This window comes from Mytilus galloprovincialis, chromosome 5 (genome assembly GCF_965363235.1).
Source record: "Mytilus galloprovincialis chromosome 5, xbMytGall1.hap1.1, whole genome shotgun sequence".
NCBI classification, from domain to species: domain Eukaryota; kingdom Metazoa; phylum Mollusca; class Bivalvia; order Mytilida; family Mytilidae; genus Mytilus; species Mytilus galloprovincialis.
This window is the reverse complement of record NC_134842.1, coordinates 14,932,301-15,049,900: the sequence shown is the minus strand read 5'-3', so window position 1 is coordinate 15,049,900 and position 117,600 is coordinate 14,932,301. Positions and strand designations below refer to the sequence as shown.

General features: G+C 31.8%; 5 protein-coding genes across 6 annotated transcripts; all 5 read right to left on the bottom strand.

Annotated features, from left to right (window-relative positions):
- Positions 1-9,456: 9,456 nt before the first annotated feature.
- On the bottom strand, positions 9,457-18,457 carry LOC143075239 (uncharacterized). Its single transcript, XM_076250596.1, has 6 exons — positions 18,405-18,457; positions 17,438-17,522; positions 14,037-14,354; positions 12,871-12,986; positions 12,238-12,424; positions 9,457-10,678 (listed from the first exon to the last, which is right to left on the bottom strand). Exons 2-6 carry the CDS (start codon positions 17,499-17,501, stop codon positions 10,419-10,421), a joined length of 945 nt encoding a protein of 314 aa, XP_076106711.1. The 5' UTR covers positions 17,502-17,522; positions 18,405-18,457; the 3' UTR covers positions 9,457-10,418.
- A 7,629-nt stretch (positions 18,458-26,086) lies between these two features.
- On the bottom strand, positions 26,087-36,877 carry LOC143075236 (contactin-5-like). The gene is made up of 10 exons (XM_076250593.1): positions 36,741-36,877; positions 35,729-36,052; positions 34,315-34,596; positions 32,653-32,934; positions 31,799-32,089; positions 31,120-31,398; positions 29,024-29,455; positions 28,390-28,503; positions 27,289-27,322; positions 26,087-26,546 (listed from the first exon to the last, which is right to left on the bottom strand). The coding sequence occupies exons 1-10, from the start codon at positions 36,772-36,774 to the stop codon at positions 26,153-26,155; spliced, it is 2,466 nt and encodes an 821-aa protein (XP_076106708.1). The 5' UTR covers positions 36,775-36,877; the 3' UTR covers positions 26,087-26,152.
- A 4,818-nt stretch (positions 36,878-41,695) lies between these two features.
- On the bottom strand, positions 41,696-54,054 carry LOC143075235 (uncharacterized). The gene is made up of 12 exons (XM_076250592.1): positions 53,056-54,054; positions 51,887-51,990; positions 50,949-51,053; positions 50,170-50,604; positions 49,353-49,659; positions 48,683-48,891; positions 47,452-47,727; positions 46,753-46,957; positions 46,090-46,184; positions 45,244-45,415; positions 44,451-44,555; positions 41,696-43,484 (listed from the first exon to the last, which is right to left on the bottom strand). Exons 1-11 carry the CDS (start codon positions 53,213-53,215, stop codon positions 44,467-44,469), a joined length of 2,157 nt encoding a protein of 718 aa, XP_076106707.1. The 5' UTR covers positions 53,216-54,054; the 3' UTR covers positions 41,696-43,484; positions 44,451-44,466.
- A 2,979-nt stretch (positions 54,055-57,033) lies between these two features.
- On the bottom strand, positions 57,034-70,739 carry LOC143075234 (uncharacterized). Of its 2 annotated transcripts, none has more exons than XM_076250590.1 (6): positions 70,602-70,739; positions 61,879-61,970; positions 60,243-60,560; positions 59,864-59,979; positions 59,115-59,304; positions 57,034-57,527 (listed from the first exon to the last, which is right to left on the bottom strand). In XM_076250590.1, the coding sequence occupies exons 2-6, from the start codon at positions 61,937-61,939 to the stop codon at positions 57,295-57,297; spliced, it is 918 nt and encodes a 305-aa protein (XP_076106705.1). In that variant the 5' UTR covers positions 61,940-61,970; positions 70,602-70,739; the 3' UTR covers positions 57,034-57,294. The 2 variants fall into 2 exon arrangements, with proteins under 2 accessions (XP_076106705.1, XP_076106706.1); XM_076250591.1 differs by lacking the exon at positions 70,602-70,739 and adding an exon at positions 66,898-66,943.
- Positions 70,740-84,429: 13,690 nt separating this feature from the next.
- LOC143075233 (TLC domain-containing protein 2-like) lies at positions 84,430-103,284 on the bottom strand. The gene is made up of 4 exons (XM_076250589.1): positions 102,967-103,284; positions 96,907-96,989; positions 88,037-88,119; positions 84,430-84,980 (listed from the first exon to the last, which is right to left on the bottom strand). The coding sequence occupies exons 1-4, from the start codon at positions 103,167-103,169 to the stop codon at positions 84,549-84,551; spliced, it is 801 nt and encodes a 266-aa protein (XP_076106704.1). The 5' UTR covers positions 103,170-103,284; the 3' UTR covers positions 84,430-84,548.
- Positions 103,285-117,600: the final 14,316 nt, after the last annotated feature.

Sequence of the window (117,600 nt, the reverse complement as noted above, 5' to 3'; positions counted from 1 at the left end):
TATGCTTTTTGCTATCCGCCGTTTCTCTCTACCTTCAAAAATGAAGTTTAACATGTGACTATCCCTAAACGAATCAAATTTATCAAAATATACAAATTAATAATATAAGGACATATTGCCCAAAAAGATTTATATTGACTGAGGACGATGTCCGAGGTCAATATACTTCTTTGAGTCAATATATCATGTATTGACCTAAAAGAAGTATATTGGGTGAGGACGAAGTCCGAGGTTGATCGTCATTTGATATTGTTATAATTTTAAAGATATTATCTATTGTATCCTAGACAATAACAACATATTAATTGTTATTTCATTTACTACCATATTCCACAACGATGACTGATGCAAAATAGAAACAGTGAGCTTTATAATATGAGAAAGTTCAATATAATTTCTTCAATAATGGACAATTTGCTATCTAAGATTCTGGGACATTATCTGTACTTTTCAAAAGCCGAAACACATAATGTACAAGAGGGTTTGAATGAGGGTCCTCCAATTCCGTCTTCAATTCCGTGTTCTTTATTTTTCTGGCATTTTTCTCTATTCTTTATAAACTTTGTCAAACTAAAAAACTATCGGCCTAGTTTATGTACAAGAAATGATTGATTGATTGTTGGTGTTTTAGCACCACCTTTAAACATCGAATTCCAATTCTCCAAATCATTTAACAAAAAGCCTAAATATAAAAAAAAATAATAATTTTAAAGTTAATCATGTTAATACTTATCAATCTTTAACTACATAAAAACGTATTTTCTACTGTCTTTGCCTACAAGAAAGTTTCCTAGGAGCCGTGGATTGCGGAATTTCGTCCGCATATTTCCAAAATGTTGACGTAAATTGATGACGTCATGTGTTAAAGCAGTTATTGGCCAATCAAATCGAAATACAATATTTAATATGAAATGTCTATCCTGGTATCTATAATAATTTTAATTACTACGACTGGGTTGATGCCACAGGTAAAATCATGTAAATAAACTCATAAAATCATAGATACCAGGATTAAAGTTTGTATTTACGCCAGACGTGCGTTTCGTCTACAAAAGACTCGAATCCAAAAATTTAAAAAGCCCAAATATAGAACGAGGTCGAAGAGCATTGAGGACGAAAATTCCTAAATATTTTGCCAAATACAGTTAACTAAAGGTAATTTATTCCTGACGTAGAAAAGTCTTAGTATTTCAAAAATTCAATAGTTGTGTTAACAGTTAATTTATAATTATGAACATATCAATGATAACTCAAGTCTACACAGAAGTGCTGACTACTGGGCTGGTGATACCCTCGGGGAAATAAATCTCAACCAGCAGTTGCATCAACCCAGTCGTAGTAATTAAAATTATTATAGATACCAGGATAGACATTTCATATTTACGCCAGACGCTCGTTTCGTCTTCATAAGACTCGAATCCAAAAAAGTTAAAAAGGCCAAATAGAGAACGAGGTCGAAGAGCATTGAGGACGAAAATTCCTAAATATTTTTCCAAATACAGCTAAGGTAATTTATTCCTGAGGTAGAAAAGTCTTAGTATTTCAAAACTTCTATAGTTTTGTTAACTGTTAATTTGTTAATATGACCATATCAATGATAACTCAGACATGCTGACTACTGAATTGGCTCTAATAACAGTGACATTGATCAGCACAAGTTAAAAAGTATTAACATAAAAACCAAACTTTAAGGTAAATTCAAAAAGGAGAATAGTCCATCAAACCTGACTAAACTCTACTTAATCAATGCAAACAACGGATATTGATCTGTGTTATCTGTAAAACGGATGCTCACAAACGTCAAAATTTAAAACCAATGTATTATGTTTCCGATGCGTTTTCTTGATTCACCTTCATCTGGAACGCCCAAGACACAAATTTGTCTTTTGTATCTTATCATGCAAAACGGTACATCAGTAAACGGAAACTAAAAATGATTGTAAATTCAATTTGAGCTTGACAATGCCTTATCACTTTCTACCTATGTAAATTTGAAACACGGAAAGTGTATCAATTGCTTCATGTCTATAGCTGGACGTATTCTCAAACGAAAGATATAAAAACCAAAACTGTGAAAGGTATGCATTTTCTCCTTTTTTCCTTTCTTTTTAAGTAAATATAGTTGCTTTTGTTATCAGCAATATATGACGGTTAATACAAATAGTAATTTCGGTTTAAAAATAAACGAAAAAGCAAGCAGATATAGAATAAAACAAAAAAACAACGGACTGGTGGTCTAAATTACATGCGAGAAATAAAGAAATTATCTACATAAGAAAGACACCGGTATTCGTTTGGTTAAAATATTTTTTTTATAGAGGAGCGAAAGATACCAGAGGAACATTCAAACTGATAGATCGAAAATAGACTGACAACGGCATGGCTAAAAAAGAAAAAGACAAACAAACAATAGTACGCAAGACACAACATAGAAAACTAAAGACTACGCAACACGAACCCTTCCAAAACATTGGGGTGATCTCAGGTGCTCTGGAAGGGTAAGCAGATCTCCACATGTGGCATCCGTAACCTAATTCGGTAAGTCAAATTCGTGGAAAGGGAACAGGATTATAGTTACATATCCGATATCATCTGTGAAACGGATATTCCGTAACGGTCAACCAAGTCGTTATAAGAAACGAAATAGGTAATTGAAGAACATTAATTGCTTTTAACATTGAAGTTTTTCTTTGACATATATATGCGCACTATGCATCATTTGACAACAAGTCTTAAATGATAGTCACAGATGGTCAAGCTCAAGCATTCAGAGGCGCATACAAAAACTAAGATGTAATATGAGTACTAGAGTTTCTAACCCTTTCAAGAATCCGGAGGTTGTGGATGCTTTATCCTCTTTGCATGACAAATATGTCGTTGTTCCGGCAGATAACGCCTCCAATTATATTGTCTTCATATGTAAAAAACATTATTTGCAATGTCTCACTACAGAGCTTGGAATTGATAAAACTACTGGTAATCCTACATATTCTTTAACATCATTTACCAAGGATGAAATTTTACAAAATCATAAATCTGTCCTTCTTTCTTTTGGTATCAATATCAAAGAAAACGAAGAAAACTTGCCCTCATTATACTGGATACCTAAATTACACAAAACTCCATATAAAGAACGATACATAGCTGGGTCTTCAAAATGTTCGACTAAACATCTTTCTAAAGTATTGACTACTATTCTTTCTACAGTTAAAGATGGGCTTCAAAAATATTGTGAGGAGATATATTCTACCAGTGGTGTTAACCAGATGTGGATTCTCAAAAATTCGAAAAATCTACTGCTTAACCTTCGATCACAATCTTTGCAATTTTGCAGCAACATAAAAACTTTTGATTTTTCTACGCTATATACTACTATTTCCCATGCTCAGTTGAAAGATCGACTTCACCATCTCATAAAACAGAGCTTTTTCTATAAAAATGGGAATCGTAGATACAAATTTCTTGTTTTGGGATACAATAATTCATATTTTGTTAAAAATCACACTGAATCTTCCAGAAAATATACTGAAGATGATATTATTAAAATGCTGGACTTTTTGATCGACAATATATTTGTTGAGTTTGGAGGATTTATATTTCAACAGACAGTCGGTATTCCAATGGGTACTAATTGTGCACCCCTGCTGGCTGATTTGTTTTTGTATTCGTATGAAGCAGAATTTATTCAGAACCTTCTAAAAGACAAAAAGAAAAAGCACCTTGCGAAATTCTTTAATTTTACTTTCCGATATATTGATGATGTTTTATCATTGAACAACCCATACTTCAGCCAATACTTACATCTCATATATCCCAGTGAACTTGAAATTAAGGATACTACTGATACTAGAAGGACTGCTTCATACCTTGATCTTTTCCTCAATATTGACGTAGATGGACGACTTCACACGAAAATCTATGATAAACGGGACGATTTCAACTTCCCAATTATCAATTTCCCATTTCTCAGCAGTAACATACCCTCTGCCCCTTCGTATGGTGTTTACATATCACAATTGATACGTTATTCACGTGCTTGTTCACACTATACGGACTTCATATACAGGAGTGTGCTCCTTACGCAGAAACTGCTCCAACAAAGTTATGAGGAGGACAGATTAAAATTGACACTCCGTAAATTTTATGGACACCATCACGAATTGGTGGATCCATATGATGTCTCTTTAACCAAACTAGCTAAGGACATTTTTATCACATGGTAGATTGTGGTTTGTCATTATGTCGTCTAATCTTTTAATTACCAAACGTGACTTATTCTCGATTGTGACTGTTTTGCTGAATGTGAATTCGCTTTACTATAAGACGTGTTTCTGTACTTGTTGATCCCAAATTCATGTATTTAGTTTACATGTTTAATGTTATATTTGTAATTCTCATCGGATTTTGTCAAATGTGTTGACGTCTTTTTATTATATTTAGGTGTTACGGATAGAAAAATTAATCACCGCCTTTATTAATTATATTAAATTTTGTACGATTATTTACGTTTGAAGTTGAATTCATAACAAACTGGACATATATATATATATTACAGTTAATTGTTATTAATAAGTATTGCAATATGCATTTTGTTTAAATGAATTATCAGTATTTAGTTCTAATATAATCTTAAATCAATCCTAATTCTATCTCACTTTGATAGTTTTTCATATGTGACGTCATGCTGTTTCTAAATTTCATAAATTCAAATGTGGCATAACGTTTGTGCCTTTTCGCCATCGTATGTGACGTCACATTTTTTTAATTACGTTGACGCCTGGACTAATTCGGGTGTGTCTATTCTGTGTTAAACTTTAATAGCATTATGTATTCGGGTTTAGTTTTCTGTAATTAGTTAATACTTCAGTTTTATTATGTATATCTCTTTCATATTCATTTGTTAAAATTTACTGTTTGCAATAGCATGAATTGTTCTATATAATAAGGATGTTCTTATCCCGGGCATAAAAACAATGCCGTATTTGGCAAAACCTTTTCAACTTTTTATCTTCAGTGCTGTACAACTTTGTACCTTTTTTACTTTCGATCTTTTATATCTGGGCGTTATGTATTCGGGTTTAGTTTTCTGTAATTAGTTAATACTTCAGTTTCTTTATGTATATCTCTTTCATATTCATTTGATAAAATTTACTGTTTGCAATAGCATGAATTGTTCTATATAATAAGAATGTTCTTATCCCGGGCATAAAAACAATGCCGTATTTGGCGAAACCTTTTCAACTTTTGATCTTCAGTGTTGTACAACTTTGTACTTTTTTCACTTTCGATCTTTTATATCTGGGCGTCACTTGTAAGTCTTGTGTGGACAAGGCGCATTTTTGGCGTATTGAATTTTAAACCTGATGCTTTTTGTTATCTATTAATCATGTTTTTCTTTGTCTAATATGTTCTATTAATTTGTATTGTAGTCCTGTAATATTATGTTGTCATTTCAATGTTATATTTAACTTTGCCATTAAAGTGCGAGGTTTGGCATGCCACAAAACCAGGTTCAACCCACCACTTTTATTCCCCTTTAAAAGTGTCCTGTACCAAGTCAGGAAGATGGCCATTGTTATATTATTGTTAGTTTCTGTGTGTGTTGCATTTTAACGTTGAGTCGTTTGTGTTTTCTCTTATTTTTGAGAAATTGAGATAAGACGTGGCACGGTACTTGTCTATCCCAAATTCATGTATTTGGTTTTCATGTTATATTTGTTATTCTCGTGGTGTTTTGTCTGATGCTTGGTCCGTTTCTGTGTGTGTTACGTTTCGGTGTTATGTCGTTGTTCTCCTCTTATATTTAATGCGTTTCCCTCGGTTTTAGTTTGTTACCCCGATTTTGTTTTTTGTCCATGGATTTATGAGTTTTGAACAGCGGTATACTACTGTTGCCTTTATCTTATTTAAAAAAAACAGATTTGCGGGTTATTTATAAAAGATTACTTATAAAAATTAGTTTGATGGAAACACATACTGTCGACTCTGGGGTTGATATCATGACTTAGGGCTGATATGACAAATGTCATGTTATAAACTATATATTTCATGAATCAAATATCGTGGAACATCCCATTTTAGAAAGGAACTTTGAGTTGGAATATTAGTCATTGGTGGCCAACATATTTCATTGATACACCAATCAAGAACACATTAACATTTAAACAATAGGTGAACACTGCTTTGTACAGCTAAATTACAAACTATGCATCTTTTGAAGCGATATTTAACATTCATAGATATTTTGTTTCGTTTACATTTTGGTATCAATATGTTATCTCTTTGTTTCACAGAGAGACAACCTGGTAATTTTAACGAATAAATTCTGTTTGATAGCGGACACATTGAATTCCTAGAAAGACTGAACGTGAATGGAGGAGCAGTACAGAATTAAAGTTTAAGTTTAAAATATATCATTCTTGGCTTAATGATTTATGAGTTTAAAGACTTTTTTATATAGCTCATTCATTTGCGAAACACTGATAATTTTGCCAAATATTAAAGATAATCCTATTCGTGAAAGTACTTTTCTGCAGTTATTGTTTATAACAAAAACCTAGCAAAACGAACCACACTAAAAACACTGATCTTGAAGGGTAAACCAACTCTGATCCACATTTGAAAGCCGTCGTGTTGCTCAGGTTAGTACAAAAGAAGGTGGAGCTATTTGAACACATACATAGCCATTTCTAAAATATATATTTAATAACAATGAACAAACTTGTAATGGCTTCCGTTAAAGTTCCGGAGGCATGGTTTCAACTTGACCACTTTCAACCCTTTGTTGAATAATCTACTCGTGATTAGCAAATATTTATCAAGGAAATCATGATGGGAATGCAAGCTTTGGAGTATCGTAGATGTAATGCATACATTGCCATATGCAGACACTGCTAGAACGTTGCTACATAGAAACCAAATTTATATAGGTAAGTCATGAAATCAGATAGGCTTTCATGTATCTGTTGTATCCAAGTTTGATGGGATGGACACTACAAACCATTAAAGTCTGAAATGGCCTATATCTGTACTCGACTGTACTGATTTTTACTCGACCAGTCTGAATTGGTCTGACTTTTACTTGACATTACTCGACCCCAGTCTGAACCATACTTGACTGTACTGAATCGTACTAGACCCTTATCTTTGCCGTTGAAAATAGTCTGAACTATTACTCGACCAGTCTGAAACAGTCTTAACCCATTCTCTACCTGTACTCGACCTATTTTTCCAGTCTAAACCATACTTAACCAAAGGTCTGAACAATACTCGACCAGTCTGAACCATACTAGACTAAAAAACCTCTACTTTTTTAACTGTTAAAATAAATTTCTTTTTAACTGACATATATAACAACATTTATAAATTTTTAAACCTTATATTAGAAATATATCTATGATTATATTTAGGATAAGAAAAATCATATTATATACAATTTATATCAAAAAGGGATAAAATTAAAGAAATAAATAAAATTGTTTTTCTGATTAGTGTTGAAATATAAAGTATAACCTCTGCTTGGGGGCAAACTCATAAATAAGATCACACCTGGTCAGAGGTATTAAATTCTGAATAACATTGATTCAAAATTGCAACATCCTGTTTAAATTAAATAACAAGGCCTTTCGAATATACATAAGTAAAACATGAATTTAAGAAAATAGGGCTTTCTTTTTACCTGTAAAACACACATGTACTGAGGTAATTAGACCATATTAAAGTGCTTTATGTGTGCCATGTTAATTTGACAAAAATTACTTAAATTAATTGAAATAAAGTGTTACTGTTACTTTGGAATACATTTCCTTTTTTAAAGATGGTTATCAAGGATTGCTATGGAAATTCTAGTATTATGATTATATTAAATTCTTGGTTTAATAAAACAAAACAATTAAGGTCTCATTTTTTAAAATTTATTAAGTTGTTTTATATACTATTTTATATATATATATTAATAAAAAAAACATTCACTGCATTATTAACTAAACTCAACTGACACAATAAATCTATACTAGGCTTAAGTTAATGGTGAAAATAGTCCAGTTATCATAAAATACTTCTGACATATTCATAAAATTTTGAATAATATTGAAAATATTAGTCACAATTCATTTTTTAGATTATTTGATCAGCTTGTTTTTTCATATTTTAAAAGTTGATATATATTAGGGATGACATCAAAAGATCGATGTAGGATAAAAAAAACTTAAATCAAATAGTTTGGGAGGTGGGTGGGTCAACATTGCTGCAAGTTTTGTTAATCTAAAATCGATTTTACATATATCCCTATTGGTCAATCAATTTTTCCCAAATTAAGTTAAGAGGGGGGTGGGGGTGGGGGTCAGTGAAAAAACTATGTGAATTAAGTTTTTTATCCTTCATTGAACTTTTTTGATGTCGTCCCTTATTATGTAAGTGTTGATTAATATTGTGTTGAAGTTATATATTATGATTGATTATTGTGAAATTTTAATTTCAATACTGTATTGAATATATTTTTAATTTCAAGTTGTTGTTCAAATTTCATTTTATTCAAAAATATTTCCTAAATTGATAAAATTCAGTTGATAGATACAAATAATAGGTCTAGGTTGGTTAAGACATGGTCGAGTATGGTTCTGACTCGGTCGAGTATGGTTCAGACTAGGTCGAGTACGGTTCAGACTAGGTCGAGTACAGTTCAGACTAGGTCGAGCATGGTTCAGACTCGTCTAAAATGGTTAAGTACTGGTCAAGTACACATTCAGACTGTTAAGTATGGTTCAGACTATAGTCGAGTATTATCAAGTAAATTTCAGACCAATTCAGACTGGTCGAGTAAAAATCAGTACAGTCGAGTACAGATATAGGCCATTTCAGACTTTTAATGGTTTGTAGTGGGATGCATTTAAAATAGTCACCAATTACAAGTATGAACTATTTAGTAAAAGGATAACATCTATGTAACGGAACGTGATGTTAAAATATAATTCTAGGTTCTTTTCATTCTTTTATTCTCAGAAGCTCCTGTAGGACGTCAGACTTATATACATAAAGGTACAAGTCGGCAAGAAAAGGAAAACAGTTGGTTATCATATGACTGAAACTGAATTGTAAAGTTAAATGTTTTATTGCACATATTTATTTGTTCATGTATAATATATAAGTATAAGTATAACATTCCAAAACATTAGTAGAAAATATAAAGACAATACAAAAAACAATAAAAGAATATGTATATATATAAATATATATAATACAAAAAAAATATAAATATTACCACCATATCTGTTAATTTTTTTATACAATATTATTGAAAGTGTATGCATTATGATTGTTCATGTGTACAATAATGCATTATAGCCAATAAACCTGGTTACAAAATGTATTTCATCATTTTTTTTATGTCTACGATTTAATTTTATATGCATTTTATTTCTTTAACGCAATGTTTCTTAAATAAACTCTTCTGAAACAGGTACTACGAGGTTAATCATATTTCATTTATAAGTTAGTTATCAATCTTGAACAATGAGTCAAACTTATACCGTTTCGTAAACGATTAACTGCACTGGGGTGACACATGTTAACTGATCCCTCAACGTTTGACCTGTTCTGTTCAACAATAAGTGATAAGTAATGTAGGCAAGATTACATAAATATTAAAGATAGCTAACTTCTTAATGTTTGTTCTGTTCTGATCAACAATAACTAGTTACTAGTTAAAATATAACTAGCTCCTTGATGGTTCTACTGTTCTGTTTAAAAGTTACTGATATAGGCAAGATTTACTTAATATTAAATATAACTGACTGCTTAAAATTTCTACTGTTCTGTTCAGCATTCTTATTACATATACAAGAGATAGGCATATAGTTTAAAAAAAACATTTTTTAGCGTGTCTTCGTTTCCTTTTTTAGACAAAAAATAAAATGTAATCAAATACCCCCTGTACATAAATATATAAAAATATCTTAAAAGATATAATTCATTTTGTTTATTTTTAGTAACAGCAATCTAATACCGTTTCCCTTGTTAGTTAATATAAAGATGACAGTCAGTGGCTATACAGTTCAATAATCAACAACAAAATATTGTCAAAAGTTTGACAAATCATTCTTGAAAATATACATGTATAACATACCATATAGAAGGTATTTTTATTTTCTTACAACAATTTGAATAACTTTAAATCTAAGTTCTTTTGTAAAGCTAGTGTTTTTAATGACTATTAGAATCGTTTCTTTTATAACTCATTATATAATGTTTTATTTCTGTTGTTGCATTTTCTATTATTTAAAAAAAAAATTCAAACGTAATAGGTCATCCTTTACAACCTTTCTTGCATCCTTTATAACATAACTAATTTCCCTACTTTTATGAACTGTTGAATACCCAACGAGGAAGCAGAGTTAGATACACATGCGAAATAATTACATTTACAACCAAAATCCCTGTGGAATCCTTTCACATTTTTTATACTGGCGTTTTTCTCGTGTTATAAAATGAATTCTTCCATCAGGATTGTCCGGGTTTATAACATAATGTACTTCTGTTATTTTAATGTTTGTATCATATCCTTTTTGTTTTACCATCAGGTATAGCACTATAACGACAACCATGAAAATAAACATGAAAATGGCCACAATCATTGTAATCAGCGTTTTGTCGTTTACGAGATTTCCATCCTTTTTCTGGACTGAAAAGTCAATATAACAATGTTTTATTAGTTACCTAAAAAAATAATATTGATTGATAGTTGCTTAGCGTCCAGTGGCAAATATTTCATGCATTTTCACCACGAGATAAAAATGAAAAAAATTGGTAAGATTGCAATTAGGGCATTTAAAACCAAATAACGTAGAAGTAAGCATGTCAGTTTTATATCATGTTTGTGTTGCACAACGCATAGCGCATATATGTGTATCTGTAATCTTTTTGGAAATGTACAAAGTATGTTTATAGTCGTAAATGTACACCGGTACCACCATCAGCAAAAATATTATATTTCTTTATAATTATACTAAAACAATATATAACTAAAAAGCACTTGATATATATTTAAAACCTCTGCTTGGAATATTATCAACTGATCTACACTATTTTGCTTGCTTTTTAGACTTGTAGGAGACGTGATTTAAATTTCCCACCCCTAAAAAAGGGATAATATGTTGTTAACAAACTGTTATGACAATAACAATCAAAACCAAGGAGTAAACAAAAACTCACAAAACCAAAGGACATTTTCATCAACAGTTATAAATAATAAATAAGAAACAACACGAACTCCACTAAAAACCGGGAGTGAAATCCGGTACTCCGGAAGGGTAAGCATGACGGTGTCAATAGTTGTAAAATGTTATTTTGGAAGGTTTGATGCTGACGAATAAGTAGTACAACCACCAAATCTTCTTTTAACATATGTACAAGCGTTCCAAATGATTTATTTGAAATCCTGAGTTCCAAATATTCTATATAAGAACTGATTATATATCTCTTTAATATGTTTATATTGCAAATGAAACAGAACCTTTGGTTTTTTTCAGAAGAAATATCAAGACCGAGTTAAGCGTGGGTGACTTGTATCATTAATACAGACCCAATAAAACAGGGATGTGAAAATGTAGACAAAATATTTCAATTATCATGACAATTGAGAAGCACCAACAACAGTGGAAAACTTAAAGATTGGTGCCTCTTAAAACCGTGTGTCTGATATCTATAATACATTTTTAACAATTGAAACAATTAGACAGATGAACGTAACAATCATCCCTAGTTTTATTGGACTTTACCAGCAATGGTACTGATCCAATGATATAAGTGAATTTAATGAATGCAAACATGTGATTTTCATCCACACATAACATTTTTTTTTTAATAAACATGTTTTATCAATAGGTTGAATATCAACTTTTATCATGTTTATACGTTTAAGAGCCTAACAACTAATACAACTTTTACCGAAAAGCCGAGCCCGTCTAAGGTAAACTTACATATAATAAGTTGTAGCATTGCCATAAAAATACTTAATGAACTAAACACTAAAACTTTATTGTTTGTTTGCTTTATTTTCTCCTATGATTGTCAAGTTTGTGTTTGTTTATATGTAACTTGTTCATTTTTATTTCATTTTTTATTATTCCTTGGTGTTAGTGTTCACACATTAATATTCTTAGATATTGATAAGATAAAAAGTGCAAATATATGTATGTAATGAAAAAAATGACCTGAAGTCGTAAACGTTATAATACATACCTGTGACTGGACAGGTATGAAATTGTTCTCTGCAAACCTCGATACGCTTAGTACCAATCTGGCATGAAACCAACATTTCACCACTACACACATCACTTTTGAAGACATGCTTTAGAATCATTTTAACAGAAAATAGCTTGCCATTTTTTGTCTTTGTCACTCTAATGCGTTTTGCAAAGTTTAATCTCTAACAAATTAAATGAAAGGTATTAGAATACTTGAAATACCATAGATGGATATAGTATAGAAATCATTATAAAAAGAATTACACCTTCAACTAGTTCATGGAAAGGTAGAAACAAATGCTCACATTTATGGTTAAAATTGGTTATCAACAGGAATTAATGAGCTATTTTAAAAACATTTAAAATTATAGATCAACATATACACGACGAGATATAATACAAACGATACGTCTGCATTTTTCTGAATATAAGAACATCAGCAAATATTTCAAAAGTGTAAAACTTGTTTTGTGTCCTTTTTGTTCTCTTCTCTTCTTTGTTGGTAGCACTAACGTAAATCGAGCACCCTCGTTTGTTTATTAGCATCTGTTTGTTAACCTTCTCGAAAATGATATGCTATTTTTTTTAAATGTTAACTGTCAAATAATGTATATGACTTTAAAGCTACCTCAAATATGATTTCACAAACTGGTGTTGGCCATACTTTCAAAAAAAAGATGTTAACACTGAAATGACCATGCATTAGACTTGATATCACGGTAGTGGTTTCCCTTGAAGGTACATCTACAACATGTATTAAAATAATCATACACACAATCAATACAGACTGCATCTTAAGAGGCTGATAACAGAATTTTTAACATAATGTGTTACATTGAGGTAACACGTTGAGTGGTGAAGTTTTTGAGACCGAGGAATATTTCTCGTACATGTATATCATCCTTGCATAAATTTCTACTTAAACAAGAATCCGTTATGTACGCTTGATGTCTTCCATGTTAAGGGCATACGATACAGTCTTGATCCCATAACGAGATTTTGAAGAAAATATGCATGTAGGCTATTTTTAACCTGATTAAATCAAATATGTAATAACAGATTAACCTTCATGCGCTACTTTTTGTGTAAAATGAGTTCGAAATTTCATATATTTGCTCAAATTCGGATCTGTGGACGTATTTTATCTTTCAACAGAAATACATAACTTGTTAGTTTAAAAATATAAACACAAGCTGTTTTTGTTAAATTATTTGTAATTTTTCTTCTTTATAAGTATCATATAAATTTATGACTTTTTTTAAATAACTCTTATTCAGCAAATGTTCAGGAATTTAGAAAAGAAAACGTAATTTTTTGTTCTTTATTTATCACATTTAAAAAAAATGCATTATTGACTTTTAAAGAAAAATACTACGACTAATCTTCATACCTTATCAAACCAAATGTCATTTTGAAAAAAAAGGGGTCTAGGATCTCGTTTTCAAGTTACATCAGTTTGAATGATAAAATAAGTCGGAAAAACGCAGCTTTTACCCGATATTTCACCGTTTGACGTAGAGAAATATGACTTCTGTTAAGATTCAGTTATGATTTAAGGTATAGATATGTCGTCTAAAAAATCAGTGTTATACAGTGGTCCTCTAGATATCTTAAAACAAAACATGTACATGGATATGTGTTAGCCACATCTTAATTTTTATTTTATCCTATACATGCACTAGTATATATTTGTTTATCAAGATGCATTTTCTCTCAATTGTACAAATGACCTTAGCAAATGATATAAGAAATAGTAATAAAAGAGAACGATCTTTGTACAAAAATAATATTTACATTCATAGTCTCTCTTGTTCAGATGAAGTGTTGTTCGTGTGCTATCCACACCAAACACACATTTATATTCACAATCTACGTCCGCCACAGAAAAATTATTTATTCGTAAGATGTACTGAGATATATTTTTCCCTTTTACTTCATTATACTTTGACCTATCTGCTGAAACACCGTTCATACACAATAATGCATTAAAGGGTCCACCTGACCAGCTTCTGCTGTGTGGTTCGTCGAGAGGAATTTCAGTTTCGAGGGCCATGCATGCAAGTTCTACACTTTCGCCAAATACCACAGGTTTTGTTAACATAACTAAGTTAGCTGTAAAAATGAAATATAATATGAAAGGTAAGAAAACACATCCAGCAATCATACAAACATACATGCTTATTCATTTTAATACATTATAACACATATGTATAGAAATACAAAGTCAAATCGACCAAAACATATAAACATTAAATTACCACAGAACTAAAACAGAATGACTGGATGTATAAGTACTAAAAAAGGACATTGCTCGAAATAGACTAAACCGAAATAATTGATGATTTACAAAGACAAATAATCACTGGTATTAAAGAGATAATTGTAACTGGAATTACAACTATCCCATTATGTCCACAGAGGATAAAGGTAAAAATGTAGCATGTTTTGTCAATAGTTACTCGGCTGCAAGGTTTTTCTATACCATTACATCATATTTGAATCGTAACGGTGCACTGGAATTGTCTAAGAGCTTTGAAAATTGCCGTAGAAAAATTCGGGATGGAAATCGTAACTCAGAAAAAAAATCGTAGTTATGGTATTAAATAAAAAATCTAATTTGGCATTAAAATTAGAAGGATCATATTATAAGGAACATGTGTATTTCGTTTCAAGTTGATTGGAATTCAGCTTCATCAAAAACTACCTCGACCAAAAACTTTCACCTGAAGCGAACCAACGAACAGACGGACGGACGGACGCAAAGACCAGAAAACATAATGCCCCTCTACTATCGTAGGTGGGGTATAAAAATAAGAAAATAATCGTAACTGGATAGTTGAAACTTTGAAAGAAATTAAAATATCTACTTAACACAATACCTGACTTGGCAGCTGCTTCATTTTCAATATCTTTAACAGGTACATGTATATATTAAAAGGTTTTGCATATAGGTGTCAGTTATCAGGGCTAAAAATTCAACTTGTAATTTTTTTTTATTTCTAGAGTTATTTTGAATACCTCTATTACAGACCTGTTTGTAAATAAAAAGTGCAATCTTAAATACTCTTTGAAATGATATCATTTTCATAATGTATGTACTGTTTCGTAGGGGACATTTCTTCACTATAAAACTGCTTTTAAACGCACACCTTATTGCATTTTTATGTCTCCTATAGACATTTCAGTTTGTTTTACTTTATAAACTAGAACGATCTCATTTTGTTCTGAATTTGAGAACCATTTTTAATCGAGAAAGATAAGACAGTACTTCACATATGAACGTACAACTCATGTTACGTAGTGGATATTTTGATGAGTGTCGTAGTAGACAAATCCGTTTCCATCGTAGTGGACAAAAATTTTGATACCAATCCTATTTTATGTTGATAACATACTGCAAACTACATGAAACTAATCCTAGTAAATGAAAAAATACAAAATCTCCAATACTTGTTTCGTAGATGACCGTTTTGTAGTAGACATATTTTTTATTTTTCCCCACAAATCCCTATATTGCAATAGTAACAAGAATGATTCTATTCGTCAGAGCACGTTCGAAGCTGTACACTGATATATTTTTCATAATTTTAAAACCAGATACTGAAGGAGATTTGAACCGATTCGTAGTGGACATTAACAAAAATATTATACGGTATCATTCTGATCCATTTGATATGCTCTTTTTTGCCAACAGTCAAACTGCCGTTATAAAAGCGTAACTTCTTTTGTAGGACCCTAATGTTTATATCTTTTGCAAACATTGAGAATACATGTTGAATAGGGCGTCTAGGGACATGCATTTTCGTTATTTTGAATCATTCAGGAATCAATATCTTATTAATCACTCTAAAAAATAGTATGTTTCTTTGCTTAAAAATGTTAAATCTAATTCCATGTACCGACTGCACAAAAAAAAATCACTTGTAAAGATCAAACACATTTTTTGTGACTGGGACATGAAATCACGGTTTTATTGAAAAAAGCCCATAAATCGAGATATATAAATATTGTCCTAAATATTAACCTGTAAGTTTCTTCGTTTAGTTTTATTTTCCGTTAATGTCATCAATTAACTGGACATTTGCATTTTAACACACAAAATACCATTGAAATGCTGAAAAACACATTTATTAATTTATAGTCACTATTATCCGATGAAGAAAAATTCCATAGAGTAACGATTATCATCCCAAATTTTTTAACGGCAATTTTCAAAGCGCTTAGATAATTCCAGTGCACCGTTACGATTCAAATATGATGTAATGGTATAGAAAAACCTTGCAGCTGAGTAACTTTTGACAAAAACATGCTACATTTGAGAAAACTGACTGTAAAGATTTTACCTATATGATTTGCCGTCGCCATATTTGGGTAGTCGTAATTCCAGTTACGATTATCTCTTTAATACCAGTGAATAATGAATTAAACGCATCATGGAATTGCTACAACGTCTATTCAGTTAAATTCGTCGAATTATTTTTAATCACTACAATGAATTAAAACTATCGTGTTATTTTTATATTCAATTATTAACCCACATTTCTGCTTATTGTTAGCATCCCATACAAAGTTAATGAATATTAGAACATTAAAAAAAAATTTCTCTAAACAAATGGAATTAGATATTTCTTCAAGACTGTAATATATTATTCTTACAAAAACATAAAACTACATTAAAAGTGAGTCAATATAAGAAACAAGACAGCATTAGTGAACGAAGGTACACATTCATTAAGAAAATAATTGTAAAGTGCAAATTAGAAATTAATAAAAATGTATTGTATACTTACTGGAAGGAAGAAAAATTTTAAAAATACAAGAAAAATAATCATCAATTTATCTTATCTTCATTATACAATGTATTTCATAACGATACTGTGCAGGAATTAGATTTTAGAAATCTGAACATTGTATTATTATCTTGTTTAGAAAATTTACAATGAAACGACAAACAGAGATACCACAAACTAAGCATCAGCGTCATTTGCATTTCTATGATGTATATTTAAATCATTAATATATGTTCAAAACCTTTATATAAACAACAATCTTTCATCAATTTCACGTATCATATATTCATAAAGTTATTTTATATATAATGTAAACGGCATTTTTCTAGCCTTTGTTGGTGAGACTACGTTATTTTGTGTTTTACTCAGACGAATGCCATATTTTTTTCTAAAGTTTACACTTACCGCGTCCTCTTGCATAATGGTAAGGTAACTGAAAAACGATAACGTATTTCAGAATAAAGCTCATTTCAACTGTCTTTGGCTACAACTATAAAGAAACAATAACAGTACGTGGATTACACTATATAATATGTTTACCCGTTGCATGTCATACAGTCATATATATTGGTTTTCAATTTCTATAATACCAATAAGTGAACTCAAATCTGTTGACAAGGAGCTCGTTAATACAGAAACGCAAAATGTTTTACGAAATATTAAAATCATTTCATTATTTTAATTTCTCTATTTTTTGACAGCCCGAAACAGTCACTAAGACGTTTCATATACAGTGATAAACACGTCTTGAACAACGCATTTGATTTGACATTTGTTTCAGTTTGAGCGAAACTAACAAGTTTTAAGTTGATGAAAAATACATCTGGTGAGCTAAACTATAAGCTTGGTGTTTTTATCAGCATGTTATGAATAATGTATACAGTTTTATAACGTAAAATAAATTTATGTTTGTCCCTTACCTTTTGTTCAGTCTTGTAACATAAATCACGTGATAGTTTTTTGGTGAACTGTTTTATTGTTGAAAATTTTGTGTCTATATTTAGTCATTAAAAAACTTATAAAGGAAAAATCAAATCTATTATAAGTCTAAAAGTTTCCATATTATTGTTTATTTGTTAAAATAAATTTGAATATAGCATTTTAATAAAGTATTTTGTATAGACAAGATATTTAACTGACACCCGATATAAATAAGAAAAATGTTTTAAATGGTTGTATATATTTATACGTGGGTATTTGTGCAGCGAGGTCTTACATTCATGTTATTCGTTCTATTTAAGGATCTTACTTAACATCTATTTCGAAGTAATATTATTGAATCCGAAATCAAAATCGCGTTTCATAGGTATTTCTGAGAAACATCGTTTACCGCGATTTAAATCGAATGTGCATCCTGAAAACATATACGTACCTTATCGTCTTAATACTCAAGTTTTCTTTTAATAATATTATTTGAACTCAAACACACTGAATCTACAAAATAAGTATCTGGACATTTCGTTGACATCTTCAAAATACATGGATATTTGTATTGACAGTCGTCATTTCTATTAGAACCGACTGAGCTTCTTTTTTTTTTTTTTTTTTTTTAAAGTAGTTGTATTTATCAAATGAAGCCAAATTTATACGAAGAATTTTTTTTAAAAGATGAAAAATGCCCTTGATTCAAACTTTTGCTTTACGTTCATCTTTATATATATTGTTCCCTCGTCGACTATATTTTTGTCTGCGGGAACTATTGTGTATGTTTATCCTTATTGGTTTCGAATAGTAGATACCGTTTGTTTGTATATGAATAGTGTGGTATAAACTGTTGGACATAGATGTGCGAAAAATAGCTTTTATTTCTATATGATATTCTATATGGGTTATATTTAGTTATGGAAAAGATTATTCTTATTTTTAACATACCAATCATTAAAAAGTTCCAAATTGGTTATTTATAGCCAAAACTCTGTCGTTTAAGTTTTCTTAAAACTGACTTAATTTAATTAAAATCATGCCTGGGTATACTTCATTTTCTGTGTGTAACTCTTTGGAGAAATAGTTCGTCTTCATTAAATCAGGCTCTGTTTACTTTCAATATCATCAAATATCCCCAACATTTCAAAGTGCAAATTCTTAAACATTTTGCTGTTTTTAAGATTATTTTTTTAATTTGATATAATTTAATTGTTTTGAATATTTTTTCTACGATACATAGATATACATGTTTAACTTGAAATACTGGGTGCAAATATCCGAGACGTAAAAAAGGCACATTGTTTAATATTTATTCTGTCGTCCATCTATGCACATTGACCGATAAGTTTAATTTTATTGTTAATTGTGTACCTTTACTTAAAGATGTTTGTATATTATTTGATTGTATCATGATATAATTATTTCACACAATTTATGTATATTGCACATGCACGTGTAGGCTGCATCTAATTCAACATTCATTTCAGTGTTCATTGTACACTTACCTCTAGGCATGAATTGTGCAACTAAATATTTCGTGGTAAATACGCGTATTAAGCTGTTGAGTTGGTGGATCCAAAAGTTTTCTCTTCTCCTTTTCACCAAGTGGGATACCACGGCGAGAAGGAGAAGAGAAAACTTTTGGATCCACCAACTCCACACTTTACAACCTGATGGTGTTAACGATAAAGATGAGAAAAGATACAGGAAAGATAAAGAATGATTTTAAAAAAGGCATCGTCCTTTTAATCCCGTAATATTGGCCAATGGACGTTGCTAACTTCAACTACAAACTATGTATTTTCAAGGCAGCTAAATCCAAGTGCAACATATACATTGAGCTGCAAAATTTTCTTATTTTTAAGGTAGCTAAGTGCAACATATACATTGAGCTGCAAAGGTTTCTTATCATCTACATCCGATTTCACATGGATAGATGCACACTTGATAAAGCTAGTTGGTCTAGCGAAATATTGCGTTTATTTTCATCATTTTGTAAATATTTTAAACATTCTTATATTTACATACTAAATAGTGTGTTAAAATTACATTGTTAGGCAATCTATAATTTTATTTGTGTAATTGAATTAATCTCTGTACTGATTAATCCACACTCCCATATATTTGTATGTCATGTGCTGCTATTTATAGGCACTTATATATATAAATAAAATTAATTTTCAAAATGCTCTTAAAGTCCTTTTATTTAATTTATGTCATCAAATGTAATGGGTGTAAAAAGAATTATATTGGACAAACAGGAAACACTTTACGGAAAAGATTTACTGTTCACCGTAAACAAATCCGACATAAAGAAATTAGGATGATTAACGTAAGTGAACACCTGGATTTATGCGCTAGCACCAAATCGCCCAAATACTATGTTTTCCCATTTTACCAATGTAACGACCAATTCACTGAAGAAATGAGAATTAATAAAGAAAATATGTCTGAACAAACCAAGCCTAAACAGATAAGACGTTACTTTTGTAAGGGTTACGTCCCTTTAATGCATTGTTACAGACTTATTATCGTGACGTTACGTTACCGTTAGTTACATTCATCCATGATTATCACAAAGATGTGAAACCGGTTGGAGAAAAATGTAGAGAATAAAAGGACTTTAAGAGCATTTTGAAATTTAATTTTATTGATATTTCTACTAGTGTGGACACAGAATTCAATTTTATATGATGAAGTACTTTGAGCTATATGCAAAGTTATTTTTTTCCATTTAATTTATGTCTTATTATATCTTAGGAATTTGTAATTCACTGGATGTCGAGTGTTGCTGTGTATCACTTTTGTTTCGCTAATTATTGTGTACATGAAATATGTCGCTATTGTCCCCGTTTAAGTTATATTACCTTTGTCATCTCGTTGCCTTTTATATATTACTATAAGGTATGGGCTTTGCTCATTGCCAAAGGCTTTACGGTGAAATGTAGTTGTTGATTTATGTATTATTTGGTGTCATGTGGAGTGTTGTATCATTGGCAATCATACCACATCTTTTTTTCCAAATTATACTTGTTGAATGTCAAAGAGGAAACAACCTGACCAAGGAGTAAAATATAGCTGAACAGTATCGGTTTTTAACACAGCGAAAAAAAATCTTACCCGGAGGAGTGCCTCAGTTGGCCATAAGTAAAGTGTACTATTTGAACTACTAAACTCCATAACATTTGAATGATTTTTATTAATGCCCGCGTCACACTGTCCCGATTTTTATATATGATGGACACCCGAATGCGAAAATTGTAAGTTCGTACGAAGTTGGTCCCGATCTCGTTAAAATACCAAAAAGTGACCGAAGCAAGTACGATGAATAACGAAATCTATACGATGGTGCCGAAATTATAAACGATAGCAAAAGATGGATATACGAAGGTTAACCGAAGACGGGTATTTAAGCTTCATATCTCAACCGAAGCCTACACGATGGATCACGAAGGCTACATGATGGATTACGGAGGCAACACGATGGATTACGATGATGGCGCGATGGCTATACGATGTCTAAAATAAATAAGATAAATAAAGGTAAAATACATGTATGTACATAATACAAGTATACAAACGATCTAAAATGCGTTCTACCTGTTTTGAACTGTTTTATGATACGAACAGAATTTCGACAACATATCGTTTCTGTACAAGTCTGCCATGCATGGCGGGAAATCGATCTTTTTGTCTAATTCTTATAAAACTTCGTTTATTATCCCCTCGCCTACTACATGTAAGTTGTGTGTAGATAAAATTGTTATGGACACTCTAGAACCAAAATGCTCAAAACTTGGTATGGTGTTACTCGTTAAGAATATCTTAAGCGCTATTGACTTTAAAGTTCAAAGGTCAAGGTCACAGTGGCAGTTGTAATACAAAGCAATATCACCCTTGTGGACACTCTAAAACCAATATGCTTCAAAAGATTTTAACCACATTTGGTATATTGTTCCTCCTTGTAATGATCTGGAATTTTTTACGTTCAAGGCCAAAGGTCAAGGTCATGCAGATGGACTTGTTTTTTCTCCTTGAAATAGCATAATACACAGGAAATTGGTTGCTCATTTTTTTACCTGCTGGTTCTAAAGACAATATTAAAGGTATTTCCAGTTACTGAATGTTTTGGTTGATTTCTGAAAAAATAGTTTATGTAACAAATATGCATATTCAATTTACCATTTTCTGCATGTGTCATATACAAATATAGTGTCCATATTTGTCCCCAATATGTTACATACGAGGGGATGCCACGCTCGGCATTGCCTTGTTTGAACTGTAAAATGTGTGCACTAGTCTGAATAATCACCCATAATTTGATCTATCTTAAAGGTAAGGTAATAGGTTCGTTGATCCCTTTTATTCAAAAAGAGCTCTTTCCAGGAGAATATCATAATAACATAGACAAAAGGAAGGATGTGGGGAAAGCAACAAATGCGGCAAAATATGACATATGGTTATGGAGTAAACATTCGTGTGACAACAACTTAGACAATACATAAAAAATCAGAATAATGAAGAAAAAGTTGGTTTCCCTATATACGTGTACCTGCAGTGTTGGTGTATGAGGCGCGATTATGATTTTCATTATGTTACTTGACATGAAAAATTGACAAAAAGTAATATTTTACTTGTAAAAGTAAATCCTGAGCCTGTAATAGCTGCTCTTCTTGTTCCATTTGAATTAATAGAACCAACGCTGTCGCCTTTCTTGTTCTCAAAGAATGTGAACGTCTTTCTTAACTGTCGTATTAGACTGACCAGTGCATATCGCGCATGGCACTTTAAATGTATTTTAGCGCGAAAATAAACTTACATTTAGCTGGATTTATTGCCGTCGTATTTCCATCTTGTCGCCTTCGTACTTTTATTCGATGGCAACACGACGGGATTACGAGGTCTTCACGAAGTCGTGTTGCCATCGTAAGACCTTCGGGTAGCTTCGTGATTCATTCGTGTAGACATCGTAATGTCAAAACTGCCCGATGGAAACGATGGAAACACGAATGCAATACGATGTTCAAAGATGCATTCCCGGTGACATTTCGATGGTGAGGATGGTGATACAAACTTAATACGAATCCTCAAAATCGGACGCACCTTCGGGGATTTTTTAACATGTTAAAAAATTTACAACCCTTCCCGAAGTTTTCCCCGAAGGCTAGAAAAAGTGGCCGATGGTTCTACGATGGTTACAGATGGCACTACGAATAGCCCGATCTGGATACGATCAGTCCCGATTTTGAAAATTTCCATAATCGTGTTGCTATCGGCGTAAAAATCGGGACAGTGTGACGCGGGCATTAAAAAAACAAATGCCAGAGTAGCCTGCTTTGGGATAGGCACAAATGTTTTCAAATGAATATTTTGAATTTTTTTATGCTTTATCATTAATATTTCACAGAAAATGAAATAACTTTTGAATGCCTTTAACACATAGAATTTACAATATAAGAATAGCTTGTGAGTTTAATGAGAAAAATGAAAACCCATTTTTCAATTGTCCCAAACGAAAGCCATTAGTAAATAAGGTAAAGTATGACCTATCTGTTCATGTATATGATTAAAATCTGTTTGATCAGTTCAAGCCCGTATTCGTTTATATCCCAATGTAGGACATGTGAATAAAACATTGATAATTATCGATGATTTGCTTTGTCAAAAGTGTAGCAACATCTTACTTTATCGTCATAGAAGTAGGCGTTTATGCTAGCTATAATACTAGGTTAAATACTAAATTGTACAACAATTTGTTATTCTAAACTAAACAGACGCGGAATATAAAAAAAGCGTACGAAAACAAACTGACAACGCTTAGAGCAAAACATGCTAAAAAGACAAAAGAAAACGAATAACAGTCTGCAATATGCAACATATAATACTAAGGCCTATACAACACGAAACCATCAAACACCAGGGGAGTAAACATGTAATCCACAATAAATGATCAGATCCAGATCCACAGGTGGCATCGGTCGTTGTTGTCATACAGGTACAAAACTGTTAATAACGCTAATCAAAAGTTTACATTCGAGTTTCGTCCACCAATAAAAATTGTATGTATTAATTTTAACATATCTGACGAGTGATAAAGGAGTCGTGTCATACAAATAATTAATCAATAGCTATATGTTATGCAAAATAAGTGCACTTCTCTACTATTGCTGACTTTTTATTTATTTTCCTATGATGCATAACTATTACAGGGACTTCTAATATAAAATAAGAAATAATCACCTCGCCGGATCCACTACGGATTTAATCTCATGGGTTATTCTGAAAATGCAGTTTCTATAGTCTGATACGGATCAGATACGGATGCACAACGCTATGACTACGAGTTTTGACGTTACTACCACGGATAATGAAGGAGTGTGTTCATTTTTGCGACATGAGTGATAAAGGTTCTTACGGTAAGAAACGGTATAATACAGAAATGACACGGTTTAGTGCGCAACGGCACGTGTCGTGACGAATGTACTGCAGATAAACAACTGTTTGCTACGGTATAAGTAAGGGTTAGAACGAATGAGAACGGTAAGAAACGTAATAGTACGAAAAGTCACATTTCTATAATTTACTTGTTATTCTTCATTCTTTTATGGCAGATAATCGTAGATTATTTCTCGCTTTAGTTAAATAAATTATTTATCTGTCTGTCTGTACCATGCGGTGTTATTCGTAATCCTCGGACCAATGACATGTAGCAGTTCTATCTATAGAAACGTATTTAGAAGTATTCTTCAAAGTTCTGAAATGTTGTTGAATTTTCCGCACACAATTCAGTCACGAGAGACTCAAACTGGCTATGGATAGGGAAGTCAGTCCTTAGTCCACCATCTCTGCCTCATGTTAACTTTACGTCTGTCATCAAGTATCTCGACCATGCCCTGTCATTTTGTGCCATATCAATATCCAATTCCAGCCAATAAATTGCAAGCAGCAGTTGTTGATTATTCATGATGGATAATCATTATGTATATCTCAACGTCAAGACACAGAAAAGGTAGGGCCCTATACATGCTTTAAGTATGGAGTATTTATATAGAAGCCTAATGTCAGTTTGTCGTTGTAATATTGTACATTCATTATTATTCGTCGGATACCCATATGTGTGGGTTTCGTGGGTTTTCTGAGTAAGGTGAATCACGAATTTAAATGTTAAACGAAAAACAAATTACTATAAAGTTGTATCCAGACTTTGGAAGAACCCCGAAATCAAATATCAACGAAAATGCAAGGTTTTCGCAATCCAAGAAAATCGGTACCAACGAAAGTAGTAGAATACACAGTATTCGTATTTTGTCGTGTTGTAACGTTGTAAACCGTAATAAACTTTCAGAAACCTGGTTGATACCTAGCTATCCGTATTGGAACGTAATGAAATCGTGCCTTGTCGTTACACATTCGTAAAAAATCATATTGTTTCCTTACCAATAATTGGTGTAACCGTAATATATATAGTACGCAGTTCTCCGAAACAAGCCGTAGAAATCATTCTAGCCTACGAATAAGTACAGATTAATACGGTTTTGATAAGGACTAAAAAGGATAAGTACGATCTTATACGGTTTAGTAGAGGTTTCCCGATTTGCTAACGTACCAACCGTAGTACGAACTGGGAGCTGCCATTGAACTTTTTAAATTAATTTATATATGCCCTTAATGTCAATGTATTTTTTATGAATCATTATAAAAAATATTTGGATGATTTTTAGCTACAACTTGGTATAATTTTTATGTCGATATGTAAAAGAGGGACGAAATATACCAAAGGGACAGTCAAACTCATAAATTCAAAACAAACTGACAACGCCATGACTAAAATCGAAAAAGACAAACAAACAACAGCACACACGACACAACATAGAAAACCAAAGAATAAACAACACAAATCGTAACTGTTGCTAATCCGGCGTCAAATCCATGAATATGTGACATATGCATAATATAAAAATTAAAAGATTTGGTATGAGTGTCGATGAGACAAATCTCCACTATAGACCGAATTGCCAAGAACTCAACATTTGTAAGTCGTTATACGGCCTTCAACAATGTGCCATTATGAAAACAGAAAAAAAATAACAAAAAATAACAAAGATATATTTCGAAATGATTAAGTTTCCTTGTAGTGCGATATTTTTGTTATCTTAAATTTTATGATTACGAAATATACAAAATTAATATGTTCTATTATATAATTAGTTTATATGCATTAGTATTACATGTTTTAGCTTCCTTTTCTTGATCAGGGTCTATAACAATCATATATGCTGGTCCAGGGATAAGATAATTTTCATCGTCTGAATTATGAACTGGAATTGGCATTTCACAACTAATTGTTTTATAATGTTCACTTTTGTTTTGATTTCTTTCTGTGGGTGCGTCATTCAAATCTTCGTAAACATTTATGTATGGAGCAGAAATAGTTTCTCCCGCGATTTTCAAACGTTCCTCGTCGATTTCTCCATCTAGCACTTGTTCTGAGATAGGTGATGGACATGCATCAGCGTTTTCGTTGCAGATTTCTTCATAGATATCATCCGATGACGTTGAACATCTTATATTCTGGAGGGCAATGCCAGTACTAATAAAACACAAAATAAAACCAAAATTATAAATCTGTAGTATAAAGTGAACTTTTAAAATGTATTTTCATAACTAGACCGGATATGCTAAAACATTTAATTTCAGTTTGAATAACAGGGCTAGATTAAATGTGCACAAACAAATATTATTGAATTCAGATGATTTCAACACCATTCTTTTAAATTTATAAATTTATAAATTCAAAACCATATTCATTCGAAACAATGAAATCAAATGAAACATGATACAATTATGAAGTAGCGCATTGTCCATTTTGTGAATCGTTGAAATCATAGTATTACCTAGTTTTATAAGTATTATCATAATTAAGGTTGAAATTATAGTGTTACCGGGTGTTATATATTTATCTCTTTTCTTTCATTTTTATTTTTTTAGTGTCAATGCCTTTTAATCTTACGGACGGAATCACGAGTTGGTTGACCGTTATGGAATAACCGTTTCACAGATGATACCAAATATGTTCCTTACGTCGTTACTACAATCCCCTTACCTTCTCATGAATTTGACCTACCGAATTAGACTATTTACCGAGTTTTCAACATGACTCTGGTACCATTTTCCATCTAAATACTAGCTTAAATCCGTGTCATTTCGATACTGATTACTAGTACTAGTTTCATTGGCAACCATACCAAGTCTTTGTTTCAAAGAATTGACTGTTAAATGGTAAAACAACGTTTTTCATAAATGTATATACATTACTGAACTTTTTAACTCACCTTATTTGTATCTCTGATTGAATAGTTTTCGTTCCTGAAATATTCCAAAAATGTTCATTTATTAAAAACAATAGGGATTTTGTTTCTAATGAAAAATATTCGAATGATAACATGGTTATAGCTTATGAACTTTTTAAATTCTTGTACATCATTGACTTTCAACTAATCGGACTAAATTTCCTGATAAAGGTAATTAGCAAAAAGCGGTTCAGATACGTTAAATTTATGATATATTGTTTTCATTTTTTCCAGTTGTTAAGAGGATCTTGCCTTTTCTGAAGAACGCAGTTAATGTTGTTTCTTTAATTTTCAAGCTATTTTCACATTTCCTAACCGGTGTGAGAAAAATATTTCTAATCTCTAGTGAAAAATTTGTTCTCAGCAAATGATTAGTTGAAATTTAATTATCACGTCATGAAAAAAGGCGACCATGTCTGATGACGGCACATCAAAAGTACACAACTTTCCTCAAATCTATGAAAAGGAACTATAAAAATCATAAGAGAAACAGATTCCACCACTGTAACTCGTGTATTTCAATATTTCTCCACTTTGACGATTTAAATTTTAATCATTTAAACAGCTCGGCAAGCCTCGCGCTTGAAATATTAAAATCTTACTGTCTCGAATGGAGAAATATCGTAATACACTTGTTGTTGTGGAATCTATATCTCTATCGCAAAAACATGTTTTATAAGGGAAGAGGTAAGACAATGTGTAAAACACTTCTGTATGAAAACTTATAATTGGTTACCAATCGGATCTAAGCAATTAGTGACAGGACATGTGTCACTGAGGAGCCTCTTCGTTATATGCATTGTATCTTACTTGCATTTACTAATATATAAACAAATTGACATATTGCATCGATAAAGTTAAACATTCAAACATTTCAAAATCCTAGCCATTATATAAAGAAAAGCAGATAAAAAGCAAAACCAATAAGAAATAGAGGTTATTTGGCAAAAAAATAAGGAAAACAGAAAATGGATTTAAAAATAAAAGAACCTTTCCCACTTTTACAGACCCTCATTCAGTCATTGACAAATCAACATGAAGAAACGCACAAGTGTATCTGAAAAAAAATTAACGTAAATATACCTTTAGAAAAAGCTTTGTATTGCCATATTGCTCCGGCTAACGTCAGAGCAACTAATAGAGTCAGTCCACATATCAGGAATATGACTGTGGAATTATATTTTGCAGAATCAAATGCTGTAATAGTAAGGTGTTCAATTTATTATTTTGTATATGTTTAATTCGTGTTAAATTTTGTTTTCTTTATAAGTTTGTCCGTGCTTTATTTTAATTTTTCAGGAGTGGTCTTAACAAACACTTTTGAGGTCGTATGCTTGAAAATACGGATTCTGTGTTGACGGAACTAAATTTTGGTAATAATTCTAAATCAAAGAATATACAAGTATCTCACTTATGCAAAGCTGAAGTTCTTTGTCCAACTTTGGCGTTTTTGCATTTTAGGTTAATGAGCTTCTCATATTCTTATTAATCGTTACTTTTCAAGTATTTTGTCTATTTGTTGTCGAAATGCCTATCTGGTACAGAAAAATTAGAACCGTATTGTTATAGTGAAATTTGAAAATTCAAAGTCAACTTTTGATTGATTTTTTTTTTTTTTTTTTAATTCTTTAAATTATTGTTTTGGTTTATGAATTTGCTTTCGTTACAGTGACATCGAAGTGTTGAGTTTCAAATGTGAATGAAAAAAAGAACAAACCTTCATTGTTAACCTCAGACGAATTCATTGGATATATACTACTGTATGATAAGGCCTCGCTGTGACTATCTGTTGTCGTAAGTGACGAAAATGAAGAATTGTGTGTTGTATTAAATACCTTTTCACTACTACCAAATCTGTTTCTTATGAGGCATACAAACCGTCCTTTTAACACACTTTCAGGATCGAGTAATTTTAGATCAGATCTTATACAATCTCTTTGAACCTTTTTATCGTAGATAACGATATCAGCAGATGTCATAGTAGACAAGATTTGAAAAATCGTAGACTTTGATTTGATTATACTTTCTTTTTTACCGTCATGCAAAAACCAAGATATACTCTTAGCTGGAGAATGAGAAACAAAGTACGTTGATAACACAATGTAATTGCTATATCTATTCACTTCGCTTTTCAATAGTATGGGTGGCCCTGAAATTAAAAATATAAAAGTATGAAATATAACTTATTGTTACCTTTTGTTCTAAATGGTTTTTTGCGGTAGTATTTTTTTTTATTATTTGTTTGTCTTTTTTTTTTTTTTAGCCAAGGCATTGTCAATCATTATCATTTCGATTTATGAGTTTGACTGTCCCTCTAGTAATTTTTGCCCCTCTTTGAAAGATTTATTTTATGATAAATGATTGTTTTGATCGGAGTTCTGAGTTGATCAAAGTTCTGCTCAGAGTTAACAAACCTTTTCTATCGATAAACGAAAAGAAGAGGGGTTTACGACATTAATAAAGAAATAGAACAAAACAATTAGCAAAAATTAAAAAAAAAAACAATTTAACACACAAACACGTGTATACATTATCGGCATGGTTAAGTCATACAAATATAATAACAAGTGTATAATATCGCCATTGTTGGAGAATCTTGGGTTGGAATAATATGCCGGTATTGTTATATTTTTTATTTACATAATTTGATAAATGGCGTCAAATATGTGCGTTTGATATAGAGTAATTATCAAATATGTAAGAAAACAAAAAGCACGTGTTCGTATCATCTTGGTTAGCTCACTCGCTGTGTCGGCAAAGTTCGGGAAGTAAACCCGATGCATAATTAATGAAATGAATAGGCACACAACACGATATGAATTATCAATTATTAACACTTCTGTAGTTTATGAAAACATTCTAGCGGTCTTATTGCTTATATTTAGTACATATCTTTGATTTTTGCAGCTTTAAAACTTATTCATATTTTTCTAAAAATCATAGCTACTATCCCTTTAAGGATTTTTAAAGATGTCTATATAATCTTGTGAACAGCTGGCATTCAAATTCGAGGTCAGCCAATCAATATCAAGAATTAACACTCCATTTTCTTAGGAATGTACAGGTACCAAGTCAGAAATATGGCAGCTGGATATAAATTAATCTATTGTTATAGACCTATCTTTTTTTAAAGGAGCAGGTCCAGTAAGACCCCTTTTTGGCCCAAAAATATGGCAGTTTTAAAAAATTGTTAAAATGTAAACTTTTAGATATATTTTGGAAAGAAGAATGCTTCTGCTACATAAATATGGGCTGTTTTTGACAATACAATGCACATAAATCGGGTACTATCATCATTAAATCATGCTAAATTACTGAAATCTTATGAATTTTAGCATTCTAATTTAAATTTAGACGGTTTCCGTCTTTAATGAAAGTGGCCGCATTTGTGTTCATTCTTATTATCGAAATGTAAGTTGTGTTTGATGATAATACATAATATGTATACAGATTGCGGATGAACACAGACGCGGCCAATTTCATTTTTGACAGAAACCATCTGAAAAGTTACATTTTTTGGCATATTTGATAGATGTTTCATATTTAAGATTAAATCGGATCGTTTTTAAAGAGTAAATGAATTAAAATCTTTCAAATAAAGTATTTGAATCAACTGAAATAAACACTAAAGTGTTTAAAAAGTGTCCAAAATCTTTCGTCAGATGAATCTGAAATTTGAGGCCAAAATCGGCCCTTACCGGACCTACTCCTTTGCCTTAGAGTTTTTATATACGTTTATGTACATTGTTATTTGTCGTTGCGAAGTACTGATCAAAACTAAAAACATTGGTTTAACTATCATACGTATGTCACCTTTAATAGATAGTTCTGCGTTGGAAGAAAAGTTCCAGGTTGGTGTTTCTAAAATACATTTATAAATGCCAGTGTCCATGTAGTTACAAAATTCGAAATGTAAACGAGAAACGCCATCCTTTACATTGCATGGAAAAGACCTTATGAATTCATCATTGTAAAAGTGCTGCCAAACACAAGACCATTCTTTGTATAAATTCGTATTGACAAAGCAATTCATGGAAGTTGAAAAGCCTGTGCTGCAAGTGTATCTCATTGGTGATGTCAATACCCGGGTTTCTGTGAAAAAATGAAAGCTATGCAATAGTAAAAACGCGTGTTATGTATCCACAGAGACAACAATCCATTACAATACCAAAGCAAAACGAATGAATATAATAACATTAAACCATACTGTCTTTAACTATGACTCAAACCGTTAAGTGAAATAATATGTTTAACTGGTTTGGCAAATTTGATGCACCATAACAAATAAATACAGATTTAGAAAAACATTGTTTGTTATTCAGTCGATTTGCTTTTATCTTTAAAAAAAACTGTTGAGTAAAATGCCTGGACATATTTCTAACAGAGAAAAATAACAGCTTGATTAAATCAAATAAATTGCAATGTTTCATTTCCTTCAGAAAAATAATTCTAGTTTGGGTTTCTTTATATCGTAACCAATACTTAACTATACCTGTATAATCAAGCGTTATATCTGCATGAACACTTCCAACTGTATTTCTAACACTGATTCCATATTTTCCAAAATGAGGATGTGTACTTGGAACTATCTTCCCCTCAATAACAAACATGTCTTTTTGTGTTTCTTTTACACTCAATAAACCAACCTGCAGATTTTCTTTACTTGACAAAGTCCACGAAGCAGTAGGTTTTTCAAAACTTCTTATAGGAATTGAAATATATGCTGGCTTTCCAATTTCAGTATTAAAAACGAAAGGAGCGTTTGAAACAAGTTCTGGCTTATCTGAAGTAAAATAAAACAAAATACATTTAATGACTTTTTCACTGTTTTTTTTTTACTGATATCATGTAGTTGACTATAACATTAATAATGCTTGTGTTTTGCAAATTAGATAGTTCGGCATCTTGATCATATTATCTCATTAGTGTAAATGTTAAAATGAAAGGCGGTACACTTGTACTTTCAGAATATTCAAAACACGCTCATGTTTTCATCATTTAAAAGTACATTAGCATTGGAGGATTACGTCATTGCAGATTGAATGAACTGTTCATATGATTACATTGGTACTTATCATAAAAATAGCAAATATTAAAACGAAAATTTCATCTGTGTATTATTTTTTTAACCTCTGTCACATTCATATTTTTGATCGGCCATCTCAAACTCTTGAATTCATGGCTATTTGAACTTGTTGCTTATGTTGTGTATTTGACTGTTATCATTTACTAAATTATCAATTTACAACCTTTTTATCAAAACTGAGATCGGGAATTCGGAAAGTGTATTTTGATGGCTTATGTTTTGTCTTTTGATGAACAACAAAATCTGAATAAAGTACTCACATGTTACAAGTACGTTTACTTCAGCATTCCCCATCCCTACAGTGTTGTAAACGTTACATCTGTAAGTCCCTGTGTTAATTCTGCTTAAATTGGTAATATATAAAGTGCCATTTAATGTAACTTTATCTGAAGATTCACTCATAATAGTGTCATTATTGAATATCCATACCAGTTTATAAGGCTTGACGTTAGTTGTATATTCACATTTCAAAAAAATATCTTTCCCTTTAGCAGCTTCAATTACAGTAGAACCAACAGGTTGAATAGTTGTATATGGTAGCTCTACAGAAATACACAAAACAGAGTATAAACGTATATATGTGCAATTCTATTAATCATAAAAAAAAATTGTCATGACTAATAGATCGTTGTTTGTTGAACATCCAACGAAAGTGAAGGCTAAACTAGTCTTATTGTTATCTTTTCATTCGTGTTAGGCCGCGAAAACATGTCGCTAGCGAGTTGATACACCGATAAATTTTATCTTTAGACCAATTTCTGATGGCTACTAGAAAAATGTCTAGAGTGTGGATTTCAGTTGTTCTTCCTCATAACTCTATTGGGGCAGTAATTGTGCAAGATCACAACAAGAAGTTACCATACTGTTAGTGTCATAGCTAAACTGACTCGGTAAAAATCAATTGAATTTAAAAAAAATTGTAGCATCAATCGAAAGACAATATAGCTGGTATGTCAGTAACTGCTAGTAGTCCTTTGTTAATTTGAATATCATTGTTATTTTGATTAGATTCTTCCGTTATTTTGCCTTCAATTGGATTTTGACTTCTTTTGAACTGAGTTTGACTGTTCGTATTGCTGTGTGTTTGTTTATTCTACGTTAGCTAGAAATCTACGGGAGGGTTGAGATCTAACAAAACATGTTTAACACCGCCGCATTTTGGCGTCTGTCTCAAATCAGGATCTTGTATGTTTTTTTTGTGATTTTTTTTTTATTTTGGTTCATGTATATGTTCCGGAGTTTGCCGCGACTTCCATTTTTATTGAACTATTACAGACATGTGTTGAGCCTGTCTCCGGGAGGGTTTTTTTTTCGTTGTATTGAAACCCAGTTCTTGGCTTTGGGCTCTTTTATGCTCTTTGGTCGGCTTCTTGTTCCTTTGACACATTTCGCGGGGATTTCCCTTTTCAATTTAAAAAAAAAATATGTGTGTGCATTGTGTGAACATAAACAACCTAAGACAAATTGATAAAAACAAAATTCAAATTATCCAATTAATTTTACTATGGATTTTCAGACATAGATTCCCAAAACGTTTTTGGCACAGCTTTTTGAAATTTTGGGTTCTTAATGCTTTTCAACTTTGTATTTGTTTGGCTTTATAACGTTTTTGATCTAAGTGTCACTGATGAGTCTTATGTAGACGAAACGCGCGTCTGAAGTATTAAATTATAAGCCTGGTACATTTTATAACTATTCGAATGTGTTCTGTTCTATTTGTAATGTTTTGTGCAAACACGAAGGTCTAAGAAAAACGCAAAAGATAATATAACTCAAACATGTAAATGTTACCAACACAAACACAACCGCGAAATATATGACAACCGTCACATTTATAGTAGTTTTGGGATCTTACAAATGATTGAGAAAGTCAACAGTACATGTATAGTCTCTGAACTCAAGCATATTTTAAGATACTTTACCTCTCACGTACAGTTGGACTTGGTATTCAACAGAATCTTCCGTGTTGCTGTTATTAGCGACACAAATATATATTTGCAAATGTTCGTCAACCACAGGAACAAATTCATACAGAAGAAGTGCCGGTCCTCCTAAAACAAGTACTGAGTCATTATGTACCCACTTCAAATCTTCTAGAGGGTTACCACTATCAACACTACATAACAGCTGGCTACTTTGACCCTCATTTACTTCTAGTAGTCCATCTGTTGAAGTATTCATCACTGACATATTACTTGGTGACCCTTATATAACAAAGAATTAGTATGTTAACTTCCTGCCAAGAAACAATTATTACGATACAGTTATGTTTCTGGACCTAGAGTCATTCTACCTACTTTACAACTTTAAAAGCACATGATGAATTCGTGTGTCTATTTTGGTAACAGTTGTACGGAATTAGGAAACTAATAGTCATGTCCTATTAGAGTATGATGTTGAATACAAATCCGGAATAGAGTGAGCAACGCGCTTTCTGCTGTCAATTAATAAGCCCTTGCAACAACTTTCTGATCTCACTTACCAACATAGCCTTAATATCTAATTTAAGCCGATGTTTTCATCCCTTCATCGCAATTGCCTTTTACGTTCTCGTCCTGAATATGTATGAAATATTTGCCACTAGGCATCAAGTAAACAACAACTAATCAATTGATCAACAAAATCGCTAGACTGAAGTGATAAAAGTTTGTGTGTAGGGTTGGGGTTTTTTTTTGGGGGGGGGCAAATCTTACTAATTGATATTTTTTGTATATAAACTAATCATCTAGAAAAGCTGTTGTCATCCCATTCTGTCTTATAGTTTGTTTCTTTTTGGAATTGATTAATGAGCAATATGCGTCATTATTATGGTGTTTCGTTTTCGAATCGCGCATATACGCCTTTTTGCAACTTGCCTGTTTTCTTTGACATCACCTATATGAATTAACACCGAATTTTTACTTTATATGCTACACTTCAAGTGCCTGCATGTATTGTGTCATAATTTCTTCCTGATCATTACAAAATTTTATATTCGATTCATTTAAGACTGAGATAATTTGCTTGTACTGATAATCGTTAAACCGATAAAGGCATAGGACTAGACAAGCGACATTTATCAACCTGCCATGATCTGATGCAATTCATAGATACTCTTTGACTAAAAGTATCTCGGCCTGTGTCACTAATAAAAAAAGATAAGTTGACTTTTTTCCAGTTGAGATTATCCAAGATTTTTTCATAACTATAGAATGGCATGTATCAATACTATTAGTTAGTTGTTGCTGTCCGTTCAAATGTTCACACACTTTTTATCACCAACCAAACAAAAAATCAAATAATAAAAATAATAAATTTGATGAAATATAAATTAAAATGTATAAAATATAGACTTACTGTAAATTTCTAAATAATAGTCGACATGAACAGCTGTGGAACCATTTACGTTATTACAACGGTAGAGTCCTTCGTCTGCAGCTGAAAACCCGCTGATTTCCAAATTGTATTCTCCAATTATATGGTTTCCAGTAATACGTAGTTTTTCATAATTAGTCAGTGTTTTCTTGAGATGTTCCCCATCACTGTAAGCCGTTAGAGATTTTGGTCCAACCCATTGTGCTTTGTGAATTGTCGATTTGAATGGACAAAGTAGTGTCGTGTTTGATCCCTCTTTTATATACAAAGTGTCAGCATTTGTGCAAGTATACAGCAGAAAAAAAACTTTAAAATAGAAAAAAAACATGGTTAATGACGATAATTATTGTTTGTTAATCAATCTAAAGCACTGACACGCTTGTGTTGTCAAGGGTTTTTTTTTTAGTTATATTACCATTATCAAACATAATTATTATGAAAAGTAAAGAAATAAACGGGTAATATGCTTTGTGGACTTTTTGTAAAAAAAAAAAATTGTCTGCAACTTACTAATAATTGTTTCAATGTATTTTTTATCTTTGAATTAGGTACCTCGCTATTAATATTTCAATTTACCCGTTCTTGCTAGGAAATGACGAGAACAGGTTTAACAGCATTGTTGTTTTATCCTTTTTGATCTGTTATTGACGAGATTTTATATTTAGTTTGGGTGAACGCGACTGTTAAGAAGTCTCATTATGTCTCAATAAGTTTTTTTTTTTATTTTATTTTTTTTTCCTTTTATCAAGCATTACTTGATGTATGGTATTGTGAAATCTTTTGTGGGAATACATTACTCATTATTACACTAATCATTTTCGTGCGTAATAAGATTTTTTTTCTATTTATAAAAAATGCTCCTCAGCTTTGTACTTGGTTTTGCCTTTTTGACTCTTTTGGACTAAAGCGTCACTGCACGCGTCTGGCGGGAATACAAAATTTGATCCTGGTATATATGATTAGTTTATGTGTTTCTGTTGCGGAAAACTCTTACCTTGTATGACAAAAAAGACTCTATGGATGATCATGATGCCTCCTATTATTAAAATAATTTCAAATGTATAAAGACATAAAACAGATATAAGTATACATTTGTATAAAAATAAAAGAAAATATTCAATATTTATCAGATCATTAGAAAAAGAGAAAAAATTGGTTTAATGTAAACTTTATACAAGTCAAAAACAAGTGAACCTGATAGGTTAATGGCTGATATAGAGACCTCTAAGCTTACTTTCAAGGTGCTAAGTATGTCAGATATTGTTTCTATCTTTCTAATAGTTTAAGCATTTATATATTCAAGACTACATGCAGCTAGAGCAGTTGCCAAACGGAATCATGCTGTATAGATTTAGATATATAGTTAATACTTGTCTTTAATTTGTTCTAATATGCTTGGTCTATATGCCATTTTGTGCTTCTTTGTTACATATTTGTATTTTGTTTTAGTAATTAAAATTATAACACAATGTTGACTGCTGTAATTTTGAGATTTTATGTCTGTTTGTTTTGTTAACCCATCGTTGTCAATATAATGGAATTTGATGCGACTGTCATACAAGTGACAGGTTGCGGTTCTATACATAATTTTCTACATAAGAAAATACTTGAAACAAGACAGCAATTTATTAGAAAAATGCTTTTAATTCGAATAAGCAGAAAGAGTGATATTTCATAAATTCTATCTTCAACTATGTAAATAAAGGAAAATATACCTGAATTATATTTGTTTTATAGAAAATCAAAACCTGTATATCGAGAAAAAAAATTGAAACTAAATTATTAATTGACTTTAGTTCTGACTTAACACACACCCTTTCACATGAAAACGTTAAAGCATGCGCCTTTTCTATAGCTTTCAAAACCTCTATTTGTATCACGTTAGTTTATTGTGTATTCTCATATGACGTTCTTCTTTAGCTTTGGGTACAAAGCCATGTTCTAATTCCAATAGAACATGGGATGCACGAGATTGACGTCACAATTCAAATAGCAACGTCAGATGAATTTTGAACAACGCCAGAGATCAAAATGGACATTTTTGTTGGTGTTGCTCGCTAGGAATTTAATAAAAATATTCTAAAAGTAAGTTTAAATGTTTCTGTTCTATTTCTATTGATAAACCATTGATTTTTCTATTACGTTTTTATTCATCAAATCAAAATGGCGACATTTCGAGCGTCTACTATAGGTCCGCTTTGAAGAACAAAAGTTCAAAATATTCCTATTAGAATCGAGATAGTTCTATCATGTCATGCTCTATGCTCATTTTAACATGGGTAGGCATTATATTTGTAAAAAAATGATACCTCTCTAACGCTCGGTATTAAGATATTAACAAATATAATGTATACCCATGTTAAAATGAGCATGGAGCATGGCATGAAATAATAATTTCTTAAATAAAATTCAAATGTTGTCTTACATCAAACCTAAAGTATTCAATTATTCTGCTATATCGCTTTTTTAATTTCTATGTTGTAACTAAATCATATCACGTACCACCAAAAAAAAATGTGAAATCACAAAAATACTGAACTCGGAGTAAAAATCAAAACGGAAAGTCCCTTATCAAATGGCAAAATCAAAAGCTCAAACACATCAAATGAATAAAAACTGTCATATTCCTGACTTGGTACAGGCATTTTCTTTTCTTACATAGCTGAGAAAAGGGGGATTATGTTAGGAATAAAACAAGATAATGGAAATACAATACCTATTCCTTTTGTTCGGGAAAAATTGACGAATAGGAAAACGAGATTATTCAAAGAGACAACAAACCGCTCAATGCCACTAATTGGTCTTTAACACAACTAAAACATCCCGCACCTTAAGGCATAAAACCACTTATTCATAGCCCCATTGCTTTCTTTGTTAAATTCTGCAATGTCAAGCACTAATGGTTACGTAAATGTATGAATAGTAGATTGTATTTTTTGAATACATAAAATTGACCAAAAGTAAAACGAATACTTACATTCAAATATCAATTAATCCAATACTTAGTGTCGATGTTTACCAAATAGATATATGTTGTCATCATAAATATCCGTAATAAACTCTTCTTTTTCCGGTAATTGTTATGGATGTGTGTTATTAGTTCAGTCACAAAAACATCCTTCTATTGCTTATAAATTACAAACTATTTTCCGCTAATTGATTATTTGATGTTTTTGTCTGTTAAAATTTGTCATAATTATAATTGTAAGGAACAACTTTGCCTCGATGATCTTAAACTGAAAATCGGCATTTCATTTTCTAAAATATAAGTTAATTTTTTTTTTCCAAAAGATTCACATTTGTAAAGAAAGCACATGAAATCGGCAAAAAATGTTGTCAAAATTGATTTGAAATCATCAAATGTCCAATGACTAGTGTATAGAAAAATACAACCACACAATTAGTGTTCTCCGAGAAAAATTCAAAACAGAAAGACAAAATCACAAGTTAAAACGAATCAAACGAATAAAATAGATTGACTTGGTCGAGCATTTCAGAAGAAAATGTAAGAATGTTCTTTCAAATTAATATATTATTGATACACAAAGTTTAAATGATGTCATTGATAGACAAAAGTATGGTCACCGACTTTTTTCATACGTAAAAAAGAATAATTTCATTCCATTGTAAGCTGAACAAAAATCTTTTTTTCTTTTTGTGTGTTTCATAACCAAATAAGTAATAAATTGGTCAACACACCCAAAATGAAGTCAGTGGCTAATGCATATTTTTTTTCTTCAATATTCCAGTTGATGGATAAGGTAGTTAGTTGAATCTGTCATGTCACTTTCATCCCCACATGACTAAAATGTAGGCATCGTCACTCTGCTGGTTTGTACTTAGGCGAGTTGATGATTTTAAGACACGTTCAGAACATTATCGGCGTCATCATTGCTTTCTATACAAATTGAAAACAAGTTTCAAACAATTCCTTGACTAATTTGAAATTTTCAATAGAATTGCATTATGTTTTCGATTTTCGATTTTCATTTATATTTGAACGAATCTAAGTTGTATACAAGTCTGAACAAAACAATATGAAATATCCCATTTACTGTACCTGGAAGTTAACCTAGCAGCCATATAAAGATAAATAACTTAGCTCCTCTTCATCGAACTTTTGCTATGTGCTCATATTTTATGTGCTTTTTGCACGGGTATGATAATATTGGTTGAGCAGGAGATGCTTACATATTTTTAATTAAGTTCTTGTTACTCAATCTTTTTTTTGTGTGTTCTGAAGACTGGTGTTTGGTTTTTTTTTCTTTGTGCAGTTGTGGCATACTTAACCTAAACATCATATAAGAAAAGTAAATAAAAAAGACTCCTAAGATAATTCGAAACGAGATTTTCTTAACAATTGGCAAAATCAAAAGCTTAAACACATCAGACGAATGGACTACAATAGCCATATTCATGACTTGGTTCACCATTTATTTTTTAAAGTCCTGAACCAAGTCAGAAATAAGACAGTCATTATCTAATAGTTCGTTTGAATGTATGTTGCTTTGTAGTTTAATTTTTGTTGCATTTCAGTGTTCTGTTGTTTCTGTGTTTTACCTCTTATAGTTCGTTTGTTTCACTGTGTTTAAGTTTGTAACCCGGATTTGTCTTCTCCTAATCGATTAATGACTTTTGAATATCAATATATTACTGTTATTGGAACAGACATTCTCTGTTGTCACAAAAAAATGAATTAAACCAATTCCAAAGCTAGATAAGCTGTATAAAAGATTAATTGACGCAAAACTGAAACGGAAATTTGATTAGAAGTGAAAGAAATCGGACGGTTTAAGACCAGTTATTTCCATTTCGAATATTCGAAATATTAACAGCGTTATCAGATATATATATGTTACAGTAAATAGCTGAAAATAGGAATTACACGTTATTACTAAACAATTCAGTAAATACCTGTAATTACTAGTCAAATAAGTGATAACATGTATTTACTAATTGTTTCAGTAAGTACAGGTAATCACTGGCTTTGTAGTAATTTTTACAGCTATTTACTAACTTGACATTTTTGTTTCAAAGTTTAAGACATACTTTAAGAAACCAACCAAGAAAGTAAAGGACTGGGGATTGGAGGGCTTAAGTTTGGGTTCAAAAATCAAAGGTATTTTAAGACTGCATGCTCTTTAATTACAGTTAGGGTTTTGAAACTGAAAAATGTTTTTTTTTTTTTTTTTTATAATTTGCAAGGGTTTAACTTTCATAAGATAATCCATTTTAAGGTCAAGGAACAGTAAATGGGCTTTGTCATAGATTTTGGTATAATTTTGCATATGACTTGGAATTGTATAGTTATATCTGAAAATCGAAAAAAATAATATTGCTGATACTTTAATGTCCGTTTTAATGATATACAATAATCAAATGGTCACAGACTTTTTTTTGTTTTGTTGTGTATTAACCAATACCTTAAAGGTACTGATAAATGTCGAAAATCAACGTTTTACGTTATATTATGCATTTACGTTATGATTATTTCGCCATTTGCTTGTTATGTTTTCACCTAGGGCACAACTTTGATTGATGTATACCGTAAAAACGAAGTTGGTAACCCTATTATTGTTCTACATCATAGAAACGGAAATTTTCATACCAAGAACATATGGTTTTTCAAGAAAAAATTATGGAGTAAACATGGAAAATTTGATGATTTAATGTAAAATTTTTAAAGAGGAATTCTCTGTAAGGACCAGAATTTTAATGAGGGGGCCAGACATGCATAGTCTCAGAATTTGGTCATACTTGTATACAGAATCTATTACCACCCCACAATAACTTAAACAATAAAAAAATTCAAAGTTTCAGTACGGTTGCCATGGTAACCACTCATGCTTATTTCCATCCATTTTACATGGAACAAATACCCTTTTTTTGCCATTTTCTATAATTCAATTCTCATTATGCATAACTGATAGGGCAGTAACAAAGAAAACATGAACTTAATAAAGTTAAATCATGAAATAAATACATCTATTGGTAAATTTCGATATTTCCTTACTATAAAAAAAATATAGAAGGTCACCCCCCTTTTTCATTTTTTTGAAATGTCAAATTTTGTATGGATTTCTAAGGCTAATTTATAAAAATGCACCAAATCAGTGATAAAGTTATTACTCTTTTTAAAGAACATTATTATCATGCTGTCCAAAATTTAAAAAAATTTAGTGGGGTAAGAAGTATTTATAGTTAGACATGAACCCCAAAAAGCCCCAACCCAGTTGCAAATTTTCTGCATTTGACACATATCAAAGTAATGTTTTTTTCATTTTCTTATATTCAATTATTAACCAAAATGTTCAAAAAGGATAGGCCAATGAGATGCTATGAAAAACAAAAGATTTATAAGGAATTTTAGATCCATTCTCTAAAGGTCAAGGTCAGAGGTCAATGTCATAGATCTGAAATATTGACATTTTTACCAAAATTTGTAGATTTCTAATGATATTTCTGACTGTTTCTTTAATGTTAATAGTATATATCTACATTGTTTATTGCTATAAAGAAAGAAATACAAATAAGACTTGCCAGATTTAAAAAATCAAGATTGAAGGTCAAGGTCAAAATAAAAAAAAAATATGTTAAAAAAAATTACTCCACTTCCTGATATGTTTAAACTATCTTCATGTTACCTTCAATTAATAGATTAATATTCAATCTGATAACTTTAAGGGCATTATATATAAGTTTTTATAAATCAAACTGGTCAAATACCAAGGTCATTTCCACAAAATTCAAGGTCAAGTGTTCAGGTGAAATTACATGATCAAATATAGAAAAATAATATTTCGTCTAGTTTTAGTCTAGTATGATAACAGATCTTCTTGAATTGTTATCTTTAATCAAGCTAGTCAGTAAATCAGAATATGTCATTTTGAGGTCAAAAAAGTTCAAATTGCACTTTCAGGACAACTTCAAACTGTCAAGGTCAAATTTGCAAAATTCAAGTTTTTGCCTTGAAAAATGAGATATGGCGTTTGGTCGTACTAGAATTAACAAAATAACATAAAAGTACATATACATTTAAACTGAATTATATATATATATCTATAAATATGTTATTCAAAAACTACTAGATGATTGAGCTAAATGTTGGAAGAAACTGTTTGATCAAAGTTATAAAGTAACACTATCCAAAATCTCCTGTTTAAGGCATCTTTTGTTAGTTTCCTCTTCGGCAGATCTGAAATCTTCAAGGTCGGTCTTTCTGTCTTTGAGTGCCAACCTTGAAAAATAGGCTGTAATCTGCTGCCCAGTTAAATAGTCCTTCCTGGAAAATACATATTTCCCCTCTTCTTGCAGTGTCTCATCTCATCAGCTGCTTGAAAGGGATCAACTTTTCTTCCTGATACCTTCCCAATATCAAATTTCTCCTTCATGTAATTCACTTGAGATTGACTAAAAACTGTTCTTTTCTTTTTACCCTTCAGTGCCCATCCTTTTACTGATTCTGATGTACAGCAGTCATTAAAGTTACAATCCAGTTGAACCCTTGTTCCGTGAAACAAAGAATTAACCTTTTGCCCATACATAGATTTTGCTTTATCTTGAGTTGTTTTTTCATTGTGATAATCACAATTACCAACAATGATGTGTTGCTCCAGTGCACATTGAGTTTTAAAAGCTCTTGTGCAACCATCTTTTGGGCAATCATATGGCTGATTTATGGAGTTCGTCTTTTGTTTTTTTGGATTTGGTTCAATAAGTTCTTCTTCTTGTGCCATAACTGAAATGATTAAATAAACACATATTATTTTCTAACATTTTATTTCGTGTTTAAATATGATGAAATTATTACCAATAAATAATCACAGTCAACTGCAGTAATTCTCTTATTGAGAAACATGTAAAATGTATAACCTTTACTTTTACTGTTTAGTTTAACCTTGGATAGAAAATACAGATCATTTTATGTTCTGACTCTTCCACAATATTACATTTTTTTGGTTGAATTTTTCAGGTTGAATTTGTGTTCATCTTGTAATTAATTAACTCTTTTACAAGTGCAATTTATAAACAGGTGATGTATCCTGTCCAGTACTTTATATAAAAATTTACATATCATTTCATTGCATATACGAAAATAACCATCACAGTAAGTTAACATTGAAAAATTCACACTTTTTTCCTGTGTACAAGCTTTAGTATGCATTTAATCTCAAGCATCCAAAATATTCTTTTGAAACACCAAATACTATAATAATGGTGCTATGAAGCACCAAGATTTATGTCTATGACACAGATATTTTTACTGCAATGAAATGTAGGATAAATTTCAAATGAATTTTTAGTTTACCCTTTTTAGGATGTGATGGACTATGATTTGGTGGTATTACACATAAAGAAACCCAAGAAAAATCATGCAACTCTTAGGTTTAAAAGTAAAAAACTGAGTTGATTTAAATTGTTTTAATAAATTATAAAAAATAAAATGAAATTTAGCTGGAAGTTGAATACTGTAAATTCAGAAATTATTGCATGCATTTATTATTGCAATTTTTTCATTTTAGACTTATTGCAATTTTGATTTTTACAATTTTGAGAGAAAAAACTGTTCAATTCGTTCTAAAATATCTCTAAATTTGTGCTTCAATTATTGGGTCAACAACTCTTGCATTTTTCACAATGATAAAAACTTTGCAACTATTTCTGAATTTACAGTAACTGTTTATTTTAAAAACAAATGGATTACCTTCTTCCTCTAACAACTAAGGAGCTGTAATTGTCCAATCAACTTTAACCAACAGATTGGTTCTTTGCTCTGTGGTTCCAATGTTGTCCCTTGATATTCGCTTTCCTACAAAAAATATATACTTATTAATCACCATTTCCTATGGTCAAATTGATACAATCTCAATGTATTTCAACAACTAGTTTAAACTTCAGTGACAGAAATACTGTGACAAAATTTGTGAAAATCACACATGAAAGACAACTTATATTTGAACAGTTTCTCCATAGTTATCAAGATGAAAACCAAATAACTACTTTATTTGACATTTCTTCAAAAAGTGTAAAAAAAATTGATCAAAATGCACACAGCTTTATCAGAGCCATGCCAGGAGCATTACACTGATTTTGATTGACTTTTTGTTTGTTGGTATTTTAATGCCACTTTTAAGCACCTTTTTTTGGCTGTTTTGGGGCAATTAGGATGAATGGATGGAGGAAGCAGGGGTGACCTGAAAATACCACTGACTTTCGATAGGGAATCCTATTTAATATATTGGGTGTGTATAATGCATGATCAGAGAATGAACTAACAAACTTGGTGATGACTGGCTAGTGCATGATTACAGTAGCAATTTAGACAAATTGGTCACCAAGGTCCAAGCAGTAACTATTGACTATTTGTTTAAGCAAGAAAAAGTACAATAAATTAAATGTACGCCTTAACCATGTTAAACAAGCAGATGATGTTCTTTGAGACATAAAACTACATTTCTTAGTAATTCATAAGTCTGATTCATAATTCTGTTTATTACCTTCTCCTATTCCATATGCCTTCCAAACTGTTATTCCATTGACATCAAAAGAAAAATTATGCAATTGTGTAATTCCAGTAATTGGTTTAATCTGTGACTTCTCTGCATCCAAATTAGTTACAATGTCAACAACTCTAACCCTAAATGATCCTTTCTGTTTAACATCTATAGCCTGTAAAAAGAAGCAGAAATGAAAATTAGAATTGCTATGCTTATAAAAGTGCATAGCTTCCTGGATATGCATAATGAATACCAATTCTCTTATCATATAACTATGCATAACGTCTTGGCTGAAATTAATGCATACCATTTCTAAAATAATACTTTGTGTCCTCAGTTTATTGTTTGTTGTTCGTTATGCCATCTTGATGGGGTATGCCATTTTAATTGATTTTTACTGTAGTGTACACACTTTTGATGAACTGTGTTTATATATGATCTGTAACATGTTATTCAGGGAAGGGATGAAATCAAACTAGCAAGCAATGTTAAACCTTGCAATGTACTATGTGTGCCTGTCCCAAGTCAGATGCATTGTTACCTTGTTATTTGTTAATTAGGTTGTAATTTTTCTTAAGGTGTTCAAAAATAATTTTTCACTTATTTCAGCCCTGTACAGCATGCAATGCAGTAATGAATTTTGTTTTCTATTAAAGGTTATACAGTGACTTTATCTGATTATATATCTCTGATGGAGATTTGTTTCATTGTTTCATCAAGACATTCAAAACACATTATACCTTTTGTAATTGGTATACTTCTAACTATGTAATCTTCTTACTCTTAATGTTTGCATATAAATTTTCGTATACTAAATTTAAACTAAAGTATTTTATTCAGACTCACCTGTTTCATCTCCTCTGCAGATGTGACATCATGTCCCTCATTAATGTATCTTCTAACACATGCCTTGATATGTGAAGCCCTGCGGTCACATGGACCTGCAAAACATGTGTAAACTGTCAATACATAGAATGCAATGGTTGCAAAATCAATATTCATATACATTTTGTATGTGAAAAACTACAAAAAAAAGTTTTTCTGCAAATGCAAAAATCCGAATACCATTAGTCCATTATACATGTATACAATTTGGACAATACATTAATGCAGTTGCAGGTTACAAAAAACAACTTTTGATAATTCTTTTCCCATCTGAAGACAACAAAAAACAAAAAAAAACTTCAATCTAAAGCTGACTTGTATGTATGTGCCTGTCCCAAGTCAGGAGTCTGTAATTCAGTGGTTGTCGTTTGTTTATGTGTTAAATAATTGTTTTTCGTTCAATTTTTTATATAATTAAGGCCGTCAGTTTTCTTGTTTGAATTGTTTTACATTGTAATTTAGGGGACTTTTATAGCTAACTATGCGGTATGTGCTTTGCTCATTGTTGAAGGCCTTTCGGTTATCTCTAATTGTTGTCTCATTGGATATCATACCACATCTTCTTTTTTTATATTGAAATATTTTTTCTGTTGAAAAACCAAGTTGAAAACTATGAAATTTTACCTTTGCCATCCTGTGCTTCACTGAAGTTGTATGTTTTCAACTTATCTTCTAGTTCATCTTTAAGCGCTACCATCATCATTGTGTTCTTATAACATCCTGCATTATCAGAGAAGAAGTTTACCTCCTGTATGTTTGGTACTTGTTTTGTCAGATCATGGACTACATCACACAACACAGAAGCAGTAACAGAACCATCTTGAGATATCTAAAATATATCATGACAATGTTATATTACTTGTAAAAAGCCATTTGGATTAAACTTCTTAATCTGTGCTGTAAATTTAAACAATGCAGCTCAAAAATGATACAGAAATAAATAAAAAGGAAATCAGCATTCCTAATTATAACAAAATGATTTATTCATTGTTATTGTAAATTCAGAAAGTAATTGTCTGCTGTTATTATGAATTACTGAGATGAAACAACCTGGACACATTTTTTGCAATAATTTATGAATTTACAGAAATTGAAATAAATTACAAAAATTATTTCAAAGATTTGATATTGAAGTTGAATAAAAGTTAGCCTAATTTATATGCAAAGAACACATTCCAATTACCAAAAGATTTCTGAAAGCTAATAAATTATCTGAAGAAATTTTGATCTTTTCCAAAAGCTGAAAACTTGAAATAATAAATACCAATTATATCCCTTAATAGTTTTGTTCTTTAAGAAAAACTAGCAATATCTTTTTATTACCTGGGATGAAAAAATGTGTACATGTGTAATTGTCTTTAGTTCTTCCCCTTGTTTGTATAAAGTTACTGAAATATGCCAGTTGATTCCACGTTTGCCAAACCAGTCACTCTGTCCTTCTCTAAATTTGCGTGGTAGAAATTTCATTGCCCAGTCACATGTGATAAGTGCTTGATTCTCATTTAAATTCTTTAGTAGATCTTGTTTTGCACCTTCTTGATTCCTAGCTCTCATAGCATGACTTTTCCAATCTTTTATAGCTTCTACAGCATTTTCAACCTGAAAAAGTAAATTATGTTAAGAAAAGTGGTTAATTCCTAATTAACACACAGTCCTTCTTTTTAAATACAATTCAACGACCTAAGCCCTTACATACATGTATACCATCAATCTCAAAGCAATTCACCGAAGTCATTTCATGTCTATCAAGGGAGGTTACTACATTTTTATGATGGCAATTTGGAGAAAAAGAGTTTTTAAATAATGTTTTGTACTTAAATGTAATGGTTTGGACCACAGTATTGGATAATTAGCTAAGACAATTTAAAATTCCTTTTGTATACTTCTCCATTTAGTTAAGGAAATGGAAATAAGGTGATAAAAATTACCTGGAATACAATGGAATCTTCATTGTCCCATGTACCATTCTGTGTTAGAGTACTTATTTCAGCTAAAAAGTCTGTCAAGTCAATACACTGTTCACAACTGTGTTTATGCTGGGTGTTACAACTTTGGGAGAAGCACTTTTCACTATCACTTAGAGCAAACATTTGGCAATGATCTGGAACAGCATTCTTCTTTTGATATGTACCTTTTGATTTTAAAAAAATATAAACCATTAGAAAGATTTGTCCCAAACTTAAGAAATATAAAGGATTAACAGATCTATACATCCAAAAAAAATACAAAAAAATAAAACACAGTGAACATAATAATAATGAAAACAGGAGTCTCCATTGCTCAACTGAACAATTTTTTGGTTAAAATTCATAGTTATTTTCAGACCTACTAGTTTGAGTGAACTTGGATATTTGTTATTTTTCAAAGAAGTACTTCCATTCAACATTGTTCAAATGTGCCTTATGGTATCAATATATATATAGTGTGTGTGGTGACAATTACAGCTAGCTCAAGCTGTAATTCACTCATTGACAAGCTAACATGTCACATTCAATTTGTTTAATTATAATGTTTCCTATAACATGATTTAGACTATCAATATGTTTTCAAATACCTTGAAATCTGATTTGATATATCGCTTCCCATTTAGCAATTTGGATTTCAGTTCTTTCTTCTTTTCACTGAATATGCAGAGTTTTTCTATGATGGTTTCAAGATCTTGAAATGCCTTTCCACCCTCTGCGATGTAATAGTCAAGACCCTCAACACATTTCCTTACTGAGGCAGCACAGTCATTAAGGATCTTATACATTGTGCTTCTTCCTACAATTACAAATTTATAGTTGATTATACACATATAAATTTCAATTTGATAACACACCAATTTTTTATTGTCATTATGAATGAAATCAATATATTAATGACTACAACATCCTTATTTTCCGAGAAAAATCTATTTTATGTGTGCAATGTCTTTTTCAAATTAACAAGCAATAGCTGTCAAGGTGTCCCATGTTTCTTGTATATTATATCAACCTGAATACTAGATTACTATGTACATGCATGTATATATCACTGTTTCATGACTCTCAATTTATTTTCAACCCTTTATTTATAATTTGTTAACAGCTGTATACATCTGTGTTCAATACTTATCAAGGTACCAGGCTCATAATTTGTTCAACACCAGATGCGAGTTTTGTCAATTATTAAAAATTTCATCAGTGGGCTCAAATCAAAATAATTATAAGTTTAAAAGTGTTTATCTATTTTTATAAACTTACCTAAATGACCAACATTTTCTGAATCACAGAACTGAATGAACTGATTAATAAGAGATGAAGGTGCAAGGCTTCGAATCAAATTTGGCACAGCGACTATCTCTCCAGTTGTAAGCTTCATAGTCTTCATACCAAAAGGTAGATCTTTAACAACATCTGAACTGATAATAAAATCTATAAAGTGTTCTAACTCTGCTATGTCTATCTTGTTTCTCGTTAGTCTTTCTTTGGACACAGGGATGCCACAGCCTACTTCATCACTGTGCAGTTTGGCAGCATAAAATCGGTACTTTGTCAGATCCGGTATCATCTAAAAAAGAAATAAAAATTGAATAGATATAAAATCAACATAAATACTATCAATAAAAATAAATATCTGGAAAATTTAGACATATACATGATATATGTATTGTATTTAAAGCTTTGCCATCGTTAAAGGTAGAATTTACTCTTGCAATCTCAGTTTACCAAGCGAAGTGAAGAGAAGCTAGGTAAACCTATATTTGCGTCAATAAAATTATGTTTTTCTAAGGCCATGGCTTTAAACACAATACAGTTATCTCCATTATAATGCAATATATTCAAATAAATTCCATGTAATAAATATTTTGGCTCATTTCTGGGCCTTTTATAGCTGGTGACTATGTGATATGGGCTATGGTCATTGTTAAAGGCTGTACAGTGACGTATAGTTGATAATTTCTGTGTCATTTTTGTCTCTTGATGAGAGTTATATGTTTCATTGGCAACCATACCACATCTTCTTTTTATATTATATATATATATGACATATACAACTTGCAAATAAGATACAACATACCTCTCTGACCTCATTAAAGCTGTAACTTCTGGATAAAACTGAAAGAATTTGCCTTCTTAATGACCATGTTTCTGCTGAAATATATATGTCCTTTAATATAAGTGCTGTTTGATCAAGTGTAGAGGACTTTTCAGGTTTATGTGCTGAAATCACAGACTTGAACAACAAATCTCCCTCACCAGGGCAGATTGTTTCACAAATAGCTGACATACACTTTAGTGCTTTTGACAGGCATCTCTGCTTGGTTTTATCTGTAGATGATGATAATGGAATCAATTTTTCTTTCACAGGTGACACATCTGATATTGCCAGGAAGGAATTCAGCTTCTGTAACTTGTCCATCACACAAACTGATGCCTCTGAATATTGACTGTCACCTGTCTCTAAGCACATACTTTCACTCTCTGTTTGACTCTCTCCTTCTGTTACTGTTGTCTAAAAGAAAATATGCTTTAAGTAATATATTCTGAATTGGTTGTCTAATCATACATGAATTACAACTCAACAAATAACTCACACTTTTGAAAAAATGCAATACAACAAGAAAAATATGTCCACAGTGTACATTAATTGATGCCAGGTTGCATCCTCATTTCTTATTTTCATAAGGGAGCCAACACATTTGTGTCAAAACCTTTATTTGGCATATGGTTATGTAGTCTCATTGACATGCCTTCATCTTATTGTGTAAATCCAATATATATCAATTCAATACTTTAAAATTTATTTGTTAATATTAAAGATTAGATTATCTGTTATAATGTTAAAATGTAAAGTACCTTTTGGTGATCATTCCAAAGTTTTGTACAGGAATCAGAACTGTAGCGTTTGTCTTCTCTTTTCTCTCCATCAATGTTTAAAGCTAAATGTTTGTTATAGTCAATCTGAAAAGATAAAATTACGGTAATAATGAAATGAGAGCTTCATTAACATAATTGAACTAAATACTCTACCATATTTGTACTCATTTTTTTATTTTCTATATTTATGTTTTGCTATTGGGTGTGTTCATGAAAATCTGACTTGGCTGTATTTGACAAGAAACCATTTTGCCTTCGGTTTTTTAATTATGTTAAGTGCTTTTAGTTTGTACATTAACTACTAATGATATAGAGAAAAGTCAGCAAAACATAAAACATTTATATATAGAATATGTATTTTCTTGTATGTAATAAATTGCTATGTGTTGAAAGCCTTATAGTATAACCTTTACTAAATATAATGTTCTTGACAGACATTTGGTTTGAAGTGGTGAGTTTTCTCATTTGCAATTCATCCCAATTTTATTTTTTTTTTTTATTGATTTTTGTTCAGTTACTCTAATACTTTTAAAGCAAAAAATCTTTATGAAATATAAATATAAAAAAGAAGATGTGGTATGATAGCCTTTTTGAATATCTACATTTATTCATTCACAAATTCTTTCAAGTTCCAGATGATTTCAATGAATATCACAGGCGTAAATGATACAACCAAATACTGAGTTTATGTCATTATGTGTTTTATAAAAAAAATGATAACAGTATTTAGTATTTTGAAAGTTCATCAATATTTTTGGTGGAATAACATACTTTATCAGAAGGGTTTCTAATTGAATTAATAGCATTAAATGCAATTTATTAATATCAAATGAAAAATCATTTATCAATATACTATATATTTATTATTATATATACATATTATTATTTTTAATACAGTATAATAATATACAAAATACCTCTGACAATGTCTCTACAGAGATTTCCTCACTTGGCACTGAAACTTCAAGATGTTCATCTGGTTTGCCTGATGACAAGTGTTTTCTGCAGTTTGAACAGATAGCTGTTTGTAAAAAAATAACATGCTACATTCAATAATTTAAAAAAAAACATACATACAATATATTATGATACATTTTATTGAAAGTAAATAAATATAAGCAATAAACATGATAAAACTCTGTAAAGTTGACTTGATAGAATAAATTGTTGCTTATTGTAAAAAAAAAGTATTAAATGCACATACTAGTCTTACATAAAGATGCTATAAAAAAAAAGAAGAAATAAAAGCACTAAGAAGGTAAATGATTTAAAATTATTTAATAAGCGCATTTGCCTCCTTTATGGTGATCAGGCCCAACAGTAACAGTATATCAAGAGGCACAACAAACAAATATAAAATTAGGCATATTGTGTTTCAGTAGATAATTGAGTGCATTTATACAAACTCTGTGAGGAATATAATGTACATAGGTAATGGATTATTTTGCTTGGAGACACCCAATTGGTAGTAAAATATACTGGTTTTCAAGTAAATGTTGATGGTGTGTGTTGTACGAATCATACACATTTCAACAAAACTTTCACATTTCTTTTTAATATAGGAATTTTAGATTTGATATACTTTTTATCTGATACTATTTTAAGGTAAATGACATTTGCATACTAGATAATATTCTAGCAAATATTTCTTTACAAATTACTTTTTTTTTTATAAAATGCAATAATTTGATGTGTGCTTATTGTCTTTTATGTCACTTAAAAGTCAGAATATTTTATACAGCAAAATTTAACGGCGTTAGCGGCAACTCCTGTTAGCCTAACAGTTTGTAAAGGGAGGTAATTTGACATTTGTTCTAAAAAAGTATTTTAAGTACTGTTTATCAATCTAACATCTAGAACAGATGATATATGATCATAATCAACAACTCAGTGTTAGTAACACTGTCAATTCATTCATAATTTCGAAAATATTTTTGATGATTAAACCTCTACTTTATTCAAGATCTGTTTCAAGATGAAATGGGGTCAGAAATATTTTATTAAAATACAGATCATCCATATATATTTATATTCAATTATAAAGCATTTGATCAAATGATTGGCAATGAATTTTTATAATACTTACGGGTTCCAATAGCCAGTACAATGCCAGTACTGCTGTGAATCTTCATCATTGCATCCTTTGTTATGTTTCTCTCCGCCCGTGGAGCTGTCTTCTTATGATGTGAAAGTAGTGTTGGAATAGCACATCGAACAGATTTATTCTTAGACCGGTTTTTAACCATGATTTTCTCCAAATGAACATTACAAACTGAAAAGTTTTTGGTTCTCTGACAGAAAAACAGACCAACTTCTGACAATACTATGTCTGATGTTTCCCTTTCTATGTCACAGAGCTTTCAAAAGAACTACTACAACACACAGATGTGTCAAAACAACTTAACCTACAATTCATCTCACTGTTCTATGATTATTTCTCAACTAGGAGCACACATATTACCATCTTCTGTCGTCTGTTATGTTGTTATGGACAATAGATTGTTTTTGCTTCTAAATAAATGAGGCAATAAAAGGGAAGTAACTCTCTGACAAAAATGATGCTTATTTGAAAAATTTCAATGGTTATTGTAAAAAAAATAGTATTTACCCCACTAATGTTTTTTTCTTAATTGATTGTCTTTGGTAGCTTATTTTAAAATATCTATACTAAATTTAATGATGTTTGGTGCATTTAATATATTTTTCCTGTGAAAATTCTTAAGATTTTCAAGAAAAACAATGCAAAGCCCTATATATTGAGCTCTCACACAATCAATCAGGCCTCCAAGGTAAATTTAGACAAATTAAAATTTTCATTTTACCATTTCAATATTATTAATTTAGTGCATATTCATTTAATTAAACAAAGTCTCTGCAATTTGTATCATTTATCAAGAAACTCATTTTTTGGTTTAAATTTCAATATTAGAAATTTGACATGCTGTATCCATAGCAACCACAGCAACTCTATCAGATCTGAATACATTTTTGACTTACTATTACCAAATGAAGTGTCCCTACAAAAATTTTTGAAAATCTATGAACATTCATGTCTTCATGAGTTTGATCCTTAGGAAGAACTGGTGTTAAGAACTTTTTGTGGATTTCATGTGCTTTCGTATAATTGACTACCTATTTTGAAAAAATAAAATCAATAGTATTTCAGAAAAAAAGAGATAAATGCATTATTTTTGGGGATTTACAGATACACTTCAACAAGCCAACGATGTGTGCCAAATTATAGAAATCTGAGAAATAGACTATTCACGGCCGTTACCTGACTTTAATACAAAATTGTATTATACAGGTCATATTGCAGTCATACCACCTTCTCTGTAGCAAATACTAATACCCGTTTATTAGATGTTTAGTAGGCTAGCTATTGACGTACTGATAGTGTCAGATTTGAAGCCAATGACACTGATCTTACAAACATCTGGTCCTGAATTGCTAACAGACAAACGCAGACGGACATTATAATTTCTTTATATATTTGGAGCTTTGTGGTAAAAATTTGACAATGCGACTGAATGTAATATTAACATCATTAATCTGAATTATTTCATATCGGTAAGAATAAGCTTATCTTATTGGATAAAAAGAGGCCACATGACATTCTTTATTCTTCAGTAATAAGTTCCATTGGTCATTAACAGAACAACACGGACCGGAAAACCCGTCGTTAACAGACTTTTACATGATAATGACCGGTGGGGCGTGGTTTGTCTGTTTGAGTAACAGATTCAGATGTGTTTGCAGTTTACAGTTAGGAAAATGGACGACACGTCTGCTAGTGCAGATAACTCTAATGAACGTTTTGCTTTTGATGAAATTATTGTAAACTTATATAGATATCTAAAACTATGAACGGTCTTCACTCTTTCCTTAATAAATCGTACATTATCTCGAGTTTACTTTCAACAATTTGAATTTTTATTTTATGAAATCTTTTGAAAACATAGTTTCTCAATGAAATAAACATAATAGTTATTGAAAAACTGGTCATTATCGTGATAAATGGACAGCCCGTAGGTCGGTGGTATTAACAGCGACAGCGATAATGACCTCGCCTTTGGCTCAGTCATTATCGCTGTCTCAGTCAATACCACTGTCCTGTGGGCAGTCCATATATCACGATAATGACCAGTTTTTCAATAACTATTATGTAAATATAGATGGGAGAGGGTATGGGCATGACAAAACTAGTTTAACCCCGTCGCATATTATATGGGCCTATTCTAATTCTAGATTTAAGTCTCCACAGGGGTTCTAGGAAAGGGACCTGGTAGGGGCTTATGATTGACAAAGCAAGACAAAGCAAGATTTGCACATTAACCCCTTGCTCTCTATTGCAGCCAATAATTTAATAATTAGGACTGTTAAAATAGCTTTTATATGTTGAATTATTTGAAATGCAACAGAAATATCTTGAAAACCATTACAGTGATTTTCGTTTGTTGCTCTTTGAGATAAATGTTTTTATTTCGTTTTTTTGTACATTAATTAGCCCGCTGGTTTTCTCGTTTGAATTGTTTTACATATGTGATTTCGGGCCATTTATAGCTGACTATGCAGTATGCGCTTTGCTCATTGTAAAAGGCCATACAGTGACCTGTAGCTGTTAATTTCTGAGTCATTTGGTCTCTTTGGGAGAGTTGTCTCTTTGGCATTCCTATAACATCTTCTTTTTTATACTTATCTTGAGAGAAGATTGTGATTATCTCGTTTGTTTTGTGTGTTTTGTCATGTTCATTCTGCTGATTATGATATTTTTGGCATTAAGACTCTTTCACATATATTCATTGTACAATTTGAACAACATCTCAGTAAATATTTATACCCTATCATCGTTCATTTTCAGCCAATATGTTTCAGACAGTTTAACATTGTTATATATATTTTAGGATGATCACTTTGTAATAGTACTGACTGATCTTCAAATCATTATTGCCCTTACTTTTGATCAGCTGATCATACAATGCAATATTGTTTTATCAATTAGTAAAAAGGTGTAAAAATTCATTAGAAAATGAGTAATTACTGGTAATAACTGGGCAGTTTTAAGAATTACTGGTATTAAATTAGTGCAACAGGAATTACATGTAATTCCTAAATTTTAGTAATGACGTGTAATTTCTAATTTCATCTATTTACTGTAACATATATATATGCAAATTCTAAATCTTTTAGTGTTTCTTTTTAAATCAATGATGTCATGCTATGACATGAAATGAATAAAGGACTTTTGTCAGAAACGAGACAATTACAGCCAGTGACCACCGGAGGGTGACAATTCGACAAAAAAACGAAAGATGATGAAGAAAAAAACAACATAGATATTCTATTTCAAAGTAAGGCGTTATGTTGATTACACAAATCTTTGTTGGGAGTATTAATTGCATCAATGCACGAAAAATATCAAATCTGAATCACGTATGTTTTTATTAAATGATGTGTGAACAAATATATTTTTTTCAAAAAAACAAAACAAAAATCGGTATAACATATAAACTTATAAATGATATATGAATTAATTAACATATGCAATATAATTTATTCATTTTGTCACATTAATATGCGTCATGAATATAAAAATTTGAGATGTTTTATGATTGTCTGTGAGATGGCTATACTCTATTTATCAACATGACGGACCATTTTTTCCAACAAAACTTTAAGTAACCGACAAATAATGCAATATTTCTATATATAATTTTATTTTTGTTATTTTATCTATAATCTTCATCAGTTCATTAGAACATTTAAAGGTTGATAATTGCATCCCCGGTATTTTGTTTTTTCATTGTCAAATTTGTTAAGATATATATTTCCAGAATTTAACGGGATGGATATTTTATATCCTGTCCTGAGATATTTCTATTTTATCTAGGCCGAGGTATTGATTTCATATATAATCCTCTTGAATCCCAAACCATTTGCTCCTCCATTTTGTTATATCGGCCCGTACTTTTAATGATAAATTTCAACGATAAATGATATTGTGTGTTCATTTTTGTCAATTATGTCATTACATTCATTCTTGAACATTATCAAAGATATATATTCATGATATTGTCAACTATAAATATGGTGCAGTCAACTTGGTACCATTCATGTTATAACACATCTGAGTATTATCTACAGCATGTCAAATATCATATGTTTATGTTACAAAGAACATTCTGTGTAATGTAAGCTGTTTATTTTGTTCCAAGATAAAGATTTTATTTTCATCATGAACTTCTGGATCATACGTTATAAAAAGTATAAATGAATACTTAATTTGAAATGTATAAAACGAAAAACATGAAAATTTCTTCTGTCCTCAAGATGACTGTTCTTGTGTTTCTTTCAAAAATGGTTCTTTGTTCGGTGGTATCTCGATAGTGATTTTTGGAAGATATCCAAGGTAGAGATTGAAGATGGACTTGATGTAGCCTTTTTGCTTAATTATTATGGATATCATTATAACAAAAACCAAAACTAAAATCATGAAAACAGCAATAACCAGTGTAATTAGTCCGTAATCGTTTAGGAAGCTTTTATCCCTGCGTGGAACTGAAAAATTAAAAGAATAATTTCACCAATGATTTCCCTTCTTCTACATTTTTACCCAAACAATGTGTTTCTTGATTTTTTTTAAAGCAATATTGTGTTCAGTGTATTATTATATAAATTTTATTGATTACGTTGAAATGTCACTATAGTTACCTATTGATAAAAAAAAAATACTGTTCAATCAATACATGTAAAGAAATAACGATCGAACAATTACACATTTTTTAGAAGTGATATTTGAAAAATATCAAAATGTACTTTCACATTTTTTATATATTTTAACTATTCAGTATCCGTTATATACTTATGACTTGTAGATACGATAAGACTTAAATTAAATTATCCAGTAAAATATCCATTCATATATCCTTTTTGATATCAAAGTACTCTTGAATTTTTCCATGACTGTCGTGATAATGGTTTGAAAAATAAGTGCCTCTACTTTTACGAAGATAGGTTAAACAGGATTTATTACTGCTTTTTGAAAAGATTGATGTTCAAGGCTCTTCCTCCGTGTTATGATTTGACTTCGCATTGTTATTTATTCGAGGGATACTGATCAGCTAAATGTCGTCCTATATAAACACATGTTTCTTCGGTTATAAGATTAATAATTGCCCATAGATTTATTGTTATAGTACTATGATAGCTTACTTATGATCTACTTCATCTATCCTACTATTTACATTAACTTTCGATGTGGTGAAACGGACACTAAAATCAGTCTATACACCTTTCCCATCACTTTTGTTCTATTTTTTCTTGTCTTTTATTGTCTTTTTCTTTGCTCACAAGTTTCTAACATCTCTTTTTATTTGTAGAAACGGCTTGAGATCAGAACATAGTGTCATATAACTATTTATAAGTCTCTTTATGGATAGGTAAAAATCTGACAGATCAATGTTTGAAAAGATTCTGCAGATATGATATGCCTTCGCTTGAAAAGCAGAGTGGGCCAATTATATTATATTTACCTAGGATCTTCTTATCCCAGGCAAAGATTACCTTAATCGTATTTGGTACATCTTTTTGAAATTTTTGATCCTCAATGCTCTTCAACTTTGTACTTGTTTGGCTTTATAAATAGTTTCATATGAGCGTCACTGATGAGTCTTATGTAGACAAAACGCGCGTCTGGCGTACTAAATTATAATCCTAGTACCTTTGATAACTTATTACAGCACTGGGTCGATGCCACTGCTGGTGGACGTTTCGTCCCCGAGGGTATCACCAACCCAGTAGTCAACACTTCGGTGTTGACATGAATATCAATAGTTTGGTCAATTTTATAAAATTGCCTGTTTACAAAACTTTGAATTTTTCGAGAAACTAAAGATTTTCGTATCCCATGCATATATTACCTTAGACGTATTTGGCACAAGTTTTTGGAATTTTGGATCCTCAATGCTTTTCAACTTTGTACTTGTTTGGCTTTATAAATATTTTGATATGAGCGTCACTGATGAGTCTTGTGTAGACGAAACGCACGTCTGGCGTACTTAATTATAATCCTGGTACCTTTGATAACTTTTTATACTGACAGAATAATAGTCTCAGATGGTACCAATACATTATAAACATACATACCTGCAGTGACTGGGCACGTGTTAAAATGTTTTCTCTGAACCTCGATATGTTTTGTTCCAATCTCACATGAAATCAACATTTCACCGGTACAGTCTTCTTTTCTTAATGTGTGTTTTAAACTAATGTCGACAGAATATAATTTCCCATTTGTCCTTTTTGACATATTTGCTTTATTTCCATATTTGATATCCTAGGGAAAAAATATAGACATTTAACCATCATTACTTCACATTGACTAGTATATCTGACTTACATATAAGTTAATCAGCAATGTCGTTCACATTATTTGATTTTATTAGTTTTTTATGTCCCGTTGGTATTTTCCGTCCCTTTTTAATAAGGATCAGTTTTCTTGGTCAAAAGAACGTGATAAAACAGTTGTGTTAGCTTACAAATTATATTAGATAATTTGAAGGAAGCATTTGTCTTATTAAAGTTCATTACAAGACCGATTCCACAAACCATTTTTATTCTTTATTTTTTTTTTCTTTAATGCTTTGGTTCTTATATGGTTAACTATGTTTGGGGGAATGCATTTTTAAAATGTAGCGCTATCAATTCTTGTGTGCTCAAATTAACCCCGAGCATTGGAAGATGTATTGAACTGTCGGTAAGGTTCCACCAAATTTACTCCCCCCCCCCCCCCCCCCACCACCAAAAAAAAATAATTGCCGCACTCTGATGTGACGTTGATACAACTTTGAATATTTCAAAATGGATATATTTGAAAACTGTAAGTATCAATGTACCTGAAACATGATTTCACATTCTGGTGTTGGCCATACTTTATCAATGTGAACATCAACACTGAAATGTCCATACTGTAAATTTGAAGTTACAGTAGTCGTTTCTTTTGGTGGTATATCTATTTTAAAAAAAAATTACACTGTTAACAGGGAAACAACATCAATTAATCTAGAAATGTGCCAATCTGACATGTGCAAATTTAACCTTCTTAATTAATCAAACTGAAAATGTTAAAGAGACAACACACAACTCAAAGCAAACAATGCATTAAAAGATGAAATAAAAATTACATAAATTTTGTTAAAATTTTGAAATGACATTGGTGAATTACATTTTAAGAGCGAATAAAAGCTTAGATATAAATATTGTAATACAATTTACATTCATAGTCTTCCTCGTTGAGCTGAAGTGTTTTTCGTGTTTCGTCTACACCAACGATACATTTATATACACAGCCGACATCAGCCTCTGAAAAGTTTTTTATAATAAGGATGTACTCATATCTGTCCTTTCCGATGACTTCATAATATTTTGACAGGTCTGCAGATATTGCATTCTTACATAATACTTTATTTAAAGGTCCACCTGACCAGCTTCTACTAGGGTGTTGATCTAGTGGTATTTCAGTGTCATTGGCAGCGCAAGCAAGTCGCACATTTTCTCCAAAGACCACAGGTTTTGTTAATAGTTTCAAGTCAGCTGTAATTATAATAGTAAATTAATATAAAAGTGACACACATAATACGAAGTCTCAATTTTTACAGATCTGTCGATATACATAGTGTGTGGGAGAGAGCAAAATTTGAAGTGTTCATAATGATAAGACTACAGGTGTTATAAACACTTCGATATACTAAGTTATCATGAGCTTCACGAGTAATGATTTTGTTCGAATATAGACTTTTAGCATTTCTCCAGATTACATTTGTTAACTCTTTTGTCCTTCCTTACAATAATAAATTGCTAGCTATAAATAGTTATCTTCAAATGTAAGTAGATAAAAAGATAAGCTAATATATTAACTTTACCGTAAGAGTAAATATGTAGCTCGGAATTGCTTGTTTTATTATAGCCTTGATCTTGAATGAGTATTTAGTTTGCATACAGAAAAAATGTTTGGAGAATACAATTGCGCGAAAGTTATTACAAGGTTTCATATTAGATTTACATAACAAACTGTTAAGTTTTTTAAGCCGTTACTTTAAAATGTAATACTAAAATTACTCAAATTATTGGTAATCATGTTAAAAACTTCAACCAAATGTTTTAATTTTTGTGATTGCTTAAATTGTTTTCTCAAAAGTGATATATAAATAAGAATGAAAAGAGAAAAACACCAGTCGATTTAATTATTTAAATGTACTTTATTAATATATATATTTTCTTAAAAGTAAATTCAAACTGTGTCACTAAGAAAAAACAAACAAAAGAAGTGCGGAAATGTTAAGCAGCTAACTTTAGAAATAATTTAATAGTCAAACAAAAAAGTAAAATGCATTGTACTTACTGTCAAGAAAAACTTTTTTCAAGAAATAGAAAGAAATTATAAGAATTTTGTTTAAATTGATTAATTGAAAAATACTTTTGTTCATGATAATTCATTCCATGTATCCTTTTGAAAGGGTTAAGTGAACGTCCCCTTCAGGAGACAAACTTATGAATACTGACAGTGATTATAAATAACAAATCTAGATATCATTATTTTATAGAAAACCATATTCACCACTCACAAGTATGATAGATACAATTAACATTTTATTTTTTTATGTCATAAAATAAATTACTTTATTCTCATCTTAACCTTATAGTGCACACGTCACCAAACAGTAAGCTAATAATGATGCGTATTTGACGGAGAACTACAGTTTACTTAAATTTTGTATCTGGAGCGAATTTTTTTATCCAAATCTATAACTTTCATAATACCATACTAGAATATCTGATATTTATTTTATGTGATTTGATTTTTAATATGTTTGCACTATCAAACACTAACATTAAAACTAAGTATACTTACTACATGCATATATATGCCACGAAAGGAACTGAAACATAACATACTTCAGAGCAGAAACCATTTTGTTTGTCTTTTGCTTCGACTAAAACTATCTGAAAAGGATCATTTACTGTCATACAATATATTCATAATTATTTTTCCTATTATATATGTTAATTAATAAATAAGGCAACGAACACACTGTGTTGTTTTTATACTACTATGGTAATGGTTTGTGATCATGTGAAAACTTTAAAACTGCAACGCAATACCTAATTATCAGACCTTTCAATTGCTGTTCAATGTAAGGCTTAAATTCTAAAAGAGCGCATTGGCTACACAAAATAAAAAAATCAAGTACTGTAGTAGCACCAGTTCATGACCACTGGGGTATTAACAGGATCAGGAATTAGTGTAATGACACTGTCTGGTTTATATAATACGTTTATTTAATTCTCCATTGATAAGTTAGGAATTGAGAATGGAAATGTGGAATGTGTCAAAGAGACAACAACCCGACCAAATAAAAAACAACAGCAGAGGGTCACCAACAGGTCTTCAATGTAGCGAGAAATTCCCGCACCCGGAGGCGTCCTTCAGCTGGCCTCTAAACAAATATATACTAGTCCAGTGATAATGAACGCCATACTAATTTCCGAATTGTACACAAGAAACTAAAATTAAAATAATACAAGACTAGCAAAGGCCAGAGGCTCCTGACTTGGGACAGGCGCAAAAATGCGGCGGGGTTAAACATGTTTGTGAGATCTCAACCCTCCCCCTATACCTCTAACCAATGTAGTAAAGTACACGCATAACAATACGCACATTAAAATTCAGTTAAAGAGAAATCCGAGTCTGATGTCAAAAGATGTAACCAAAGAAAATAAACAAAATGACAATAATACATAAATAACAACAGACTACTAGCAGTTAACTGACATGCCAGCTCAAGACTTCAATTAAACTGACTGAAAGATTATGATTTCATCATATGAACATCAGGCACAATCTTTCCCGTTAGGGGTTTAGTATCATACCATCATAACATATATGAGAAGAACATAACCCGTGTCATGCCAACAACTGTTTTTAGAATAAATGTGTTTAGTTCCGATGCAAAGACCTTATCAGTGACTCAATATTAACGCCAAAATATGCAATCTTTAATGACTTGACAACAGTATCGTAATTATATCCCTTCTTAATAAGTCTATTCAAAGGTTTTGTAAGTTTCTGAGGTGAATACTGACACCGTTGTGCTTTATAAAGAATATTACCATAAAAAATTGGATGTGAAATACCTGAACGTATTAGAAGTCTGCATGTTGAGCTATATTTACGAATGATGTCTTTATACCGATGATAAAATTTAGTAAATGTTTTGACTAGTTTGTGATATCGAAAACCCTGGTGTAATAATTTTTCAGTAATACATAAATTTCTCTCGTTAAAATCTAAAACATTGTTACATACACGAGCGAATCGTACAAGTTGAGATATATAAACACCCTAAGATGGTGACAAGGGAACGTCACCATCTAAAAACGTATAATTAACGATAGGAAATGAAAAATCATCCCTTTTATCATAAATTTTAGTATTCAGCTTTCCATTAGTGATATAGATATCAAGATCGAGAAAAGGGCACTGGTCATTGTTAGTATTAGCTTTATTTAAAGTAAGTTCAACAGGATAAATTTCATTAATATACATACTGAAGTCGTCATTATTGAGAGCCAAAATATCATCCAAATATCTAAAAGTATTATTAAATTTGTTTATCAGATGTTGTTTCGATGGGTCTTTGCTTATTTTTGTCATAAATTGTAACTCATAACAATACAAAAACAGGTCCGCAATAAGTGGTGCACAGTTAGTCCCCATTGGAATTCCGATAATCTGACGATATACGGAATCCCCAAAGCGAACAAAAATGTTATCTAGTAAAAATTCAAGGGCATATATAGTATCAAAGCATGTCCAATTTACATAGTTTTTTTGTTTATTGCTACTAAAAAATGACCTAAACGAGTTTGAACATATATATTCACATTCTGATTTTTTGAATGCCCATTTAATTAGGTGTGTGAATTTTTTCTTAATGAGAATGTGAGGCAATGTGGTATACAGGGTAGAAAAATCAAAACTTTGAACAGATTCAAAATCACCAATATAAGTATGCAATTTATCAAGTACTTCCAACGAGTTCTTGACACTCCAAAAGTAATTTATTCCACTATTTTCGAAGGCCTTATTTGAACAATTTATTATCAGGTTTTTAATTGTACCAAGTGTGCTGGTAAGAAGAATAGACAATTTAGTAGTTGTACAATGGCTTGAAGACGAAATAAATCTATATTTGTAAGGGGTTTTGTGTTGTTTCGGAAGCCAATACATAGTTGGGACTTTCACTGTATTTGGCTCTGCTTGTAAAGCGATGGCTAAAAGTTTATGTTTGTTACAGATTTCGTTTTCTGAAAATGGAGTCAGTTGGAATGTTCAGAACCTCAATGTAAAATTTACGTCAAACAATAATAATATTATTAGCAGCTTTATCTGCCGGGACAAACACAAATTCCTTGGCTAGTTCTTTTAGTTTATGTTTGATACGAGAAATATGTTTATTGTGGTTATTGTTTATAGTAAAATGTTCTTTAAAATGTTGAATACGTATATCAACTATCTTCATTACTGAATTAAAAAAAGAGTCCAAAGATTTTTTGTCAGCTTTTTCCCGTTTTATCCCGTTTTATCCATTTCATACAGTAAGTATGGAGTGAGTCGTGGATGATATTATGACATTCATTCCAATTAATAATTGACGGGGGACGATATTTAGGTCCTTTACTGAGGAATGATTTTAACTCTCGGTCTTGAACGATGTTAAGATCTCCTGTTATAACATGGGAAATGGGTAATGGGTCCATAAATATATTCGAAATTACTGCAATTACATGAAGTAGGTGTATTTTCACTGATATTAACATCTTTACACAATTGACTATAATTAAACACAAATTTCCGGGTAGATTTCTTGTAAATATAACAAATGAGAGGTAGCTCAGTATTGTCAAAATATCCAGGAATTTGTTCTTTAACAGAATGGTCGTTAAATATACCGGCAATATTTACAAAATCAAAGCCTTTATTGACATACTTAATTTTAATAAAATGTTTTTTATGATCTTCAGGGCGATCAATTTTGGGAAATAATTTAGAATAACAATATGCCATAATAATTTGAACAATTTCATACTTAGGACTGCTATATGAAATTGTGTTGCAATCCTCCAAAATTTTATTTAACTTATTAACCGGTAACGAACAGAGTTTTGTTAACAGATAATGTCTGCCGTTGTTTTTTGAAATAGAAATTAGGTCCGAAATATTGGTATGATTGGCCCGAAATTTTCTTTGATTGCGATTTGTTCTACGACCGTGAGAACGTTTTTTACGAACAGTTTTAGAAACTATATCCAAAATGTTAACGGAATTGGTTCTAGATATATTACCAATTCCCATGATATTATCATTTAGACCGAGAGGGTAAACTGTCTGTAATTTTTTAATCCAATTTAATTCAATTATTTTCCGTGATCGTACAAACTTAGAATGCGATTCACCAGGCTGCTTATTTACTACTTCTAAAGGTTGAACTGCTAAATATTTAAAAGGATGGTTGTGCTTCTTAAGGTGTTGGTAAATGATACTTTTGAATTTATTGGGTCTTTTAAAACGATACAGATGTTCTTGAGTGCGTTTAGATAAATATCGGCCAGTTTCTCCTACGTACTGAATACCACACCCCGGTTTGTTTCATGTGAGTAAATAAATAATACTGTTTGTTTTTCAAGTTATATCAGTTTCAAAATTTAAAGAAAATGTGCGACCATTAAACGTGGACCTTACCGTATTGTTGGTGGAAAGACGGGGACATGTAAGTCATTTTTTGGCATGACACTTATCGATAGAAGGGTAACCACGATTTTTATTGTTAAAAATGGTTAGTTTAAGAATAGTTTGGTTATTCTTAATGTGTATATTAAAACAAAAGATGTGAAATCATTACAAATGAGACAAATCTTCACAAGATAGCTCTTACTATTTTGGTTTGTTAATTTCTGATGAGGGTACATCCCATTAAAGCGCTTCGAACGAAACTTATTTATGAATAATTGTCATTGTATACCTTCAAAACTTATACTCAATTTGTATGTTGTCAATAAGATAAATGTTATCCACGTGATATTTATTGAACGTTTTTGAATTAACCCGTGGTCCGTGGTGTTGTGAAATGGTTAGAGTAAATAAACACCTCTCACATTATTGAAATCCAATGTTTGCAGTACCAAATTATTGAAACGTGTTTCAATTTCTACAATTTTTCTAAAGTCATTAGCTGTCAGTAGCACGTTACATATGCAGTTATACCAATTTAATGATGATTCACAGAAAATGTGTATAATCCACACTCCGCCATCTATAATAATCTTTAAAAGAGGGGCGAAAGGTACAAGAAAGACAGTCAAACTCATAAATCGAAAATAAACTGACGACGCCATGGCTATGAATGTAAAATACAAACAGACATACGGAGGTCCACATGACACTGTTGTAAATTCACTTGATAGTCCGCGAAAGCATTACCGAGTTTGTATAAACGGCCCAGTATCTCAGGACATCTGTACTTGCATAAAAGTACATATCTACATTTTATATTGTCTTAGATATGATGTTAAACACTTGTCAAATCATTTAAAACTTAGTTATAAGGTTCTCTGTGCAGAACTGAGATTGTTTGACCGTGTTTACTTTTAACTTTGTTCTTTTTATGTAATAAGTGCGCGCAACGTTGCTATATGATTTGGATTTTCGAATATTTGGCATTACCCATCGCATAAATGAAATTGTTAGTCCAGATACCCGTCGTTTGCTATACAATTTGTACCGCTTCATGATGTAACATATTTTGTATGTTGTACGAATATTAATTTGTACACTAGTTTTAAACTGAAATTAATACTGTTTATCTCTTACCTTCTACGTTTTGTTCTAACTTTTGGTGCCATAAGTCATATGACAATTGCTTGGGATTTTGGAAATTTTTGGTCTATATATAATAACGAAACTAACTAAATTCTATGTATCTATTATTAATGCGAAAAATTATCCCCTTAGTAAACATATTAATGACTTCATGTCAAAGCAAATTAAATGGAACGTGTCGAAAAAATATTTTATTGTATTCAATAAACATTTTACTGAAATTTGATGCATAATAAATATTTACAGTAGTTGCATAGTTATATAAGCAACAAAGCATTGTATTCAGCTATAGAGATTTGATTGTATCTATATATTTCATATTAAATATTTAAATGACCATTTCTATCAAAAAAGATCTTAATAGTGTTAATGCCCTAAAAAGTCATGATTTTTACAAACCATATTTATAATAGAGAACATATTTACAGTTTCGAACTTATTGTGGTAATTGAGACAGTTGATACTAATTAAAAACAAAACAATCTACATGTGTCGATGAAAATACTACATCTTAAATGTAGCAACAAGGTATTGAAAATTGGGAAACATCTGTCCTACGTTCAAGACACATATAATGTTAAATTTTGAGTTAATTTTTGTGTTATAATCATATATCATTAACTCTTTGCATAAAAAGTGAATTGAGTATTGCCAATTAAATTTAAAACCAAAATGTACAATTTGTCGACACTTACTCAGGTTGGAAATTGTGAACAATCATAGGTTTGTATTATGAACTTTTAACAAACGTTGAAGAACAGCACTTGACGTTATTCAATTGGATATTCAAATTTTAAAAAATTCCTTAAAACAGCTTTATGGTATTTGCTTGGTTAAATCTCTTTCCTACTTATTATCATCATTCATTTTTTACAGCCATCAAGAACGGATTTAATAGTACATGTAACCATGAAAAGGCTACATGTTGTGAATCTAATGTGAATAAACTTAAAACCAATAAATAGTTTACAATAAATACATGTTAAATCCCCTTGTCTGTACTATGATGAACACATTTGATGTGTGTACAGTTAGCACATATATTGCTGATTCTAAAGATAGAGGCAGATTGGACGTTAAAGTCCAACTATATATGTTGTTATTCAAGGATACAACTATCTTTGTAAGGGACAAAACATTCTGACTACTGTAAAAAGTTATTTAAATTAGGGTGCCTTTCAGCTTTTTCTAAAATGTTCATCGGAATCAAGACCCTGTTTTTGAAAAATACTCCGTATAGACTTCAAAAATATGGTCTTGAAGTATAGATTCTAGGTACTGACGTTGTGTATCAATTTAAAAAAACGTGTTATAGCATTCTTTTGTTTGAGGTTGTTAAATTTTAGTTTTACTATTAAGTCTATTTCATATAAATACCCATTTGACTTAAACATCCCTTCCTTGTTTTATTGGTAATAGTTTTATATTATAGTCATTCGTTTTGTTAATGTGCTTTGTCTTTATGCCTTTTTGTGTTGTCTTTGTTGACTATTCTTTTGGTTGATTAAGATTATAACACAGTGCACTCCTATTTAAAATGACATTTTTACCTATTATCTGTTTGTTTTGTTCACACGTCGTAGTAAATACAATGGAATTTTTATGCGACTATCATACAAGTTAGAGGTTTAGCTAGCTACATATTCCTGACTTGGTATAGACATTTTCTTATGTAAAAAAACGGTGGAAAAACCTAATTTATACAGAGGTGAATATTGAGAAATCTTAACACATCAAATCCGAGAACAAACTCAAGTGATTTGTAAGGGTTAGAAGTGAGATCTTTATTGTTTCTGCTGTTAAAATACGTTTTCCGGTCATTTCCGGAAGTAAAACATTAAGAGCGGACAAGTAAATGTATAACCCTTATAAATCACAAAAACTAACCATCGTAAATAGCAATGAAAGGACTCTATCACATAACATACGATTGACATGAAAGATACATGTAGAAACATCTTAAACAGCAAAAAATAAGACAGCATAATATAACACCCCTAAAAAAACTTATATATAAATTGTTCTTAAATCGTATTATTCCACCACTGTTCTCCGTTAGCGGAGGTTAGGCGCCTTCAAACTAGTTAAACCCTCCACATTATGTATGTGCCTGTCCCAAGTCAGGAATCTGTAATTCAGTTGTTGTTATCTGTTGCTATATCATGTTTGTTTTTCGTTCATTATTCTGTACATTAATCAGCCCGTTTGATTTCTCGTTTGAATTGTTTAACATTTATCATTTCGAACCTTTGCAAGCTGACTTTGCGGAATTGGTTTTGTTGAAGGACCTACGGTGAGCTATTAATACTTGTAAACTTCTATGTCATGTGGTCTCTATAGAGAATTGTATCATTGGCAATCATACCAAATTGCTTTTTTTTCTTAAGACAAAATTATCGATTCAGGTTATACATCTCCGAGTTTTTAGTGCTTGCATTTCATTTAATGAATGTTTTAAAGAAAGTTTATAAACCAAGAAATATAACGGGTATAGTTGAAGTTATCTTTTTAAATGCTTAACTGGCACAATAATGCTTCGGTTGACATTTCATAATAATGTTGTTGGTAATGACCACTGACATATTATACTTGTTTAGATCAAAAACCACTTCCTACTTGACTACAACATTGTATGTGCTTTATCACAGAAGAGCTGGATATAAATAGTATGATGGTTGCAACAACAAGAAGAGAAGGACATGATTTCCCTGCCACAACACTCCTATTTTGGGAAGGCTACGTTGCATAATATGTAATGTGTTTTAACTGAAGGTAACGATGATGTTACACTTACAATCCCCTTCCCTTTCATGAACGTGACCTACCGAATTAGACTATTTACCGGATTTGTTATAACATTAGCAACACGACGGGTGCCACATGTGGAACAGGATCTGCTTACCCTTCCGGATCACTTGAGATCACTCCTACATTTTTGGTAGGGTTCGTGTCGCTTATTCTTAAATTTTCTATGCTGTGTCATGTGTATTATTGTTTGTCTGTTTGTCTTTTTCATTTTTAGCCAAGGCATTGTCAGTTTATTTTCGATTTATGAGTTTAACTGTCCTTAAGGTATCTTTCGTCCCTCTTTTACAGTGAATATTTATTTCATTATTATTTTATTAATACTTTTTGTTTGAATGACCAACCACCAAATTGGCAATTACCTATATGTATTTCTGTGAGGATTTTACATTTTTCATTTCTTAGGTTCTAAGACGTAATCATGGTAATAATTTTATTTGTTTAAAATTTTGTAACATTTGTAGTATTAACTTAATCGATATTTTCTTTATGTATTATATCATTAACACGGCTTGAAAACATGATAGATGTGCGTTTCCATATACATGATATAACCTATTTTTAGAAAGCTATTTTTAGATATGATAAATAATTATTTCCCTTTTTAACATATATACCCATTTAAAAATAATTCAAAACATTATATATGAGAAAGAAACATCATTCAGTAATTGTTTATCAAAACTTAATTACATTGCATTTCAGGGGCAGACATATAATTTACGATATTTAATTCTTAAAGCTTACAATAAGTCAATTTTCAGTATGAATCTTTGTTTACTTTTAGAATCAAATATCCAAAATAAATATAAAAACCGCATCCTTGTTTATAGTTTTTAGATTTGGAGTAATTCAAACATGTTTTCTGTCTAAGACATATAGTCACTTACCTTGAAATATTTAATAATACTGCAAATATTACAAACTTATGAATACGATAGAAAGTGTTTCAGGTTTATCATGTTTATCTTCAGTTTTCGTCTGACCATGAAATATATATTTATATGTATTAAGTTATAGTTGATTGAATTTCAATCACATTTGTAAAGAAGTGTATAATATAGGTAAAATATACTTTAAATTTCGTCAGTGTTATTATGTATGTTAAATATTCTATTGTATTTGTGCAATGCATAACTGGAAAACCCATGTAGTTTTTTAAGCAATGTTTTCGAAAAGTTTAAATCCAAAGATAAAGAGAAACACTTTGTTTACATAAAAAAATGTGTTTTTGTCAGTGTACATAGATTTAAGAAGATGTAGTATGATACAAATGAGACAACCCAACATTCTAATACAATTTATAAGTTAACCATAATAGGTCAAAGTACGGTCCTTGACTCACATCGAAAAGTACATTATATACTTTGAAACGCAAAAGTAAAATAAATTTGATACTGAAGTGATGTGGTAAATTTGTTAATCAGACAACTATCCAATTGGGTCAATGCAAATGACTTCAATTTAAAGCTAGTTACACCTTGTAAAAAAATAGACAATCAAATGACAATCAAATGCTAATTTCTTCGATTGAAATCTAGTTAGAGGCAATAACCTCTAAACAAAAGCATGATGTCCAAGAGTAAAACTTAGTGTAGCTTAGTACTGAGGAGATGTGGTATAATTATTACTCAGACAACTATCCAATGGGTCAATGCAAATATATAACTTCGATTTAAAGCTAGTTTAAAGCCAATAACATCACTAAAGATATCTCTACCAAAACTAGAATCGTCAGATAGTTATAGTTTTAAGATGAACACACACTCATTAGGTATTTAAAATCAGTTCACTGGAAAATACTAAGACCTTGTTGGTAAATGTTCCGTATTAACTGCACAAATCATACACTGTGGTCTAGAAATAAACACTGACGAGTAGGAACTGACGATTTTAATCATCTTAATTACGTTTTATGATGTTCTTTTTTTTGTCTGTAAATTTCTGTTTTTATTGTTTAGTTTATTTTGGATGGTTTCCATTTGATGGGGCTTGCTACTTATCGATCTCGTAATTGTGCTATGTTAATTGTGTGTATTATTGTCTTTCGTTTGTGTTAATGTGCATTGTCTATATACCATTTTGTTTTTCTTTGTTGATATATTTACTTGTTTTATAGTAATTGAGATTATAACACAATGTTGACTTCTGTACTCCTATTTTGACTTTTTAGCTAGGATATATTTTTGTTTTTGTTTACACATTGTTGTCAATATAATGATGTTTTTTTTTGCGACTGTCATACGAGTGAGAGGTTCAGCTAGAATAAAATCAGGTTTAAGCCACGATTTTCTACATTAGAAAATGCCTGTATTAAGTCAGAAATATGACGGCTGTTATCTATTATTGTAATGTGTTTCAGGGTTAGAGTTAGGGTTAGGGTTGATTTTTCCTTTTAATAAGGGACTTCTTGTTTTGAATAATCCGCGGAGTGCGATATTTTTCTTATTTTGCAACGTGATTTTTCAACAGCCACAGTAGACTCAGAATTGCAGCAGCGATTGTTGTTTTTTTTTTTTATTTTTTTTTTTTGTCGTCTGAAAGTAATGAATCATTGGATAGAAAATTTGTCTAGGAAATTTATATCTTAAATCAATAAATAAACTCATTTGCATTCAGATATCGCAGATCAAATTTATTCGTTTATAGTGTATTAATGTACGTTTTGTGATTGAGTTAAGCCTGCCAATTAATATTTTACCGTGTGTTTTTCTATGTTGTGATGTCATGCTATTGCTTCAGAAAAAAGGGAGAAGGTTTGGATCCATTAAAACGTTTAATCCCGCTGCAAATGTTTTCACCTGTCCTAAGTCAGGAATCTGATGTACAGTAGCTGTCGTTTGTTCATGTAATTTATACGTGTTTCTCGTTTCTCGTTGTTTAATTTATATAGATTAGACCGTTGGTTTTCCCGTTTGAATGGTTTTACACTAGTAATGTTGGGGCCCTTTATAGCTTGTTGTTCGGTGTGAGCCAAGGCTCCGCGTTGAAGGCCGTACATTGACCTATAATGGTTTACTTTTTTAAAATTGTTATTTGGACGGAGAGTTGTCTCATTGGCACTCACACCACATCTTCCTATATCTATCATCATAGATACCAAGATTAAATTTTGTATTTAAGTAAACATAAAAATCATATTTTTCAGGTAAACATGTTCCGGACCATATGAGTATTTGGACCATACGCGTATGGTCATGACCATATACGTATACTCATATGGTCCGACCATACGCGTATGGTCCGACCGTACGGTCGGACCATATGAGTATATACTCGTTTGGTTACTAACGGGCCGGACCATATGAGTTTTTGACCATATAGGTATTTTTCAAATATGCATTTGAAACTTTTCAATAATACAATAAACTTTATCTTAAAAAAACAATGACATTTACACAGAAACGTATTATTTTTATAATTCAAAGGCTACATAAAAATTGAATATAGATGCCACAGTCAGTTGACCAGTTTCATCGCTAATTGTTTTCTTGCATGAATGTCTAAGTCGACATTTACTTCCACATGGTACCATAGCTTTTCTGAATTTGCACGTCTTGGCTTTGTACGATCCTTTTCAGTTACACCTTTGAAAGTTAGCCTTCTTTGCAGCTGCGTGCAGCGATACCGAGGTCTCGAGCTATTCCGATGTGTCTACGGTGTGTTTAAGAATTTATAGATCTCAAATATCGTAACATTACTGCAGTACACTAATTCACAGGACAACTTTTATAAAGTACGGTCCGTGCTTATGAAGTCATCAACTTTCCCAATAAACATGGTATATAAAATAATCAGACGCTCTGTCAACCACGATATACGTAAAGTAAAAAAAAATCCTTTTACAAAATATGCATTTGATTATGACATCTTTTTATTGCACTTACAAATAGTGAGTAAAATTTACTGTGTGAAACGTCTGATTTTTGTTAAGATTATCTTTTTTATTATTAAAATATAATAAATTGACCTTTTAAACGACGTGGCAACTAGAAGGGTCATACCTTATGAAGAGTTTTAACGTACTTAAAGTAAACATGTAAATTACCCCGACCATATGAGTATATACCCATATGGTCATGACCATACGCGTATGGTCCAAATACTCATATGGTCCGGAACATACATATTAAGTTTATCTTGAAATTAAACATTATCGGCTTATTTACACAAGAGCTTTAACAAACATATCATAATCTTAATATGAACAACAACCATACTACAGAAGAATAATTTTAAGTGTCCGCTATCTGCTTTTAATTAAAACATGATAGTGTATGCTTGTGTTTCCTTCAGCATTGGTGCAAGGTTTTTTGGTATAAAGAGTTAAAGTGCCTGCTTTCTGTTGTTAATTTGAAAATGAATTTTATAAACTTTCGTTTCCTTCATGATGATCATTATTTTGTATACTATATCCTGCTCATTGTATGTGTTCAGCATCGCAAAAAGTCGATGCAGCTTAAATAAAGGATCATCGTGAGTAGAATAAAAAAAGGCGCGTAAATCGTTCATCAATTTCGGTGTACAGACGATGTCCTCCAATGAAATGATTGTTATTAAACTGTAAATCACCCTGAGGCCCAATAATAACGAAAAGCAAGACTGAGTGGCTATGAAAGACCTGATATGACTGAATGTTAAACAATAAAATAAAACTAGAGGCTCTCAAGAGCCTGTATCGCTCACCTGATTCTACTTGGGTTTTTGAAATCATATAAAAAAATATAAAATTTGGCTAAAAGTAACAACACTTGGCCAGCACCTCATAATAAAGGAACATTCATGCTATGTTTGATTTCATTCAATTCAGTGGTTCTTTAGAAGAAGACTTTTGTATGCATTTCCGATAGGAAAAACTGTTAAACTAAGTCCCCCCACTGGCGACCATCTTGGATGTTGCAATGACAACAAAGTAACAACACTTGGTCAGCATCTCATTTGGACCATTCATGCTATGTTTGGTTTTATTCCACTCAGTGGTTCACTAAAAGAAGACATTTGTATGTATTTCCCGTTGGGTCCTATGTTAAACTAAGTCCCCTGCTGGCGGTCATCTTGGATGATGAATTGGCTACAAAGTAACAACACTTCTTTAGAAAAAGACTTTTGTATGCATTTCCCATAGGAAAAACTGTTAAACTAAGTCCCCCTACTGGCGGCCATCTTGGATGTTGCAATGACAACAAAGTAACAACACTTGGTCAGCATCTCATTAGGACCATTCATGTTATGTTTGGTTTCATTCCATTCAGTGGTTCACTAAAAGAAGACATTTGTATGTATTTCCCGTCGAGTCCTATGTTAAACTAAGTCCCCCGCTGGCGGCCATCTTGGATGATGAATTGGCTACAAAGTAACAACACTTCTTTAGAAGAATTTTATATGCATTTCCCATAGGAAAAACTGTTAAACTAAGTCCCCCCACTGGCGTCCATCTTGGATGTTGCAATGACAACAAAGTAACAACACTTGGTAAGCATCTCATTAGGACCATTCATGCTATGTTTGGTTTCATTCCATTCAGTGGTTCACTAAAAGAAGACATTTGTATGTATTTCCCGTCGGGTCCTGTGTTAAACTAAGTCCCCCGCTGGAGGCCATCTTGGATGATGAATTGGCTACAAAGTAACAACACTTGGTCAGCACTTCATAAGGAACATTCATGCTATGTTTTGTTTTATTCCATTCAGTTGTTCTCTAAAAGAAGATTTTTGTATATATTTCCCATAGGGTCCTTTGTTAAACTAAGTCCCACGCTGACGGCCATCTTGGATGATGAATCGGCTACAAAGTAACAATACTTGGTCAGCACCTCATAAGGAACATTCATGTTATGTTATGTTTTGTTTTATTCCATTCAGTGGTTCTCTAAAAGAAGTCATTTGTATGCATTTCCCATAGGGTCCTATGTTAAACTAAGTCCCCCTGCTGGCGGTCATCTTGTATAATGGATCGGCTACAAAGTAACAACACTTGGTCAGAACCTCATAAGGAACATTCATCCATGTTTGGTTTCATTCCATTAAGTGGTTCTCTAAAAGAAGTCATTGGTATGCATTTCCCATAGGGTCCTATGTTAAACTAAGTCCCCCGCTTGCGGCCATCTTGGATGATGGATCGGCAACAAAGTAACAACACTTGGTCAGCACCTCATAAGGAACATTCATGCCATGTTTGGTGTCATTCCATTCAGTGGTTCTCTAAAAGAAGTCATTTGTATGCATTTCCCATAGGGTCCTATGTAAAACTAAGTCCCCGCTGGCGGCCATCTTGGATGATGGATCAGCTGCAAAGTTACAACACTCGGTCAGCACCTCATAAGGCATATTCATGCCATGTTTGGTTTCATTCCATTCAGTGGTTCTCTAGAAGAAGTTCAAAATGTAAAAAGTTAACGACGACGACGGACGACGACGACGGACGACGGACGCCAAGTGATGAGAAAAGCTCACTTGGCCCTTCGGTCCAGGTGAGCTAAAAAAGGCCTGATATCATTTCCAAAACAACCTATGTAGTCAACTGTGAAGTCTTGCCTGTCAACAATCGTCTTCTTGTTTTCCTTTGACCATACTGTTATATAAAAAGATGTGGTATGCTTGCCAATGATACAACTGCCAACAATAGACCAAATGACACTGGAATCAGCAACTGTAGGTCAACCATGAGCAAACCTCATACCACATAGTCAGATATGTATGGCCCCGAAATGACTAATGTAAAAAAAATCCAAACGAGAAAACTAATGGCCATAGTTATGTCATTGACGAATAGTTTTTTCTTGGTCCTTTAGTACAATCATTTTGTTACTATATTTACATAGGAAAATGTGGTATGAGTGCCAATGAGACAACTCTCCATCCAAATAATAATTTATAAAAGTTAACCATTATAGGTCAAGGTACGGCCTGCAACACGGAGCCATGGCTCACACCGAACAGCAAGTTATAAAGGGCCCCCAAAGTTATTAGTGTAAAACCATTTAAACGGGAAAACCAACGGTCTAATCTATATAAAAACGAGACTTTCTTATTGTATAATGTTTTTTCTATATAAAAGCTTTCCTTTGTTTTACTAAACGGTTGATAAAAAACTGTTTAAAACTGTTTTTATAAATAACTTAAAATTTGAATAGACGGAATCAATTTGACATTTGGTTTAAGTAGTCAGTTGTTTGGTGCCATGCTACGATATAAATGAATAAAGGCGATATGGAAGTAATTAATCTATTGTTGTCATTATAACAATTAAAAATTAAGTTTGAAAAGGATGTTTTCGATTTAGAATATTGTTTGAAATCAAAATTAGATCAGGAAACAACTTAACCGCATTTCAATAATAAAACATGATAAAAACCCATGTTAGGCCTATGTATAGGAATTTAAATCAGAAACCCATCAAAATACGGAAGTAACATACTTTCATTAACATACTAATATTTCTTAATTGCAATGTGATGCTATGTTTTTTTACGGTCAATAACCTTCTATTGTCACATATTTTGTGAGACTAGTTTATGATGAATGTATATTTTAATTCATATTTTTTGTTAAAACATAGGAACATAAATCCAGAAAATACATGCAGAAAAACGTAAAATAAAACATTACTCCTAGAAAAAAATCCGTAATCAAAAGGCAAAATAAAAAGCTCAAACACATCAAACGAATGGAAAACAGCTGTATTGTTTCTGACTTGGTACAAATCTTTATTTATGCAGAAAATGGTGGAATAAACCTGGTTTTATGACTACCTGAACCTCTTACTTCATGACAGTCGTATAAAATTTCATTATACTGACAACGATGTGTGACAAAAACAAAAAGACTTAACAGTTTAAAAGGTCCAAAATTGGGTTACAGCGGGCAACATTGTGAAATAACATATTTACCTTTCTACATTGGCTAGATGTATAGGGGGAGGGTTGAGATCTCATAAACATGCTTAACCCCGCCGCAATTTTGCGCCTGTCCCAAGTCAGGAGCCTCTGGCCTTTGTTAGACTTGTATGATTTTTAATTCTAGTTTCTTGTGTATAATTCGGAGTTTAGTATGACTTCCATTATCACTGTACTATTATACATATTTTTTAGGGGCTAGTTGAAGGACACCTACGGGTGCGGGAATTCTCGCTACATTGAAGACCCATTGGTGGCCTTCGGCTGTTGTCTGCTCTATGGTCGGGTTGCTGTCGCTTTGACACATTCCCCATTTCCTTTCTCAATTTCATTTAACGGATTAAATGTACTAATCAATTTATGGTGTACGTTTTCGAACAGAGCTGGCTTTCTACATTTGAAAATTTCAGCATCCTTGCATTCTGCATCTTTTCACGACGATCATGTGCTGAATACTTCTGTATTCAATATCTTATTTGCGTTTAATGTTAAACTTCTTCCATGTGAATTCACTGGAATAAGCAAGCTGCAGCACAATGTTATTTTTAATTCTTTATCTCACAATGCTCTTCACCGGCGTACCTTTTTAACCTTTTTCGAGAGTCACTGATGACTGGCGTACAACATTTTAATCCGGTTATCTTTAATGAGTTTATACATTACTTCTTAGGAATACTATCATAAAAGGATAACTACACAATTGTTTAAATATCCATTACATGTACAATGCATGTACAAATTAATGCAAAACTGTATATATTTTAAACATTGAGTACTGATGACAGCGAAAAAGTGCTTGAATTTCTCAATTTATACATTGCGTTTTCATTCACGTTTTGTAATTTGAATGTTGAACTTATCTTTTCTTCAGCAATTTCAAAATCTTGTGACAGTTTGATTTCCGTGTGATAGTTATTCTACTTTCCAGTTGAATAATCAGAAATAGTCTTGCCGTATTAGCATTAAAAGGACACTATCTGACATCACCATAACAAGTAATAAACCCAGCTACGCGTATTGACATCAGTGACTTCGTCTATAGAATATACAGTAACTGCTATTAATAAACAAAAATAAAGCTTCACAAAAATTCTTAAGCCCCGACCTCGGAAAAATTTTTGCCATCAAGAAATTCCATTTTAACAACTAATGACGGAAGATATCTGAAAGACATGCATACAAAATGTACATGTTTCCTACGTCAACGGTAACTGTACGCCCTTCGACAATGAGAATAACAAACCACGTCGTATTGTCGGCTTTAAGCACCCACTGTGAAAAATGTGAAAAAAATCAAACGAAAAAACCAAAGGCCTCATTTAAGATAAAAAGATTCACAGAAAACAAATATTTCAGACATAAATCAACGACAACCACTGAACTGCATGTTTCGGACTTGAGAAATGCCAATACAAAATGTGTGAGGTTAGACCTGTTTGTGAGTGCTCAACTGTCAAGGTAACCTTGGACAGTGGCGTAAAAGCACAATATAAGAACAGACTGTAAAAATCAGAAGGCTTTATTTGGCTTTAAACGATCGATAGGAACACACAAAATCAACTAACAATAAAACAAATCACCAACATTAGAGTACTGGCAGTTACTGACAACTAGTTCAAAGTCATTGCAATTACTTATTTAGGTAGTTGCAATTTATTTTTGTGTGAATGGGAATGGCGGATGATAAATGCATAGCAACAGACACTTGCCAAGTAGCCGTAACCTGTCGTGCAGGCGAATCCCTCAGTATGTGTTTTTACTTTTATTTTTCATCGTGATCGATTGATTGATTTTAAAAAAAAACTTCTTTTGCCTATTTTTTCGTATCTAACTTTCAAAACATACTTTTAAAATACATTTATTATGTGTGATAAAATATTTGTCGTTGCGAATTTTCTAGTAAAGGGGAGATGATCCAATTTGCAACATGATCCACCGTTTAACTAAATTAATAGATGCATGTGTATTATATGTGTTTTAAGTGTGTCTAAATAGAATAGCTAATGGAAACATTAAATGTGCCAAAATAGCCCGACCAAATAGTAGAAAATGCCAAAAGCCACCAATGCTTCAGCACATCGAAAAAATCCCGAACCAGGGGCGTTCTTTAGCTGGCCTTAAACATATTTTCGAAGGTTTAATATTTCGCAGTGGTGACTTGCAATGGCTTTGTTTGGACTAGTTTGTTTGCTTTTTGGCCTTGAATGTTTGTCCCTAATATTTTATTAACTGTGCATTTGCATTCAGATATCGCAGATCGAATTTATTCGTTTATAGTGTATTAATGTACGTTTTTTGATTGAGTTAAGCCTGCCAATTGATGTTTTAATGTGTGTTTTTCTATGTTGTGATGTTATGCTATTGTTTCAGAAAAAGGGAGAAGGTTTGGATCCATTAAAACGTTTAATCCCGTTGCAAATGTTTGCACCTGTCCTAAGTCAGGAATCTGATGTACAGTAGTTGTCGTTTGTTTATCTAATTTATACGTGTTTCTCGTTTCTCGTTTTTTTTATTTTATATAGATTAGACCGTTGGTTTTCCCGTTTGAATGGTTTTACACTAGTAATTTCGGGGCCCTTTATAGCTTGTTGTTCGGTGTGAGCCAAGGCTCCGTGTTGAAGGCCGTACATTGACATATAATGGTTTACTTTTTTTAAACTGTTATTTGGATGGAGAGTTGTCTCATTGGCACTCACACCACATCTTCCTATATCTATATATATACTGGTTCAGCGAAATGGAATCCACACAAAAAACAAAAATACACAAATGAATCAAAAATGTTTTAAAAAACACACACAAGACTAGCAAAAGCTCGAGGTTTCTATTTTGGTACTGGAACTAAAGTGAAGGGACAGGAAACATGCATATTTGTTTGTTCACTCATTATCAATATAAAACATTTTGAGAGAGACGGAACACACAGGTTAATATTAGCACATATATTCAATCATAACAATGCTGAAATTTAATAATATAGTTTAATTATCGAAGCATACATTATTATAGTTGATGCATTATCCATATTACAATAATTAAAACTGCAAGTGACAAACCAGTGTCAAAGTTATTTAATCAAAAGACTATAAAGTATAACATTTTCAGAATTTGAAATGTTTGCAAACATAAAATCATTTTAACATATTTAAGCCAGTCATAAATATGATATAACGGTAGTGTTTTAATTCCTGAACTAAGCAAAACAATAATATATGGTTAACGATAAGAATATGTGGACCTTTTCTACAAACCGTCAACATAATGTTCCACTCCGGGAGGAACAGTGCATCTAACATAAAAAATATTACCAGAAATAGTTCAAGTCAACAGTATTTTTTTTTCCATTCTAAAGGTCATTATATTACCCATTGAGTGCACAAGATTGTTCTTAAAACTCAATGTATTTTGCTTTTAAAAATTACAATTAACAAAATTGGTGGACATATTAAAATGCTGAATTCATGACATTATATAAACATTATTTTATAAGCTTCAAAATGTAATGCTATCATCAAAACTAAACATTAATGATGTATAAAAAATAAATAATAAAGGGAGGTAACTATAATCACAACTAGCAATATATATTTTCTATTGGCTTTATATAATGTTTAGTTTATACATAGTAATAAAGGGTTACAGCGAATGCACCATGAAACATCAGCAAGTCAACAAAAGCTTGATCATCTTTTTAAATTATCAAATTCTGAACAAAATAGTAGAAAAAAACTCTTTTTGATCTCATATTGTTATAACAAACAGTTTATTTCATAAGAAATATTCAAATTATCAATAATACTCATAACAAAAATTGTATCAGATTTAAAAATTAAAAACACTTCGAAAATAACAAGCAGGTCGTCATAACCTTTAAGTCGAAGAAGGACAGATAACACTATTTACTAAAGATAATAAAACGAAAAGACAATGTATCGTTTAGATTTTATATGCTAGATAATGTAACCATATGGTTATATAAACCTTTCTTCAATATTGAAATGCCTTAGTCTGATCCCATAAGTTTAACTTAAAATGAGCCAACCAAATTATATTGAAGGATTAGAGACGATATTCTACGAACAAAATTGACTTTGACTTCACGCTATTAGAGGAAATTTCAATAGAAAAATGTTGGCCATGTTATTTGTATTCATGGTGTTGTCTCTTAGTATTTAAATTGAAGTCTTCGATTATCCCATTAATACCTTTGTTCTTGTTACAGATCTAAATAACATAAGGCAAAAATAAAAATATATGTGTGGTTCCAGTGACCCTACCTTCCCTACTTTTTCGACTTAATAATAGCCTACCCTAAAGATTTTATTGTCATTTTTCATTAAGCACTGTTAAAGTCAGAATGATGCTCCCATAGACTCAATGTAAATAAAAACCATAAAATAAAAAAATAATTCCCTACCTACCTACCCTAACTTTTTTTCAGATGTAACTGGAACCACACATACTATTTTATTTGGCCTAATCAAAGTATGACAAAAGCAATTTGTAATGGCTAAAACTTCTCTAATTAACTGGGGGTGGTCACAGGTGCTCCGGAAAGTCAAACATTATAAATCTTTGTTGAATGATTTACAAAAAGGAATGCGATACTTGAACATCGTCTTAAGACAAGACTTACATTTATGTCATTACAATATAGAATTCAGACATTCTAGTAAAATATATTTCACATGGGGGTCTTGGGCATAAAAAAAATATACGGCAGCATATATAAGTGAAAGCCTAACATAGTTCGACCATGGTATAAATATAGTACACGTCTTGTTTAAATGATGAATTTGAGTTATATATCCGATTTGTAAAACCCCAAATAAACATTTTTGATAATGAAAGGAACATATCAGAATGATGAACTCGAGCATGCAATAAATAATAAATAATAGAATGTTCTTGATAGCGCAAGTAACGCTCGATGAGGCGAAAATGATTAAATGAAAAGTAACTACCCATAATATGTAAATATACGTATCAATAAAAAATAGACAAAAAATATCAGTTCTACATCTGAAATGTGCATTTTACATCAAGTTCTTCATCCATTTAAACCTATGTGTGAATGCAGCTAAACAAAATAGATTATTTGGATAACTTTGATTTGCTCTCAAAACATGTCAAATGAGATATATCTAAAACAATCTGAAGGAACTACAGTCTCGGTCAACTACAAAAATAGCACCAATAGAACGATTAGTTTCAAAAGTTACAGGAGATCGTTAACTGTAAAAACTCATATATATGTTCCTAAAAATGTTAGTATAGGAATAAAGTCACTAATGCATTGTTGTCAAAGGTACCATGCTTATAATTTAATACGCAAGACACATGTTTCGTCTACATAAGACATCAGTGACGCTCAGATCAAAATAGTTATAAAGCCAAAGTAAAACGTTGAAGAGCATTGAGGACCCAAAATTCAAATAGTTGTACCAAATACTGCTTAGCTAATCTATGGTACTTCTGATCCAAACAACAGGGCAATGTACCATTCAATTATAATTTTGATTATATGGTATCATTCAATAGAAACTTTCAACAACGGTTCTACGGTGATCACAAATCCGTAAGCTTATTAGTGGTTTTATACCTTATACAAGTTTTTGCTTTTATACTGTATCATAGTTACCTATTCACATCACAGTTATAATATTTTAAAGCCATTCAAAGCATTTAACTACAATAAAAGTAGACTGAAAAAAACATGAATGAATAGAAAACCATGTATTATGCTGTTTGAACCCATCAAAAACTGTAAAAAGGCAAATGAACGTAGATCACCATAAATATCCGTAAACTTGCAATTAAGACTTTTTATATATTAACTAAGTAATTTATAAAACTAGATTACTGTTTTTAAAGCTTGTGTAATAATAAATCGACAATGTATAATTTGAAGATAAATTGAATACAATGCTTATGTAAAATAAGTGTTAAAATTCTGATTTATTCATTGATTTGAAATATAAATTTCTTGGAATATTTTTGTTCATGCAATGTTATGTTATTTTCAAACTGAACAACGCGATTTTACAACAAAGAAAATTGTATCAAATATTTGTAAAAACTACTTGTATCTTAAAATTTTCAAACCAACCTTGTCACACAAATATATATCATATAACATTAAAATAATTGTTTTCACATTTACAATTTTTTTTAGCAATGAGTTAAAAATAATATTGTAGGATATCAAAACATGTTCATACAAAACTATAGCTAATCATAAAAAAATATAAGCATAAATTTCATGTTTAAAATAACAGCAGTATCAGGCACTTAAAATTATTCTTCTGTTGTATGGTTGTAGTACTTATTTTGACCAGAATAATGTATAATTTGAAGATTAAACCTATAACGTCTATATGTATACCTATTTAAAAAAATATAAATTTTCTAAACTAATTTGCTTTCCTATAATTTACTTTTCAGTCTAAGCAAAGCAGTGGCAAATCTGTGTATATACTTTTGTTTTGGATCTCAACCCTTTGCAATTTATCAAATGAAACATGTTCACTAACCTTCACACTGTAACCTTTAACATCTGATGCCCTTTTACAATGCAATGAACAACGAATGAGACTTCAAAATTCAACAATGATATACAAAAGTTTTTTATCACAATAGCATACCAAATTCGTCAATAATGTTCCTACGTTTTTTTATTAAATTTTCAAAAAAAATGAAATCATAGCATTTTTTTTATATCAAACAATTTCCAAATCATTATGATCACATAAAATACATTAATATGTCATTAAAATAAAAAAAAGAATCACTTTAATAAACATGTTGTTAGCAATATGCATAACATGATACTAGTATTGTACGGAATCAAAACAGAGTTATAAAAAAACAATGCTCATTATGAAGAAAGCTAAAGTATAAAATGTATATATCTTAGAAAACAACAGATAGCAGGCACTTAAACTTATTCTTCTTTAGTTTGGTTGTTATTCCCATTGATTTTGATTTGTTCTCTACGTTTACTTTTAAGAAAAGGTCGAATAAGATCTGTATTTAACAACCTCCAAAATAATACAACATTAACAACTGCAACTATAACCATAATCACGCTAAAACAATTTACATAAGCAACAGATAGCTGTTTTCTATGAATATCACCATGGCTACCAAAAAGATGAAATACAATAAATCCTATTGGTATTATTCTACATAAGAAAAATGAAATTAAATTCACGTAACTACATGTTCTGTAAAGCATGGTGTCAAATCCGACATTTTGTATTTGTAATAATTTCCGGGAATGTAAAAAGAAACTGTTTATTTCTGCTGTCAAAGCAGTCAGACTGTATCCTATACAAATATTATTATGCCAGTTATACCAAAAACCAGGAACTACCTAAAATATAAGAAAAAGCAAAATTTAAAAATCATAGAAATAATATTAACAATTTAAACTTTGATAAGAAACAGCAATAATCAAAATCATAAGAACACAAATAACAGACAATAATAAAAATGTAAACCTAAGCTCAGTAAATTAGGTTTGAAAATAGAAGCAAGCAGGAGGGTCATGAGGGTAGGCAACTTTTCGGCATTTTCGCTTTTATATGCTCGTCGTCTTTGTTTTTCTATTTTTGCATTCTATTGATTTTGATTAGATGCGTTGTATGCCGATAGACCAAACGTGCGTCCTGTGTTGCAAATTATTAGCCTAGATATATGATGGTTGTTTGTTAAGAGAATAGAATCCAATGAAGTATATACATGATATACACGTACATGTAGTTATATTTCAGAGGACAAAATGTTGTTTGTGGTTTATTCTTGAGATTTTATTGCATTTTAAACAATTTCGTAGCATGCCATGGCTATATCATCATGATCATGACTATTTTGAGAAAAAAGAACTGTTATTTTTAGAACCATTATTATATGGCTAGAAGGGAGAAAATGTCATGGGTGAAATAAGAAAAACAATATAAACAGCAAAAACAAACAAGTAAAAGACAAACAACAGTGCAAAAAAACATTTCACAGTTTGGGTAACACAATCCCCAACAAACATCGTGGTGAACTTAGTTGAAATGAATTGGTAGGCAGATCATATTCTAGTGGTAGCAATAAAATTGGTAGGGAATGTATGCATGGGACATGGATGGTGCACCCGCTTGCCAATTACGTAATAAAGGGACATAACTCAAGAACAGTAAAAGTGACGCTACCCAAATTTGTACTTGATCTGAGCTTTGCGGTTAGTAGAATTATGTACAAGTTTCATTATGTTTGGATGAGTCAAACTTCAGTAAGAGAACAGAAACGAAAATTTCAGCCATGTTTCGATTTGTAAATGGTAAACCCTAGAACGGTAAAAGTGATGCAAACAACATACACCTTGATTTGTGTTATGAGATACTCAGCATTTAATTTTATAACGTTTGTTTGAGGCAATCTAACGTACGGGAACGAAAACGTAAGATTCAGTTTTTTTTTTCGTTTGTAAAGGGGAATAATTCTATAACAGTACAAAGGACGTGACCATACCGGTAATCAAAACTGGAGCTTTGTTTTGTCTGCTTTTCGTTTCCCCTCCATATGTCTAATTGCAAAGGCTACCGTTCTTTATAAACAATATTAGTTGATTTTCAATACAGGCCATACGTTACACCTAGTAGAGTAGGTTTTTCAATAAATGTATTCCCTTGGTTCAGGCATTTTTGTATATAAAAATGGTTGATAAACCTGGTTTATAGCTAGCTAACGTTCCCCCTTTTATGACAGTCGCATATAATTCCGTTATAAAACAATAATTGTTAGCAAAACAAACAGGCACAACCTGTTGTTCAGTTGTTGTCATTTGTTAATGGGGTTCATAGGTTTATTCTGGTTTCTGGTTTCTTATTTACATTAGACCGTCGGTTTTCCTGTTTGAATTGTTTTACATTATTAATGTGTGGTCCTGTATAGCTTTCTGTTTGGCGGTAACCAAGGCTCCGAGTTGGAGGTCGTACTTTGACCTATAATTGTAAACTTTTTTATACATTTTGACTAAGATAGAGTGTTTGTCTCAATATCGCTCAAACAACATCTTTTTATTTATATTAACATACAACATCTTGTTATTTATAGTAAAATGTTGTTGTTAGGTGTGAGCCCAGGCTCCCTGTTGAAGGCCGTACATTGACCAATAATGATTTACTTTTATAAATTGTTATTTGGCCGGAGAGTTGTCTCATTGGCACTCGTACCAAATCTTCCTATATCTATAAATGGCAAACAACGGTATACAGCAGTCATGATCTTAATCACTATAAAAACAAACAACTGTGTCAAAAAAGAAAAAGAAAACGACTTGTAAACAAAAAAATAAATGACATGAATACAAAACTTTACCATAGCACAATTACACAATGTTGGGATGTATAAATACCGAGCCACGGTAAAAGCATATTGCCAAAATTGGACATAATATTATGAAGCTTCTCTTGGATATGGTCGCTTTTGAACAAACAAAACAATTTTGTGCGACGATCAGTATAATTGATTTTCGGATGTGTACAACTTTGAATTGTGGTTCAAGCTGTATACAAAAACTTAGTTTTTATATACAGCTTTTACTTAACCAATTAGACATGTTGGATGAATCGGAAATATCAATTTTTCCTTCAGATTCCCTCTAAAATACCAGACTAGTAAATACTTTTTTATGCAAAATAATAAAGAATAATTGATATTCTCGTTTGAATTGCATGGTTTACATTGTCATATCGACGCCTTTTATAGCTGACTATGCGATATGGGCTTTGCTCATTGTTGAAGGCCTTACGGTGACCTGTAGTTGTTAATGTCTGTGTCATTTTGGTCTCGTGTGGACAGTTGTCTCATTGGCAATCATACCACATCTTCTTTTTTATATTGACACTACCAAGGTACTTATCATAAACAATTGAAAACAACGGTCATCGCTGAATGGTGTGATAAATGTGATTAAATCTGGTTAAAAGTAAAAATCACAAAATTACTGAACTCCTAGGAAAATTCAAAACGGAAAGTCTTTAATTTAATGACAAAATAAAAAGCTAAAACACATCAATCAAATGAATAACAACTGTAATATATCTGACTTGGTACAGGCATTAAAAAGGTTTTCTCATGTAGAAAATGGTGGATTGTACCTGGTTTCATAGTATTATTTATGATTACATCCCACAGAAATGGATTGTCAAATTAAACGATATCAATTCAAATTTGAAACTTTACAAAACAAGCATACATTTTTGTTTAGGGGCCAGCTGAAGCACGCCTCCGAGTGACCAGACCGCGGGATTTTCTCGCTGTGTTGAAGACCAATTGGTGGCCTTCGGTTGTTGTCTAGATCTACTCTTTGGTTGGGTTGTTGTCTGTTTGACACATTCCCCATTTCCATTCTCAATTTTATTAGAAATCAATACTTACAAATATATGATGAAGTGTGACCTCCCAATATTCTAGTAACTTTTTGTTATACACCATATCTATAGTATCATACAGAAAATACCCTGGAGAAGAAATTGTACATATATATATATATATATATATATGTTTGTTTGGCATTGTTCTTCTTAAAAAAAATGCATGCCATCTTTTAAAATAGTACACTTAAACCACAGGCACTTGTCTCAAAAATAATCCTATATACCTTAATACTAAGATATATAGGGGGGATCTGAGTATTAAGGTATAGGATTTTTTTTCGGAGACATATGTGCCTGTGACTTAAACGCAAAAACTTTCTTAACTAGTAGACATTGAGGTTATATGGTTAAGCATTGTTGGCATAGGTTTACTATTCACCTGGTATACAATTTTTCTTAAGTGCACATTATATAAATTGTCATAATTGCTTCACTTTCACAATTGCGATTTGTATGTGTCACTATATCATTGTTTAATGCATATTATTTATTAATTTTTGTGTGTTGTCGTAATTTTCACACACAAAAGAAATCCCAACCACAATTTTTTTTCTTCATATTTTAGCCTTTATATCTATTGATACTGCATGTATTTAGTTTTGTTAAAATCGGCACTGTCATGACTGTGGAAAGTCCTAACATTCAATAACAAATGCTACTCATAAATATATTTAATCTCAAAGCAGAGGAAATGTACTTTTTTTCACATATTTAATCGATCATTGGAAGAAACGGTACAGCAGGTTATTTTTGCGGGTAGTAAATTTTCAATTATTTTCGCGGATTAAACAAAGATGTCAAAAAAAAATTCCGCCAAATTAAAAGTATACATGCAGAGTTATTGATAACAGTTTTGAATCCGCCAACATATTTCGTATACCTTATTCATTGGAAATCGAGAAATTTTACACCCGCGAAAATAACCCGCTATACGGTATACCACATGCAGTAGTGTTCATAAGTAATAATTACAAACAATCAACAGAATGATGAAAGCATGCGGAGAAAGATATATGACATCATAATATCACCCAAGGGTGACGGGAATATATAGAAGGATACATGGGGTGTGTTTGGATATACGCCTGAGGCGGCCTATGGTTACCCATAGGTACCTATAGTTTGATATTTTGTGTATAAAATATCAAACCATAGGTACCTATGGGTAACCATAGGCCACCTTAGGCGTATATCCAAACACCCCCTAGGTTACATAGGACTTCTTCCGACCGGTAGTAAAACCCTGACCAAAGTGGATAGTCCACTTGACAGTGTGGGATGTATAAGTACCTGTGCTTTGCTTTTGCGCCAATTGGCATTTCATTTGCGCCAAAAAAAATCTTTCATTTGCGCCACAAACCATATTTCATTTGCGCCAAAAATAAAACCTTTCATTTGCGCCAATAATACAGGTAAATAAAGGTAAATAGTATTCATTTCTTTTTCTTTCAGAAAACACTTTAAAAAATAAATACAGGGTTTTTTTTGGCATTATAAAACATATTCCTCAGAATTCAGGCATCTTAAAATCATACACAAGGTATATTAAAACACAATTCTGTTACTTTGAACATATCTAAAAAGTACTAAAATTGCAAGACCACGGCCGACACTCGGCTAACCGAGAGATAGGTCGGTTAATCTATATTGAGTATCCGGCTATATCGGCGGTGGGTCTGTTAATGGGGTTGGTTATACGTCTGTTAAGAGTAAAACTCACAATTTAATGTTAAACTCTGTTAGATATACAGATTTTTTGGCACATTATGAGAGTCACATCAAAAAAAGAAAAGTGTCTGACAAAATGATATCTATCATAGAACATTTTCCACCATTAAAAAAAATGCATAGCCTGCGCAATTTTAAGTAAAACGAAAAGGCGTCGCGCAAGTATGTGGTTTTTATGCTTGTACGCATAGCAATATTTTAGATAAAAGGCCAAAAACCATTTTTAGATATGATTTAAAGGACACAAAGTAGTACTTTGGTTCTAAAAAATCAATTGTCATTGATAAAAATTTCATAATTGTTATATAAGTTGAGTTATACCACATTTTAATGAATAATAGGGGAATACAGTCTGTTAATGGGTTGGACAATTCAAATCGTAAAAATGAGATGTACTAATGACGAAAAAATTACAATACGGTGCAACAGTATCCTTATAGAAAGAGCACTTTTATTTTAATTTTTTTCTCTCTGCATTTCATTAAAAGGGTGTGTCACTTCAAATTAGCGTTATATGGACTGATTGGCCGCTCGAATTCGCATGAATTTATTATTTACGCCAAGTTATCAATCAGCCTTATTTTTTTGTCTGTTCAAAGTCTGTAACATCTATGAATCTGTCATGTGTTGCAATTCAGCTGGTTTAAGTCCATGCGTTTTCTTTGGAATACTAAGGCTTTTCTACCTTAGGAATAGATTACCTTATGCCGGCGTCACACTTTGGCGGATAGACCAGCGTGCACCAAACGTACAGAGAAAACTGACAAAGTCGGTATACGTTAGTTGAACGCCATAGGAACGCTTAGCAATCGTTCAAAGCGCGTTGCGTAAGTTTGAAGTACGTCGAAATACTTTCGGTAAAATTGAGAAAGGAAATGGGTAATGTGTCAAAGCGACAACAACCCGACCATAGAACAGGCAACAGACAAAGACCACCAATGGGTCTTCAATGTAGAGAGAAACTCCCGCACCCGTAGGCGTCCTTCAGCTGGCCGCTTAAAAACTATGCATACTAGTACAGTGATAATGGATGTCATAATAAACTCCGAATTATACACAAGAAACTAAAATTAAAAATCATATAAAACTAACAAAGGCCAGAGGCTCCTGACTTGGGACAGGCGCAAAATTGCGGAGGGGATAAACATGTTGATGAGATATCAACCCTCCCCCTATACCTCTAGCCACTAAAGGAAAGTAAATACGCTTGATGAACGCTACAACCCGAGGAAATTTTTATGCAGCATAAAAAACATACAACATACGCCAACATACGTTTCTTGAACGCTGGATAAACGCTTAGCCTTAAGTACGCTTCTAGTACGCCCAATACACGCTTAAAGCATATTGGCAGCGTAACTGATTTTTAACACGCCGGAGCTATACGCTGATGTGTGATATCAAATTTCAATCCTGGTATCTATGAGGAGTTTATTTCCGGTATGTATTTTCCTTTGAACCGAGTCATCAATCTCATTTTCTGCCGCCTAAGGAAATGTCTGTACTAAGTTCTAAACCGTGGTTCTAAACAAGAAATAGACATTAGTAAGTTTTTTTTTATATTAGTGTTGGGTGCTGATTTAATGTGTAACAACAAGACAATTTTATATTCCTGTAAATCACAATAAATGCATAATATTAATTTTATTTTTCGAGTAATGATGTATTCCTATGATATCGTAAGTTATTAGCCGACTCGCAGTTCGCAAACGTGCTTGTTTTTCTATCGATGGTGTAGAGAAAGGTTGATGTTGAAAGGTTTGTCTATATTTGTTTGCATTATAAACATATTTCAGTTCATTTGATAAAAAAAATAAAAACATTACGAAGTTTATCTCTGATTTATGTACTTGTTAACTATGTAAATGACAAATTGGTGCCATTCATATCAATGAAACAGAATCCACATGATATATGCGACCATTCTTTGATGAAATTAATATTACTTTGATTTTACACTTTTTAAAATCATTTCTATCAATTTTCAGATTCCATTGTCTAAACTTATGTTTCATTGTTCATGTGTTGTTTCCATTTATTCTAGCCACTAATCTTGTGCCTATCTCTTTATTCAGATAACACCCCTTATAGCAATTAAATTATACTTGTAATGTCATTCATAACTCTTAACAGACCAATTAACAGACCGAGTTTTATACATCCGACCCATTAACAGACCATATTTTTATCAAAAATTAATTTATGTCACCAAAATACAGTTTTTCGTGTAGATTTTTCACATATTGATGTTAATATGGTAAACAAACATAATGCCAGTCTTTTTTCGATGTTCAAAAGATTGTATGCAAGTAAACTCAACCAACTTGTCATTTTTATGTACATTTTGTGTGTGTAAAATGTGTATAAATTTACTGATGAGTAACTCGCCTTTTCATTTTATAGATCGTTTATTGAAGCTAGAAAAAAAATAATTACACCACTGGATTCAGTACTCCAAATCATTTTGTCAGACATGAATAGTTTTTATGATATAAATATAATTAAAAAGTTATACAATGAAACATGCTGACCTTGCACTGATTTTCACGATAACACCTGATTAACAGACTTTAGCCAACCCGATTAACAGACCCACCGCCGATATAGCCGCGTACTCAATATAGATTAACCGACCTATCTCTCGGTTAGCCGAGTGTCGGCCGTGAAGACAGTTGTATGCATTATACACTATAGTAAATTTACAATTCTGTCCATATCAGTTGTTATTCTGGCTTTGCAAGTTTTATGGAACACCTAAACGATTTTTAATATGATGCATATGATAAGCTATATACTGTTTGTGTGATCATAAATAAATACAGACTTGTTTCCTCTGTTGGACTCTGAACTGACAATGTCCATCTATACACCTCAAGCATATACACATTTAATAATTTTAAACCTCAGTTTTGTATTAGAAATTTGTATGAACAATCATCCAGGAGAAATACTGTAAAAACAAATCTTATTCAAGATACAGCAAAGAATATTCAACTGTTCGGTTATATTTTATTTGAATTACTATACCTGTGAAATGGTGCAAATGAAGTTTTTTTTTATTTGGCGCAAATGAAATATATCATTGTGGCGCAAATGAAAGACTGGATTTTTTTTAAAATTGGCGCAAATACAATGCGCCCATAAGAACGCAGCCACGTCCAGTTAGGGACGACATCAAAAGATCGATGTAGGATAAAAAACTTAAATCAAATAGTTTGGGGGTGGGGGTAAAATTCTGCAAGTTTTGTATATCAAAAATCGATTTTTACATATATCCCTATTGGTAAATCAATTTTTCCCAAATTAAGTTAAGAGGGGGGGGTCAGTGAAAAAACTATGTGAATTAAGTTTTTTATCCTACATTGAACTTTTGATGTCGTCCCTTAGAATGTAAATGTCAAAACGAAGCCATGTCTAGAGAGAGTGTCACGTTATCTGCATGTTAAGAACCCTTGCAGCAACCACGGGAGTCTCAACATAGGATTTTGGGTACAGTTTTGCAGCTGGGATTTAAAAAAAAACATCCCCAGACATATATTGAATAATTGTGAAATCCCTACCTATACATGTATATATTTCACAGCTAAGTCATAAACCATTCATTTATTTATCAGCTCAAATAGTATCTACTAGTATATGCATATGCAATCTTATTATATTAAAAACACTTTTCAATTATATAATATTCTGTGTCATGTTGGTCTCTTCAGTGTGAAGAGTTGTCTCATCGGCAATCACACCACATCTTTTTTAGCTCACCTGGCCCAAAGGGCCAAGTGAGCTTTTCCCATCACTTTGCGTGCGGCGTCCGGCGTCCGTCGTCCGTCGTCGTTAACTTTTACAAAAATCTTCTCCTCTTAAAAATTGTGTGGCGTGATTCGGCCAACCAACCAAGATGGCCGCCATGGCTAAAAATAGAACATAGGGGTAAAATGCAGTTTTTGGCTTATAACTCAAAAACCAAAGCATTTAGAGGAAATCTGACATGGGGTAAAATTGTTTATCAGGTCAAGATCAATCTGCCCTGATATTTTCAGATGAATCGGACAACCCGTTGTTGGGTTGCTGCCCCTGAATTGGTAATTTTAAGGAAATTTGGCTGTTTTTGGTTATTATCTTGAATATTATTATAGATAGAGATAAACTGTAAACAGCAATAATGTTCAGCAAAGTAAGATTTACAAATAAGTCAACATGACCGAAAGGTCAGTTGACCCCTTTAGGAGTTATTGCCCTTTATAGTCAATTTTTAACCATTTTTTGTAAATCTTAGTAATCTTTTACAAAAATCTTCTCCTCTGAAACTACTTGGCCAAATTAAACCAAACTTAGCCACAATCATAATTGGGGTATCTAGTTCAAAAAATGTGTGGCGTGACCCGGCCAACCAACCAAGATGGCCGCCACAGCTAAAAATAGAACATAGGGGTAAAATTCAGTTTTTGGCTTATAACTCAAAAACCTAAGCATTTAGAGCGAATCTGACATGAAATAAAATTGATTATCAGGTCAAGATCTATCTGCCCTGAAATTTACAGATGAATCGGACAACCTGTTGTTGGGTTGCTACCCCTGAATTGGTAATTTTAAGGAAATTTTGCTGTTTTTGGTTATTTATCTTGAATATTATTATAGATAGAGATAAACTGTAAACAGCAATAATGTTCAGCAAAGTAAGATTTACAAATAAGTGAACATGACTGAAATGGTCAGTTGACCCCTTTAGGAGTTATTGCCCTTTATAGTCAATTTTTAACCATTTTTCGTAAATCTTAGTTATCTATTACAAAAATGTTCTCCTCTGAAACCACTGGGCCAAATTAAACCAAACTTGGCCACAATCATCATTGGGGTATCTAGTTTAAAAAATGTGTGGCGTGACCCGGCCAACCAACCAAGATGGCTGCCACAGCTAATAAAGGGCTGCGCTTTAGCGCATAATACGCCCGTTGCTCTTTTAACTTGTCTTTTATTGGAAAATTCCCCCTTTTTTAGGCATAAAAATTCATATCAAGAAAATGTGAAATCTGAAATTTATAAAAATTGAAAGGGAGTTTACATCAATAGATATAAACAATTCACCAAAGTTTCATGGACATTGGTGAAAGCCTTCTTGAGTTATTGTCCGAAGTGTTAAAAATCCCCCTTTTTTTATGAATAAAGCCCCATAAATCCAAAACTTAAAATCTGAAATTTATAAAAATTAAAAGGGAGCTTACATCAATAGATATAAACAATTCACCAAAGTTTCATGGACATTGGGGAAAGCCTTTTTGAGTTATTGTCCGAAGTGTTAAAAATCCCCCTTTTTTTATGAATAAAGCCCCATAAATCCAAAACTTAAAATCTGAAATTTATAAAAATTGAAAGGGAGCTTACATCAATAGATATAAACAATTCACCAAAGTTTCATGGACATTGGTGGAAGCCTTTTTGAGTTATTGTCCGAAGTGTTGAAAATCCCCCCTTTTTTATGAATAAAGCCCCATAAATCCAAAACTTAAAATCTGAAATTAAAAAAAGACGAAAGGGAGCTTACGTCAATAGATATAAACAATTTACCAAAGTTTCATGGACATTGGTCAAAGCCTTTTTGAGTTATTGTCCGAAGTGTTGAAAATCCCCCCATTTTTATGAATAAAGCCCCATAAATCCAAAACTTAAAATCTGAAATTAAAAAAAAACGAAAGGGAGCTTACGTCAATAGATATAAACAATTCACTTAAGTTTCATGGAAATTGGTGAAAGCGTTTTTGAGTTATTGTCCGAAGTGTGGACGACGGACGGACGGACAGACGGACGGACGGACGGACGGACGGACGGACGGACGGACGGACGGACGGACGGACGGACGGACAGACAGATGGACGGACGGACAACGGTATACCATAATACGTCCCGTCCCGGGCGTATAAAAATAGAACATAGGGGTAAAATTCAGTTTTTGGCTTATAACTCAAAAACCAAAGCATTTAGAGCAAATCTGACATAAAATTGATTATCAGGTCAAAATCTATCTGCCCTGAAATTTTCAGATGAATCGGACAACCTGTTGTTGGGTTGCTGCCCCTTAATTGGTAATTTTAAGGAAATTTTGCTGTTTTTGGTTATTATCTTGAATATTATTATAGATAGAGATAAACTGTAAACAGCAATAATGTTCAGCAAAGTAAGATTTACAAATAAGTCAACATGACTGAAATGGTCAGTTGACCCCTTTAGGAGTTATTGCCCTTTATAGTCAATTTTGAACCATTTTTTCGTAAATCTTAGTTATCTTTTACAAAGATCTTCTCCTCTGAAACTACTGGGCCAAGTTCATTATAGATAGAGATAATTGTAAGCAGCAAGAATGTTCAGTAAAGTAAGATTTACAAACACATCACTATCACCAAAACACAATTTTGTCATGAATCCATCTGCGTCCTTTGTTTAATATTCACATAGACCAAGGTGAGCGACACAGGCTCTTTAGAGCCTCTAGTTATATTTAAGTAGATTTGGAAATTTTTATGAAAAAGAGTTTGGAAATTCAGTGAAGATCGTTGAACAACAAACTGAAAGTGTGTGACCAATTGGTCAATTACTACCTATTGATATATTTCCTCGGTAAAATGGAACCCCATTGATATATTTAACGTATCAAAACGTATTTATGATTTCGCAATGTAACCATGCTAACTGTTTTGATTTAATCGCCACTTATAAGTCTTGTTTATCTTGAAATCATTTGGCAGAATAGAACAGTTTATCTATAAGATGGTGTTATCGGTTACTTTTCTCACAAGCTCATTTCTATATGCTCCCAAAGATACAACTTCTATCATCATGATCATATCTACCATTGTCTATTGTCATAAAGTAATTTTTATAATGTTATTTTTGTAAATTTGCTATTCATAAAACTGTATATAAATATTCAGACCACGGGTATTTTGTCGACAGGTATAGATGCTAGACTGCTCAGAAAATTTTGATTTATAATAATAAAAGTCTTCAACTTTGCTATTATTTTGACTCTCTCAATCTATTTTGAATCGAGCGACGTTGATGAGTCTTATATTGACGAAACGCGCGTCTGGTATGTCTGGTGTACTATACATTATCATGATTATAAGCTTGCTATCGTTGATGACTTTTTACCTGTTGAAAATACCACCATGTAAAACACCATAGGACTGTTAAATGTTACAGGGTCGTTCACGAACTCTGGATGGTTGTAAATACTGAAATATAGTTATAGAAAGAATATAGACATTACAATTTATAAATTGTTATGAAAATGAAATATAAACGTTGCTCTTTGTCGAATGTTGGTGCAAATGGACCCGAGGGAGAGCGTTTACTTCTGAAAGTGAATAGCAAACGTTTCTATAGTCTAATAGTTCAGAAGCTAGACAGTGTATCAAAAAATCTTGACAAAAAGTTGGTAAACAAAATGGGTAAACAAAATACTTTCCTACCCCCCCCCCCCTCCTCCCCCAACACGCACACAGAGAGATTTGAAATTCGGAAGGATGGCAATTGTATTCCTTTTTATGAAACTGAAATAGGAATGAACCCAAAAAAAATTCACGTCAAGCTTACGGCATCTTAAGGTAACGTCTGACGTTACGCACAGTGTTCGGTTTAGTAATGGTAACGTTACTCGACGTAGTTTTTTATAAAATTATTTCATCCGACTTCTGTACAAAACGCCAAAGTTATGCACAGTATTTAATACAGCTGGCATTAAGATGTTTAACTTCTTATTTAGGAAAAAAAATAGACTGTATACCTGACTGATGTTATATTTTTGACAAATAAACTTTATTTCCTCATATTAATTTTATTGAAAATATATATTTCAAGTATTTGTCGCTGCCCATGCATGTCAATTGTTGCAAAATACATATATCCTCTATGATGCTCAGAATTCCGTCACCACAAGTAGCTTAGTCTAGGCATCTAGCCAGTATCAAAGCTGTTTAGTACTTTAAAAGTATAAATGTTATCAACAGCCTTTAACTGTAGTTTTCGAAGTATAAATAGCGAATAATTAAAAATGGTCTTTTTATCCGTGCTATCAACATCCCAAATATGTTTCTTTTAAGAATATTATAATGTTTGTGGATGCATGGAAATAACTGTTAGTGTATACCACAAAAATTCGTTCAAGCAGGCGCATACATGTTTCTAGGTTCCAAAGTTGAAAAGTTATTATTTATCAAAAACTTCTACGCCTTAAACATGTTAAAGATCAGCGCATAGTTTACAACAATATGATTTAAGTCAAATTTTCTTGATTATTTAATTATTACCTTTTCAGAGAAATTATTTAGGAATGACTGTAATATTTTTTCTGTCTATGAAGAAATAACTTTAAAATGTGGTGCACACTGAATAACGCGCGTAGCGGGTTATTTAACAGTGTGCACCATATTTTTTATGTTATTTCGAATAGACAGAAAAAATATTACAGTCATTTCTTATAATTTAATTCTAAATTCCATTTTAAACCGTAGAAAACCATGAAAAAACGTTGATGACTTTACGGTCACATGACTAAATTATGTCTATGGGCTCATAACAAAATAACGTCAGCCAATCAGAAGACGCGTTACATCCAAAATTAAATTATTAAAAAATATCTCCAAAAAATATATTGTTACACAGAACATGTTAAATGCTTTATAGCTTATAACACAAAATATCTAAACTCTCAGTTAATGGAAAATAGAATTATATATAAATTACGTTACATTTCATACGGTCCGTGCAAAAAACGTTCAATTTGGACGTGATAACATTTTGGGGAGACACGGACAACGTGACGGAAATTGATGAAAATTTAGCGTTTCCTTCACATTGAAGGCTTAAACAAATCTTCAAGCAAATTACATTTCAGTAGTAACATTTGTTTTCATAGTTCATTTGTCTGTCACAAATTTCATTATCATGGTACTGAAAAATCTTGAACAATGGCTCTATGGTAACATTTAAGGGAGACACGGAAAATACTGAAAAAAAAATAAAACGAGAAACGCTGTGTTAGAAATAAAAACGTGTTTGTAAAATTCAATAAAATTACATTTTCATGTAGAGGTGGCGAACCGTTTCTATAATTTATGTGAAAATATTGTGAATATCGAAGTGCTTGCTTTCATTTTTGTATACTCAAATTTCACAGGAATCCATTCATTAGTTTGTGTTTTTTCTTCGTTTATATATGTGGATGGTCAGTTATTGTTGTTACTTCTTACACGGCAAAAATGGCAGTATGAACGCGGAATCATTGCTTAATTATGTAATAATACATAACATTAAATTTATTAAAATCAGGTTTTATTTTTTCGATTCAAATGATGAATCAAGACACGTTACTATTTAACAGGTCAGGACCACTACCTTATATAGAAATGCATAAATTAGCATACTTATGTTCTCGCACATGTAATTATTTATTTACATGTGACGCAATTTATTTTTACCTAGGTTTTTGACCAATCCACTAAATGAGTCACAATGCATGATGGACTACTACGTGTTTACAATCAACCAAGAACACGTGTTATTTACTGAAATACAACACATTTTTTCGTGCAATGCGGGATTCACAATTTCGCTTAGTTTTTCATTTTGTGTATCCTCATTTATAGTTCGTGATATAAAGTATTACTTCCATGCTCAGATTAACGAAGAGTTGTTTCTATGCGAAGAAAAAAGGGTTTGAATTACCCGATATATAGCCATTAACATGTTTGATGATGGCACGGAATTTCAAGTATTTGTCCACCAGAAGCAACGAAACAACAGCGAAAAAACACAATTACCCATGAGACAAACTTACTGGTGTAAAGTAAGCCGTCGATAAAATGCAGCCGGTGCTGATATTCAAGAGTACAGCAATGTTCGTATAGATAATTAAAGGCAAATGTGGGATCCTTGAATTTTGTGTTCGTAAAAAAGGCGAATAAATATTTACATACATGGCAGTGTTAACAAAATCTATAAATATTTTTGTTGGTCACATTTCAGTATATGGGACTTCTAAACTGTTCCCTTTTTGTTTTAAGGTAGTGAAATCAGCAACTGTAGTTTCAGTTTGTTCTTTTTTTAACGGGCTCGGACATTTGCCAAACTGAATAAAATCATTACAGCTGATTTCTTAAACCTGCAAAGTAAAACTTTGGTTGGCTTGCTTGCTTTGTTTGTATAGTTGTTTATACAAGCTTTGAAAATAAGATTGACATCTTTAAACAATATATATATATAGGCATAGTTTAACTTGTATATTTTATATTTTGAACAATATACAAACAAAGCAAGCAAGCTAACCAAAGTTTTGCTCCACATGCATTAGGAAATAAGCTGTAATGATTTTATCCATATGTATGTGCGACAAGGTGGAAAATTTGATATGTTTTGTGAAAATTGCAGCGTTGGATCTATAATAAAAAAGAAGATGTGGTAAGATTGCCAATGAGACAGCTGTCCACAAGAGACCAAAATGACACAGAAATTAACATTTATAGATCACCGTACGGCCTCCAACAATGGGCAAAGCCCATACCGCATAGTCAGCTATAAAAGTCCCCGATATGACAATGTAAAACCATTCAAACAAGAAAACTAACGGCCTTAATTATATAAAAAAAAAATGAACGAAAAACAAATATGTAACACATAAACAAACGGCAACCACTGAAATACAGGCTCCTATACAATATTTTTTTTTATGGGATAGATTTCTTGTCCTTTTATATATTTAATTGGGCCTTTTTTTTTCTTTTTTCTTTTTTTTTTGGATTGTTTTACACAAGTAATTTTTGGGTCATTAATAGCTTACTTTTCAGCATTGGACCTATGACTGCTTACTTTACTAAATTATGTCTTTGTTGGAAAGATGTCTCATTTGGCACTCATACCTCATCTTCTTATTTCTATATACAAAGCACGTTTTAGAAAAAAAATATGGTAATATGGCACCCACTATGATCCAGAGACTTTTAATATTGGAGATATTTTACATATGTCAACAGGACAGCAGCCGAACGATAAAAAAACCTCTGAGGTATCTTTTGTGATAAAATTAGCAACAAACGGATATTATCGATGGATGAAACTATAAAAAATGTATTGAGCTATATACCGTACCCGCTCAGTGGCGGATCCAGGGGGCGGGGGTTTCGGGGGATGGACTCCCTTTTTTGGACGATCAGTGCATTTGGATGGGGACATGTAGTTGGAACCCCCTCCCCTTTTGTCCAGGGTTGTGACCCCCTTTTAAAATGGCTGGACCCGCCCCTGCCGCTTTCATAACACTTCTTTTTAGAATACTGAATATTATGATGTTCTTACTATTAGTTCAAGTCCTGATAAAAAATAAATACACATTCAGTACAGAAAGAAGTGTTTCAATGAAAGTTTCGTGTTTATCTAGGCAGAAATGATTTTGCAATGACATTATACAGGGTTAAAAGAGCTTAAATGATTTTCTTACTGGACAGTGGTCACTTCATTGGATATTTCACTGTGTCATGTCGTGAAATTAATGCAGGTTCAATTCATAACAATGCACAAAACCGGTTCAACTACTTTTGCAAGGCGAAAAAGAAAGTCGAATCGTGAAGCCAATAAACAATATTTTTTTAATCTGAGCATGCAAATTGAAGATTACGTTATACATTTTACATTAAATATATTTGCAGAATAAAAACTTTGGTAATGAGAGTCCCAGACAATATATTAATTGACTGTTTTCCCACTAATTCCACGTGTTTTAAGTAGTAGTTTACTCGTAGTAGCCCACAATGCATTGTAGTTCATTGAGTCGATTGGTCAGTTTTTCAAGGCCATATTGGCCTTGTGTTTTGGAAATTACTATGCAAATATATTCTGACGTCAGAAAATCTAGAGTTCTCGACCTGTTTAATAATACGCAGAAATTATTTGTTTTTGTCCTACTGTTGCATCAAGAAATGATCAAATGAAACATAGACAGAATACCGTGCGTAACATTCAGATGCAATCATGCTGTTCAAAAAAATAATTATCACAATATGTTTCATCCAATATGAAAGATCCCAAACTTTCTATTAATAGAACCAGTCAGTCAAGAGGGGAATCCCCATCTGGAGTAAAACTTGCAAACTTCATTTAAAATGGTTTTAGTAAAATAACATACGTCGTTATCTTTTTGCATGCCTGATAGCTTTATGTGTATTGTAAGATATGGGATAAAGATATACAAAACTATCCCGATCTTGTAGTCAGGGCGTCAGTTATTGATATTGTTATCGTTCTGTCAAAATGTAGATCTTATGACATATGTGTGTATAATATATGAATAAAGGCAAAGTAAACCGTTCCACTTGGTCAAATAATGGAATTTCACGTTAACATACTCATATTTCATGTATTTATCAATGGAAGATGGTATGAACATGATGGATGGCCTATTTTTATTTCGGTATTTGCATAAGTTCAATAGGACTTAAATTCTAATCCAAAAATTGAAATATAATCAATATGAACTTATCAAATCGGCCAAATAATATTGAAAGTAATCATTATGATGTTTAAAAGATTGAATCATAAAAGTTTGGGTAAAAACAAACAAGACATGTATCCCTGGGATATAAATACACTTGTACGTGTTTCTCAGTCCTTTTACAATATTGAATGATAATATCAAAATTGGACGGCTAAATATAAAACCATGATAGCTGCCTATTAATTTGCTTGGGTTTTAAAATTTGTAAGACATGTAAGAATGAAAATGAAATAATGAAAGTATACATTTAATAATATATAGAGTGGTATAGGATTTCAATAATATTTAATAAATGTTCCCTACATTTTGCTCAGACATTTTGTCCTACATTTGAAACACGCTTTTTTAAGTCTCTGAAATTTAATATAACACCTCCAATGCAATTAGATATTATCTTGACCCGTTGCTTTGTACGAATTTCAAAGTAACTTTTAAAACCGAAACAAGTTTACGACCATTACAATGCATTAATTGCTTCCTAGTACGGATCTTCGGATACTAAATTTAATTATCTATGCATTTATCCTAGCATTTACCACTGTGATCATTAAGTAATTAATATAAATGAGAGTACTTGCATGTCATCACTTGAGGCTGAGCAAGTAGCAAAGACAATTCCTTTAAAATGTTTTAAGAATGTGAAAGTTTTACAATATCAATAAATATACCTTAATATACTCCAGCATCCACAAACCAAACCATGTATCCAAGATATAACAAGATTTCGCCATCGCCAAGAATCCAAATTAGCACGTGCAGATTTTGGTTTGCCGCGACGTTCGACGAGTATATTAATACAGTGCAGCGATACTAAAGTTACAATGAATACACAATATCCAAGTCTATTATCTACACCAACACTTTCCTCCATAATCTATTACAAATTACAAATACACTAAACATAAGCCAACTTTGAATATACTTTACGTGTGTGTATTTGTCATGATTTCAATTTTACACACAGAAACCAGGGCGGTTTATTTATAAACTGTGACACACGTATAAAAGTTATAGAAAGCCGTAATAACAATACTAAACATCGTGTTGTAGTCTCGTTGTAGTATCGATTTTACTACTACCGGGTATTTAATTTATTTATTTTTTTGTTTTAAAAGGTTGTTGCGCGGCGACAATAAACATACATATTGCTTGTTGTATTGTATCTTGATTAATTAATGAGCTTTAAATTCTATTATCCTCTTAGTTTAAACAGATTAGAATGAACCCATTTACTTCAAACACGGATTTTAAACAAATTTGTCTTGTCGAAGCGTTGGAGATTTTCAAGATATTTCACACTTAGATTAACGAAATAAATTATAAATCTTTAATAACAAACAGCTCCACTGAGTGTCTAATATTTCGACTTGAAATCAGCTACACATTTATATTCGTGACTGATTTAAATCTAATTTATCAAGCCAAAAAAGACATCATATTTGATAAGATGTTATAATTGGATTTAGCCTCAAGATTTAAACCTTGCAGATTTAGATTTTAAATCAATATCAGAAACAGGATGACGTCTACTTGTAATTATGCAATAGACAACTTTCGAGTTCGATGTATTTCCGTCAAAAACTTTGGTTTTAGTGAACGTCATTTGTGCGTTTAGGGGCATCGTCACACTTCCATTCCAATATTGAGCGAGTGGTTGGAAAACTATAATTCTATATTGTACGAATTATTCGGCAAATTGAATTCTCAAAATTGACTATCAGCATTGCTGTCATTAGGGAATTGTCATTAAGTACCTACTGAACAACCATTATTTCTAGTTTTTCCTGCACAATGACGATCACTAAGACGCTTGATGAACGTAAATAGTGCAGGGATACAGGCGACCCCCCTCTATCTGGTAAATGACGTCATAAAGGCGCGTATAATTGACGAGTTTTTTCCGGTGACGGATGAACTCGAAAGCTTAAGTGGTCTATTCACAGAAGATCATTAAAAATTATTATGCCGTGTTTATCTAAACAATTTACAAAACCTCTCCTCTTTATTTTTAACGGCTATATCATTGTATATATAGATATAGGAAGATGTGGTGTGAGTGCCAATGACTCAACTCTCCATCCAAATAACCATTTTAAAAAAGTAAACCATTATAAGTCAATGTACGGCCTTCAACACGGAGCCTTGGCTCACACCGAACAACAAGCTATAAAGGGCCCAAATAACGAGTGTAAAACCATTCAAACGGGAAAACCAACGGTCTAATCTATATTAAATAAAAAAAATGTCTATAAAATTGTTGAGAAAAAGATCAACATTACTGTACACTGTATTTATTCAAATTAAAAGATTATAAATGGCTATTAATATTTTTTTCCGAATTGCAATAGAAGTACACTTGTAAAGTAAATATAAAGTTGGCAAGATTTTATCAAAACCACCTAGGTTTGACTAAAATAAGAGAACGGTTAACTATAACAGCGACTTTCTTATTAAAGCATATAGAATCGTTGAACAAATTTAATTATACTTTCCGAGCGCCGAAAGAAGTATTACAGCTAATATTCCCTGATTTTTTTACACCTGTGTGAACCAGTTTTCATGTACTACAAAGGATAACATTTTGGAAGTATGAATTTTGCTGATTTTATAACTTTAGTGTGTGAATTTATTGCCAGTTTGTACATGAGCAGAGTATTTAATATTCATAATAGATTAAAGAACTTGCGTCTAATCCTATTGCTTATAATTCATTGTAATTAAATATCGATATTAAATATGTCAATGTCACACCATATATATATGTCTGGAATAATCTTTATCCTGTTATATTTAGACTACCAGTATGGGAGGCTTACATTAAACGTCTTAGAGCATAGAAGCAAAAAAAACCTCATATACAGCAACCCTCCAAAGAGAACAACCAACCATAAACTTGAATGGAAAACCTCCAAACAAAAAAAAAAAACAAAAAAAAAACATGAACGAATAACATTTTATTCAGCAACATTCAAAGAACAACCCAATCAGGTTCAGATAGATCAACCAATGAAAAACATGAATTGAAATCCTCCAAACAGACGAACCAACCAAAACATGACTGGATCACCTTTTATTCAACAACATTTAAAGAACAGCCATAAGTAGGTTAGGATAATATCATATACTGCAACTCTCAATACAGAACAACCAATATCAGGCATTAAGATACAAAAACATTCTCTTGAAGATTTATACTGCTGAAATGTTCCTTTTCCTAATTGTTTTATATTTGAAATAATTTCATATAAAACTAATGAAAATTTGTATTATTAAAAACTAAAATTTCGATCTTCATACATCTTCATAGTAAATTAAAAAGTCAATAATACCCAACAAGACCAAATATATACTCGTCTTCATCAACCGCTGCATTGCCCTTAAAACTGCGAATTCCTTAGGTTTTGCCATTCTTATTCTATCGATTTAACCACTTATCCCTTCCTCCTATCCCTGTTTGTTTCATAGACAAACATACGCGTTGATTTACGCTTCCGATGTCTGCATTCGAAGGTAATCCATTCGTGAATTACGTCCGACTTTGTCGGGTGTCTCTTTCGGTTATGGAACGTCGCTTCTTGGTTTATGATTTATAAACTCATAAATTGGTCGAAACAATTACATGATTTTATCACATATATAAATATCTATAGCGTAATGGGTGTCGTGTCTTCCTGTACCTTGTTTGGTATTGCTATGGGAAATCATTACAATTAAGGTTGGCCTAATTCCAAGTATGTAAGGATGAGTGTCTTGTCTTCCTGTATCTTGTATGGTTTACTATTTAAAATCATTACAATGAAGGATGTCATGATGTATATATAAGAACGGATATCTTACTCAAATACTGAGAATAAAATTTACAATATACAATATATATGGATGGTCCTGTTTAGATTCATTCAAAGATACAAGCATTTTGTCCTAGGGAAGGATAAATCGTATTTTGTAAAAACACATTATTAGGACTCAAACAAAAATTCCCTGAAACCGACAACTAGATTTCTTAATTGGCAACATATTTGCTATGTTTGGAGGACGTGTTTTTCAAACACAATCAGCATTCCTTCTTGTTGACTTGTTTCTCTATTCATGTGAGACAAACTTCATGCGACAGCTTCTTATGTTGAATAAAAAGAGGCTAAAATTATCCTTTAACTTCGATTTGAAGATAACGTTCTTTCAATACGTAGTTCAAAGTTTGTTGACTATGTTGAACGCATATATGCCATCGAACTTGAAATTAAGGATACACCAGATACAATTTAAGTCGGCCTCATATCTTGACTTATTTCTAGAAATTGTTTGTTGAAGGCAAAATCTTATGACAAACAAAGATAATGTCAGCTTAAAAAATTCCCAATTGTGAACTTTTATTTCTGTGTAGTAAAATTTCAGAAGCACTTACATACGGTGTATATATCTCCCAGTTGATTCAATATTCCAGGACTTTTGTTTCCAATCATGATTTACGGACGCCATCACGAATTGGTTGACCACATTTTGGAAATCTGTTTCACATCTACGACGACTAATATGTTCCAATTGTCGTTACCACTAACTCGTCCTACTTTTTACGCAAAAATGACCTACCAAATTAATCACCGGTTGTGAGCAGCACGACGGGTGCTTCAATTTGAGCAGGATCTACAACCGAGATCATCCATGATTTTGACGAGGTTCGTGTTTCTTAGTCTTTAGTTTTCTTTGTTGTGTTTTGTATAATGCTATTTGTCATTTAGTCTTTTTTTTTCTTTTTCGGCCATGACGTCGTCAGCTTATAAGTTATATAATTCGCTACTAACCTCCTACGGATTCATAGAGGGTTAGTAGAATTCATAGGGGGTGAGGCCGGAGACTCGGAATCCTCTATGGATTTTATTCACCCTCTATGGATCCGTAGGGGGTCACTAGTTAATCGTATAACGAATTTATCGCACGCTGTACTTTTTCTGCTGCGTTTTGTTAAAAAATAAACAATGAAATACAACATCAATAGATGACAGTCACCATTAACGCGTCATGAACCCTCTATGAAATTTACTAACCCCCTACGGTCTCATAGGGGTCACCACGTGACGGCGTTAAACCAATCACAACGTGATATTTTACCAGCGGTGAGATAATATAATTTAGGACTCAAAGTTTATATGTCCTTTTTCATATCTTCGGCTCTTTCTCATTCTCTCTCTTATAAAATGGATCTTTTATCAAACACGTCTAATACACGTTTTATGGCATGTGTCATCACTAGTACGAAATTCCTACCTTTACCCTGAACATTTTATTTTAATTGCCATTTTGATTTTGACATAAATGTGCAAACCGTTTGGAATATACTTCTTTATAGATTTGTATGCAATCTGTCTTCATCGATTTGCATTTATGTTTGCATTTACACTTCAATCAAGACGTATGCATACACGACCTTCTGACATGAAATCGCAAACAATTTGCTCTCTACTTGTCAACATCCGCTTCCTTGTTGATCACCTTTTAAAACTTCTCTCAGTGTTGAAAGTTAAATGCAATAAACTGATCGTATCAGTAGTTAAGTAAAACCAAAAACAGGTACGTAAGCACAACCATTTTTTACACGCGGCCATAGAAATTAACGATAATGATTCGAATTGGGAGCAAAATGTAAGCATCGTCATATATATTATGACACTAACTAAAACTGAAAACATTATCCTTCTGCTTTCTACATTTTACATATATGAACAGTTCACATCAACCAAATGAAATAATAATAAAGGATGTACTTAGGTGAGGTTTTGGAATTTTTCTCAAATGTTCGGACTCCTTGGAGTTTTCCCATACAATACAATGTAAAATATTTTGCCCCATAACACCCATTTATTTTTTCATATAAGACTTAATAGCTCATGAAAGGCCATTTACCAAAGTTTTAGAAGATTCTTGATTTTCTTACTTTTGTTTTGGGACCCAAATGATACCAATGCAAATATAAGGTAAAAGTCTGAGTCAGCCTTTTCCCGCCATATTTTAAATCTCAAATATCTCGAAAAGGAGGTCCATGACCTATCAATATTTTTAGCTTATCTTTATCATTAATTGATGCTGTACCAGCTTATAGTATTAATTTTAATTTCTTAATTTCTTAATGTTTACCTAACCTCACCTAAGTACATCCTTAAGAAAAGACAAGGTTATTTTTCTTATTCAATACGCGCATTCCATCAAAAAATGAAACTCGTCTTCAACCTGCATTTGCTACAATACAAACTCATTTGTCGTCATCGATTCCTGTATATCGATGCTTCTCAATAACTAAATGATGAGCACTAGTTTTAAATTTGTTCTTTTTTTATGCTGAAATTATTTAACTTGACAAAATAGTATGATACCCGTTTGAGGATATTGTTTTTTTAAGCATATCAAAATAAATGTGTCCGGGAATGTGTCACATGCCGCGCTTGCATAACGTTTTAAAGGGACATAGCCGTATTTAGCACAATTTTTTGGAATTTTGGATCCTCAATGCTCTTCATCTTCGTACTTGTTTGGCTTGATAAATATTTTGATATGAGCGTCACTGATGAATTTTATGTAGACGAAACGCGCGTCTGGCGTACTAAATTATAATCCGATAACTATAACTTAAAAAAATACTGCAATAATGACGCTTCCCAAATTTGAACTTCTTTGTATTCTGAGTTTTGTGGTAATAAGCAGTGTATAGTTTCATAACATTTAGTTAAGACAAACTTGAGTGTGTGAACAGAAACGAAAAATTCAGCATTTTTTTTCATTTTTATAGGGACACAACTCTAGAACAATACAAGAGACGCCACCAAAATTCCAACTTGATCTGTGTTTTGTGGTATTGAGCGTTGTGTATGAATTTAATAAAATTTGGTTGAGGCAAACTAAAGTTAGAGAACGAAAATGAAAATTCAGCAATTAGTTTTTCCAATTGTATAGGGCATAACTCTAGAACAGTAGACGTGCAATCTAGTTAAAATATTGATCTCTGATTACGTTATACTACTCATAATGTAGTATAACGTAATCAGAGATCAATTATATTTTAATTAGATTGGTAGACGTGACGCCACCAAAATTAAAATTTGATCCGGGTTTAGTGGTAATAAACATTTTGTATCAGTTTCATAACATTTGGTTGAGGCAAATTATAGTTAGAGAATTGAAACCAAGCATGGGACGTACAGACAAACGCACGGACGGACAAGGATAAAACATAGCGGAGGAGGTATGCAAATAATTTTGAACGGGACAATTAAGGTGAATAGATTGAGGTCAGAAATATACAACTACTTAAGGCGGAACAAATTTCATATCACCAATTCATTTTAAGAAGAACAAAAGTATAACAATAATAGTCCAGTGATGTCAGCTGCCAACTGCACCAAATGTACGTATTGCTATTGTTTGATTGGTAACTATTCTAGAAAACGTTTTGTCTAATTGTCTTGGTTCTCATATTTCTGGAACCTCATTATGTTAATAACACTGCAAACATTCAACTACTGATTGTTATACATAGACATGTTTGAACCATCCGTTTTATTCATCTTTGTCAAAATTCAAGTCACCATTTTCGAATATGCTTTTTCCGGAAGCGTTATCCACTTTTTGTTTTCCTTTTCTAGAAAAACCTCTTAAAATATCAGACTTAACAAGTCTCCCAAATAATATCAAGTTTATTACTAGTCCAGTTGTTATAGTCCACCAAAACGTTATAACATACGTTAAACTTACTCTATGAAAATCTAAATATAATCCTGAGTAAACACGTAAAATTGGAATTAGGCGGCAAGTAACGAATGTAAAAATATTAGTTAAAGACACAAATCGGTATAGTTTAGTGTCAAATCCGACATGACACATCTGTAAGAGTTTTCTCATATGTAGAAATATCGTATTTATTTCTGCCATTAGTATTATCACATTATACCCTATGCAGCTTCTTATGTTAAAGTTGTATATAAATGACGAAACTATCTGTAAATAAAGGATAAAATCATAACAATTTATAATAAGTATCATCTTTCTCATAGTTTTCATCCAAGAATAAACTGTGAGTTTTAAATAAACAGTTGTCAAACGTATTTTTTTTTTTTTTTTTTTTTATTTTGGGAGGGGGTAAAATGTCCTCGTGATAATTAAGAATCAACATAGACTGGTCCTACCTCTCAGTGTCCTTTTCGTTTTTCGTTATTATATTCATTTAAATTTTCACATTTCGTTAACTATGGAGCTTCTTTTTCTAGTTTTCCTTACTTTATTGGTATTTTTTCAAAGGTGTAACTTTCCTTACTTTAATGATATTTTTCAAAGGTATATAATAACTGATCTGGTACTTAATATATCTTTTTTGGTACATGTTGACAATGTTCCAGTTTATTTTCTATGGATGTTTTTTGAAAATTAATGGAAACCGTGTTCGTACGAAATAGTACGGTGGATTTTCATCAGTATTGAAAAGATCATTGCGTCCGATTGAATGTTTTCTTCAATTGTCTGCTTTGTTTAAATGCAATTGTATAATTATTTTGCGTTTTGTTTTGTTTTAATAAATGGCCGTTAAATATTTAACTATCTATCAATGTGTTTACTCTATGTTTTACTTACAACAAAATGATGTAAAGTAACTTCCCAGTATGTTCCTATCTTTTTGTTCACCTTCATGTCTATGGTATCATATATGAAATATCCTGTAAATATATACATGACTTATTTTGAACTGAGTTTTACTGTTTGAATTGCTGTGTGCTTAGTTTATTCTACATAGTATATAGCCTGGGTGCATCTTGGGAGTCGTGGCCCAACTTTTAGCTATAGATCTGGCCAAGATGCCAGGCTACATTTGATAAAGGTATACTGAGGGTGAGGGTTAATATCTTACAAAACATGTTTTACCCAGCATTGTATGTTTTATTTTATTTGTTTCAAGTTCATTTATATCAGTTTTGAAATTTAGTGTGACGTCCATTTTCTGTGAACTAGTACACATTTTTGTTTATCTGCATATCATATATTCGAAACAAAGCAAGGATAAAGGAACCAGACGGAAATTTGATTTTTTTATTTAAAAAATCAAACTACTGAAACCAACAAGCCAAAAAGTACCCCCCCCCCCCCCGCCCCCTAAATCCTGCTTTTTAACGAAGAGGTGTCAATTTATTCCCTTCAAATGGTAGGGGTCCAAAGTAATGCAAAAAAATAAAGTCGTCTTTGGTATGCATGGATTGATTTTGTGTTTTTAAAAGATTCAGATACTATCTAAATCTGATGTGCATTATGTCAAAAGAAACACTGTTATGCTCACATATCAAGTTAATACATGATACGCATGTAATTATGTGTTCCTTTGTGTCTTACTGAAATATTGAATTGAATAGTATATGCAAAGTATTTAATCCTTATTTAAAAGTCATCATATACAAAGGAGGGTTGAGACTTGGTGGGTAAATAAATCATACGTAAAAGACAATAAATAAACACGAAGTTAAGTAAAAATAACAATATTTAGGATTCATTTATATTATATTGAATCACAAGTCATAATTTGAAGGCTTGTAACATTTAGAATATACTTTAGCCGTAATATATACGAAGAAACAAGCGTGTACAAGCTATTATATTTACAGAAGAGTACATTGCGTGTATTGTCTTGATTTAACCAAACATGATAAAAGACAGAAAATAAAAAATAAAAAATTTGGTACTAAAAGAAGAAAAATATGTAAGCAAATTGCCTTTATGTGAGAAGATTTAATGTTTTCGTATCGATAAGATGAGTCGGAACATGTCCAACTATTTTTTACAGTTTGTGCTTATGTTGTGTTGGTATGCTACTGTCCGAGGTGATTGGAGGATTTATAGCGAAGCGACTCACAAACATGGTTAACCCGGGCATATTCTTCATGTGCCCGTCCCAAGCCAGGATCATGTAATCCAATGATTGTCGACTCGTTGGGTGCTACAACTTTCTTTCAAACTTGTTTTTTATTTATAAATTTGATATAAATTATGACGTTGGTTTTTGGTGGTTTTTTTTTTTTTTTTTTTTGTTCGAATATTTTCACAATTGTTCACGACGGGGCTTTTTATACCGTGTGGTAAGTATTGTACTCATTGTTGAAGGCTGTACGGTGACCTTTAGTTTCTTACATCTACATTATTTAATCGGTGGTGGAAAGTTGTCTTATTTGCAATTTCGCCTTTTGTATGTATACAAATTGTTAAAATTGTTACATGTATAGTCATAGATAAACATTAGAGTGAAAGATGACCTCATATTAAAGAAAAGAACAATTACACTATCATACATACACACAGCGAAACAAAAGTAATGACATGGACAATAATACATTATATTAATATCGGTGCATTACGTTTGCGAGCATTACCATTACATGTGCGCTCAGCTCAGCTTTTAGTTACATTTGCGCGCAGCTTTTGGTTACATGTGTGCGCATTTATTGTATACGAAAATAACTTTAATTTAAATACCTGCAGAAAAGGGCACCATTAGATACATGAAATTGTTTATGTAAGCCACTGGATCTCGTACTAAATCTGGATATAAAACTAAGCTAAAACACAAAAAAGGTGGAATAAAAACATGAAGTGCAAACTGTCTTTGTTAATTATATGTATCAACGTTGGTTGATTGAAAAAAAAGACATTTTAAGCACCAAAAATACTCTAAGTTTTCATGTGTTTATATTTTCGACAAGAAATAAAGACTCAATTATTTTGTTTGGTTGGAGTCTTTTTGTGGAACATTATCGTTCTTTTTCTGTCTTGTTGGCGAATACCCAAAATCAACATTCTATCAAAATAAACACTATGAAATATTAAATGTCTGTCTTGGCTATAGCTACATATAGGTATCTTATCCGTAGCCAGGGGGGTTGGGGGTTCGGACGAACCCCCCCCCCCCCCTTGAAAACAAATAGTGACTGTTAACGTTCTGTTCGAATTGTGACTGTTAAAGTCGAGTTTTTGAGGCCAAATAACCCCCCTTTGGAAATTCCTGGCTACGGGCCTGGGTATTACTTGCAAAGTATTTTGTTATATCAACAAATTTAACAGAGTGTCATTTTTAAAATCTCAATAAAGCTTGTTATATCCTTGTTTGTATAACACATTGTAATATGCAGACTCTATCAGCACTTATTTATTAATTTATCCATTTATAATATAAATTCTTATCGTACAATTTATTGATGTAACTATTTACTTATTGTAATACGCATCTCTAAATGGTCGTTGGTTTTCCTTTTAGTAGTTTGCACTTATAAGTCAATTGTGGAGTCTTTTATAACTTGCTGTTCGGTAAGCCATACATCCTTGTTGGGGACTGTACTTAAACCTATAATGGTTTACTTTTACAAGTTGTGACTTGGATGCATAATAATCTTGAATTGAGACTTGAGAAGAAACATTTTTACTTATTACTTGCAATAATACCACACTTTCTTTATATATTTATTTCAAAATTGCATTTGATAAAAAAAATTTGAAAAGATACACAAACATGACAAAAGCACAACAAAAGAAACATAACAATGGAGAGTTGTCTCATTGACGCTCATACCACATCTTCTTATATCTATATAAAACTAAGTTTCTATACTTGCCATAAAAAAACCCACGTTCCACATATAACTCCATGTATCCATGATATCGTGATATTTCTCCACTTCCAGAACTCTACCTCTGGTGCTACACATTTAGGTTTCCCGAGTCTATCCAAGATTTCTCCCAAGATATAAAACATAACAGTTGTCATTGCACACATTACATACGCCTGCCACACGTGTACAGATTCAATGCCATCACCGGTAAGTTCTGTAGTTTCCATACTTTATGTATCACTCGGAAAATTCTGTCTTGACTGAAATTATTGTGACAAAAGATCCGTTCTGCAACGACAAACATAAATCTAATCAATATTTCTAATGAATTGAATAAAATAGCTTAAAACAGGTGAAAAAGACGGATCATTTAGATCAATAGGTAAAAAAGTCAATTAAAGAAGGAGGATCGAAGTTCGGGAAATGGCACGCTACATTTAAATTTCACATATGATAATTCAGGTTTTATTTAACATGTTTAATGAGGTTAATAGAACTTTTTTTAAAATTAATATAATTGCTGCTTACCCGACAATGTTTGACCAAATGTTTGTGCTGCATACAAAGTTCAGATTTACTAATCCATTTTTCTCAGGTTCTCTTATTTTTATTTCTGCCGACAGTGTGTGTTTTGTTTTCATCTACACACAACAAGTCAAACAACAAGTGTACACAATACCGGAATTACCGATTTAATACACTTAAAAGTCAACAAGAAGAATTTATTTCATAATAGAACATATTGTATGTAACTGTGTACACGATTATCATGACGCTCAGGGTCATTTAACATGTTGAGATTGGTCTTTAAAAAAACTACGACAAGCAATAAGGGACACATATTATTTTCCCATGTACATGATATGTAAACATTCTTGCTTGAACATATTGAAATGAACAAAGACAAAATCCTGCAAGATTAGTCAATAAATATATTTAACTAGTTTTTTTTTTAATGTGCTGATTAAGAAACTGTAGGCAGAAGGCCGTCTTTACCACGTTGTATTGCGAAGCAGTTTACAAAACATGAACCTTCTTTTAAGAATTATGATTTCAAATATTAACCTAGAAAACTAGCCTCGAAAGCCAGTGGCGGATCCAGGGGGGGGGGGGGGGGGGTTCCGGGGGTGCGCACCCCCCTTTATTTTTGCCGATCAATGCATTTGTATCGGGACATATGTTTTGCACCCCCCCCCCCTTTGCACCCCCCCCCCCTTTGCCCTGGGTTAGCACCCCCCTTTCGAAAATTCCTGCATCCGCCCCTGAAAGCATTAACGTTACGCACGCTGTTCCTACATTGTATAGACTCAGGCCGGGACATAGATTCGACACAGGTTAAATTTTGCAATTTTTATTGATCGTTTATAGCTTTTATCGATTTATTTAAAAGAATCGTGAAAAGGGAAATTAAATCTCATTACATGAACTTCGTTCAACTTTTGCAAAGACAAATTGGAAACACCAAGACAATCCTCTAAATGTAAAATGCGAATTTTAATTTATGTTGCGGAAGGACTACGAAATAGATCATTTAAAGTCGTCACAGACTTAATACAAGTCCACGGAATGATTTACTTCGCAATTTGTCCTGCTATTCATGTTATAACTGAAAGTAATTCCTGTACTATATGTACTAGCGAAGCCGGAACTTTTCGTCAATATCAACTTGCACATGAAATTGAGGTAATTGAAAGACAAATTCAAAACAGCGACGAAAACCGTTTCATTGAATTAATAAAACCCGGGATTATCATTAGCCGTTTTTGCGGACAATTCAGGAGAAGATTACTATATTTTAAAATGTATATCAGAAGTTAAACAATTTAAGCAAGCAACTTTAGAAGACTTGGAAAATAATTCTCAAGCCAAGATTCAAGAAATTGAAGGAGTGTATTTCGACAAATTATGTGCCAAGGAAAATACAATTCTATTCAAATTAATCAAGGTTAAAAATGTTTCGATTTACTTGCAGAGTGTCAGATATATTTGTATTGGGGTTGAATTAAGATATAGAAATTTTACAATAACAGATGATATGCACCATGAAAGTTAAACATCCTATGATAAAAGTTTTGCACATTATTTATGGAAACCGTATACATGTATTACTCTATTTATTTCACTTGACTGGGCGGAGTTTTACCAGTTCGCTCATAATAAACCAGTCCATCTACTAATAGGTGTTTTAGGATAAACTCATTAATGAAGTGTCCAGTCATTCTTTTGTAAATTACTTTGATGGCACTGATATGCGATTAGAAATCAGTAATAATTATAACGGCAATCATCCTTAGCACACACATCTTCAAATAGACTGCCCTTATGCAAATTAAAACGTAAGCTCCGCCCGATCAGTTTAAATAACATTGGTAATACTTCCGTCCAATTTTTCCTTCCTACATTACTTGCGACAGTAAGCACTGCAATTTTAGGTGAAATAACTTAAAAGGTAAACATTATTAAAACGATTTCCACAACTTGAGGTAATTTATGATAAAATGATATCACAAAAAGAACAGAACCAGAATCAACCAACAACATATAAAAAAAAAACCGAATAAAACTTGCAAAAATTAATCAAAGTCAAAAACCCTCTTTGACGCCGCATTTTTAGTGTAACGTCGTGTTGTAGGAACATCGTGCACAACGTTATTAGCTAACGTCTAGGTCATGTTTTTTTGTCGAGTCTGCCTTGCAACTTTTGCCGCCAAAACGAGACACTATATATATCGTGTATAGCGATCCTACATCCCGTGTTGGTTGGCGGCGGCGGCGTCCACAAATATTCATTCTGTTGTTCAGGTTTTTGAAATTTAAAAACTTTCTTAAAAAATCCTTCTCCCAAACTTGGACAGAAGCTTGTTTATGATCATATTAAGATAGTATCCAGAAGTAAATTTTGTAAAAACTAATCCTGTTTTTCCGTATTTTCCTTATAAATGAACTGTTGAAATTACATTCACTATGTGGTTAAAGATTTTTAAATGTTTATAACTATTTTGAAATATCCGGGATTTTTCTACCAAACTTGGACAGAAGCTTTTGTATGATAAAATCTAGTATATAATATCTAGAAGACAATTTTGTAAAAAAAAATCTTTTTTTTTTCTTCCGTATATTACTTACAAATGGACTTCCAGTTAACATTACATGCAGTTTGCACTTAAATTTTTCAAAACATTAATTAGATCTCACAAACTATTCTGGATTGTTACCAAACTTGGACAGGAGCTCCTTACAATCAAAACATAGTTTCTAGATTAAAATGTAACAAGAGTGCACACGCTGAAATGTCTCGCCTTTTTTACTTTAATTATTGATATTATGTTGATAGTCCTAAATATAAAGCTTTGATACAACTATCACTTAAACTTAACATGATCCAAGAAAATGAGGTCAAGGTTATATAAACCAAACAAGAAATCCATGTACACCTTACAATCATTTAATACATTAAATATAGTTGACCTATTGCTTAAAGTTTCTAAGAAACAGACTTAACCAATAAAACTAAACATTTACCAATGAACTATGAAAATATTATTAAGGTTAAAGTCAAATGAACCATGCCAGGCAGACATGTACAGCTTAAAATTCTTCAATACAACAAATATAGTTGACCTATTGCTTATGGTTTATGAAAAACAGACCAAACACAAAAAGATAACACCG

Excerpts from the sequence above, each read along its gene's own strand:
- LOC143075239 (XM_076250596.1), bottom strand. The coding sequence starts at position 17,501 with ATGAGCTTTATTCTGAAATACGTTATCGTTTTTCAGTTACCTTACCAT. Across the intron at positions 12,987-14,036 it reads GAACAAGAGAGACTATGAAT|ATGTACCTTCAAGGGAAACC; the intron begins GTAAATATTATT and ends TACATGTTGTAG. Across the intron at positions 12,425-12,870 it reads TTTGTGAAATCATATTTGAG|AGATTAAACTTTGCAAAACG; the intron begins GTAGCTTTAAAG and ends TTAATTTGTTAG.
- LOC143075236 (XM_076250593.1), bottom strand. The coding sequence starts at position 36,774 with ATGATCATCCATAGAGTCTTTTTTGTCATACAAG. Across the intron at positions 34,597-35,728 it reads CTATTATTTAGAAATTTACA|GGTCACCAAGTAATATGTCA; the intron begins GTAAGTCTATAT and ends TTGTTATATAAG. Across the intron at positions 32,090-32,652 it reads AGTAAACGTACTTGTAACAT|ATAAGCCAGAACTTGTTTCA; the intron begins GTGAGTACTTTA and ends ATTTTACTTCAG.
- LOC143075235 (XM_076250592.1), bottom strand. The coding sequence starts at position 53,215 with ATGGTTAAAAACCGGTCTAAGAATAAATCTGTTCGATGTGCTATTCCA. Across the intron at positions 50,605-50,948 it reads TTTGGAATGATCACCAAAAG|ACAACAGTAACAGAAGGAGA; the intron begins GTACTTTACATT and ends ATTTTCTTTTAG. Across the intron at positions 49,660-50,169 it reads GCTTTAATGAGGTCAGAGAG|ATGATACCGGATCTGACAAA; the intron begins GTATGTTGTATC and ends TTTCTTTTTTAG.
- LOC143075234 (XM_076250590.1), bottom strand. The coding sequence starts at position 61,939 with ATGGTTTCTGCTCTGAAGTATGTTATGTTTCAGTTCCTTTCGTGGCAT. Across the intron at positions 60,561-61,878 it reads GTGGCATATATATGCATGTA|CTGACTTGAAACTATTAACA; the intron begins GTAAGTATACTT and ends TTATAATTACAG. Across the intron at positions 57,528-59,114 it reads CACGTGCCCAGTCACTGCAG|TTCCACGCAGGGATAAAAGC; the intron begins GTATGTATGTTT and ends TTAATTTTTCAG.
- LOC143075233 (XM_076250589.1), bottom strand. The coding sequence starts at position 103,169 with ATGGAGGAAAGTGTTGGTGTAGATAATAGACTTGGATATTGTGTATTC. Across the intron at positions 96,990-102,966 it reads GGATGCTGGAGTATATTAAG|TATTTACAACCATCCAGAGT; the intron begins GTATATTTATTG and ends ACTATATTTCAG. Across the intron at positions 88,120-96,906 it reads CATGGTGGTATTTTCAACAG|GGTATTTTCTGTATGATACT; the intron begins GTAAAAAGTCAT and ends TTTCTTCTCCAG.